General features: G+C 38.2%; 2 protein-coding genes and 1 pseudogene across 2 annotated transcripts in view; all 3 read right to left on the bottom strand.

Annotated features, from left to right (window-relative positions):
* LOC125137864 (transmembrane protease serine 11B-like) overlaps window positions 1–4,810 on the bottom strand; it is a 15,241-nt gene extending 10,431 nt beyond the window's left edge. The window contains 2 exon segments of the mRNA XM_047798977.1: window positions 1,321–1,439; window positions 4,682–4,810. Of these exon segments, the coding sequence (XP_047654933.1) occupies window positions 1,321–1,439; window positions 4,682–4,689 (127 nt within the window). The 5' untranslated portion in view covers window positions 4,690–4,810.
* A 19,568-nt stretch (window positions 4,811–24,378) lies between these two features.
* Window positions 24,379–43,717, bottom strand: LOC125137722 (UDP-glucuronosyltransferase 2B31-like; annotated as a pseudogene).
* Window positions 43,718–79,621: 35,904 nt separating this feature from the next.
* Window positions 79,622–121,401, bottom strand: LOC125138165 (transmembrane protease serine 11E-like). Its single transcript, XM_047799426.1, has 10 exons — window positions 121,331–121,401; window positions 104,179–104,303; window positions 99,697–99,818; window positions 96,844–96,911; window positions 92,745–92,908; window positions 88,609–88,647; window positions 86,243–86,420; window positions 84,845–85,104; window positions 84,096–84,238; window positions 79,622–80,047 (listed from the first exon to the last, which is right to left on the bottom strand). Exons 1-10 carry the CDS (start codon window positions 121,336–121,338, stop codon window positions 79,886–79,888), a joined length of 1,269 nt encoding a protein of 422 aa, XP_047655382.1. The 5' UTR covers window positions 121,339–121,401; the 3' UTR covers window positions 79,622–79,885.
* Window positions 121,402–142,002: the final 20,601 nt, after the last annotated feature.

The raw sequence follows: 142,002 nt of genomic DNA on the forward strand, positions 1-142,002 counted from the left end.
TTGGAAAACTCAGAGTACTATCTGTAAGGAAATGATGCGAAGAAAGTTATTTTTTAATGAGTGGAGACAAGAAGAAAATAGATGCAGATTATGGAGAGTTTATGGGTAGACATGGCAGGCAAGAGGGCATGAGCACCCACCATGCTTTTGGAGGACAGGTTTTGAAATTTGACATTAAAATTGCCAATAGTTGGGGAGAAACAAAGGAGAAGAGGCTAGAACTAAAGAGAACTGGAATTGTTGTTGAATCAAGCAAAATGTATCCATGCTGCATTGTTGTATAGGGTAATACATTTCAGAGGAAAAAAACAGAAAAACCATGATAAAGTAGAATAATACACGTAAAGTATTAAGATGTGGGTTTGTGCTCAGCTCTGTCATTTAAACGCCTGTGACATCAAGCAAGTCACTTGACTTTCCTGAGCCTCAGTTTCGTGCTTGTGATAATAGGAATAGGAAAACCTGCCCTCCCAGGCTCAAAGCACTATTATGAGGTTCAAATAGAATGATGGATGTCAAATTTGTTTAAAAACATTAAATGGTTACACAAACTTAAGGGTTTATTATTCTGAAAGGTAAAAATAAACTGGAAAACCAAGCTTTCTGAATATAGAGTTAATAAAAGTTATTAAAAACAATATCAATTTAGTATGAACATTCAGCCATTGAGCCACTCTTGACTATCCACTATTAGAAGAGGCATCAGTAGATTATCCATTGGTACTAATCAATTATATCTTAACAACCAATATCAGAAATAAGCCAAGAAGAGTAGGGATCTCCAAAGTTTGAGGTGTATTTACTAAAATATGTACAACTGAACTACAGACCTACTATATAAGCACTTTTATTGAAAATGAATATTGACGACAAAGTATTGAGCATTTCAGCTTTGCCCATACTTCCGTAGATGGTGATATAACATATGGAGGGTATCAATGAGGCATCTAATTAAAAAAAAATTATAAACTTTGCTGTCAAACAATTTAAAATTAATATGTTGAAAGAGTAAGTAGATGAGAAAGTTTCCATAAATAAATTTAATGTTGGCATTCCCATTGTGGCGCGGCAGAAATGAATCTAACTAAGAACCATGAGGTTGCAGGTTCGATTCCCGGCCTCACTCAGTGGATTAAGGATCCAGCGTTGCTGTGGCTCTGGCGAAGGCTCCGATTAGACCCCTAGCCTGGAAACCTCCATATGCTGTGGGAGGACAAAAGACAAAAAGAAAAAAAATTTAATGTTTGTGTTTTCTTGTCAAATTCTAAGGGTTAAAAGCGATCTAGTGGTAAAGTTGAAAACTGAAAAGTCAATACTAACCAACTGCCAGAAAATGAACCAGGAGACCAATAATCACTCCCAAGATCAGCATCACTCCAAGAAAAATAAGGATCGTCATCCATAGCGGCCAAGATCTTCTCTGGGAAGATATGCCATACCTGTGAAAGGAGGAAAATGACTCAAATCAGATGACAGATATTCTAAATCTATTTGTTTCTCCTCTAACTCATACAACACAGTTTATAACTTATCCATCAGGTTTTTATGTTAGCTTAAAACATAGAAGTCTCAAATGCCTGAAAGAGGATAGACCTTAATGCTCATTCATTTACAAATCATCTTTGAGTACTGTGTTAGCTGCTAGAAATACAACAGTATTCCAACAGGATTCTATGAGTAAAATAGCATCATTTGTATTCTAATGTTGATGAGGAGAAATTGATTTGTTTTTTGAAAATGTTTCTAAAGCAGGTCACAAAACATCATGTGTGATCTGATTGTATCTTTGTAAATGAGAGCCGTATCACATAATGGACATAAATAAACTTATAAACACAAATATGTAACACCAGGCATATGTTTAATTCACTGTGTAAGGAAACCTCATAATGTGAACTGCAGTTTTCCCATATTATAACATTATGAGTAGACATTTCTTTTTGTTTATTTTTTCTTTAAATCTATTTCCTAATGTTTCTACAATAAACATAAATTATTTGTACAGTATGATTTAACAGATAGGTAAGTTTCATCATCAAACCAGTCAATTAGAAGAAAAATAATCAGAAAATATTGTGACTTGGCATCATACATATAGAGCAGTCTAGGGTTACAGTTAGGTCATAGGACCATCATTAGTCCAATTTACATAAGTTTTAGACATTAGTTATTCTTTATATCTTGAAAGACATGATGTCATGAAACTGTCCATTTGGAGGAAGAGCTGTAACACACATACAAAAATCTGATACAAAGTTTCAAAATAGTTTCAGTTGTTTCTTCAATTTCCATGTGTTTTGCATTATCTTAAACAATCTTGAAATACAGAGAAGTTTGAAATCAGTGGATTTATTTGTCAAATTAGATATTTTCCTATGAGCAGGAGAAACTTCTCGTTCTAATCCCTCCAGGATTAATTGATTTTTAGAGAAGATCCTTTAAAAATAAATAATAAATACCTTATGCCACACCTGTGCAACTCCACCTAGTCTTATTTCCTCTCTGTCTCTTCTCTATTCTTAATCCTACCTCTTCCTTATGTCTCATTTGATGACTTGTTAATTAATGTTTCCCTGAATCAACATTTTTGTCAAAGATCTTCAGAGAAACCACCCATTCAGAGATATTCTATGTATGTTTTTATCCTGGAATTCAGTTGTTTAATCTCACCCTCAGAGAAGAAAGTCAATTCAGGCGTAGTATTTTTTTTTTATACTAGGTAAGTCACTCTTTAAAGGGAGTATATAATTAAGGTAATTAGTAACAACATTTATTGCCTTATTAATAACTGATAATATGTGACTTCTAGTGAATAGAAAAATTTACTGTGATAGTGAACTCTCAAATTTGTTTTGGATTAGCTTGTTATAATTTAGTCCAGTAGCTTCATCTTTCTGAGATGTGAATATTAGTTTCAGGGATTCAAACACTATGTGGCCTAAATTATGTATGTAGTACCTAAAGAGAACTGAAGTGGTTTCTATACAAATAATCACTATATTACAGTTTATAAAATGTCTTTCTTTGAAAACCCCTTTTAGATATTCTTAAAATTTTCAAAGAGTACGTATTATTGATTCTAGCACTGATGTGACTTCTTCCTTTTCATTGCGGATTTTTTATCATAAACAAGGAGTTTTTTATATCTAAAGATCACAAGTACTTATGATTTATTAACTTTACTCTAGTAAATGTGATACATGGACTCAAAATTGACTATCATTTCTTTTAAGAATAGTTGAAATTGTTAAAATCATGTTATAAATATCCAAAAAATCCATTCATGAAATAATTTACTCTCTCATCTATCAAAGAAAATTTTCACCTTTTTTTTTTTTTTAAAAGAAGAAGTTTGCATTCTAGGATGAACTTCATTTAACAAAGAAAATGGGTTACAATTAATTTTCAATGAATTTAACCAACTCCATATGCATACCTAAAGTACAGTTGACTCACTTTTGAATTGAATCTACCTCAAATAAGGGCTCATTGCTATTCTGACATAATCAACTCTTCTCCCTACTCAAGGTACAATAATATTTTAAAATATGATGGTAACTGCATTATTCACAATTTTAAAACATCCGTCTTACTATAGTTTATCTCCCATAGCCCATAGTAGGTATTGTTCCCTAGATTAGACTTCCCTATAACCACATTCTCATATTACATTAGCACTTAAACTGCAAAACATTACAAACTGTAGTTTTCATTGATTAGAATTTTATTTACAACCATTTGAATTGGATGAACCTGAATTCTTTCCTATAGCGAAGAGAAATAAAACAAGATTCCAATGCAAAAATACCCAAATTTTATAAAGATAAACTTTTTTTTTTTCTGTAGGACTTACTAAATCATTAAGGAGAGACTTGTGAATAAGGAACAAAGAAATTAATGATCAAATGAGTCAAATGACCTCTACCACCAATTTTTCCCCAAAATCCAGGAAAGTTTGAGCGTCGGTGGAAAGTAACTTAATTTGAAAATCTGTTAAGTTTTGAGGGCCCCCTGCCATTTGTCAGGTAATAATTTAGGATCTGTGTTGTAAAGTATGTTATTACAAAAGTTTATAATGGTATTCAGGTTTTTAAGTTATTTCTAAAAATATTTTCATATTAGAAGATGTGGTTTCAATTATACTACTAGAGAAAAATATGGTAGTGTTCTTATGGATAGTTATAAAAAAGATAGTAAGCAAAATTTCACTGAAATCTGATTTTCCTTTTCCAATTTTTGAAAGTTTCCCAGTGACTTTACAGGGCCTTTAAGCCTTGGAAACAATAGCATAAACCTAGAAATAAAACTTTAAATTATAAAAAGCAACTAATTAACCAAAAACTAGAAGATATTCAGCAGCAAGCTGTTAGCTTTTATAGACTTAATTTCCCAAGTAAAATTCCAGGGAGTTCCTATTGTGGTTCAGTGGGTTAAGGACTCAACATTGTCTCTATGAGGATGCAGGTTCGACCCCTGGCCTTGCTCAGTGGGTTAAGTATCCAACGTTGCCACAAGCTGCAGTGTCAGTCACAGATGCAGCTCGGATCTGGTGTCATTGTGGCTGTGGCGTACACCTGCAGATGCAGTTAAGCTTCGACCCCTAGGCTGGACACTTCCATATGCCCCAAGAGGGGCCATAAAAAGAAAAACCAACAAACAAACCAAATAAAATTCCATTTACCTGTACATAGTATTCTGATGGTTGTGGTGGTATCAGGGACAATGGTAGTGATGACGATGATGACAACGATGAGAGTAATAATAAAAATAAGGATCTCCTGGTGTAGCTTTTAAGCTGATCAGTGGTTCACAGCTTTATGTGCCACGTCCAGTGTTGGTTGGTTGGTTTTTATGGGCTTGGTGGAGGGTAGAGAACAAATAAGATGAAACTTGTCTGGCTAGTGTTAATTACTGTCATATTTCTATGGTTTCAAGATAGGAGTCATCCAGGGAATGACAAACCTCCTTGACTTGGTATTCAGAAAAAGAATAGCCCAATCTTGGATTGGTCACCTAAAAGGTACACCCAAGAAACAACTTTGTGGTAAATCAGGGTAATCCTAAATCTGCTTTTGACTAATTCCTTAATCCTGGCTTCCTCCTCAACTGAAACCAGCTGTAACTAGGTAGAAATTTCTGACAAAAGACTTTTCACAAGGAATCAATCTTATATACTAATGTTAGCATCATTTTTTTTTTTTTTTGTCTTTTTGCTATTGCTTTGGGCCGCTCCCACGGCATATGGAGGTTCCCAGGCTAGGGGTTGAATCGGAGCTGTAGCCACTGGCCTACACCACAGCCACAGCAACGCGGGATCCGAGCCGCGTCTGCGACCTACACCACAGCTCACGGCAACACCGGATCGTTAACCCACTGAGCATGGGCAGGGACCGAACCCACAACCTCATGGTTCCTAGTCGGATTCGCTAACCACTGCGCCACGACGGGAACTCCCAGCATCATTTTGATGTAAGTGGAATTCACTTGCACTGTGGTTTACATTTTCATTTCCCTAATAACTAGTGAGAATGATTTTATTTTACATACAATTGGGTAGGTCTGGGCTTCCTTTTCTGAGAATGCTGTTCATAAATTTAACTTTTTCCCCAATTTTTCTATTGTTTTTCTTTTGCTATGGATATATGTGAGTTCTCTCTCTATACTGGATATTGTGATTGTGCAGGTAAGAAGTGTAGAAATTGACATGCCATCCTAACAATAAGTCCAAAGCTAAACTGACTGAGAAATCAACAATTCTTATTGGATCCATAACAGAAAGGAGGACCCTGGACAAATCCTTGTCCCTAAGACTAGAGAGACTGATAATGAATACAGGGAAACTTGACTCACCTAAGCCAAGACTCAGGTGCAGCAACCATGATGAAAACCAACACTGGGGTCAGAAAACCTGAACTGTATTTGACAAATTGCTGGAGATTCAGTGCAGAAAACTCTGTGAGTTAAAAACTCCAGGGGGATTAAGACATAGAGAGAGCCCCACAGTATTATGAGATTTACGTCTAGCAGTTCATCCAGCTTCCCACAACAAATATCAAAGAAAATTTTCTTTGGCTTTTGTCAGGGGGAGGGAAAAAGAAATGATTTTGAAATATTCCAGAGCACCCTCTTTTTAACAAGAACTGCTCCTCAGAAATAACCAGTTAACCAGAGCCTAACCTACTGGAATATTGTCAGAGCCTGACTGACCTGGTGAAGGGATATACCCAACTTGAGATCATTCTAGCCATCCCTTCCCATGTAAGAGAAGAGGGAAAAACTGAGAAACACTTGTGAAGTTGACATTCCAGAGGCAATGGCTCACGAAATGACTGGATCTAGTCATAGGACTATAGAACACTTCCCCTTTCACATTTGAATCAATTAAACCAAAAAATTGTACTTTGAAAAGATTAGTAGAATCAATGAACTTATTATAGTCAGGCTAAATAAAAAACAAAGAAGAAAAAAAAATGTATACATGTAAGAGTAACTTGATCCCCATGCTGTACAGCAGGAAAAAAAAAAAAGAAAGAGAGGTTATAAATTACTAATATCAGATATGAAAGAGGTAATCATAAAAAATCCCATGGATATTAAAAGGATAACCAAAAATACTATGAACAATTCTGTTCCCGCAAATTTGGTTATCTAGATAGACCAAATCTTAGACAAAATCTGCCAAAATTTATGCAAAAAGAAATAGATGATGTGAATTATCTTTTATCTATTAAATAAATTGAATGAATAATTTAAAATATTCCAATAATTAAAAACTGGTGCATTCTATCAAATATGTAAGGAATAAATTATACAAATTCTCTACAATCTCCATTAGAGGATAGGAGCAAAGGAAATACTTCCTAACTCATTCTTTGAGCCTAGCATTACCCTAAAACCAAAACCAGTCATAAATATTACCAGAAAAGAAAATTACTGGCCAATATATTTCATGAACATAGATGTAGAAATATTCAGTAAAAATCAACAGATATATAACTTGGTCCCAACGCTGTACAGTGGAAAAAATAAATAAATAAATCAACAGATGAATGGATAAAGATGTACACACACAGTGGAATAGTATTCAGCCATAAAAAGGATGAAATTTTGCCATTTAAAACAACGTGGATGGATCTGGAGGATATTAAGCTTAGTGAATAAGTCAGAGACAGACAAATGCTGTATATCGCCACCTACACTTGGAATCTAACAAATAAAACTGGTGAATATGACAAAGCAGAAACAGACTCACAGATACAGGGAAGAAACTAGTGGTTACCAATGGGGAGAAGGAAGGGAGAAGGGCAAGATAGGGCTAAGAGATTAAGAGGTACAAACTACTATGTATAAAATTAATTAACCTGCTCCATCACCTTAACATACTAAAAAAGAAAAATCACATCATTATTTTATCATCATTTTATTATATTTACTGGGCAATAACCCATTTTCTTTACCTATTTAATAATCACCTACCCCAGGGTGCAATTTGGCATTTCATTATTTGATAGGATCTTTTATGTATAACTCATTTAAAAAATTCTTAATAGTCTAATTTCTCTAATTCATACTATGAACTATAAAATGTTAAGAATCTTTCCTACCTTGATTTCCTCAAAATATTTTTCTGTATCTTTACTAAAATTTAAAGTTTTTTTTTTTACATTCAGATTTGGTTTCTATTGTTCATGTCTGAGTATAAACAATTATTCTTTACATTAAGACAAGTAAAAGATTAAGAATATTTGTTGATACAAATAAATAGAGAAGTTGCCTATCAAATACCTAGGTTGAGATTAATTTAACCTAGAACAAGATTCTTCTCTATCATAAGCTGCACATTTTATATGTAGTTTTTCACTTGCCTTAAATATACAAAAGAATGGTTTTATTATTCAAGCTTTCATTAGGAATCTGGATTTACAATCTTTAATCCCTAGGTTTATATTAATACCAAAAGCTTATCTCTTTTGAGACAATCTCAAAGAGTTAAAAAAACAAAATTCACATATATATATATACACACATAGAGTGAGATAAGAAATACTAATTTCTAAAATACACTTGTTAGTTTTCACTATAAACACTATCAACTTTTTGTTTCTTTGTATTTTTCTTAAAAAAATCCATGCAAATACTGAACACCTTTTGTTTTTTAAAGAACTGGTCTAATTACCTTACTTTTACAAAAGGTTTAAGATTGAATTTTTAAAAAATTTTATCAAAATTAAATTAAAATTAAAATCTTGATAATTTCTAATATTTAAACACTTCTGGCCTCTTACTATAATCCTTCCTCTTCCTCACTAACGTAGAATACTTCTTTAGAGAAAAGTGTATTTTTTCTCCTGTCCTGACTTTATTAAATTTTTTAACTTACGTTTTTTTCTCACCTGCTTTTATATTTCTATATTTTATTTTTTTACACAATTTTAATGAGGACTTAATTTAACAATCAATATTTTTGACCTTCCTTTTTTCTTTTTTTTTTTAAATTTTTTCATTTTTCAATCTTATGGCTGTACTCATGGCATAGGGAAGTATCTGGGCCAGGAATTGAATCTGAGCTGCAGCTATGACTTAGACTTCAGTTTTGGCAATGCTGGATCCCTTAACCCACTGCGCCCGGTGAAGGATTGAACCTGTGGCTCCAGTGGCAGCAACAAGTGGCACCACAGTCAGATTCTTAACTCCGTGTGCCACAGCAGGATCTCCTAACCTTCCTTTTTTTCATTATGTTTTTTTAATCATTGCCCCAGGAACTAAAAATGTGCATCCTTATCATAGTTTACCTAGTTAATACTATACTGTCTGAGCCCATTCACTTTTCAGCTGCTGCTGATCCAATCTTTGTGTTCTCACTCCTAAAGCCAGTAGGAAACCCAGTGGCTTCCCGCTTAACTTTTTAGCTCCCCTAGGTTACCTGGGCTGACCAGCGCCCTCTGACAAGAAACCATAGGTATGTAAAACTGATCCAGTATAGTCCCTCCCCTTCGTGAAGTGACTCGTACAGTTTTTGGTCACTATCTACTGCCTTCACATGATTTTTATATTTTTTTCCAAAGTTTAACTTTATTAACTCTAGGACGGCTTGTTTTCAGATACTTCACCATTGCTGGAAGCAGAACTAGTTATTGTTGACTTTTAAAAACAGAATTTCTTAATTTTAGTTTATAATTTGTCAATATTTTCTTTTAAAATTAATATTTTAGGGAGTTCCCATTGTGATGCAGTGGAAATGAATCAGACTAGTATCCATGAGGATGTAGGTTTGATCCCTGGCCCTGCGCAGTGGGTGAAGGATCTGGCATTGCCAGTATAGGTGGCAGATATGACTTGGATCCAGTGTGGCTGTGGCTGTGGTGTGGGCCAGCAGTTGTAGCTCTTATTTGACCCCTAGCCTGGGAACTTCCATATGCCTCAGGTGTGGCCCTACAAAACAAAACAAACAAACAAAAAAATTAATATTTTGTATGTATATATGTAGTGTGTTTAAGAATTCTTTGCTTTCATAAAGATATACTTCCATTTTTTTTTTCTAAAAACTTTAGTGTGTTACCACTCCACCTGCACATTTAGTAAGAATGCAGATGAGTTTTCCCATAATTGACCTTGCACATCTTATTATACACCTGTCATCCTTTATTCACTGCCCTGCAATGCCACCTCTGTTATAAATCAAGTATAACTCAAATATGGGTCTCTTTCTGAACTTTTAAAATTTTTTATTAGTCTGTCATATCACTTGAATTATTTTAGTTATAGAATGTCTTGTGTCAACTTAAAGAAAAATACACAACATAAGAGTTGTGGGTTTAAGTCTTATTCAGGGTCTTACTGAGGACTATAGCCTTGAGACAGCCCCTCAGCTCTGAGGAAATTGCTTCAAGAGAGTTTGTATATGGTTTTTAGTTAGGAAATACCTGCCAGTCAAGCATGCATCTTGGTCAAAGATTACTGCTAGTCACAAAAGACAGATATCTTAAGTCAGTGATTTTAGTGCTTTTCTATGCAGGTTAAGATGCAAGAATCTGGGGTCATTAAAATTCATCCTGAGATGTACATCTAGCTATCCAATGGGTCTGCTTGTCCAAAGCACAAAGGGCCTCATCCTGTTATCTTCCTAATTTACTCTCAGAGTGCCTAGGTCAGCGACTGCAGTGGGTTATGACTTAATCCTTGTGGAATGGGGCAGTGAGAACACCCTGTTTCTCAGTTCACACTCGGTATCTGGTATGTAAGCCCATGCATGTTTTCTTTTTTCAAAATTGTCTTGGCTATTTTTAGTCCATTGCATTTCCTTATAAATTTTAATATCTGATCAATGTCCAAAAAGAATTTCCAGACTTTTGTTGATATAGCTTTGACTCTGTAGGTCAGTTGGGAAAGAACTGACTTCTTAAAGTACTGAAGCTTCCAATTTATGCACTTGGTACATTCCTCATTTTACTTAGATTTTCTTTAATTTCTCAGAATAGTGTTTTACAAGTATTTGAGTTGAAGTCTTGTACATGTTCTCCTAGATTCAATCTTATGTATTTGACTTATTCTTCCCTAGTAAATGGTATTATTCTTTAAATTTTATGTTGAATTTATTGCTGGCCTATATTGTGTATGAAATATGTGTGTTGAAAAAATGATTCATTTATTAATTTTATTTTTTCTATTTGGATATTCCTTTGAGTTTTTAACATACACCTCCATCTACAAATAAGAAAAATATTATTACTTCCTTTCCATTGCTTATGTTTTTATTTTTGTCTTGATTTATTGACGACTTTTGCCTTATGTCATAGAACTCTAATGTACTCTTGAATAGAATGGATGATAGCCGGCATCCTTGTCTTGTTCCTAACTTCAGGGAAAGGCTTTCAGTATTTCACCATTAAGTAGGATGTTTGCTATCATTTTATCAGCTTAAGGAAGTTTTGTTTTTAGTTTGCTAATTTTTACAGTAAATGGATTCTGAATTTGACCTTTTTTTTTGTATTTAGATAATCATATCATTTTCAACTTTTACTTGATCAATGTTTAAGTGTTAAATTAACCTTCTATTTCTAAGATAACCTCAACTTAATTGCAAACAAAATACAATAAAATTTCATATGTCACTGGTTTCATGTTTATTTTATTTAGGATTTTTACATCCACACTTCCAAAAGAGAATGACAGAATTTTACTGTTTTTTTTTTTTAATGTCATTGTTAAATTTTGTAATCAAGGTTATGTTGGCCTTAAACAACAAGTTAGAAAGTAACCATTTTGTTGCAAATAAATTTTTAAATTTATGTGAAGTGAAACAATTCCTAGGAAAAAAATTCATGTTGCTGAACTAACATAATCACCACTATAAGAATTTCTCTCTACCCTTCAAGCACACTACATTTTGGATTTTGCACAAACTTGAAATAAGCTTTCATTTTATCAGCTCATTGAGATTCAGAAATGTATTTGTTGAAACAGCTAGTAGAGTATGATCTATGTCAAATGTTATGTGACATTTACTGCCAATTTATCTTTTTAAAACAAGACAAAGATTTGAAGTTGATGTCTATAATGTATTTATATTATGTATCCATAACCTCACATGCATCTTTTTTTTTCTTTTGGTTTACTTCTAATGTCAAAAATAACAATTACTGATTGATGTGTTTCTCCACCTTTCCATGGATAAACAGTGCTGCTTGCTAAAACAGTAAAGCCTTTCTTCAACCTTGAACAAAGCCTAAAATCTCAGTACTTATGCTATTTTTTCTCTCCTTGGACCCATAACAGCAAAAGTCCTGTCAGTTGTAAAGGAAATGCACATGTGTCATGTTATATTTATGGTCTCATTGAATCATCATTCTTTACATGAGTACGTTATAGAGTGTGCATGTGTACCAGAACATTCCCATAGACTGCACGTCCCTGTTTCAACTCAATTATGAAGTCTCAGTGTCTTAACAAGCTTGGATAGGAATTAATCAAATGCTTCCTAGCTGACATTATCCTCCTCGGCACTTCCTCGTCCTGGGTTTATGTTTTCCCAAAAGGTTTCTCATGAAATTTGCATCCAAATACTTTTGTTTCAAAATTTTCAAAATCCTTCAAACCCACTTTAAGACTTTCTACTGAATCTTCTACAGTAACTCTGGCCCACATTAATTTTATTTCTGTCCTAAAATTTCATGTACCTCATAACAACCAATTACTATTTATTGTTCTATTTGTGTCATAGTTGTTTCCCTAAGAAAAGTATAAGATCCTGAAATGTAGAGTTTATGCCTTGTGTTAATTTTCCATACATTCTGGGTTCTCAACAGCCACTTACAGTTTCATTGTCTGGGCAAGAAGCAAGCACCTCTTCTTTTTTTTATTGTTTGTTTATTCCTACTTACTATTTGGCTCCTATTCATAATATTTTCTTCTGCATTTGCAATTATGTTTTGAGTTAGCTTGTCTGATGAGCTAACAGTGGCTTTTTTAAGGACACTGTTCCTTAATAGGCTCACTTCTAACAGCACCTAGTTCTCAAAATAGCAAAACCAGAAGCTAAGTTTTATCAGTAGTCCTCCATGAACCAACACTAAGGAATTATTTATGATTTATCAAGCTCATGACATATTTTGTCATGTAGTTAACTTAGAATGGAGACTACAGCATTCCCTATGTATAGAATGCATGAGTTCTACCAGGAGACTACCATGTTCTCAAAGAACCTAGGTTATCTAGTCAATAGGTATGTCATTCAACAAGAAATGTAAATGTCAGAATTCCTGTTGTGGTGCAGCAGAAACGTATCCAGCTAGTATCCAGGAGGATACAGGTTTGATCCCTGGCCTCACTCAGTGGGTCAGGAGTCTGGTGTTGCCATGAGCTGTGATGTAGGTTGCAGACGCCACCCAGATCCTATTGCTGTGGCTGTGGTGTAGGCCAGCAGCTATAGCTCCAATACAGCCCCTAGCCTTGGAACGTCTATATGCCACAGGTATGGCCCTAAAAAAAAGCAAAACAAAAAGTAAATGTGTCAAATCCAAATGATACTTAAGTCCCAGTTCACTTTCTATAAATCCTCTAGATTAAAACACCATTTCTTATACACTGGTAATTTTTACTGCTAAAAAATATAGTTCCCACTGTGACACAGTGGGTTAAGAATCTGATTGCAATGGCTCAGGTCACAGTGGAGGCAGGGGTTTGATCCCTAGCCCAACATAATGGGTCAAAGGGTCTGGTGTTGCCACAGCTGTTGGCATAGATCGCAGCTGTGGCTTGGATTCAGTCCCTGGCCCAGGAACTTCTATGTGCTGTGGGTGTGGTCATTAAAAACAAAAAATGGAAGCACTCATTACCTGAAGCCTATCTTGGTTCACTTAAAATAAATATTGTCAGATTAACTTCAAACTGCTTTTAGGTTAGGGGGTTGGGGTAATGTGGTGGAGAGAGTTACTCAGAAATATTGCTTTCATCTTCATCATCCTAATAATTATTATCATCACTAATAGTTGTTGGTAAATCCACCATGCTTTGAGTTGGGCTCCTGAAAAGCAGGTAACTAAAGTGTTAATAACTACATGCCCTAGGTCTGAATCAGATATCTTTATGAAAAAATAACAACAACAAAAAACCCCAATGATACCTGACCCCTACATGGCATTCTACTATAGGAGCATCATAGATCTTAATGTAAAGGGTAAAATAATAAAACTTTTAGAAGACAATTTAGGAAATAATCTTCGAAGACAGCAAAGTTTTCACACAATGCATCTATAAAAAAGTATTAAGCATCAAAGAAAATATTGACAAGTTGCGCTAATGTAGAACTCCTGTTTATTAAGACACATTAAGAAAGTGTATGACAAGCTGCAGAGTAGAAAAGATGTTTGCAATAAATATTTCTGAAAAAAGACATATCTAGGAATAGACAAAGCACAGCTCTAAATTAATAAGAAAAAGGCACAGTGTAAATCAACTATACTCTAATAAAAAATAAAATGAAGTGAAAAAAATAAGAAAAAGGGGAGGTCCCGTCGTGGCTCAGTGGTTAACGAATCCAACTAGGAACCACGAGGTTGCGGGTTCCATCCCTGGCCTCGCTCAGTGGGTTAAGGACCCGGCGTTGCCGTGAGCTGTAGTGTAGGTAACAGATGCGGCTCAGATCCCGCGTTGCTGTGGCTCTGGCATAGGCCGGCGTATACAGCTCTGACTAGACCCCTAGCCTGGGAACCTCCATATGCCGTGGGAGCAGCCCTAGAGATGGCAAAAAGACAAAATAATAATAATAATAAATAAATAAGAAAAAGGTAGACAATTGGGAAAAAACTTGAACATGCACTTTCGAAAATATACAGAAGTCCACAATCATTTGATGAAAAGACATTCAACCTTATTAGTCATCGTGGAAGTGGGAGTTAAAATCACTATCTATCGACCATTTTTGGCTTAAACTTAAAAAAAAAAGTAATAATACCAAAGTTGGTGAGAAAGAAGAACTACTAAAAATGTAAATAATACCAAAGGTTAGTGAGAGCGTGAATTGGTGCAGCCACCTGGGGAACTGCTTGGCAGTTTCTGTTAAAACAATGAGAGCATGCCTTATGACCCAGCAATTCTACTCCTGCTCCAAACCCACCAGAAACATCCTACATATGTTCATGAAAAGCATGAGCATGATTCCCAGCCACACTACCCATGATAGCCCCAAAGTACAAGCAACCCAATGTCCAGCAGCAGTAGGATGGCTACATACTTTGAGGCATTTTCACATAACAAAATGTTCCACAGCACTCTAAGTAAAAGAATTTCAGATACATCAGAAACACGGATGATTCTCATAAATGAAAGATTCACAAAATAATATATACCGTATGATTTGTTTTCTATAATATTCCAACACAGTTAGATGTACATCGTAGAGTTGGCAGCCCAGGATGCTGTTTTCTGGGAGACTGGCAGTGTGCTATTTCTTGACTAGGTGGTAACTATGCAGATGTTCATTTTATGACAATCTATTGATCTGTATATTTGTCTTCTGCATTCTTTTCTGTATTATACTTCACAACAAAATTTCTGAGAAATTAAAATGTAAGTATTAAAATAGGGAATTATTTCTGTACCAAAACAAAATAAAGAGCCTATCAATAAGATGCACCAAAAACATACCATATTGCAGAGCACCTTGCAAGATGCTATGAAGGTAGATAATAAAAGACACAGCAAAGAATGTATCTGCTTAGGTTACATGTGATAAGAGAAATTAAACATACCTAAAACATAGGTAAATTTGACATATCCAAGAGACACACATTTCAGTGCACTGCATATTCAAGTGGAATTTTCATAAAAAGAAAATAGGCACTCATTTATTTAGCTAAACATGTAAAATTTTAAATATACTGTTGGTGGCCAAACTACTCTCAAATCTCTAGAGCTATCAATATGTAAATATATATATGTGATTTTATTCATACAAACATTTAAAATTCATCCTTCATCCTTAGTAGCAAATACTTTCCAAATTACTGGGGAAAGAAGTCCTGAAATCATAGATATTACATATTTTCTTATGGTTGCAAAATATTTCCTGCTTTCTGAAAATACTCATTTTGTATTACTTCAAACAAGTTGGTTTTTAATTTTTTAAAGATTTTTATTTTTTCTATTATAGTTGATTTAAAGTATTCTGTCAATTTCTGCTGTACAGCAAGGTGACCCAGTCATATATATGTATTATGTATATGTGTGTGTGTGTGTGTGTGTGTGTGTGTGTGTGTGTGTTCTTTTTCTTACATTATCCTCCATCATGTTCCATCACAAAGAGTAGATATAGTTTATATAGTTTCCTATGGCATAGAGCAGGATCTCATTGCTTATCTACTCCAAATACTATAGCTTGCATCTATAGTAACCCCAAACTCCCATTCCATCCCACTCCTTCCCCCTCCCTCTTGGCAACCCAAACCTGTTCTTTAAGTCCATGGGTTTCTTTTCTGTAGATAGGTTCATTTGTGTCGTATATTAGATTCCAGATATAAGTGATATCGTATGGTATTTATCTTTCTCTTTCTGACTTACTTCAGTTAGTATCAGAGTCTCTAGTTCCATCCATGTTACTGCAAATGGCATTATTTCATTCTTTTTATGGCTGTGTAGTATTCCATTGTGTATATATACCACATCTTCTTAATCCATTCATCTGTTGATGGACATTTAAGTTTTTTCCATGTCTTGGCTATTGTGAATAGTGCTGCAGTGAACATAGGAGTACATGTGTCTTTTTCAGTGAAAGCTTTGCCCAGATATATGCCCAGGATGGGATTGCTGGGTCATATGGTAGTTCTGTATTTAGTTTTCCATAGTGGTTGTACCAATTTACATTCCCACCAACAGTGAAAGAGGATACCGTTTTCTCCACACCCTCTCCAGCATTTGTTATTTGTTGATTTGTTAAAGATGGCATTCTGACTGGTGTGAGGTGGTACCTCATTGTAGTTCTGATTTGCATTTCTCTAGTAATTAGTGATATTGAGCATAGTGATATTGGCCATCCATGTATCTTCTTTTGAGAAATGTCTGTTCAGGTCTTCTTCCCATTTTTCAGTTGGGTTGTTGGGTTTTTTTGCTGTTAAGTTGTATAAGTTGTTTGTATATTTAGAGATTAAGCCCTAGTTGGTTGCATCATTTGAAACTATTTTCTACCATTTCGTAGATTGTCTTTTTTTTTTTTTTAATGCATTCCTTTGCTGTGCAAAAGCTTGTCAGTTTGATTAGGTCCCATTGGTTTATTTTTGTTTTTATTTCTGTTGCCCTGGGAGACTGACCTAAGAAAACATTTGTATGGTTGATGTCAGGGAATGTTTTGCCTATGTTCTCTTCTAGTTTTATGGTGTCTTGTCAAGTTTTTAAGAGTTCAATCACAAATGCAATGAGTTTTTTTCTTTATCTTTTTTTTGTTTTGTTTGTTTGTTTGTTTAATGTAGATATCCCGATTGTCCTCTCAAAACTACTTTACCCGGACCAGTAAGTTTTCTTTACTGGCTGAAGATCTGATTTGCAGATTCATATCGCCACCTAGAGTCCTACCTACATATTTCTTTGTGGAAGAGAAGTCAATTTTTTTTTTTTTTTTTTTTTTTGGCTATTTCTTTGGGCCGCTCCCTCGGCATATGGAGATTCCCAGGCTAGGGGTTGAATCGGAGCTGTAGCCACCAGCCTATGCCAGAGGCACAGCAACGCAGGATCCGAGCCGCGTCTGAGACCTACACCACAGCTCACGGCAACGCCAGATCGTTAACCCACTGAGCAAGGGCAGGGACCGAACCCGCCACCTCATGGTTCCTAGTTGGATTCGTTAACCACTGCGCCACGATGGGAACTCCGAGAAGTCAACTTTTTTAATTGTTGTTCTTGCTGTGGTACATCTACATATATTTTAACTATTTTTAAAATTGAAGTATAGTTAATTTATAATGTCATATTAGTTACAAGTGTACAGCAAAGTGATTCAGTTATATATATTTTTTCAGGTTCTTTTCCATTATAGGTTATTACAAGACATTGAATATAGTTCCCCCAGTGTGCTGTCCCTTTTGGTAGCCATGTTTGTTTTCTATGTCTGCGAGTTTATTTCTGTTTTATAAATAAGTTCATTCATATCATTTTTTTATATTCCACATATAGTTTATATCATATGTTATTTGTGTTCCTGTAACTTACTTCACTTAATGTGACAACTTTTAAGTCCATCCATGTTGCTGCAGATGGCATTATTTCATTCCTCTTTTATGGCTGTGCAGTATTCGATTGTGTACACATACGACATCTCCCTTATTTATTCATCTCTTGATGGACATTTGGGTTGCTTCCATGTCTTGGCTATTGTAAATAGTGCTGCAGTGAACATTGGGCTGCAGGTATCTTTTTGAATTGGAATTTTGTCTGGGTATATGCCCTGGAGTGGGATTGCCGGATCATAGGCAGCTCTATTTTTAGTTTTTTTGTTTTGTTTTGTTTTTTGTCTTTTTGCCTTTTCTAGGGCCGCTTCCTGCAGCATATGGAGGTTCCCAGGCTAGGGGTCGAATTGGAGCTGCAGCCACTGGCCTACGCCAGAGCCACAGCAACGTGGGATCTGAGCTGCGTCTGTGACCCACACCACAGCTCACAGCAATGCCGGATCCCTAACCCACTGAGCAAGGCCAGGGATCGAACCTGCAACCTCATGGTTCCTAGTCAGACTCGTTAACCACTGAGCCACGACGGGAACTCCTATTTTTAGTTTTATATGGAGTCTTCATATTGTTCTCCATAGTAGTTATACCAGTTTACATTCCCACTAACAGTGTAAGAAAGCTCCTTTTCCTCCACACCCTCTCTGGCACTTAGAGACTTTTTGATGATGACTATTCTGACTGGTGTGAGATGAAACCTCACTGGATTTTTGGTTTGTATTTCTCTAATAACTAGCAATATTTGAGCATCTTCTCATGTGCCTGTTGGCCATCTGGATGTCTTCTTTGGAGAAACAGCTATTTACATCTTCTGCCCATTTCTTTTTTTTGATTGGGTTGTTTGTTTTATATTAAGCTGCATGAGATATATGTATATTTTGGAAATTATTTTCTTGTTGACAGAGGTTGTATCTTTGCTGCAGTTGCCAGAACTATGCTACATATGCTACATCTGTGACCTATGCTTTTTTTTTTTTTTTTTTTTTTTGCTTTTTATGGCTGCACTTGTGGCATATGGAAGTTCCCAGTCTAGGGATTGAATTGGAGCTACAGCTGCCAGCCTATACCACAGCCACAGCAACACCAGATCTGAGTCATGTTTGCGACCGACACTGCAGCTCATGGTAACACTGGATCCTTAACCCACTGAGGCCAGGGATTGAATCCGCAACCTAATGGATCCTAGTCAGTTCGTTAACCGCTGAGCCATGAAGGGAACTCCTGCACTGCATTTTGTGACAACACTGGATCCTTAACCCACTGAACAAAGCCAGGAATTGAACCCACGTCCTCACGGGCACTTGTCGGGTTCTTAACCTGCTGAGCCGCAACAGGAACTCTAAGACTTTCCTTTTTTATTCCTCTCTTCCATATTTTGTGGGTTTCTTGTTGTTGTTGTTGTTGTTGTTTGGACACTCCACAGCATTTGAACTTCCCAGGCCAGGGATCAGATCCGAGCTCTAATTGCAACCTCCACCTCAGCTACAGCAATGCCAGATCCCTAGCTCACTATGCCAGGCTGGGGATCAAACCTGTGTCCCAGCACTCTAGAGACACTGCCAATTCCCCTGCACCACAGTGGGGACTCCATATATTTTATGGTTTGGATATCATATTTTACATGTTCATGCTTATGTTTTTACTGTTTATTGAAGTTACAGTTGCTTTCGCAATTACTGGTTTTTTTTCATCTTTTAATCAATGTCTTACCTAAGTGATCTTAAGGGGAAAAAAGTGAACTTCAGTCCTTACTTTACATTTGCCATTTCTATTGTGATTATCTCTTTCGTATGGATTCTTACTTCTTTTCCATTTAGAAAAGACCCTTCAACATTATTTTGGGGGGGTAGGTTTATTAGTGCTAATTTCTTTTAGTTTTTCCTTATCTGAGAACTTCTTTATCTCTCCTTATTTTCTAAATGATAATCTTTCTTAGTAGCCTATCCTAGGTTGCAGGTTTTTCCCTTTATGACTTTGAATATATCATTCCATTCCCTTCTGTTCTGAAAAGTTTCTTCAGAATAATCTGACAGTAGCCTTATAGGGAATCTCTTGGATATGATTCTTTGTCTTTCTCTTGTTGCCCTTAGGGTTCTCTATTTGTTTTTAACTCTTGTCATTATTATATGTCTTGTTCTTGATCTGTCTGAGTTAATCTTCTTTCATTAATCTTCTTTCATATCCTCTATGCTTCCTGAACCTCAATATCTGTTTCCTTCTTTAGGATAGGGAAGTTTTGATCCATAATTCCTTCAAATACATTTTCAATCCCCTTTTCTCTCTCTTCACCTTCTGGGACCCCTAAAATATGATTGTCAGCATGTTTTATGTTTTACCAGAGATCTCATTTGTCATTTTATTTATTTTTGTCTTTCTTTTGACTGTTTTGGTTGGGTGATTACCATTATTCTGTTTTCCAGATCACATATGTATTTTTCTGTGTCATTTGGTGTTCTATTCATTGCTTCTAGAGTGCTTTTTATCTCAGATATTGAATTCTCTATTTTTGTTTGTGTCTTTTTACATTTTCTAGTTCCCTGCTAAAATAATCTGTGGTTAGAGGAATTATCTTTCCCAATTCAGTTAGCATTTTTATTACCAATATTTTGAATTCATTGTCTGGAAGACTTGTTATCTGTTTATTTTGGGGGGTTCTCTTGCTCTTTCAATTAGGAGTAGTTCTCTACCTTTTTGTTTTATTTAACTTTCTCTGTCTCTATAAATTTAGGTGGAACAGTTACCTACTTTGGTCCTGAAGGGGTGTTCTTATGTGAAAGTATCATTATGTAGATTTTGTGTGCCCAGTGCTTCTGGTGGGAGGGTTGAGTTTGATGTCAATGCCAGTCACATCTTCCCTCAGGGTGTACTCCCAACTCTCACCTTAGTGGGGGTTGTGGCTGGTGAAGGAAGAGCCAGAGCTTGTACAAGGTATTAGATAGGATTTCCTCTCTGCTCAGTGGCCACCTCCACCCTCTCAGGGGTGGTGTCTGCTCCCAAGGTGCTGGAGCAGAAGAATGAGTGTCTGGCTTAAGCTAGTTCTTTTAATTTACGTGTGTGTTTTTCCTTCTCCCTGCATTGGGGCCTTTGCCCCCAAAGGAGGGTAATGATGGAGCAAGTGGGACTCATATACTTACAGAGGTCCCGTGCACTGCCTTTGTAGGCATCTGCAGTGCAGATCAAAGAGGACACAGCCCACATTCACATCTTCTTCCCTGTTGTGGTCACTACAGATCTATTGCTAGGTTGTGGCATCGAGTGGGCAGGGCCAGAACATGTTCTCATCTGAGATTAGGATGGTAGACTGGTGGTCATGGGATTTTAAGCAGCCACACTGCCATTAGAAATCTGGGCTTCTTCTGGGGTGCACAGTGGTCACTGCTGCCCCCTCTGGAACACCAGAACACACTCGAGCCCTGGGCTACCTCTGTGTCCCTAAATCAAATCTTTGCCCTAGGCCCAGTGCCAAGCTATGGTGTGGAGTAGGTAGGCAGGACTGTTTCCTTGGCTCAGAGTGGGGAACACAGTGAGGCAGTAGCCACTAGGGCAGACTTCCCTCTACCTGTCTGGTGGCAAGCCAGCACCTGCGCACTCCTCATGGGAGTCTAGGCTTCTTCAGATATTCTCTCCACCTTAGTAGTTTTCCAAGCAGCCAAGGGAACTTGTCTCCTATGCACAGGACCCCCGGATTGTGACTCCTAGTCTGTGGCTCAACCCACTCACTCCCCAGGTCGAGGGTCCAGCTTGTGTGATCACTCTTTTCCTCAGCCCTGCCACAAGAGGCATTGGTCCTGACCCAGTGCCTTTCTTCCCCTCCTACTCAATTGTGTATATCTTACTTACAGCCTTAGTTCAATTGGAGTTCTTCTGCTAGTTTCCAGGTAATTTTCCATGAGAATTGTTTCATATATTGATGTATTTTTTTATGTTTGTGGAGGGAGGTGAGCTCCATGTTTACTCTGCCATTTGATCCTCCTTTGATCAGTAATCTTTGATGTTACCATTGCAAAAACATTATGACTCACTGAAGGTTCAGATAATTATTAGCACTTATTACTAACAAAGTGTTTTTAAATTGATATATATACTTTTTTTTTTAGACATGATATTAAACACTTATAGTCCACAGTATAGGGTAAACATGATTTTTATATGCACTGGGAAACAAATTTGTGTGACTCATTACGCCTTTCATGTTAAATGATTCTGCCTCTGATTTGGGTGTTTATGTATGAATCACCCCTTCCCTCCTCTCTGCCACTGTTTTCAAAAAAATATATTAATATGATTGAATCTTTAGTGCATTACTTTTTTTCTTTTATATTTTACTATTTACTATTTATTTTTTTACCTTATATTGGTGCGGTTGTATATTCAAAATTTAGTAAATTCCTTGTCTATTTCTTTTCTGGATATTATCATTATTATTAGTTGTTTCATTATAGATTGTCAAAAATAATTTTATTGTACAGAAGTGTACTATAAAAATATCCTCTCTCTGTCAAAATTGCTAAATATGCCTCATTTTCATCCAACTCTAAACATATCTTTTGTCAATCAGAAGAAATACTCTTAACTTGGTCTCTTTCTTCTCTGTGTTTGGCTTTAGAGGCTGTGTTCTGAGTCTAAAGTCTTCATTTACCAGTATTTAAAGGCATTCTTTGGAGATGTTTTTGCTATTTCAAAAGGTTTCTCATGCATAGACTTTAAAAATTGCTATGCACAGTATTTGGCTCTTTATTCCATCTGGCAGTTTATTTATCTAAGTGATGAGATGGAAGAATCAAGTAAATATATGCTTCTCACTATGATTCTCAGTTTTCCAGGTGTTGAAGGAGTTGGAAGGCTCTTACCTGACAAGTTAAAGAAATTGAAGCTTTTATTTCAGGAGGAAGGATATCTTGAAAGATTGTAATCCAGAGGGACTGGACTAAACTTGCAGAGCCCAACCTATCATTGCTACTCTCTGCATTTATTTTGTGTATAACTATCCAGTTACAAAGGGTTATTATAAAGGGAGAACAATAATTTGGGCATATTTAAGGCCTTGTGTGTGGAAACAATCTTTACTCTTTTTAACTACAGATTTTACTTTCTGCAAGGTTTCAGATAGCAAACAAGTTAGGACCATTCAGAATTTCTGAAGCACAGAAACTGACATGAAGGAATGTTTTGAGCTTCATGAAGGTTCTGAAATCTATACACCTATACAGAACAAAGGGTGTGGCTAAGCACTGTGCCAAGAGACTTGCCCAAACTTTAACTTGACTTCCACCTGAACCAGGTTTACCTTCGCTCTAAAGATGACCCTAGCCCTCATGCTGAATCTTTGCCCAAGAAAATGTGATCCTGCCAAACTACAAAATGTACACTGTCTAACTCACCTTGCCAAACCATTTCAGTAACTTTTCTGCCTACCCTTTTTCTAATTTTCCATTTCTCCATAGCCCGCCTTGTCCATTTTTTGTTCTCTGTTTTAATTGCCCTCACAGTCTCTTTTTGTTCCCTATCTGTTCTCACTTTAAAAACTTAGGTCACGGAGTTCCTGTCGTGGCGCAGTGGTTAACGAATCCGACTAGGAACCATGAGGTTGCGGGTTCGGTCCCTGGCCTTGCTCAGTGGGTTAACGATCCGGCGTTGTGTGAGCTGTGGTGTAGGTTGCAGACGCAGCTCGGATCCCGCGTTGCTGTGGCTCTGGCGTAGGCCGGTGGCTACAGCTCCTATTCGACCCCTAGCCTGGGAACCTCCATATGCCGCGGGAGTGGCCCAAGAAATAGCAACAACAACAACAACAAGACAAAAGACAAAAAAAAAAAAACTTAGGTCACTTTTGTCTTAATTGGAGTTGAACCTCAGTTGACACTGGAATCTCTCTATCCCCTCCTCAGCAGTTTGAATAAAATTTGTCTTGCAGCCTTTCATAAGCTTTTTGGCTCTGTTTTTCTTTGACAATGAGAAATATATTCATTTGATTGCATTTATTTATGCAGAATATGTTTCTGAAAAATCCATAGTAAAACAGGCTGCTCAGTCTTCTTTCTCTCTCTCTTTTTTTTTGGTTGTTTTCATTTTTGTTTTCTTGGTCTTCTTAGGGCCCGACCAGTAGTCTATGAAAGTGCCCAGGCTGGGGGTAGAATTGGAGCTCAGCTACCAGCCTATGCCACAGCCACAGCCACAGCCACAAGGGATCCCAGCCACATCTGCAACCTACCCCACAGCTCACGGCAATGTCGGATCCTTAACCCACTGAACGAGGCCAGGGATCAAACCTGAGTCCTCATGGATCCTAGTCAGGTTGTTACAACTGAATCACAGCAGGAACTCCCAGGCTGATCAATCTTACTTAAATCAACAAACTGAGGTTCTGGTTGGTCTTATTTTTTTTTTCAGAGTTATGAAATTATACATAAGTCAGAATTGAAGATAGAACTGATAATTTAAAGATTTATAATATTGGAATTGTAAATTGAATATAAATAATTTTTTTCTTTGGTTTGATGAATAGAAGTGACCATTTCAAGAGAAATACTGAAGTATTTATCAAAAAATACATAAGATTATTTCCATCCTTAGGAATTAATGGATTAACTAACCCTATATGTTTAACCAAGAGTAAATCTTTGGAAATCAAGAAAGCATGGGTCTTTTTAAATGCGAAGGAAATTTTGTGACATATTGCTTCACAGTGGTTGAATTACATGGAATAATCATACCTTTCATGCCTACTACCCCTGGGTCTCAAACTCTACTCTTTTTTCTTCTTTCCTGTCTTAACAAACTTCTGACAGCAAAATAAGAAACATTTTGTTACAAGGAAAATAGAAGATGCCACACAGGCCAGCAGGAACCCAATCACATCCAGAGAGTGGTACTGGTACCAGGTGAGGTCGTGGGCTGCTGGCCGCAGGTGCTTGGCTCCTTTGTGACGCATGACAAACTCGATCCAGAAGACCGCCCGGTCCAGGGGCTTCACAGGCTGATCATGTTGAATGGTTGATAACCACATCACATTTTCTTTGTAGCTAAAGGACCAAGAAATAATCAATGTATAGAATGAACTAGAAAAGATAAATGTGATATTTTCATGCAGATGGTAAAAAGTGCCACATAGAGTGGAAGAAAAATAGATTATTCTCCTCAGAGATGATTATAGAGATCTTAGCTTATGGGCTAAAATTTGTTGAATGCATAGGATTTCAATCTATGAAAAAAAAGAGAGAAGATGGGAGAGGATGAGTATTTGTAGTCTGAATAATGGAATGATATGAAAAAAAAAGAATGGAATGATTTACATCCCAAAGTCAAAAAAAAAAAAAAGAAAGAAAGAAAGAAAAAGAAGAAAGAAAGAAAAGATAAAGAAACACATGATTTGACAGCTCAAAACTGAATCATCCAGTAAGGAGTTTTTAATAGACAAATTTTAAAATACTCTCATAATCCAGAGATAGGAAATAAATCTATGATGAAGTTCAGCAACATGTTGGTATTGATCAGGATTTAGTGTTGACCTTATATTAGTGAAGTAGCAGTTAAGTGTATGGAAATGGATTGCCTTGGTTTGAATCCTGACTCTGACACTTACTTTGTTGCCTGCTTCTTTATTTTCTGTTCCTCAAGTTTTGCATTGTTAAATGGACTGGAGAGGAAGAGTACCTTATCTGATTCTTTTCAGGAATAACATATTGATTCTTAGAGGTATTCCTAGCATACAGTAGACTCCCGGTTAATGTTTGCAAGTATTATTGTTTTTCTTGTTAGTTATTTCAGTGATCAACATTTCACATTCAGGCATTGCAGCTACATGTGTTTCTATTGTTAGAAATGATGATGGGTTAACAGAGAAGAAGGAGGAACAAAGAGATGTGGCTCACAAACTCTAAGTCACAAAATTGCTATAGCATGGTACTGTAGTAATAAAAATGGAGGTAACTTCTCCCTCTTGTGTAAAAACTCAGGCAGAGCACTGAGTTTCTGAGAGAAGGGCAGTAATCCAGAAATATTTTGTAGTACAATAGGGAAAGACTGTAATAAAGAAGTTCATTTAGTATGTGCAAAGGACATTGTATTTATAACATGTACACTGTATAGCATATTATAAACATTCAGTATATATCAGGTAATAAATGATCTTCACTTTTTGGCACCAGATTTACAATGTTAAAAATTTTTAAATATGCCTTCTTTTTTTTTTTTTTTTTTTTTTTAGGGCCGCTCCTGCGGCATATGGAGGTTCCCAGGCTAGGGGTCTAATTGGAGCTGTGGCCACTGGCCTATGCCAGAGCCACAGCAACGCAGGATCCGAGCTGCGTCTGCAACCTTCACCACAGCTCACGGCAACGCTGGGTCCTCAACCCACTGAGCGAGGCCAGGGATCCAACTCACAACCTCATGGTTCCTAGTCGGATTCGTTAACCACTGCGCCACAACGGGAACTCCAAAAATCTAAAAATATGTAAAGATACTAGAGATATGTCCTACACAAAACCACAAAATGAAAGATATATGTCTTTAAAAAAGAAGAAAATATGCTTCTTGTGGTACACATTTGTGACAATAGTTGAGCTAAAATCAAAATAACTCTACTTTTAAAACACAGACGTCCACTGTGCTAATATTACCAATATTACTCAAAATGTTTTCTTTCTAGAGTCATTATGAATCAAAAGAAGGAAACATATACTTCATAGTTAGGACATTAATAGTAATAGTATTACTGAAATTAATGTATATCCTGAAATGATATGGAAACCAAGTATTTCTGAGTTTATAAGATTTGGTTTTCAGCAAGGATTGAAATTCTGGTTTTCAATAGGGATATGCCAGTAATTCTCCTCCAAGTCAATAACTTTTAGATTTTACCTTTGTCAAAATAAGACAAAAACAAGGAGTTCCTGTTGTGTCTCAGCAGGTTAAGGACATGATGTTGTATCTGTGAGGATATAGGTTCAAATCCCTGGCCTTGCTCAGTGGGTTAAGGATCTGGTGTGTTGCTGTGAGCTGTGGTGTGGGTTGCAGATTCTGCTCAGATCTGGTGTTGCTGTGGCATAGACCTCAGCTGCAGCTCCGATTTTGACCCCTAGCCTGGGAACTTCCATGTGCCACAGGTGAGGCCATAAAAAGAAAACAGACAAACAAAAGAGACAAAAACAAGCACAATGAAAAGAATAAGGATTGTACTTACTTTTATAAGTAGTATCTATATAGTTGTAACTGGGTAATTAGAAAATTCTAGTTCTTTACATTTATCAGTGATGGGATCAAAATATTAAATGTATTGTGAATTTGAGAGTGATTGTGTAATGCAGGCTTACTGAACATATACCATCTTAGAAGAGGTTAAAACTTTGGAGTTCACATGCTGAAAGTCATAAATGTGCAGATGAGTACTCATAACATTTGTGGTTCCTACTTTAACTTTGTTTCCAATGTTCTCAATGATCTCTTAATCCTGTTATCATTTCAGTGATTCTTCACACTAATGATTAGCTCTTTAAAAATTTCGTCACTATACTTAAACCTCTGACAATCCTTTCCCTTACAATCACTAAAACAAACAAACAAAAAAACCCACTTAATGTGACACTCAAAATGGGTTACTAATGACTATTCCTAAAGCATTGAGCAAATCTTACACCTCATGTTTATGACCAGGACTCAATGCTGTCTTCCTGGCTTCAATACAAAAACTTCTTGACAAAGAGTGTCTACTGAAAAAAAAAAAAAAAATATATATATATATATATATATATACTCACAAAGGATTATTAATGACTTGCTTCACTGCATTGACCAAATCTGTTCTTGACATTGTTTTCAAGTCCAATCTGACAGCTGCTCCCTTGGCTGTCATGTGAGCGATGTTATCAGGCTGATCAGCAAACAGAGGAATGCCCACCATAGGGACCCCGTGGTAGATAGCTTCATAAATGCCATTGGTGCCACCATGAGTTATGAAAGCTTTGGTTTTTGGATGACCTAGGATTGAGTGAATTTAATAAAATTATTATTATTCTTAGAAATAAAATGAAAAATGAGCATTATAAGGCACTGAAAGAAGCACTGTATTTTGATAACAGGTTATTATGTACACGGAAATTCCATCTAAGTTGCTTTCAGAACTCAGAGCAAGAAACCCCCTAAATCTGCTGGAGAGGTCAGTGAAGACTTCATGAAAGAATGAATTCACAAATGAATTCAAGATTGACAGGTGAAGAATTTGAAGGAATATTCTGGGGGAAAAGAAAAAAATAAATCTGTGCAAAAAACAGGGGAGGGCATGTCAGAAATATATTTTCTTTTTTTTTTTTTCTAGGGTCGCACCTGCGGCATATGGAGGTTCCCAGGCTAGGGGTCCAATCGGTCCAATCGGAGCTGTAGCCGCCAGCCTGTGCCACAGCCACAGCAACTTGGGATCTGAGCCACATCTGCGACCTAAACCACAGCTCAAGGCAACACCAGATCCTTAACCCACTGAGCAAGGCCAGGGATTGAACCCTCAACCTCATGGTTCCTAGTCGGATTCACTAACCACTGAGCAACTACGGGAACTCCAGAAATATATTTTCTTAAAAAAATTGTGAAGTCATTTAACCTGGTGGGAAGGATATCAAGGCAATGGACGGGGTAATGGTAGTGGCACTGGAACCAGAGGAAGAAAAAGCTACATTTTATCACGTAATGTGTTATTGCTTCATGAAAATGATTGTGGCTCAGCGGTTTAAGAATCCAACTAGTATCCATGAGGATGTGGGTTCAGTCTCTGACCTCAGTCAGTGGCTTAAGGATCCATTGTTGCCATGAGCTGTGGTGTAGGTCGCATATGTGGCTTGCAAGCTGAGTTGCTGAGGCTGTGGTATAGGCTGGTAGCTGTGGCTCTGATTCAACCGCTAGCCTAGGAACTTCCATATGCTGCAGGTATGGCCCTAAAAAGCCAAAAAAGAAAAAAAGAAAGAAAGAAAAAGAAAATGATTGTGGATTTTTTTTTCCCCATTGAAAATGGAGCATCCTGGTAATAAAAGAGGACCTGCTATTTTTCTCTAGCATTTAAAATATCCCTAGAGAGGGCAAATGATAGGTATAAGGAGAGAATTCAGAGAAGAGAAACAATCCAGCAAGTTCTTGAAAAGTTCACTGTGAATAGTAATTATAGTCAAAATAAAGATTCTGGCCATAAGGGATGTGACTCTGTTTAATAAAATGCCAGCCACAGCAGTCAGACATAGAAAAGAAATAAAAGGTACACAAATTGGAAGAGGTAAAATTGTCACTTTATGCTTATGATGACATGATACTATATATAGAAAACCATAAGGACTAAGGACACCACACAAAAACTATTCAAATGGATCAACAAATTCCACAAAACAGCAGGATACAAGATAGTTTCATTTCTGTATATTAATATTGAAATATTAGAAAAAGAATCTAAAAAATACCTTTTACAATCACACCCAGAAAAATTGAGTACCTAGGAATAAACCTGACCGAGGAAGTGAAAGATTTATAAGAGGAGAACTATAAAACATTAATCAAAGAAATTAAAGATGACTCAAAGAAATGGAAAGATATCCCATGTTCCTGGATTGGAAGAATTAATATTGTTAAATGGCCATACTACCCAAAGCAATCTACAGATTCAATGCCATCCCTATCAAATTAACCATGACATTTTTCACAGAACTACAACAAACAATCCAAAAATTTTTATCAGAGTTCCCATCATGGAGCAGCAGAAATGAATCCAACTAGGAACCATGAGGTTGCAGCATTGATCCCTGGCCTCAATCAGTGGGTTAAGGATCCCATGTTGCCATGAGCTGTGGTGTAGGTCACAGAAATGGCTTGAATCTGGCGTTACTATGGCTGTGGAGTAGGCTGGCAGCTGTAGCTCTGATTCGACCCCTAGTCTGGGAACCTTCACATGCCTCAGGTGCGGCCTAAAAAGTAAAAAAAAAAAAAAAGAAAAGAAAAAAATTATATAGAACCATTAAAGACCCCAGAATTGCCAAAGCAATCTTGAGGGAAAAAAAACAAGCAGGAGACATAACTTTCCCAGATTTCAGATGATACTACATAGCTACAGTCAAGACAGTGTGGTACTGGTGCAAAAACAGACATACAGACCAATGGAACAGAATAGAGAACCCAGAAATAAACCCAGTCACCTACAGTCATGTAATCTTTGACAAAGGAGGCAAAAATATAAAATGGGAAAATGATAGTCTCTTTAGCAAGTGGTACTGGCAAAACTGGACCGTTGCATGTAAATCAATGAAACTAGAACACACCCTCACACCATGCACAAAAATAAACTTAAAATGGCTTAAAGACTTAAACATAAGACAGGACATAACAAAACTCCTAGAAGAGAACATAGGCAAAACATTCTCTGACATCAACTTTACAAATATTTTCTCAGGTCAGTCTCACAAAGCAATAGAAATAAAAACAAAAATAAACAAATGGGACCTAATTAAACTCAAAAGCTTTTGCACAGCAAGGGAAACCATAAAAAATGAAAAGACAACCTATGTAATGGGAGAAAATTTTTTCAAGTGATCCAACTGACAAGGGCTTAATCTCTAAGATATATAAACAACACATAAAACTCAATAACAAAAAAAAAACAAACAACCCAATCAAAAAATGGGCAGAAGGCCTAAATAGACATTCCTCCAAAGAAGACATACAGATAGCCAGAAGGCACATGAAAAGCTATTCAACATCACTATTAGAGAAATGGAAATCAAAACTACAATAAGGTACCACCTCACACTGATCAGAATGGCTATCATTGATAAGTCTACAAGTAACAAATGCTGGAGAGGGTGTGGAGAAAAGGGAACCCTATTGCACTGTCGGTGGGAATATAAATTGGTACAACACTGTGGAAAAAATATGGAGGCAGAAAACTAAATATAGAACTATCATATGATCTAGCAATCACACTCCTAAGCATATATCTGGACAAAACTACAATTCAAAAAGATACATGCACTCATATGTTCATAGCAGCACTATTCACAATAGCCAAGACATGGAAACAACCTAAATGTCCATCAAGAGATGAAAAGATTAAGAAGATGTGGTACATACACACAATGGAATACTACTCAGTCATAAAAAGAGTGAAATAATGCCATTTGCATTAATATGGATGGAACAAGAGATTCTCATACTAAGTGAAGTAAGTCTGAAAGGGATAGACAGATACCACATGCTATCACTTTTATGTGAAATCTAAAATGTGGCAAAAATGAACCTATACACAGAATAGAAAGAAACTCAGACATTGAGAACAAACTTGTGGTTACCAAAAGGGAGGGGGCAAGGAGTGGGACAGACTGGGAGTTTGCTGTTAGTAGATGCGAACTAGTATATTTAGACTGGATAAGTAATGTATAGCACAGGAAAAGAAACTATATCCAGTGTTTTGGGATAGAACATGATGGAAGACAATATGATAGAAAGAATGAATATATGTATATGACTAGGTCACTTTGCTGTACAGAAGAAATTGACACATTATACATCAACTATACTTTAATTAAAACATTTTTTAAATAAAATAAAATGCCAGTTTTATATTTTATTGTTTTCCCTGGGACTGGAAATAAATATAAAGTTAAGGTTTATTTCTGAGCGTTTCAATAATAAATGATGTTTGTTTTCTATTGAAGTATTATCACTCCCCTCCGCTGCTACTCGTGTTTTCAGTGTTTATTCTTCGAAGTCTTACCAAGAAGGTCGTTCTGGGGGATCCAGTCATACAGCCGAGTATTGGGTCCTAAGGTATCTGGTTTCTTGCCATTGTATCTCCACAGAACCTGTTAGGGTAAAGAAAATACCTTGTGCCATGAGTTGAACTTGTTATAGCATTATGAAGTGATAGTGTGTGTTAGAATTCTAATAAGATTAAAAGACATCTAGTTAAATGCCTTCAGTAGAACAGATAGGAAGTTGAGGACATAAGCCCTTAAGTTATGATATCTACTAACACACTAACCTAAACAGGAAGTCCCACCTTTGATGTACTTATTTTTATGTTCAACCAGGTATGGACTGCAAGCATGACATTTCACACAGGTACACAAATGAGATTTTCAAAAACAAATTCAAAATTTTAAGAAATTTTTAGAGGGGGGTCTTGATTCTAATGCAAAACAAAAACAAAAACAGTGGCAAATTACTAATAACCTATGCCTTTATTTTACATTATTTTTTATAAGCTAGCTTCTTTTCACATTTAATATTCACATGTTTATTTCTTTTTGACTATTATAGAAGGGTGTTAACTTATATCCACTTGCTAATATAACTTGTTTTATTATAGTTTAACCTCTTTTGATTTATAAAAAGGAAAACGCATGCAATCAGCCACTTATGAAAAATAAATATTTCTACTTTCTAGGTTATTAACAAGTTAATTTTTCATAGGAAGTCAGTTTAAGTTCTTTTTAAAGTTTTTTTTTTAATGTACAATTAATTTGCAAGGCTGTGATAATTTCTGCTGTACAACAAAGTAAGCCAGTCATACATAAACACCTATCTGTTCTCTCTGATTCTTTTCCCTCATAGATTATCACGGAATACTGGGTAGAGTTCTCTGTGCTATATAGCAGGTCCCCATTGGCCAGTCATTCCATAGACCTCAGTGTGCATAATGCCAATTCCAAACCCCTCGTCCATCCCTCCCACTCCCCTACCCTTTGGTAACCATAATTTTTTCAAAGTCTGTGAGTTTGTATTTCTGTTTTGGAAATAAGTTCATTTGTATCCACATTGGCAGGACCCAGTCAACCAGGCCAGGCTGATGTTTCTCTTTCTCTAAATCACTGGGTATCTGGAGGCAGCTCGGTGAGCCCTGGCCATCCTTTCTCTGAATAGCACCCCAAAAATCACCCTGAATGGTTCAGTTCCAAAATTAGGATAAGTAAAAAGTATCATAATTACCTGGTAAGTGGAGGTCTTGTTGTGGCTCAGTGGCGACAAATCCAACTAGTACCCATGAGGACGAGGGTTTGATCCCTGGCCTCGCTCAGTGGGTTAAAGATCCAGCATTGCCGTGAACTGTGGTGTAGGTCACAGACATTGCTCAGATCCTGTGTTGCTGTGACTGTGGTGTAAGCCAGCAGTTAACAGCTAGCCTTGATTCGACCCCTAGCCTGGAACTTGCATATGCTGCAGGTGCAGCACTAAAAAGCTAAAAAAAAAAAAAAAAAAAAAAAAGAACTGCAAGTACAAACTACATGTCATAGTCCAGACTTTTATCAATATTTCTTAACATCATTGTGCTATTACACCTACTGTTAAAATTTAGCTCCTGAGAACATCTCTATGTGTACCATGTCCTTCGGAGTCCTTTAAGAAATAGAAACAAATGACAAGGCAGAATTTGGTGATCTTTTCCTGCCCACAATAATATTAAAATACTACATATCTGAAATATATTTCAATACATTGTTAATACAAAATTATTATCAACCAGAGATACTCTCTGTACTAATTTAGCACCAGCCATGTAAATTTTCATTTTTAAACATATCTAAGTTGGCTCTATCATATGTGTTTACCTTTCTCGCAGAAAATGTCTGCAGTTATAACCTTCATAGAGTTGAAAACACTTTAGAAGTTCCCACATTAGTACAGTGATTTAAGAATCCAACCGCAGCAGCTCAGGTCACTGCAGAGGCACAGGTTCAATCCCTGGCCAGGCACAGTGGGTTAAAGGATCTGGCATTGCCACAGCTGTGGTGTAGGTCATAGGAACTTCCAGATGCCACAGGTGCAGCCATAAAAAATTTTTAAATAAATAAATAAAATATTTATAAAAAAGAAAATGCATTAAATATTTGTCCACTATTAAATTACCTAAACTACCTTTTGCGGAATCTGGGCAAGGGCTGATGCAATTATATTGGCTCTTTCTTCTGTTAGGTTCCTGATTATTGACCCCAAAGAAAACACCACAATACCATTTTCTCCAGAACTCTGGACAAATTCTTCCATTTCCTGTGAAAAGATAATTTATTTCATCAAAAAAAGAGCAACATCGTAGCAAACATTATTGAAAGGATTGCTGCAAACAACTAACGAGAGAAAGCATATTTACTCTGGAATTATTAGAGTAGTGGCCATGTTTCTTTAATTGTGGTAAAATACAAATACCATAAAATTTACCATCTGAATCATTCCTATGAGTGTAGTTTAGTAGTATAACATATATTCACATTGTGCAACAAATTCCTCTTTCCCCAGCCTCTGACAACCATCAGTCTACTCTATCTTTCTACAGATTGACTAGTCTAGATATCTCATTTACATTGAATTGTGCGGTGTTTGTTTTTTTGTGACTGGCTGCTTCTACTTAGCATAAATTTCATCCACATTGTGATATGTGTCAGAATTTCCTTTTAAAAGCTGAGTAACATTCTACTTTTGTGTATAGCGCATTTAGTTTATTGCTCTATCTATTGACAGACATTTGGATTGCTTCAACCACGTGGCTCTTGAGAATAGTGCTTTTATGAAACTGGTGAGCAAATATCTCATTGGTATCCTAATTTCAATTCCTTTGGATGTATATACAAGAAGATTTACTGGACCTTAGGGTATTTCTGTTTTTATCTTTTTTGAGGAAACTCCATATGGTTTTAAATATGGCTGTTTTTTAGCAGACCTTATCCTTCAGGTCTCTGGGAAAGAGATGTGTGGTATAAGGTTAATTTTATCTATAATGTGTATTTGGCAAATGTGTGTGTGTTTATGTGTCTGTTACTTGTATTTGTGCAAATGTGCGCGTGTGTGTGTAAGCAAGAAATGAAATTGAGCCAGTACTCAGCAGTGAGGAGAAGATACTGTTAAATAATATTGTACTCAGATTCTTCATCAATCAAATTTTTAATTAATAACCTAGATTCTTGGAAGGAGACATCATAGCAGGATCTTAACTCATCTTTAATTATTTACTGTTATAGTTCTAGTATATCATTTGTTTATTATAAGTAGACTTTCTGGAGGATTATTTTAGTTTAGTCATTATAATTATATTTCCATGGTGTTCCCTTCATGGCTCAGTGGTTAATGAACCCAACTAGGATCCATGAGAATTTGGGTTCAATCCCTGGCCTCACTCAGTGGGTTAAAGATCTGTTGTTGCCATGAACTGTGGTATAGGTTGCAAATATGGCTTGGATCCTGTGTTGCTGTGGCTATGGTGTAGACTGGCAGCTATAGCTCCAATTTGACCCCTAGCCTGGGAACTTTCATATGCCCTACAAAAGCAAAAGGAAAATAAAAAAAGAATTACATTTCTATGAGTTCTAAAAAAAAAAGTTATGATTCTAATGACTTTATGCCTACCATTCACTCAGCTCTATAATTTTTATACATCTTACTTTAAACTTCGTGGGAAATTTCCCTCTAAATTACTAATTGCTGACACTGGGGAGTGTGGTATGGTAGTTTGGAATTTCTTCAAAACAGTTCCAAGAGTCCTATTTATAATACAGAGATAAACCTGTGTAATTACATATATGAGTGACCATATTGCTGGGTTTTTACATATGACATCTTTTGCCCTGAAATCATATTTTATAATTTATGTCCTAGTAGAATCTGCTTTGTGCAACTGGCTGTGAAGCACCCTCATCATCACCTCACTGAACCCCTGAGGGAGCACCTCCCCCAGTGGGAGAGATACCACGGGGCTTTCTGCAGCAGAGATCTGGCCAGCATTTTGAGTAGTTCACTTCAAAGTAGATAAAATTCCTGCTGAAATTATTTTGCCTGAGATGGTTTTAGAATTATTCTATATTGTACTCCCAGATCCTTGCCAAATTAAAAGCAAAAAGTTGTTTCTTTCTGTACTAGAATAATTTCACCTTGCTCTATATACTCTACTATAAAAAAATGTAGAGGAGCAAAATTTTCCTGGATATCTGATCAGAACTATGTCTGTGTCTTTTTAAAATTTCTTTCTCTTATTTTAAATTCACTAGTCTTTTCCCTCTGGAAAATAATGATCCAACACTTTCCTCATAAAATGTATACTTTCTGATGCTAAGCATTGTCATAAAGCTTCTTTTCAAAGTCATTTTTAACAGAAAAAAGAAAAGAGGGAAAATTTTCTCATTTTAGCCTTATTTACCACTGTATTACTCTATGGTTTTATAAAATTGCCTTTTTTTAGATTCCACACATAATTATATCATACAGTACTTGTCTTTCTCTGTCTTTTCAAAAAGATAAACAAAACTGATGATCTTTAGTGATACTAAGGAAAAAACACTCAAAAAATAACATTAAAAATGAAAGTAGAGACATTGCAACAGATACTGTAGAAATACACATGATCATAAAAGACTACAATAAAGAATTATATGCCAACAAATTACATGACCAAGAAGAATGGATACATTCCTAAAAACATGCAACCTGCTAATACTGATTAAGGAAGGAATAGAAAATCTGAAAGTCATAATGAATAAAGAGAATAAACCCATGGGACCTCATCAAACTGAAAAGCTTTTGCACAGCAAAGGAAACCCAAAAGAAAACAAAAAGACAACTTACAGAATGGGAGAAAATAGTTTCAAATGATGCAACCAACAAGGGATTAATCTCTAGAATATATAAACAACTGATACAACCCAACAGCAAAAAAGCCAATCAATCAATGGAAAAATGGGCAAAAGACCTGAATAGACATTTCTCCAAAGAAGATATACAGATGGCCAACAAACACATGAAAAAATGCTCAACATTGCTGGTTATAAGAGAAATGCAAATCAAAACTACCATGAGATATCACCTCACACCAGTCAGAATGGCCATCATTAATAAATCCACAAATAACAAGTGCTGGAGGGGCTGTGGAGAAAAGGGAACCCTCCTGCACTGTTGGCAGGAATGTAAACCGGTACAGCCACTATGGAGAACAGTTTGGAGATACCTTAGAAATCTATACATAGAACTTCCATATGACCCCGCAATCCCACTCTTGGGCATCTATCCGGACAAAACTCTACTTAAAAGAGACACATGCACCCGCATGTTCATTGCAGCACTATTCACAATAGCCAGGACATGGAAACAACCCAAATGTCCATCGACAGAGGATTGGATTCGGAAGAGGTGGTATATATACACAATGGAATACTACTCAGCCATAAAAAAGAATGACATCATGCCATTTGCAGCAACATGGATGGAACTAGAGAATCTCATACTGAGTGAAATGAGCCAGAAAGACAAAGACAGATACCATATGATATCACTCATAACTGGAATCTAATATCCAGCACAAATGAACATCTCCTCAGAAAAGAAAATCATGGACTTGGAGAAGAGACTTGTGGCTGCCTGATGGGAGGGGGAGGGTGAGGGAGTGGGAGGGATCGGGAGCTTGGGCTTCTCAGACACAACTTAGAATAGATTTACAAGGAGATCCTGCTGAATAGCATTGAGAACTTTGTCTAGATACTCATGTTGCAACAGAAGAAAGGGTGGGGGAAAAATGTAATTGTAATGTATACATGTAAGGATAACCTGACCCCCTTGCTGTACAGTGGGAAAATAAAAAAAATAAAAATAAAAAAAGAGAGACTGAATCAGTATTCAACACAGAAATCCCCAGGACCAAATGTCTTTACTGATGAGTTCTCTGAGACATTTAAAAAATAGTTCATGTCAGTCCTTCAAATCTCTTCCAAAAAAAATTGAGAAAGATAGAGGGAACACTTCCAAACTCATTCTGCAAGGCCACTATTACCCTGATACCAAATAAATGAGGGCATTACTAGAAAAGAAAACAGTAGGCCAATATCCAGGATGAATATAGATGCAAAAAATTCTCATCCAAATATCATCCATCAAAATTCAAAAGCACATTCAAAGGTTTATATGCCTTAACCAAGTTAGATTTATTCCTGGCATGCAAGGATGGATCAACATAACAAATCAATAAATGTAATACATGACATTAAAAGAATGAAAAGATAAAATAAGTTGATCACTTGACCATCTCAATAGAGGTAGAAAAAAGATTTCACAAGATACAAAATCCTTTCATGATAAAACCTCAACATATAGGGTATAGAAGGAACATACCTCAACATAATAATGCCCATATATGACCAGCCCAAAGCTAACATTATACTCAACAGTGAAAATTTGAAAGCTTTTTCTCTAAGAGCAGGAACAAGACAAGGATGCCCACTCTCTCACTCCTTCAGCATAGTACTAGGTTCCTAGCTAGAGCAGGTAGGCAAGTCAAAGAAGTAAAAGGCATCCAAATCAGAAAGAAGAAGCAAAACTTTCATTTTTTGCAGATGATATGATTTTTTGTATAGAAAATCCCAGATTCAACCAAAAACATGAATTGACAAATTTAGTAAAGCTTCAGGATATAAAAATCAACATACAGAAATCAGTTGTATTTCTGCATAGTGATGAAACATCTGAAAAAAAAATCCCATTCACAATGGCATCAAAAACAATAAAATAACTAGAAATAAATCTTAACCAAAGAAGTAAAAGAGCTGTACAGTGATAACTACAAATCTCTGTTGAAGGAAAGAGAAGAAATACAAATAAATGGAAGGGCATCCTGGGTCCATGGATCAGAAGAATTAATATTGTTAAAATGGCCACACTTCCCAAAGTCAAGGACATCACACCTCCAAATTTCAAACTATACTACAAAGCTATAGTATTTAAAAGAATATGGGGAATTCCCATCATGGCTCAGTGGAAACGAATCTGACCAGTATCCACAAGGATGCAGGTTCCAACCCTGGCCTCGCTCAGTGGGTTAAGGATCTGGTATTGCCGTGAGCTGTTGTGTAAGTTACAGATGTGGCTCTCATCTGGCATTGCTGTGGCTGTGGCGTAGGCTGTCAGCTATAGCTCTGATTTGATCCCTAGCCTGAGAACCTCCATATCCCACAGGTGCAGCCCTAAAAATACAATAAATAATAAATAAATAAAATGAAAATAAAACAATTTGGTACTGGCCTAAAAAGAAATGTGTAGACCAATGGAACAGAATACAGGGTCCAGAATTATCCCTGCACATATGTTCAAATAATATTCAACATGGGAGGCAAGAACACCCAATGAGAAAAGATTAGTCTCTTCTTTCTCTTCTGAGAAAACTGGATAAACATTAAGAAATGAAATGAGATCCCTATCTTATACTACTCACAAAACGAACTTGAAATAGATCAAAGTCTTAAGCAAAAGGCAGATACATTCCCAAAAGAAAATACAGGTTAGAAGCTCCTTGACATTGGTCTTGAAAATGATTTTTTTTTTTTTGGATATGACACCACAAACCAAGAAAAAAAAAATTATAAATGGGATTACATCAAATTTAAAAGCTTCTGTGCAGCAAAAGGAAGTCAACAATGTAAAAAAACTCAACCTACAGAATGGGAGAAAAAAATTGCAAACCACATATTGAATGAGGGGTTATTATTCAAAATATATACAAAACTCATACAACTCAATAAGAAAAATTAATTCAACTTAAATATGGGCAGTCAAACAAAATAGACATTTCCCAAAGCAAGCATCTAAATGGCTAACAGGTATATGAATAGATGTTTAACTTCTCTAATCATCAGGGAAATGCAAAACAAGAGATAGCACTTCACTCCTGTTGGGATGCCCAGGAATGAGAAAAGGGAACACTTGTTCACTGTCAGTGGGAATGTAAATTGGTTCAGCTCCTGTGGAAAACAAAAGGAAGGTGCCAAAAAACTAAAAATAGAGCTATGTGATCCAGAATGTCCACTTCTGGGTATATACACAAAGGAAATAAAAGCAGAATAGGAAAGAGATAAGTGCTTCCATGCTTATTGCAGCATTATTCACAGAAGCCAAGGCAAACAACGTAAGTTCCCAGCAATGGATGAATGCATAAAGAAAATGTGAGACACACACACACACCAAAATTACTTATCTGTGAGAAAGAAAGAAATTGTGCATTTTTGACAGCATGGATGGACCTTGAGGATATTCATACACTTCAAATCTTGTTTGTGAAATTTAGTAACAACAGCTACTATTACTAATTATTAGGGTTATTCTAGGATTCATCTTCACTTTATCCTTCTTTCTCTTCTCCTAAATTCTGCTCCCATTAACACTGTCATTTTCCTGAAATGTAAATGGTGAGGTCTTCCAAAAAATAGTTTTTAGTTTCACTAATTCTAGCTTTGGATACTGCGAAAGTTGCCATAGATAACCCAAACATTTGCAATCAAAAGAGATACTATGTTTTTACCCTTAAAAGATATCAGTTTCATTTTGTCCCCCATGAAGAGCAGAAAAAAGGTTCTCTTAAGAGATCAAAAATAGTTCACTAAAGATTGCTTAGTTCTGGAGTTCCTGTTGTGGTGCAGCTGAAACAAATCCGACTAGGAACCATGAGGTTGCAGGTTTGATCCCTGGCCTCACTCAGCGGAATGAATCCGGTGTTGCAGTAAGCTGTGGTGTTGGTCACAGACGCGGCTCAGATCCTGCGGTGCTGTGGCTGTGGTGTAGGCTGGCAGCTGTAGCTCCAATTTGACCCCTCGCCTGGGAACCTCCATATGCCATGCCGTGGGTGCTGCCCTAAAAAAGCAAAAATGAAATAAATAAAATAATTTTTTAAAAAAAGATTGCTTACTTCCTATTTGTGTTAAATCAATTTTAAACAGATGATATCAATTTAAAACAGATTAGACTCTTGCTTTCCTTTATAAGTTATATTATCCTATAAACTGAAAAGAATTCTTAACATTTGAAAGTATGAGCAGATCCAAGTTGTATAAATGATTTGGTCTTTATCACACGGGCAGAGTTTTTGGTTCATATATGCTGAGTGTACGTTTTCTGTGTGTGTTCATTCTGTCAGGCAGCGTGCTACTGAGACCTATGTTCCCTACTGGAGCTTTATTGAGGTTTTCTACAGGTTTAGTATAGGCAGCAAACCCTTCTGTGATAGACTAAGTCATCGTCTCTTTTCTGCTGTGAGATATAAAGTCCTGTGATTTCAAATGAAGAATAGTTTAAATGCAGGTGGGAAAGCTAGTAAAAGCTGGATCTGGCTGCCAGAATTGCTACGGCAGAAGTTTATATTGTTGAGAAATGGACTTCTTTTTAGCTAGAACACTGGTGAACAGCCTCAACCCCTACAAAAATTTTTTTAGACTTTCATCTTGTTCATCTTAATGTAAAACAAAATATACTTAACATTAGAAAATCTTAAGTGTGTTGATTTCTATTTTGACTTAAATTTTATTAAATTCATTGAAATACCTAAAATTATTTTAATTAAAAACAAAAAAAACCCTTAAACTCTACTTTTAAACAACTCCAGGGGTATCTATGTTCTGGGACTATGCTAGAGAAAATAATCTTGATATATTCAAAAACCAGTATCTTTTAAATTAGGAAGTAGGTGTAGGTGGCTGGCACACCTGGAGTTATTGATAGTATGTAATACTAACAAAATAATGACAATAGGTCATATTTTTTTGTGGTCACAGAGAATGTGCCAGAGACATTTTGGTTGTTTAATAGGTACTAACAGACTTTTGCCCACAACAAAAATATGAGGTTGGTACTGTTGTTATAAGAGTTAGTGTGTGGTCATGTCTCTACGAACCTTGTGGTCTACTTTCCATCATTGTTGCCTGTGTCCTGCAACAACCTGCTAAATGGTGTCCTTTTCCAGTCTTGCTCCTTTACAGTCCAAATCACTGATTACATCCTTTGGTTTGTTTTTAAAAGAAAATGTGATCAGATCTCTCCATTTCTTAATCGTTTTAGTTTTCTCTCTAATGCCCCTAGTAGATGCTTCCAGAGGAACTTGTAATTCTGCCTCCAGCTAACCTCTCCAGCATCATCTGCCTCTTAACTCAGACTAAATTTGCACTTTTTGGGAACTGTCATTTTACCACTTTATCTGCTTTTCTTTAGTGTCTTTCTCCATCCCTGCCCTATCCTTTCTTCTTATTCCTGTACCTCCGTCAGATCTCACATTAATTAATGCCTCAGAGATACTTTCTATGATTCCTGCTGGATGCTTCCCTAACATTGTGATCTTTCCTTATTATAACACTTTCACACTATTTTTATGACTTGCTTGTATTATGTCTTTCCACATGGAGTGTCATGTGGCAGAAACTGTGTCTATATCATTTTACTATTCACTCTGTAATATGCTTATCATCTTATAATTATTCTTTTAATGAATATCTGATCCTTTATTATGTGTTGAATAATGAAGGTTGTAATTTTACTGACATATTCTCAAAGTATCCTGGCTATTTGACTTTATTCTGAGCTGATAATGAAATTCAGATACCTGTGTTGGTATAGAAATAAATATATGAGTTTCCAATTGGCAAGTCACTTTATCCAGCTTCTCACATCTGACTCACTGTAATCAAACATTTTAAATAAAGAAGGCAGAGTTATTCCTACAGAAAATGCAAAGTAAATAAAAGCAAAACAAACAGGAACTGGTTACCTTAGGCAGGGGTTTGGCAGGTGTGCAGTGGAGGCCTCCAACAAAATCAAAATTTGGTAGCAGTGGGCGAGGAAATTCCAAATCCCAATAGGTTCGTATGAGCCAAATGTCAGCTTTCCCCATTGCCTCAAATAATGTAGTGGGCCTTCCTAAAAGGAAAAGAAAAAAAAAGTGAGACTATTACCACATAAATATAATAGTAGTTTTTGGAAAAGAGCTTGGATTTATGTAGCCCAGAGATGTTTGAATGTGTCTGCTTTTTTCACAAAGAAAATGTGTGTGTGTGTGTGTGTGTGTGTGTGTGTGTGTGTGTGTGTACTATAATGTAATATAAGCACAATATGGAAACTGAGCTACACAAGTAGAAACAGTTTCTAAATGCTACCTAGATACTTGTGTTTCAGATATGTGTGTATCTCCTCAATATACGTCTTCATTTATCAAGATATTTTGAGGTTTCCAGTGACTTTTTTTTTAAGTTAAAAGAAGTTTAGTAAGATATGGATATGTATGTATAAGTGCCTCAATTTGTGGTTTATGACTTCCTGGAGTGTCCTGTGCTAGTAACTGGTCACAGTGTATAGTGTATTCCTGACCCTGTAATGTAAATGTTTCTGAGATTTATGGATCATTGTGTATTTTCCTCATTTTGTTTTATTTCACTTATAAAAACCAAAGTCCTGTGACTCAGATATTTATACGAACTCACCTTCCAAGGCATTAGGAAAGTTAGGACTTTATGCTACCACCGAAAAGCATGACTTACCCAGTACTTCGCTATAAAACTGACTCCACTCCTCATTAATTGCTTGGAACCAAAAGTCAAAATAAAGTGCATGTATCATATTTTTACCCTCTCCATGAATGTCATGTGATCACTAAGTTCTGACATGATAATAGGTACGTAGGACAGTGGGAATGGAAGTTTTCCACCGTGCTTTTCCATTGCATAGCCAGGATAGAAACGGAGGCTGTGCACTAGAGGTATGTTCAGTATTTCAGCCAGCAGCTCACCACCAGGTCCAACGGCATCTGCCAGAATGACATCAAACCTTGATTCTTGTAGTTTTGTCATAAGTTTCTTGTTTGAAACAAGATCTTTACAGAACTTCAATGAAATTTCAAAATATTTCCTTATTATTCTTATCATTGCTGGAAAATATCTCCAAAATGAATTTTTTTCCAAATACGTCCATTCTCCGAAAAAATGCATGAAAAAATTCTCATATTCCTCTTTAGTTACAGATGCAGGGTAAATCTCAAATTTAATAGCCGATGGTTTGCTGGGATCTATAAAAATGGAAGCTGAAGATATCAGAACAGTCACCTCATGACCCCTGGTGACAAGTTCCTCCAGAATTGCCTTCATATTAATCCAGTGACTATATTCCACAGGCCATGCCAGCACATTTCCGCACCTCCCAGAGCTAAAGTAGCAAGTCAGCTGTAGCAGCAGCAGAAGTGAGAGCCGTTTCATCAACATCTTGTTCATGTGTAGTACTTTTTAGAAATTACTCTACCCTTTTGTTAAGGCCCATGCTTATATCCAAGGAGAAATCAATCAGGAAGTTAAAATTTAATTCGTTCACCTAGAATAAATACATTTTATGAATAGTCACCAGCTGTACAAATCAAATAAAAAGGCAAAGTTTGGAGTTCCCGTCGTGGCGCAGTGGTTAACGAATCTGACTAGGAACCATGAGGTTGAGGGTTCGATCCCTGCCCTTGCTCAGTGGGTTAACGATCCGGCGTTGCCGTGAGCTGTGGTGTAGGCTGCAGACGTGGCTCGGATCCCGTGTTGCTGTGGCTCTGGCGTAGGCCGGTGGCTACAGCTCCGATTCGACCCCTGGCCTGGGAACCTCCATATGCCGCGGGAGCGGCCCAAGAAATAGCAACAACGACAAATAAAATAAAATATAAATAAAAAATAAAAATAAAAAGGCAAAGTTTAAAACACTTCCTGCTTGGAGTTCCTGTCGTGGCTCAGCAGAAACAAATCTGACTAGCATCCATGAGGACAGTACTGATCCCTGGCCTTGCTCAGTGGGTTAAGGATCCAGCATTGCCGTGAGCTGTCATGTAAGTCACAGATGCGGCTCACATCTGGTGTTGCTGTGGCTGTGGCATAGGCCAGCAGCTGTAGCACTGATTCGACCCCTAGCCTGGGAATATCCATTACCACAGGTGCGGCCCTAAAAAGACAAAAAAAAAACAAAACAAACAAAAAAAACCCTTCCTGCTTATACAATGTGTTTAATATTGTTTTATCAGTGCTTACCTAAAAGTGGATGACTTTGCATATTCAAATAAGCTATATTATGTAACAGAAAATACTAGTGTAAAAACAGTGGCAAATGGGAGGCTCTCCTATTTACAGTCTCCTTGCCACAGAATAGAAATGAGATGGCATCCACAAGATGGATGGTTAGGAGGTCCCAACACTTGTATACCCCACAAAAACAAGAAAAGCAGTATGAATAGCTACCATGCAATAAAAATTATACTGGCAATGCTCTGGACTAGCAGTTAAGAAGCAGTAGAACCCCTGCAGAGAGGAAAAACTGAGGACAGCCGTGTACAAAAGCATGGGAAAGATTTTACCTCCATCATCCTATCCTTCAGTACAGAGCAACTTGGCAGCAGCAGGGATCACCTTGGAGCAATTTCACTCCATGAGGAAAAAGAGAGCAGGACAACTCAAGAAAGGCTCACCACCATAGACATTTGCAGCCTTTGCTACTGAGGACTTCCATAGTCTTCACCAATGCTGATTCCAGTTAACAGAGCTGCTCAGCATTCCTGCTTCTGTCTTTCCTGAAGCTGAAGCTGTCATGTGGAGAGGACTGGCCTTTGGGGCCTAGTACTCCTCTGCTTTACTTCCCCTGATTGGGATGCCTCTGTGCCTTGTTATATGTAGGAGGAGCTGCTGTCTGTGACTTGCCCCCAGGTCCTAAGTGCTTTGCTGTGTCATCACTGGGACCACGCTGCTACTCCTTTGGACCTTACCTTGTATTCCTAGCTGTAGCTTTGACCAGCTGTTACCAAAATTGGACAGCTGCTGTGCCATAGCTCATCCCCTGGTCTTAATTCACAGCTTTTACCTGTCATGATTGGAGCCACAGTGCTGCTACTCTGTGTGTCACCCTGAGTCCTAAGTCAGGGCTTTGACCTACTATTACCAAGGCCACACTGCTCTGCTCTGAACCCCACCCTTTGGGTCCTAACATGGGCTTTAAGAGGCCATCACTGACACCATGCTGCTGCTGCTCTTTGACTTCCCCTGGGACCGGAGTTAGAACTTTGTACCACCATTACTCCAGTTTATGTTGCTATAGCACTCTGTTCCCCAAGCCTAAGCCACAGTTGCACCCTGTCATCTCAGGGCCTCTATCACTGCTGCATCATTGCTTGCCCCCATCCCCCAAGTCATCGAGGCAAACCACAGACACAGATTTCAGTTCCATCTGAAATCTGCACATGGTGTACCTTAGCTTCAGGCACCACTGCTCCAGCAGGTGCACCTGCACCTCAGGGCAAAGGCATTATAGAATTTCCACATTAACCTGATCCCAAGATTTTTGCTCCATTGCCAATCTGAGTGGCATTGTTCTGGACTTAGTGCCAAGAGGGATCTCCTCAGTTACAGCTATATGTCATGGACCTAAAAGGAGAACCCCAGCAGCATGTTTCAAACAGATGTCACTCACAAGGACCTTAGTAGCCCTAGCTGCCATTGAAACCATTAGGACCTCTGAACCTTGGTCACAGAAGACCCCTGCAGTCTTTCCAAACATTGAACTATGCTGATGGTGATGCAAAGACAGCTACCATGCACTCTAGGAACAAAGATAATACATCCCACTAATCCAGCACCCTCAAAACCAATGTCCAGTGAAAGCCCTTCCTCAAAAACCTGAGCCCATAAAGGGTAGAAAAGGTGACAACTCCTTCTATTCCACAGACCTCAGGAAATCCATCAAAAAGATGAAAAAAACAAGGAAACATGACATCACCATTGGGATACCATAAGTTTTTAGTAACGGACCCCAAAGAAATGGAGACCTACAAGGTACCAGAAAATAATTCAAAATAATTATTTTAAGGAAGCTCAGTGAGGTGAGAGGACAAAGCAAATTCAATGAAATCAGGAAAAAACAGTGCATAAATAAAACAAGAAGTTGAAAATGAGAAAGAATCATAAAAACAACTACACTGAAATTCTGGATCTGAAGAATGCAATGAATGAGGTAAAAAATGCAATAATTTCAACAGGCTCAATCAAGCAAAAGATAGAATTTGCAAACTTGAAGAGAGATTTCTTGATATTATCCAGTCAGAGGAATAAATACAAATAAGAATGAAAAAAAATGAGGAAAGCCTCTGTGAAGTATGGGGCACAATCAAGAAAACAAAATTCATATTATGAGAATCCCAGAAGGAGAAAAGAGAGATTAATGGACAAAAACTTATTTGAGTGTTAATGGCTGAAAAATTCCTATATCTGTGGAAAGATGTGGCCATCTAAGAACATGAAGTTCAAATATCCCCAGAGATATTCAACCCAGAGATATTTTCACTTAGAAAAATTATAACCAAGCTCTCAGAAATCAAAGTCAGAGAGAGAATTTGGAAAGCATCAAGAAAAAAAAGACCTTGCATTCCCTTCATGGCTTAGTGGTTAACAAACCCAAGTAGGATCCATGAAGTTGTGGGTTTGATCCCTGGCCTCACTCAGTGGGTTAAAGATCTAGTGTTGCTATGAGCTGTGTTGTAGGTCGCAGAGAGCTGTGGTGTAGGTTGCAGATGCAGCTCGGATCCATCATTGCTATGGCTGTGACATAGGCCAGCAGCTGTAGCTCTGATTCGACCCCTAGCCTGGAACTTGCATATGTTGCAGGTGCATCCACCCCCCAAAAAAGGAAAAATCAAAAAAGAGAGAGAGAAAAAAAGACCCATCACATGAAAGAAAACCTAGATAGATCATCAGCATATTTCTCCATAGAATCTTATAGGCCAGAAGAAAGTGGATGATAAATTCAAAGTGCTAAAAGAAAAAACTGTCAACCAAGACTAACTTACTCAGGAAGTTGTCTTTCAGAAATGAAGAATAAAGACTTTCCCAGAAAAACAAGAGCTGAGGGAATTTATCACTACTAGCATTGCCTTAGAGGAAATGTTAAATGAAGTTCTTTCAAGCTGAAACAAATGGATGCTAATTAGTTTCATGAAAACATACAAGAACATAAAATTCACTGGTAAATACAAGCACACTCAAAATACACTGAAATGATGGTGTATAAACCACTTTGAACACTACCGTACAGATTCAAAAGTCAAAAAGGGGGGTTTCTGTCATGGCTCAGTGGAAATGAATCTGACTAGTATCCATAAGGACGATGATTCCATCCCTGGTCTTGCTCAGTGGGTTCAGGATCTGGCTTTGCCATGAGCTGTGGTGTACACAGCAGATGCGGCTCGGATCCTGCATTGCTGTGGCTGTGGTGTAGGCCAGCAGCTACAGCTCCAATACAAAACCAAGCCTTGGACTTCCATATGCTGCACGTGTGGCCCTATTCAGACATCAACTACACAAAATATATAGAATTTTTTATGCACTAGGTGTTTTCAGTTTAAAAAATAAACTTCTGTAAAATGTATTGTTAAGGCCTCATGGTAGTAATAAAATGGAAACTTATAATAAATACGCAAGGAATAAAGAGAAAAGAATAAAGCATGTTACTCCCTCCTCCCAAAAAATGAGTTCACAAAGGCAACAAGAGAGGAAGAGAAGAACAAAGAAATTATAAGAATCAGAAATCAATTTAAAAAATGGTAGTACCTATCAAGCCTTACTTTAAACTTAATGAGATTAAGTTCTCCAATCAAAAAAAATTGAGTGAAGTAAATTGGAAACAGCCGAACAAAAAAAACTCTGTATTCTACTATATTCTAGAACACAGAAGTTTTAAGGATACTCATACACTGAAAATGAAGGAAAGAAAAAAGATACTCCATGCTAAGGGAAACCAAAAAAACCCACCAAAGGCCAAACAAAATAGACTTTAAGTCAAGAGCTCTAACATGAGACAAGCAAGGTCCTTATGTTATAATATAGGGATTCATTGTATGAAAAGGTATAACAATTTTAAATATACCTACCCAGTATAAGAACACCTGGATGTATTGAACAATTAATCACAGATCTGAAAGGAAAAATAGAGAGCAATACAACAATAATAGAGGACTTTGATACCCTTATTTCAACAACAGAAAACTTGGAGTTCCCGTTGTGGCTCAGTGGCTAACGAATCTGACTAGGAACCACGAAGTTGTGGGTTCAATCCCTGGCCTTGCTCAGTGGGTTAAGGATCCGGCATTGCCTTGAGCTGTGGTGTAGGTTGCAGAGGCAGCTCGGATCTGGCGTTGCTGTGGCTCTGGAGTAGGCCTGTGGCTACAGCTTTGATTCAACCCCTAGCCTGGAAACCTCCATATGCCATGGGAACGGCCCAAGAAATGGCAAAAAGACAAAAAAAAAGAAAAGAAAAGAAAACTTATCCAGGGAGAAAATCAATAAGAATATAATGCATTGAACTACACATTAGCACAAGTGGGCCAAAGTAGACATATACAAACCATTTCATCCAACAAATACAGGTTACACATTCTTCTCAAGCATACATGGGATATTTTCCAGGATAGACCATGTGGTAAGTTCCCAAAACAAGTCTTTGCAAATTTGAAAGATTAAAATCATACCACTATCTTTCTGAATACAGTGGTATGTAGACATCAATAACAGGGGAAAAGCTAGAAAATTTAACAATGAAAACAAATGAAACAACACTCTCTTGAACAACCAATGAGTTATAGAAAAACGAAAACGGAAATCAAAAATATCTTGGAGTTCCTGGAGTTCCCGTCATGGCGCAATGGTTGATGAATCTGACTAGGAACTATGAGGTTTGATCCCTGGCCTTGCTCAGTGGGTTAAGGATCCGGTGTTGCCATGAGCTGTGGTGTAGGTCACAGACGTGGCTTGGATCCCATGTTGCTGTGGCTATGGCGTAGGCCAACAGCTATACCTCCAATTAGACCCCTAGCTTGGGAACCTCCGTATGCTATGGGGGCAGTCCTAGAAAAGGCAAAAAGACAGAAAAAAAAAACAAAAAACCTTGGAGTTCCTGTCATGGTGCTGTGGAAATGAATCCAACTAGGAACAACGAGGTTGCAGGTTCGATCTCTGGCTTCACTCAGTGTGTTAAGGATCTGTCATTTCTGTGAGCTGTGGTATAGGTCGAAGATGTGACTCACATCTGATGTTGCTGTAGCTGTGGTGTAGGCTGGCAGCTGTAGCTCCAGTTAGACCCCTAGCCTGGGAACCTCCATATGCCGTGGGTGTAGCTGTAAAAAGAAAAAAAGAAAAAGAAAAAATAAAGAAAAATCTTGAGACAAATAAAAATGAAAACTAATAGTGCCAAAACCTGTAATATGAATCAAACATTAGTAAGAGAGAAGTTTACAGTAATAAATGCCTAGAGTAAGAAAAAATCTCAAGCAAATCACCCCTTTTAAGTGTGAAGAATTAGATAAAAGAGAATAAGATAGTATGGGGAGAAAATAAAGATTTATGTAAAATACATGAACTAGAGACCAGATAAACCTTTAAAATCAAGGAAATTAAGATGGTGAAAAGGTAAATAAAATTGACAGAGTTGTCAGTAGAAGAAAAAAAGAAGACAATAAAATTATATAAAAAAAGAGACATCACCTCCAAGACCACTAAAATACAAAGGGTCATAGATGCCTCCTGTGAAAAATTATGTACCAAAAAAATTTAGATTACTTAAAAGAAATAGATACATTCTTAGAAACTTGCAACCAACCAAGACTGAATCATGAATTAATGGAAAATCTAAACAGCCCAGTAACTAACAATAAAATCGAATTACTAAGAAAAATCTCCCAACAAATAAAAGCCTAAGATCAGATAACTTCTGAAATTCTATGACACATTTAAAGACTTATTATTACCAAGCCTTCTCAAACTGTTTCAAAAAATAGAAGAGGAAGGATAACGCCAAACTAATGTCTTGAGTATACCAAAAATCAGAGAAGGACACTACAAGAAAATAAAATTATAGGCCAACATCTCTGATGGAAATAGATGCAAAATTCTTCAAAAAAATACTTGCAAACAAAATTCAGAGGTGTAATACTGGTATCTTACACCATGAACAAGTGGGAATCATCCCTGGGATTATGAGGCTGGTTCAACAAATCAATGGCATACACACACTAATAGAGTGAAGGATAAAATCATGAATTACTTTAATAAATGGAGAAAAACAACTGCTAAAATGTAACATCCTTTCATGATAAAAGCTCTCAATAAAGTAGATATATATGGAATGTATCTCTGCATAATATGCATGATAATAAAGGAGATATATTGCAAGCCCACAGCTAACATCATACTCAAAGTTGAAAATTTGAATTATTTTTCTCTAAGATCCAGAAGAAGTAAAGGATTCCCTCTCTTGCCACTTCTGTTCAAGATAATATTGCAGTACTAGCTAGAGCAGTTAGACAAGAAAAAGAAAAGGCACCCAAATTAGAAAGGAGGAAGTAAAATTTTCTCTGCAGATGACATGGTAATATATATAGAAAACCCTAAAAATTCCATCAAAAAAGTTACACCTAATAAATGAATTCAGCGAAGTTGCTGGATACAAAATCAGCATAAGAAATTTAGTTGCATTTCTATACACTAACAGTGAACTATCTGAGAGAGAAATTAAGAATACAATCCCATTTAAAATTGCACCAAAATAATAAAATACTTAGGAATATATTTAACCAAGAAGGTGCAAGATTGTTATGCAGAAAATTATAAGACATTGATGAAGGAAATTATTAAGGGCACAGATAAATGAGAAAATACTTCACAGTCATGTATTGGAAGAAATAATACTCTTAAAATGTTCATACTCACCAGAGTAACCTACAGATTCAATGCAACCTTATCAAAATGCCATTGGAATTTTTTACAAAGACAAAAGCAATACTAGAGAGACGGGATTAAGATGGCAGAATAGAAGGACTGGAGCTCAACTTCTCTCCTAAAAACAGAAAAATTCACAACTAAAGACTGAGCACTCTTCGCCCAAATGGACCAGAAACCTTAAAAAAGATACCCTACTCCAGAAGAAAAAGAGGAGGCCACATCAAGAGGAAGGAGGGGCGATTTCACCATATAAACAACCCCATACCTCCAGGGTGGGAAGCTCCACAGACTGGAAACTAACTGGTTCACAGAGACTCACCTACAGGAGCGAGAGTTCTGAGCCACACATCAAACTCTCACGTGTGGGGATATGGCACAGGGAGAAAGAGCCCCAGAGCATCTGGCATTGAAGGCCAGTGGGGCTTCTGTGCAGGAGCTCCATGGGACTCGGGGAAACAGAGACCCCATTCTTAAAAGGTGCACACAGACTTTCACGTGCACTGAGTCCCAGGGCAAAGAAAAGTCTCCAAGGGAATCTGGGTCAAACCTGACTGCAGTTCTTGGAGGACATCCTGGGAAAACAGGGGTGAATGTGGCTTGTTGTGAGGGAAGGACATCAAAAGCAAAGCTCTCGGGAATATTCAGCATCAGTGCCTTTCTCTGGAGGTGGCCATTTAGGGAAAATCTGACCCCACCAGTCAGTCAGCTGCTGAGAATCCCCAGGGCAAACAACAACCCAGGTGGAATCACAGCCCCACCCCTCAGTAAACAGGCTACCTAAAGACCCCTCAGGCACAGAGCTGCCTCTAATCCCATCCAGAGACTAAGCCCCACCCACCAGAGGGATTAGAATTGGCTCCACCCATCAGGGGGCAGGCATCAGCCCCTCCCATCAGGAAGCCTACAGCAAGCCTCCACACTGACTTCATCCACAAGGGGGGCAGACACCAGGGGTAAGAGAGGGTACAACTCTATTATCTGTAAGAAGATCACCACACCAAAAACCTATAAAAATGAAAAGACAGAGGATGATAACTCAGATGAGGGAGAAAGGAAAAACCCCAGAAAATCAGCTAAGTGAGGAGGAGATTCTCAGCCTCCAGGAAAATGATTTTAGACTGTTGATGCTGAAGATGATGCAAGACATTGGAAATAAACAGGAGGCAAAAATGGATAACTTACAGGAAACACTGACCAAAGAGATACAAGATATGAAACTTAAACAAGAAGAGATGCAAAATACAATAACTGAAATAAAAAATTCATTAGAAGCAGCTAACAGCAGAACACAGGAGGCAGAAGAACAAAGAAGCCAGGTGGAGGACAGATTAGTAGAAATTACGGATGCAGAACAGAAAAGAGAAAAAAGATTGAAAACAAATGAAGAGAGTCTCAGGGAACTCTGGGACAACATTAAACGCACCAACATCCATATCATAGGGGTGCCAGAAGGAGAAGAGAGAGAGAAGGAGACAGAAAAAATATTCCAAGAGATAATAGCCTAAAACTTCCCTAACATGGGAAAGGAACCACTCACTCAAATCCAGGAAGCACAACAAGTACCATATAAAATAAACCCAAGGAGGAGACCCCGAGACACATACTAATCAAACTGACCAAAATTAAAGACAAAGAGAAAATCTCGAGAGCAGGTAGGAAAAAGAAACAAATACATACAAGGGAACCCCAATAAGGTTATCAGCAGATTTTTCAACAGAAACTCTGCAGGCTAAAAGGGAGTGGCATGATATACTTAATGTGATGAAAGGAAAAAACCTCCAACCAAGATTACTCTACCCAGCAGGGCTCTCATTCAGATTTGAAGGAGAAATCAAAATCTTCACAGATAAGCAAAAGCTGAGAGAATTCAGAAACACTAAACCAGCCTTACAACAAATATTAAAGGAACTTCTCTAGGCAGAAAAGAACAAGAGAAGAAGGAAAAAAAAAGAGAAGCAATAACAAATCCAAAGTAATTAATAAAATGGCAATAAGAACATACATATAAATAATTACCTTAAATGTGAATGGACTAAATGCCCCAACCAAAAGATACAGACTTGCTGAATGGATACAAAAACAAGACCCATAATATGCTGTCTTCAAGAGACCCACTTCACTTCTAGGGACACATACAAATTGAAAGTGAGAGGATGGAAGAAAATATTTCATGCAAACGGAGATCAAAAGAAAGCTGGAATAGCAATACTCATATCAGACAAAATAGACTTTAAAATGAAGAATATCTTAAGGTACAAGGAAGGACATTACATAATGATCACAGGATCAATCCAGAAGAAGATATAACAATTTTAAATATCTATGCACCCAACACAGGTTCACCACAATATATAAGGCAACTGCTAACAACCTTAAAAGAAATCCACAATAACACAATCATAGTGGTGTACTTTAACACCCCACTTACAGCAATTAACAGATCAATCAGACAGAAAATCAATAAGGAAACACAGGCCCTGAATGAAGCATTAGAACAGATGGACTTAATAGATATTTATAGGACATTCCATCCAAAAGCAACAGAATACACATTCTTCTCAAGTGCACATGGAACATTCTCGAAGATTGATCATATCCTGGGCTACAAATCCAACCTTGGTAACTTTAAGAAAATTGAAATCGTATCAAGCATCTTTTCCGACCACAATGCTATATGACTGGAAATCAACAACAAGAAAAAAAACTGCAAAAAACAAACACGTGGGGACTAAACAACATGCTACTAAACAACCAATGTATCACTGAAGAAATCAAAGAGGAAGTTAAAAAATACCTGGCAGCAAATGACAACAAAGATACGACACTCCAAAACCTATGGGATGCAGCAAAGGCCATTCTAAGAGGAAAGTTTAGAGCAATACAAGCCCACCTCAGGAAACAAGAAAAAGCTCAAATAAACAAGCTAACTTTATATCTAAAGCAGCTTGAGAGAGAAGAACAGACAAGACCTAAAGTTAGTAGAAGGAAAGAAATCATGAGGATCAGAGCAGAAATCAATGAAATAGAAAACAAAGAAAACCATAGAAAAGATCAATGAAACGAAAAGCTGGTTCTTTGAAAAGATCAACAAAAGTGATAAACCCCTAGCCAGACTTATCAAGAAAAAAAGAAAGAGGACTCAAATCAATATAATTGGACATGAAAAAGGAGAATTAACAATGGACATCACAAAAATACAAAGGATCCTAAGAGACTACTATATGCAACTATATGCCAATAAAATGGAAAACCTAGAAGAAGTGGAGAAATTCTTAGAAAAATACAGTCTTCCAAGACTAAACCAAGATGAAATAGAAAAGATGAATGGACCCATCACAAGAACTGAAATTGAAACTGTGATTAAAAAACTTCCAACAAACAAAGGTCCAGGACCAGATGGCTTCACAGGCGAATTCTATCAAACATTGAGAGAAGAGCTAACACCTCTCCTTCTGAAACTATTTCAAAAAATTGCAGAGGAAGGGATACTCCCAAACTCATTCTATGAGGCCATCATCACCCTGGTACCAAAACCACACAACGACGCCACAAAAAAAGAAAACTACAGGCCAATTTCACTGATGAACATCGATGCAAAAATCCTCAACAAAATACTAGCAAACCGCATCCAACAATACATTGAAAGGATTGTACATCATGATCAAGTGGGATTTATCCCAGGGATGCAAGGGTTCTTCAATATCCACAAATCCATCAGTGTTTTGCACCACATTAACAAACTGAAGAATAAACACCATATGATCCTCTCAATAGACGTGGAAAAAGCCTTTGACAAAATCCAACACCCATTTCTGATAAAAACCCTTCAGAAAGTGGGCATAACGGGAACCTACCTCAATATGATAAAGGCCATATACGACAAACCCACAGTGAACATCATTCTCAATGGTGAAAAGCTGAAAGAATTCCTGCTGAGATCAGGAACAAGACAAGGATGTCCACTCTCGCCACTACTCTTCAACATAGTTCTGGAAGTCCTAGCCACAGCAATCAGAGAAGTAAAAGAAATAAAAGGAATCCAAATTGGAAAGGAAGAAGCAAAACTATCCCTGACATGATACTATACCTAGAGAATCCTCAAGGCTCTACCAGAAAACTGTTAGAGCTCATCCACGAATTTGGCAAAGTCGTAGGATACAAAATCAATACATAGAAATTGACGGCATTTCTATATACTAAAAGAGCAGAAAAGGAAATGAGGGAAGCAATCCCATTTACCATTGCAGCCAAAAGAATAAAATACCTAGGAGTAAACCTACCTAAAGAAACAAAAGACCTGTACTCTGAAAACTACAAGCCACTGATGAAAGAAATCGAAGATGATGCAAATAGATGGAAAGATATACCATGCTCGTGGATTGGAAGAGTTAATATTATCAAAATGACTATACGACCTAAGGCAATCTACAGAGTCAATGCAATCCCTATCAAATTACCAAGGACATTTTTCACAGAACTCGAACAAAATATTTTAAAGTTTGTTTGGAAGCACAAAAGACCCAGAATAGCCAAAGACATCCTGAAAAAGAAAAATGGAGCTGGAGGAATCAGGCTCCCAGACTTCAGAGTATACTACAAAGCAACAGTCATCAAAACTGCATGGTACTGGCACAAAGACAGAAATAGAGATCAGTGGAACAGGATAGAAAGCCCAGAATTAGGAATTCCCGTGTGGTGCAGTGGTGAACGAATCTGACTAGGAACCATGAGGTTGCGGGTTCGGTCCCCTGCCCTTGCTCAGTGGGTTAATGATCCAGGGTTGCTGTGAGCTGTGGTGTAGGTTGCAGATGCAGCTCGGATCCCGAGTTGCTGTGGCTCTGGTGTAGGCCGGCAGCTACAGCTCTGATTCGACCCCTAGCCTGGGAACCTCCATATGCCGCGGAAGTGGCCCAAGAAATAGCAAAAAAAAAGACAAAAAGAAAAAAGACCAGAATTAAACCCACGCACCTATAGCCAACTAACCTATGACAAAGGAGGCAAGAATATACAATGGAGAAAGGACAGCTTGTTCAATAAGTGGTGCTGGGAAAACTGGACAGCCACATGGAAAAGAACGAAATTAAAACACTCCCTAACACCATACACAAAAATAAACTCCAAATGGATTAAAGACCTAGATATAAGACCAGACACTATCAAACTCCTAGAGGAAATCATAGGCCATACACTCTCTGACATAAACGACAGCAACATCTTCTCAGATCCACCTATCAGAGTATTGACAATAAAAAGAAAAAATAAACAAATGGGACCTAATCGAACTTCAAAGTTTCTGCACAGCAAAGGAAACCCTAAACAACACAAAAAGACAACCCACAGAATGGGAGAAAATCTTTGCAAATGAATCGACTGACAAGGGATTAATCTCCAAAATTTATAAACACCTTCTGCAGCTCCATACCAAAAAAACAAACAAGCCTATCGAGAAATGGGCAGAAGATCTAAACAGTCAGTTCTCCAAAGAAGACATACAGATGGCCAAGAAACACATGAAAAGATATTCAACATCACTCATTATTAGAGAGATGCAAATCAAAACCACTCTGAGGTACCACCTTACACCAGCCAGAATGGCCATCATCCAAAAGTCTACAAACAATAAGTGCTGGAGAGGGTGTGGAGAAAAAGGAACACTAGTACACTGTTGGTGGGATTGTAAATTGGTGCAACCCCTGTGGAAAGCAGTATGGAGATTCCTCAGAACACTAAACGTAGAACTACCATTTGATCCAGCAATCCCACTCCTGGGTATCTATCCAGAGAAAACCAAGACTCGCAAAGACACATGTGGGTGGATTTCTGATTACTAAAGCAATCTCTTTTTTCTTACTGTTGGTTTATACTTATTTTCTGTCTCCTTTTAGTATCCTTTATTTTTTTGGGGGGGTCTTTTTTTTTGTCTTTTCTAGCGCCACACCCATGGCATGTGGAGGTTCCCAGGCTATCGGAGCTGTAGCCACCGGCCTATACAAGAGCCACAGCAATACAGAATCAGAGGCATGTCTGCAACCTACACACAGCTCATGGCAACACGGGATCCTTAACCCACTGAGAGAGGCCAGCAATCAAACCTGCAACCTCATGGTTCCTGGTTGGATTTTTTTAACCGATGAGCCACAACAGGAACTCCTAGTATATTTCGTAATCCATGTCCCTCTAGTGATTTCAGCCATTTCCTCTTATTATCACATTTGTTGGCATACAATTGCTGTTAGTATTTTCTTACAATCCTTTTTATTTGTCTAAGATTGGTAATAATGTCTACAATCTCATTTCTGACTTTAGAAACATGATTCTTCTCTTTTTGGTGTGTTCATCTAGCTAGCTTAATTTTATTATATTTTTTAAAAAACAAATATCTCTCAAAGAACCAAATTTTGGTTTTGTTCCTTTGCTTTATTTCTTTTACTCCCTATTTTTGGTATCTCAGCTCTATTCTTTATTATTTCCTCCTTTCTTCTAGCTTTGAATTTAGTTTGTTCTTCCTTTTCTAGTCTCTAGTTTTTAAAATTTATTTTCCAGTTTACTTAGACATATTGGCATATAACAATGTATTAGTTTAAGGTATGCTAGAATCCCAGTAGGACCTCAAAAAACAAGATGTACTGTATAATCATTTGAGATGTGTATAGATTCAAAGTGATTACAAGTTTAGCTTACATTCATTGTGCCATATAGTTACTATTTGTGTTTTATTTTATTTTTTTCATTTCCCAGATACTTACTGATGTTGTGCACCTTTTAATGACAATGTTAGACATGCATATGACTTAATTTAAAAAATACCTCTTCAGTTCTCTACCCAGTATTTGAATTGGGTTATTTGCTATTTTGCTATTGAATTAAATGAGTTCATATATTTGGCTTTAACCCCTAATAGGACATACAGTTAGCAAACACTTTCTCACATTCTCTGGACTGCCTTTTCTTTCTGTTGATGGTATCCTTGGCTATGCAGAAGTTTTTATTTTGTTTAGTCACACTTTTTTATTATTGCTTTTGTTCCCTTTCTTGTCATGCCTCATCAAAAAAATCATTGTTAAAGGCAATGTCAAGAAGCTCCCCCACTATGTTTTCTTCTCTATGATTTATGGTTTAAGCTCTAATATTCAATTCTTTAACCCATTAGAGTCCATTTTTGTTTGTTGTATGATAGGGGTCCAGTTTCCTTCCTTTGCATATAGCTTTCCAGTTTTCCTAACACCATTTATTGAAGACACTGTCTTTTCCTCATTGTATTTTCTTGTCTTCTTTATTGTAAATTAATTAATTGTACATGTGTGGATTTGTTTCTCACTCTCTATTCTGTTTCACTGATCTATATGTCTTTTTTATGCCCTTCCTGTGATGTTTTAATTACTTTGTAGTTTTGTATGGTTTGAAATCATGAAGTATGTGAAGTACGATGCCTCCAACTTTATACTTCTTTCTCAAGATTGTCTTCACTATGTGAGGTCTTATGTAATGCTATACCAATTTTAGGGTTAGTTGTTCCATTTTTGTGTAAAATTCCATTGGAATTGTGATAAGATTGTATTGGGTCTATAGATAGCTTTGGTTAATAGAGACATTTTAACAGAATTTTTCCAGTCCATGAGGATGAAACATTTTTCTATTTATTTGTGTTCAGTTTCTTACATAAGTGTCTTATAGTTTTCAGTGTACAATTCTTTCACTTCCTTAGTTAATGTATTCTTAAGTATTTTATCTTTTTGGATGCAGTTATAAATAGAATTGCTTTCTTTTTTTCTTTCATTTTGTTTTTTGGTTTTTTTTGTTTGTTTGGTTGGTTAGTTTTTTTTTTTTTTAGAGCTATGCCCATGACATATGGAAGTTCCTAGGCTAGGGATCAAATAAGAGCTACAGCCGCAGGCCCATGCCACAGCCACAGCAATACCAGATCCAAGCTGTGTCCGTAATCTGCACCACAGCTCACAGCAATGCCCAGTCCTCAACCCACTAAGCAGGGCCAGGGATCAAACCCGCATTCTCATGGATACTAGTTGGATTCGTTATTGCTGAGTTACAAAGGGAACTCCTGGAATTGCTTTCTTAATTTCTCTTTCTGATCATCAATATTAGTGCATAGATATGCAACTGAATTTTAAGTATTGACGTACACTACAAACTTACTGTTTTCCTTAATACCTCTATTTTTATTGAAGTCTTTATAGTTTCCTATATATAATATCACATTACCTGCAAATAGAGATTTATTTCTTCCTGTCCAATTGGATTATTTAATTTCTTTTTCTTGCCAAATGCACTGGGAAGGATTTCCAGTACTATAGTGAATAAAAGTGGCAAGAGTGAGCATGCTTGTCTTGTTTCTGATCTTAGAGCAAAAGCTCTCAACTTTTCACCATTGGTTATGAAGTTAGCTGCTGGCTTGTCATCTAGTGCCTTTATTATATTATGGTACATTACCCCATAACCACTCTTGAGAGTTTCTGTCATAAAAGATGTTGATTTTTATCAAGTACTTTCTTCATGTACTGAAGTAATCATATAATTTTTATTCTTTTTGTTGTCATTGTTCATTACGATGAGCAGTGGCTGGATGTGGGATCTCAGCTCCCTAGATCAGGGCTTGAACTTGAGCCACATCAGTGAAAGTGTTTAGTTCTAATCGTTAGACTACAAGGGAACTCCCCTAGTTTTTAATCCTTAATTTTGTTAATGTTGTATGTCCCATTCATGCATCCATGAAATAAATCCCATGCACTTTATCATGGTATATGATTATTTTAATATATTGTTTAATTCAGCTTGCTAATATTTTATTGAAAATTTTGGGAGAGAAGGCTCAAGATGACAGGAGTAAGACATGGCACTCACCTTCTCCCATAAACACACACAAAAAAATCTACATGTAGAACAATTTGAACAGAACATCTACTGAATGCTGGCAGAAGAACTTAAACCTCCAAAAATGGAACAAAACTCTCCATTTAACTGGGTAGAACAAAAGGGGGAAAAAAGAGAGAAAGAAAAGGAATCGGAAATGGACTAGCACTTCTGAGAGGGAGCTGTTAACTAGGAAAGGAGCCCACACCCCGAGAAGCCACCTAACCAAGGGGGAGAACAGCCAAGACAGAGGGACCTCAGAGTCGCAGAGAAAAGCACAGCAGCTGGAATGAGGAGGGCCAAGCAGAGTGAGAGCTGCGCAGACCATCCATACCACCGCCCTGGACACCAAGCCTGAGATGCTCAGGCAGGGTCTGGGCGCTGACACTGAAGCTCAAGAGGTCAGTTCTGGAGAAAGGACTAGAGTTGAGGAGACAGCCTGAGGGACTAGGGAGCAGTGCTCTGTGGCTCACAGAACTGAGTGCCACAGCTGAGGGAACCTGGGAGGAGGTCTGGGCCCACAGGAAAAGCAAGGCTCCATTGTTGGGGAGGGTGAGAAGAGGAGGGTAGACTGCCATAGGAATATCTTTACCTGTGCATGTTCAGACTCTCAGAGGGTGGGACACCTCTGGCACAGGCTACAGGTGACAAGGTGCCACTTGCATGGGCTACAGGTGACAGGGTGCCTTTTGTGTGGGCTAAGGGCAGCAGGGGGCTAAGCGTGATGCAGCACCTCCTGCATGATCTGCAGGTGGTGGGGACAAACCATAACAGTCATCCCAGACACCAGAGGTGGACATGGCCTGCCAACCGATATGGGGCTGTGAACAGGCACCACCTGCGGCCCCAGGCACCTAAGAGGTTGGCCCAGAAGTGGGCACTGCAACTGAGCACCACCCACTGTTGCTCTCACTCCCCTGGGAATGCACCTGCTCTGCTGCTGCCACTGCCAAACAATCCAGGCACTACCTACACCTGCCTGGTCTCTGTCACTTCCCAGAGCCCTGCAGCTAGGATCCGCTTGTGCCACCTTCCTATGGTCCTCGATGTTCTCAAGGGCCCAGCAACCAGGCACTAGCTACTAACCTTTCCAATTTCCCTCATCTCCCTGGGAGCATAAACAGCAACCTAGAAATAAAAAGTAAGCTCTCACAAAATACCCAGTGGCACTCATACATATAAATAGCCCTCTGAGACTACAGTGGTTGTTTTCCCTAAACTTATTGAGTAAGAAAAATATAAGCAAAATGAAGTTCAGGAACCATTCTCAGTTAAAAGAACATGACAATTCCCCTGAAGGAGCAAATAATGAAACAGACCTCTGCATTTTAACAGACATCAAGTTCAAAAACGAGATAGTGAAAATATTAAAGGAACTAAGAGCAAATATGAAGGAATTAAGAGCAGGAAAGAATAGTAAAGCACTTTACTTTAGAAAGGAGCTAGAGAATATAAGGAGTAGCCAAGATGAATTAGAAAATTCATTTGCAGAGGTGCAAGCTGAATTAAAGGCAATGAAGAGTATAATTAATAATGCAGAGGTATGAATTATTGACTTTGGAGATAGAATAATGGAAATGACCCAATCAGGACAGCAGACAGAAAACCAAATGAAAAAAATGAAAGCAATATAAAAGATCTATGGAATAGTATAAAACAGGCCAATCTATGTGTAATAGGGACTCCAGGAGGAGAAGAAAAAGAAAAGGGGAAAAAAATATATTTGAAGAAATTGTGTCTGAAAACTTTCCAAATCTAAAGGAAACATATATCAAGATACAGGAAGCACAGACAGCCCCAAACAAGTCGAACCCAAACAGGCCCACACCAAGACATATTATAATAAAAATGTCAGAAGTTAAAGATAAAGAGAGGATTCTAAAGGAAGCAAGAGAAAAACAAAAACAATTTTAAGGGAACCCCCATAAGGCTATCAGCTGATTTCTCTACAGAAACATTACAGGCCAGAAGAAAGTGATAAAAAAATATTTGAAGTTCTAAAAGGGAAAATTTTTCAGCCTAGAATACTCTACCCAGCAAGAATATCATTTAAAATAGGATAAATAAAGGATTGCTCCAACAAACAAAAACTAAAAGAGTACGCAATACAAAACCCATTCTGAAAGAAATGCTGAAAGGGCTCCTCTAAATAAAAAAGAAGTAAGAAGAAATAGGATGGAGGAAATCACAATTGGAAAGCAATCACTTAAATAAGCTATTATACAGATCTAAAAGGGGGGGAAAAAAACTATTGTAAAAGCAACGATAAACACCAGGAACAGCAAAAGTACAAACGTGAAGATGTTACAAAAGGACTTCAAAATCATAGAATGTGGGGAAGGAAAGCAAGAAACTCTAGATTTTTTTTTTAGAATGTATTTGAGCCTATATGCCTATCAGGCTAAAGCAAGCAGATATAGGAAGGGGTTAACATACTTGAAAAACAGGAGAACCACAAATCAAAACCAAACATTACATCCACAAAATCTGAAAAGAGGACGCAAGCATAAAAGAAAAGGAAACCATCCAACCGAAAAAAGAAAGGAACAAAGGGGAAACAGAATCAACTGGAAAACAAGGTATAAAATGGCAATAAATACATATTTATCAATAAATACCTTAAATGTTGGAGTTCTCATTGTGGCTTAGCAGAAACAAATCTGAGTAGTAACCATGAGGTTGTGGGTTCAATCCCTGACCTCACTCAGTGGGTTAAGGATCCAGTGTTGCCATGAACTGTGGTGGAGGTCGCAGAGGTGGCTTGGATCCTGTGTTGCTGTGGCTGTGGTGTAGGCCAGCAGCTGTAGCTCTGATTTAGCCACCCTAGCCTGGGAACCTCCATGTGCAGTGAATGCGGCCCTAAATAGACAAAAAAAAAACCCAAAAAAAACAAAATAAATAATTACCGTAAATATCAATGGACTGAATGCTCCAATTAGAAGACATAGAATGGCAGATTGGATAAAAAATCAGTAGCTTACAATAAGCTGTCTACCAGAGACTTGCCTTAGGGCAAAAGCCATATATAAATTGAAAGTTGAGGGGATGGAAAAAGATATTTCATGTGAATGGAAAAGACAGGAAAGCAGGAGTTGCAATACTCAAATCATACAAAATAGACTTTAAAGCAAAGGCCATAAAGAAAGACAAAGAAGGACACTATTAAAATAAAAGGATCCATTCAAGAAGATGATATTACAATCATCAATATGTATGTCCCTAATAAAGGAGTACCCAAATACATACAACAAATACTAACAGATATAAAAAGATAAATTAATGGGAATACAGTAATAGTAGGAGACTTTAACAACCCACTCACAAAAATACAATACCTTTTAAAATTGCACCCCAAAAAATAAATACCTAGGAATAAACCTAAGGAGGTGAAAGACTCATATGCTGAGAACTGAAAGACATTAATCAAGGAAATTAAAGAGGATTCAAAGTAATGGAAAGATATTCCATGCTCCTGGATTGGAGGAATTAACATTCTAAAAATAGCCATACTACCCAAAGCAATCTATAGATTCAATGCAATCCCAATCAAATTACCCATGATATTCTTCACAGAACTACAACAAACAATCCAAAATTTATATGGAACCGCAAAAGACCCAATTGCCAAAGCAATTCTGAGGAAAAAACAAAAACCAAGCATAAGTCTCCCAGACATCAGGCAATACTACAAAGCCACAGTCATCAAGACAGTGTGGTACTTGTACGAAAACAGACATACAGACCAATGGAACAGAATAGAGAACCCAGAAAAAAACCCAGACACCTGCCATCAATCTTTGACAAAGGAGGCAAGAATATAAAATGGGAAAAATACAGTCTCTTCAGTAAGGGGTACTAGGAAAACTGGACAGCTGCATGCAAATCGGTGAAAATAGAACACATCCTCACACCATGCATGAAAATAAACTCAAATGGTTTAAAGATTTAAACATGACAAGACACCATAAAACTCCTAGTAGAAAACATAGGCAAAACATTCTCTGACATGAACCATACAAATATTTTCTTGGGTCAATCTCCCAAGGCAACAGGAATAAAAGCAGAGATAAACAGATGGGACCTAGTCACACTTACAAGCTTCTGCACAGAAAAGGAAACTAAAAAACTAAAAGACAATCTACAGAATGGGAGAAAATAGTTTCAAATGATCCAGCTGACAAGGGCTATGATCTCTAGAATATACAAACACCTTCTACGACTCAACAGCAAAAAAAAAAAGAAAGAAAGAAAAACCAATTAAAAAATGGGCCGAAGACTTGAATAGACATTTCTCAAAAGAAGATATACAGATGGCCAACAGGCACATGAAAAAATGTTCGACATCATTAATTATTAGAGAAATGCAAATCAAAACTACAATGAGGTACCACCTCACACCAGTCAGAGTGGCCATCTCTAACAAGTCAACAAAAAATGCTGGAGAGGATGTGGGGAAAGGGGTACCCTCCTGCACTGTTGGTGGGAATGTAAACTGGTACAACCACTATAGAAAACAGTATTTACTCAGAAAAGTAAATATATGACTACCATATGACCCAGAAATCCTAGGGCATATATCCAGACAAAACTTTCATTGAAAAAGATACATGCACACATATGTTCATTGCAGCACTCTTCACAATAGTCAAGCCATGGAAACAACCTAAATGTCCATCAGCAGATGAATGGATTAAGAAGATGTGGTATATATACATGGTAGAATACTACTCAGCCATAAAAAAGAACAAAGTAATGCCATTTACAGCAACATGGATGGAACTAGAGACTCTTGTACTGACTGAAGTAAGTCAGAAAGAGGAAGACGGATACCATATGATATCACTTATATCTGGAATCTAATATATGGCACAAATGAACCTATCTACAGAGAAGAAAAAAACTCATGGATTTGGAGAGAGACTTGTGGTTGCCAAGGGGGAGGAAGTGGGATAGACTGGGAGTTTGGGGTTAGTAGATGTGAACTATTGCATTTGGAGTGGATAAGCAATGAGATCCTGCTATATAGCACAGGAAACTACATCTAGTCACTTGTGATGGAACACGATGAAGGACAATGTGAGAAAAGAAAAAGAATATGTGTGTGTGTGTGTGTGTATCTATGTGACTGTGTAACTTTTACTATATGGTAGAAATTGACAGAATGTCATAAATCAAGTATAATAGAAAAAATAAAAACCTTAAAAAAAAAGAATTACCTGGCAAGTACAAACTGCATGTCATAGTCCAGACTTTTATCAATATTGCTTAACATTTGTGCTTTTACACCTACTGTTAAAATTTAACTCCTGAAAACATCTCTATGTCTACTGTGTCCTTCAGAACGCATCAAAAAAAAAAAAAAAAGGAGCAAATGACATGACAGAATTTGGTGATTTCTTTTACTACCCACAATCCCATTAGAATACCAAAATTCAAACTGCTTATCTTAAATACATTTCTTTTTGATGAGAATGTTAATCCAAGTTTATTGTCAATCAAAGACAGTACTCTTTGATTATTATACTACCGTAGCTCCTCCCAAGTGTAGTTTTGTATAATGTAAATGGGGGACACAGAAAGGCTTTTGTGCCCAGTAGATCAAAAGAGGTCTGCTCAGTTACACTTAGTGCTTAAGATCAGTGCCTTTATAACAAAACAGTTATGTTTGTGTTGTGAATATTTATTGGGAGCAGTGGGGACAAGATGATGGTTAATCTCTTCAACACTAATTCTAGGATAGGAAATGGTCCTTGGACAGGAGGGGAACCACAGATTTTAGTCTTGCGCACTAAAGTGGTCAGGCAAGAAACAGAATGTGGATGAACTGTCATCCTGCGGGAAAAAGGAAACTCATCATTAAACTTTCAGGTTTTCCTGGCCTCTTTCAATATCATCAATCTCTTGGGCACTGCTTTACATGTTCTCAGTCTTACCTCAATTCCAGATAAAAGTGCTGGAAAGGGTTCTGCACAGACTTCAGCCTCCCTCAGTCATATTATTGCCGAAAACTCAGCCTGTCTGCTGGTGCCAAGTAGAAATGTGGAGACAGTGTTTGGGGAAACTTAGAAAAGAATAGCTTTATTGTTTTCTAGGCAAAGGGCACCACAGCAGGCTAATGCTCTAAAGACTGTGCCCTCCTTTGGGAGAGAGAATAAGAAGGGATTCTATGGTTTTGGACTAGAAATAGATCCAAGGTAAAGATTGGGGTAGATACAAGGCTTCCATTCTTCTTCAAAGTTGGTGTCTAGTGGCCTCAGGACTGTTCTGGTGGTCCTCTTTATTTGTTGGGGGTTAGTTCTGCAGAAGAACTCAAAGATATTGTTATGTATGTTTCTTGAGGAAGAACCAGGACCTGCCCCAAGGCTGCACTGTTGTTCTTCACTGCTCCTCCCTGGTCTCTGCATCCCCTCCCTTCCTTGATTGCCCTTTGAAACTCAGGGAAGGTCCTGGAGGCTGAAGCTTATTCCTTACAAGAAATGGGGAACACAGGCTTGTGCCCAGGAGCCCCACAGGACCCTGCTCAGTTTCACCTAGGGTGTCAGATCAGCCCTTATATTTGCACCATCTGGAAATACAAAAAGGTAACTCGCTATAGGGCAACTCTCAGTTGATGGGAGAAAATATTCTTCCTTTAATTTCTCAGGTGGTAATTCTGAAAAGAGTTATTCTATAGGGCTCTTCATAAAACCCTGAGGGATTTACATTACCCCGGAGGTGCCAGTGTTACCAAACCCAAGTTCACATGCCTGATGCACAGTAAGGCCACACAAATCAAAATGTCTGAGTTGGAGTAAAGAACTGTTTATTGCCGTGCCAAGCAAGGAGAACAGGTGGCTAGCTCATGCTCAAAAACCCTGAATTCCTTTATGCTTTTTTGGGGAAAAGTTTTTATAGGCAGAATATGAAGTGAAGGCTTCAGAGTGGGTGAATTTCTTCTGACTGGTTGAAGAACGGTGCTCCAGGAATCTTGGGCTCAGTCAGCCTCAAGTTACCATCCTCCACCCAGGTGGGGGCTGGGTTCCCACAGAACTCAGATACTGTTATGTCCCTTCCTGGGGGAGGAATAGGAGCCCTGTCCCATTGCTGCACTATTGTTTGAGTGCTCCTCATTGGTCTCTGCATTCCCTCCCTTCCTTGATCAGCAACTGTTTGAATCTGCCCTTTGGAAGGGAATCTAGGCAGCTGAATAAAGCCTATTTCCTCCAAATAAGAAACAGGAGATGCAGCAAGGACTTGTACCTGGGAGGGCCCCACAGGGTCTTACTCTGTTTCAAAAGGACTTCTTCCAAGTTTATTCTCCTGGTAGACAGCCTCTAACATGCCCCCAGTGGTCTCCACCTCCTGAAATTCTCATCTTGGATCACTCCTGCCTGAATGTGGACTAGACTCAGTGACTCACTTCTCCCAAACCAAATATGCAGCTGAGGTGATGGGACATTGCTTCCAAGACTGGGTTAGTTCACTTCCAAGGACACAAAAGACTATGGCTTCTGTTTTGGGCACGGACCTAGGTTGGGTAGTATTCCACAAACATTTATGTCTAACTGGAGCTTTAGCATGTGACCTTATATGGAAAAATGATCTTTGTAGATGTAATTAGTGAAGATGAGGTTATACCGGATTAGGTGGGTACCACTCCAATGACTAAGCAGAAGGAAGTTGGGACATAGACACAAACACATGGGAGAACCTTGCATGATGAGTGATGACAGAGGCAGAGAGTCAAAAGAGAAAGCCACAAACCAAGGAATGCCCAGGGTTGCCAACAATCTGCAGAAGCAAGGGAGAGGTAAGGAAGGGAAGGTAAGGAAGGGAGAGGTAAGGAAGGGAGAGGTAAGGAAGGATTCCTCCTCAGAGCCTTTCAGGCAGCACAGCCCTAAAGACAGTTTGATTTCAGACTTCTAGCCTCCAGAACTATGAGATCATAAATACCTGTCATTTCAAGCCACTGTGTTTGAGGGACTTTGTTATGGCCGTCCTAGGAAACTAATACACACTTTCTCTCATTCTGTTGCCTGCTTTCTCTGAAGAAACCAACTGCCAAGTTGCTATTTGCCCCAGATAAAGGCTAATGATGACTCTCGCCAATAGCCAGCAAGGTCCCAACCATCACATAAGTGAGAAAATACTCACAAGTGAGATGTCAAACTTTTAATTGACTACAGCCCTGGCCAATGCAATGATTGAAGCATCACAAGAGATCCAGAACCAAAGACAGTCAGCGAAGCTTCACTCAGATTCCTGAGCCACAAAACCTACCAGACAGTCCATGTTTGTTGTTTGAAGTTGCTAGGTTTTGAGGTAATTTGTTTTCAAGCAAGAGGTAACAGATGTAAAGCCATGAAAGACAGCAGGAACTCTTAGTGACCCTAGGTCAAAAAAGAGAGCAACGTGTCTCTCCAGTCTTAGTGGAGAGACTCTTGTTAGGACTCCCTCGGACATCAAAGCCATTCTCACTCCTGGGGTAGCTGTGGGGACGCACGTGACTGTGTGTTCTAACACTTGGGGAAAAAAACAACTGCAACGCTGGACCAAAGCCAAAATATTTTTGTATTATGTCTGCTGACCGAGTAACTCCTTTCTGGTCCCAAGAATGTTAAGAAAACCCATCAGTTAGAATATCACTTGATTAATGATAAGCGATAATGCCACTTATCCTAGACAAGCATTCTGAGCCTCAATTGACTTCTTTCAGATTCCTTTTTGCAATAGCTCAAGATTTGAAGGCACTGTTTTATTCATTTGATAAATAATAATCAAATAATTGCTTCGTTAGACACACTGAAATGCAATAGCAAATAAGAGAGGAAAATTCTCTGTCTCGGAGTTCCCGTCGTGGCGCAGTGGTTAACCAATCCGACTAGGAACCATGAGGTTGCGGGTTCGGTCCCTGCCCTTGCTCAGTGGGTTAACAATCCGGCGTTGCCGTGAGCTGTGGTGTAGGTTGCAGATGCGGCTCGGATCCCGAGTTGCTGTGGCTCTGGCGTAGACCGGTGGCTACAGCTCCGATTCGACCCCTAGCCTGGGAACCTCCATATGCTTCGGGAGCGGCCCAAGAAATAGCAACAACAACAAAAAGACAAAAGACAAAAAAAAAAAGAAAAAGAAAATTCTCTGTCTCATAGTTTGCATTTTAGTGTAGAAGATAGACAATAAACATATATGTGTGTGTGGTATAGAGTCGGGCAGAAATGACAGCTATAAAGAACAGTAAAAACAATGACTAACAGAGACTACTGTTGCCAAAACTCAGCCTTTGTCCTCTGGTGCTGAGTATAAAAGCAGAGACAGTTTTGGGTAAAGGAGAAAAAGACAATTTTATTGCTTTTGCAAAGGGGGTCACAGCAGGCTAATGCTCTAAAGACTGTGCCCCCTTGGGAGAGCTTAGGAGGTGGTTTTATAGTTTGGGGAGTGGAAAATAGGGCTATACATAAGGATCAGGGTAGGGGCAAGCTAGCATTGTCTTTCAAATCAGGTGTTAGTGGCTCCAGGACTGGTTCTGGTGGTCCTCCTTCTTCCTGGAATAAAGAATGCTTCATCTTCCACTAGTTTGGGGGTTTTAGTTCTGCAGAAAGGCTCAAAGATAATGTTATGTATGTTCCTTGAAGAGGATCCAGGACCTGCCCCAAGGCTGCGCTATTATCTCCTGACTGCTCCTCCCTGATCTCTGCATCCCCTCCTTTCCCTGATTAGCATCTGCCCTTTGGAACTCAGGGAAGGTCATGGAGGCTGAAATTTATTTCCTAAAAACAAGAAATGGAGGACAAAGAAAGACTTGTGTGTCCAGGAGCCCCACAGGGCACAGCTTGTTTATACTATGAGATAAAAAAACAGAAACAAAGAAAAGCAAAAAAACAATTGTTGTGGAAACCGCAAAAACCGTGGCAACCGAAGGAGACAACAGCACTCGGAGATATGGAAAAGCAAGGTTTATTCAGCACCGAGAGGAGTCACCTCCAGAGTCTGAGCACCAGGTCTTTGTTCTCAGTAACTTTTACACACTACAAGGTCTTGATTTTCCCATGTAAGCATCCCGGACCTCCCCCATCCCCAAGCAGACAGTGTTCCTCCCTAAGAAACTGAGCAAGCAAGGTTACAGAAGCAGAACTGATAAGCAATGCTGGGTACTTGATTAGCAGGGCTGCTGGCTTGGACAGAGAGCACACAGTTGTTACATTATTACAAGAAGGGTGGCATAGTGATGAGCACAGCTGGAAAGGCTTGCAGCTGCCTTCTTAGCCAAGGGGGGGTTGTTCTTTAGTTAAAACTCCATTTCTCGGAGTTCCCGTCGTGGCGCAGTGGTTAACGAATCCGACTAGGAACCACGAGGTTGCGGGTTCGGTCCCTGCCCTTGCTCAGTGGGTTAACAATCCGGCGTTGCCGTGAGCTGTGGTGTAGGTCGCAGACGCGGCTCGGATCCAGAGTTGCTGTGGCTCTGGTGTAGACTGGCAGCTACAGCTCCGACTCCCTAGCCTGGGAACCTCCACATGCCACGGGAGCGGTCCAAGAAATAGCAAAAAAAAAAAAACCAAAAAAAAACCTCCATTTCGCAATGAGTAACAGAGGCTACTCTGAGAGAGATACTCTGTGAGAACCACATCTGAGATGAGACTGGAGTGAAATGATAAGGGGGACAAATCACATGGGTTTCCAGGAAAATAATTCATTAGGTAGAAAAGACAACGGAAGCAGAAATGCAGAAGCAGAATTCATGAGATGGTTGATAAACAGCAAAGGAGCCAAAGTAATTGGTGAGTTAGAGAAAGAGTAGAAAGATAAAAATGTATAGAGGTAATGGCCAAAGAAAACATTTCATTGAACTTTATAGGGTGTAATGAGAACTCCGAATTTTATTCTAAGTGTGGTGGAAAGCCATTGTAAGGTTTTAAAATGGAAGATGATGTGGTCAAACTTACAGTTCAAAAGACTCCCAGTGGCTACAAGAAATTAGTTTCTGGGGAAGCAGAAACTGGCTGTCAAGGCTAAGTGGGACCAGGAAAAGGGAGCTAAGAGGCTGTTATTCTGTTTAGGTGAGAAAACTGGTTATTGGGACTGCAGATATAGTAAGAAATTGTTGAAGTCTGGTGTATTTTGATGGTTGAGCTAGCAGGATCTGCTGATAGAGTGGTTGTGTTAGAAGGTTTGGGTCTAAGCAGTCAGGGTTTATGGTAATGCCACTGATAGAGGCTGGGAGTAGAAACCAAGGCCTTGTTTTTAGAGTTGCTCCATTAAATAGAGCTCTTAGATATCTATGAGGAGATGTGAAACAGGTCACTGTTTGTATGAGGCTAGAGTTCATTGAAAAGGTTGTAGCTGAAAGTACCTTTTGGAGGCCAATTCTTTGTCACTAAATGCCCAAACAAGTTGATTATTCCACTTGGTGTCTAAGCAGAGTAAGCTGCAGACTAAGTAGGTGACTTAACAACCGATGAACAGGAAGCTGAATTGAAGGTAGCAGGAGCTTATGAGGAATGAAAAGATTTTAGGAAGCTATTATGCTGTTGTAAAGGCTTTCATGTTTCTTTTCCCAGAATGAACTCTATTCCACAGTGACAAGAATATTTGAAAATGAGTGCTCAACTACTGAAGCTAATGTTGCTGGAATTATGGAGTTTCAGATAATGGGAGAAGTGGAAAACGGCGTTCTTCTCAAAAGGAAGCTGAAGATTAGTTTACAAAAAATTGATAAGTGCGCTTCCCTGTAGACAAAATCATAGAGAAGTCTAATATGTTAGAAAAACTTGAGCTGTGGGATGTGAGTGAAAGGGAGGAGTCAAGAGGATTGCAAGGTTTGGGACCTGAACAACTGGAAGAATGGTCTTGCCTGAGATGGGAGGCAGTGGGGATAAGGCATTTGGAGAAAGGACATGTTGTGTCTCAGATGGATATTTGACATCTGAATGGATATAAGCAGGAGGCAATTGGACGTATGCTGTTGGATTTGGGGAGAGAGGTCTGGGCTGAAGATAAAAATCTGGAAAAATCATCAAGTGGATGGTATTCAAAACCTTGCGACTGAGATACGGCTAACAGGGTTTTTGTTTTGGCGTTACTCAACATTAAGAGGTCAAGAACAAGGGTAGTCTGTGAACTCACCTGCTTTTTTTTTTGGGGGGGGGGGTTGGTTTGTTTTTGGCCATGCCCGTGCAGTGTGAAAGTTCCTGGGCCAGGGATGGAACCTTGCCACAGCAGCAATCTGAGCCGCTGCAGTGACAACATCGGATCTTTAACCTGCTGTACCAGCAAGAGAACTCCTAGCCTGCAAGTTTAGAATCTGAGAGTAGGAGATTCAGGAGTATATGGTGCCCTGGAAGACAAAGAAGGTTTATGATGGGGAAGGGGAGAAGAACTGTGCCAGATGCTGTTGATAAGACATAGAAGATGAGAATCCGCCATGAGCTTTAGCAACAGAGAGACTACAGGTGTCCTTGCAAAGAGTAGTTTTGGTGAAATCATGAGGCCAAAGTTTGATCATGTATTTGAGGAGTAATGGAAGGAGAGGTATAGAAAATAGTAAATATAGTCCAATATATGGATAAATTTAAATATAGACCAGAGCCTTGGAGGAGCTACTGGTGGAGAAAATGAGGTCAAGATAATTTTTTTGATATTTGCTTTTTTTTTTGAAGATCCAGGAAATAACAAAAAGAAGAGAGAGAGAGAGAAGCATTGCTAGAGCAAATGCTTTAAGTAGATGAGAGGAGACAGGACCTAGTGCGAATGTCGTAGGGGAGCAAAACTTGCCACCTCAAAATGTGTCTCTTTGGTAGGAGGATTTATTTTGGGTTTTTTGTTTGTTTGTTTGTTTTGTCTTTGTCTTTTTTAGGGCTGCACTCACAGCATATGAAGGTTCCCAGGCTAGGGGTCTAATTGGAGCTGTAGCCAGCAACCCATACCACAGCCACAGCAATGCCAGATCCAAGGTGCATCTGCAAACTACACCACAGTTCACAGCAACGCCAGATCCTTAACCCACTGACCGAGGCCGGGGATCAAACCCTCAACCTTATGGTTCCTAGTTGGATTCCTTTCTGCTACACCAAGACGGGAACTCCAGGAGGGTTTATTTTGGCTGATTGTTTTTAAGAAACAAGATTCAGGAAGTCTTTCTTTTTGTCCACTTCTTTGCTGCCTAAAAAAAATTAAATAAAGGACTCGTTCCCAGAATAGAGCTGTCACCAAAGACTGTGGACCAGGTGTGCTGGGGGAACTGGGGGCAGGGCCTAGAGATGAGTCTGCTCTGTGTCCCATTTGTCTCTGTATGGGCTACAAACATCTTTTTAGCAAACATTTGCTTTTCCATATCGTGTGTATTGCCTTCTATACTTTGAAGTTCCAGATCATGACCCCTAATGTCCTCTTTTGTCTTTAGCTAATTAAGGTGAGGGCTTCTGCCATTTTGGGCAACCAAATCAGTTGTCTCCTATGCTTACATGTTATTAAACTTTTACTTGATTTTCTCCTGTTCAGCTGTGTCATGTCAATTTAATTTCTAGACCATCCAGAAGAATGTCCCATGAGGGAAAGGAAAAGTTCTTCCTCCCTGACGTGTTGGAGGGATCAGCTTCCATCTGAGCACCTGGGGCAACAGACAAGCAGGCTGAGTGTGCAACACAGTTGCTGGTGAGTGAGTAGAGGTGGTAGAGGGTTTCTTCACGATGCTTCAGTTTTCAGGGAAGAAGGTAAGAAGCAATGTCATCAGTGGAGAATGGGGATGGATAAGGAGGTGATAGGAGAAGTAAAGAGAGGAAGAGATGTGAAATAGATGGCCAGGAGAATGAAAGAGCGAATAGAGAAATATACTATGATGTGGGGGAAACTGAGAGCACGCTGGAAGTTTGTGATCGTGAATTTGAAGTTAGACCAGTTAGTCTGGTTGTGGATTTTTCTCCAAACATGTTCGGCTGCATAGTATAGGAAAAGAATAGGTGGAGATTTGGATTTTATCAGGGTTTTGATAAAAGCAAATGTCACAGTGATGAAGCAAGAGAGAAGCAGAGGAGTCAAGGGTATGCAAGATTATTGACTGTGGTTTTTATTTAACCTGGATACAGCTATGCCAAAGTGATTCATGAATCAGTGTCAACTAAGAGAGTTTTGTTTTTTTTTGCTTCATCCATGGTATGTGGAATTTTCCAGGCCAGGGGTTAAGCCTGTCCCACAGCTGTAACCAGAGCCACAGCAGTGACAATGCTAGATTCTTTACCCACTGAACCACCAGGTAACTCCACGGGAGATCTTATAGTTGCGTTTAACTGGCCTCTGTCTTCAACACCACCTTGAGAGTTGTGTAATAAAAACTGTGTTAGGACAAATTATAGCATTTTGGTTATGAAAATTAAGAACAACAAATATCTATTGAGTATATCTCTATATTGGAATCCACTTCACAACTACAGTGTAGAAGCTGATTCAGAAGTGTCCTAAAACCATTAAATATATTATGTATCATGAAATATATTCAAGCATGAGGATAGGATCATCATCTAAACCATGTCTTTAGCCTGTGTTTATGTAGCATGTAGGAAAATGGAAAACAAGGTTTTATATACACAAACATGGAATGGAGGTACTGTGGTAAAGTCCAGAATTATAGAAATTAAGGCATAAACATTCATGAAGGTAATATTGTTCATTCTTTTCTTCTCAAAGTAATGCCTTCTTTTTCATTTCACATACATTACTATGTTTGCTTATTTTTATCTTCCCTCTTTATTCAATAGATCTTTATTGAGAATGTGCCATAAATAACATACTTTCTTATGAACTGTGTAAATTGTAAAAATGAATCAGTCATGGTCCCTAACCCACAGAGCTTACGGTCTAGTGTTGAAATCAGATTTATTCACACATCTTAAAAACACAGAGAGAAAGTAGAGGTACGAAGAGGTTAAAAAAATAGGAAGAAGGCATCGGAAAATAACATGGCAGTTTCTTCAGAGACAAAACCTGAGCTATGACCATTAAGCCCAGAGCAATGAGCAGTTATGGTCACTCAAAAACTTACACACCCACATACACACCCATATAGTAGCTGTATTAACAGTAGCCAAAAACCGTAAATGACTTAAGTGCCCCTCAGTGGATGAATGGTGAAACAAACTGGTGCATCCATACTGTAGATTATTAGCAGCAATAAAAAATAAGAATGAACTACTGTGTATGTGATACGCACAACATGGATTGATCTCAAGGGAATCATCCTGAAGGAAGAAGCCAGCCTCCAACGTTTACATGCTGTATGATTGCATTTGTATACATTCTTGACTAACAAATTACATAGGTGGAGAACAGATTAATGGTTGCTGGGGTTTAGAGCCTGGAGACAGGGGGGTAGGGAAGGAGCCAGGTATGGGTAGCATGAGGATCAGACTACTTTGCATCTTGACTGTGATAGTGGCACACAGATCCACACATGCAATAAAATTACATGGAAATACACACACACAATTGCATGTTTTAAAAACATAAAATCTTGGAGTTCCTGCTGTGGCACAGCGTACACGAATCTGATTAGGGACGATGAGGTTGCAGGTTTGACCACTGGCCTCACTCAGCGGGTTAAGGATCCGGTGTTGCTGTGAGCTGTGGTGTAGGTTGCTGATATGGCTCGGATTCTGCGTTGGGGTGGCTGTGGTTGTAGGCCAGCAGCTGTAGCTCCTCTTGGACCCCTAGCCTGGGAATTTCCATATGCTGCAGGTGCGGCCTTAAAAAAGCAAAAAAATAAAATAAAATAAAATTTCAAAAGGTTAATAGATTGCCTCCATGTCAAGTTTCTCACTGTGATGATGTACTGTAGCTAAGCAAAATGTCATCATTGCCAGAAACTGAAGAAGATACACAGGATCTCTCGATGTATTATATTTTGCATCTCTATGTGAGTATAATTATCTGAAAATTTTGTTCAAAAAGTTGTTTTTAAGTGGTAAGGAATCTCAGAAAAAAGACATCATTTCTGCTTGAGGGAGTCAAGGAGAGCTTTGTGGAGGTGGCATCATTTGAACTAGACTATAGAGCTTGATATAATCCAGTTACTATATGGTTTAACAATTGAAATGAAAAATTAGAATAACAGAGAATGACTTGACAATATGTTTTGGAATGATGCCAGTAAAACTTCTTTTGTAGAATCAGAATTAAACAACAAATCAGTCCATTCTATTGATCTAATCATCACTTCATTTCAGAAATATTTATGATGGCCAGCAAACACATGAAAAAATGCTCAACATTGTCAATTATAAGAGAAATGCAAATCAAAACTACCATGAGATACCACTTCACACCAGTCAGAATGGCCCATCATTAATAAATCCACAAATAACAAGTGCTGGAGGGGCTGTGGAGAAAAGGGAACCCTCCTGCACTGTTGGTGGGAATGTAAACTGGTACAGCCACTATGGAGAACAGTTTGGAGATACCTTAGAAATCTATACATAGAACTTCCATATGACCCCGCAATCCCACTCTTGGGCATCTATCCGGACAAAACTCTACTTAAAAGAGACACGTGCACCCGCATGTTCATTGCAGCACTATTTGCAATAGTCAGGACATGGAAACAACCCAAATGTCCATCAACAGATGATTGAATTAAGAAGATGTGATGTATATATACACAATGGAATACTACTCAGCCATAAAAAAGAATGACATAATGCCATTTGCAGCAACATGGATGGAGCTAGAGAATCTCATCCTGAGTGAAATGAGCCAGAAAGACAAAGACAAATACCATATGATATCACTTAAAACTGGAATCTAATATCCAGCACAAATGAACATCTACTCAGAAAAGAAAATCATAGACTTGGAGAAGAGACTTGTGGCTGCCTGATGGGAGGGGGAGGGTGAGGGAGTGGAGGGATCGGAGCTTGGGCTTCTCAGACACAACTTAGAATAGATTTACAAGGAGATCCTGCTGAATAGCATTGAGAACTTTGTCTAGATACTCATGTTGCAACAGAAGAAAGGGTGGGGGAAAAATGTAATTGTAATGTATACATGTAAGGATAACTTGATCCCCTTGCTGTACAGTGGGAAAATAAAAAAAGAAAAAAAAAGAAATATTTATGAAATCTATTATTAGCAATTGTATAAAACAAGACTGTAGTTACAGCAACAGTTACAATAGCACTATTTCTTTAGCACCTACTATGTTCTAAGAGCTTTGCTAAGTACTTTCAACTATTGTCTCGTTTTAACCTCTGCAACAGTCATTGGAGGTAAATGTTATTATTCCTGTTTTATAAGTGTGTATATCGAGGCTTAGAGTATTTAAACTAACTAGCTTAAATCCACAGTGTAAATCTGGGATTACCTCTTAAAATCAGTGTATAAATAATAACAAAGCTATATTTATGCATAATACAAAAATAAAAGAGTAGTTCAACAAGATTTAGTAAAAGACCATTAATACAGAGCACTTTATTAGATATTATGGAAAGAGTGATAAAAGATATAGCTAAAGAACTGCCTGCCCTCTTGCACAATTAATAAAATATTATTTCAGTCATGACTTTGTAACTTTTCCCACTGAAATAATAAAAACAGATATGTCCAAGAATTCAGAAACCCTTCATATGTTATCTTTCAAAGGAAGTTGTCATTTTGAAAATATGACACACTATGTTAACTCTTTCCCTGTGCACATAAGGTTTGAACTATCACTCGTATTTTCATTGTGGCCTAACCTCTATTTCTCAAATATTTTGTAAAAGAAAATATCAAAAACATTTTTCTGAGAAATATGCCATTGTGAAATTAAATTTCTAAAATGTCTTCTTAATTTAAATCTCTTCAAGTTTGCAGAAGAAATTCCTCCTATCACATGTTAAAAATTTTAATTTGAAAACTCACCTCCAGAAATCTGGAAAATGCTAACCATGATGTCAGTTTTCATGGATTCATTTTTAAGTGGCTTCACAAACATGAATTGTATTCTTTTGGTTTTACAAGGCTCTAGTACAGAGTGTCTACTACAGTTTCATTGTTACTTGAAGGGCAGGCTCCCTGTATCTACCTATAGCCTGTGGGTTCCACCTAGAGGCCAAACTGCAAAACACACTCAAACAAGGGGAATCAATTTTTAATAGGACAAAGAGAGAATAATAAAGTTTGAAATGTAATTAAAATTCATCATTTTCCTCATTTTTTTCAAAGAATCCATTCAATGGAATATGCTTATGCAAAATATTTAACATTTCACTTCATGTCAGATTTCATATCATGTTTTAACCAAATGCCATGTTTTATCATATGCCAATGTTATTTAGGTTGATAAAAGTAAATTTTTTCTGCTAATGTTTATTTCAAAGCAGTTATGGTAAAATACGGAACATGTAAGATAGCTACATACAATGAGGAAGAGTAATGGAAAGATTCAGTGAAATCTCACCACTACATGCCCATAAGCCATGGCACCAACTTGTCACTTTCACAGTGGCCTAGATCATGTGAATGTTGTATATCTAACAGCTCAGCAGTAATTTATCAAAACTGAAATTATGAAGGTGATTGATGTTAGGCTTTTCTCTTCAATTTGTAGCCAGGCAGTAAACGATTTTGCTCCCATTGCTAGATGTAGCAGGGAGGCAGCTTTCAGGATAAATTCCCTATGGGATCTTCCCATCTGAGCCCAAAGGAGTCTAAGAGGCCTGTGGTCCAAGCATGGACTGGACTGGAAATGCGGGGTGGGAGGTGGGGAGATAGGAGGAATCTGCAGTCATCTCAGAATAGAGGTCTGACCTCTAGCTTCATTTGCACAACTGTAACTACATACTAACATCTGGACCTCATTCCCCTTCAAGGCTTTGCCGTTTGGAAAATCTTTAAATACAAATACAGGCACTGGTGATAATCTCCTTTTATTCAGTAGTCTGTCCTGATTCTGTTTTTACGTCCTCCCATTCAACCTTGCAAAAATCTTATATGAGGTATTCTAATTGTTCTTAAGTGAGTTTTCATTATACCCTCAGATTTTAAAAGAATTTGCAATAAATTGATTGGTGATGTTTTCCCAACCTTCCCCTTCCCCATGGATTATCATATTATAATGTCAAATAAATGGATGATTTATTTATTTGTATTACTACATGTTGACATTCTCAGTAGTGCAATGTTAAATAATATTTGCTTTAATTAGTGCAAGTACATTATATTGAGTTTGTATAATTATTGTAGGTCACAAGAAAACAGAATCTTCTGCATATTTATCTCTGTAGTTGTTTTCTGGAAATGAAAATAAAGCTACATCTTGATTTCTCTGTATTTCCTTAACTCGGTTCCCATACTTTCTCCATCACGAAGTATTTGGTATTCTGCTTTCTGTCTTCTTGACCTGTCATAGTGATTGCAAACTTTTTCCTCATTCCATTAAGAAAAAAAACACCTCGTACTTTTCTGTACATAAAAACATTGTTCTTTCCTTTTCATATTTCCTTTTACTCTTTGTCCTGCACCTTGAAAATGGAAATTTACTGAGATGAGAGGATCTGGGGAAATGAAGGAAGGGATCACTTCAAATTGTATATATGCATGAGAAATTTATGTCAACAAGCCAAAGTTTGATGACAGAGAACTTCCAGAAAACAAGTTGGAACAGAATCCATCTGGCAGAAGCAGGATGCTGTATGGGGCAGAGTTAGGAAGGAAATACACATCCAGCAGACAGTTTAGTTCAATCGGTCAGGCCCAGGTGATCTGCATGGCTTCTTCTGCAATTCACTATATCTAAGAATGGCCTATACACAAAAAAAAGTGTGTTCCTTTCTACTAGGTTTTTCTTTCTTAGACACCAGTTTTGGAAGCGATCCAGTCTCGGAAGGCAGTCACTCTAGTATAAACACCGGGCTTATTGGGTAGCCCACATTCATCTCCCCAGCTCACTACTCCAGCAAGGTACCAGATATCTCTAGCATCTGGACTAACCAGTGGTCCTCCGGAGTCACCCTAAAGGAAAAGGGAGACATTAGTCATTGATAATTCAGTTCATTACAGAGAAATGTGCTATTTTTCTAACTTGAGTTCTGTGAAAGGGGTGGTTTTCAAAAATCCTCAATGTGCTCACATGCAGAAGTGATGCCTTTTATCTATGCCAGTAATTCACATAAAGGAGGAGCTCCCCTACCTGGAAAACTGGTTCAGTACATTGAGATTAAAGCCTCCATCCTTGGCAGAACAGCTCTTACCTGATATATCTGATGACGGCCTATACTCTTCATCAGTGTGGCACAGCTCCCAAAGAAGGGTGAAGGGTCTCGTACTGATAAAGAGCATGGACATTGGAGTCTCACGTCTGGCCCTTCCAAGCTGGCTTTGACCTTTAATGTATTTGTTTGTAATGCTCCTAATAATATCTACCTCCACTGACAATTTTGAAGATTATGTTAAGACAGTGTATGTAATGTGCTTAGCATAGAGCCTGGCACAAAACAGAGCTCAGTAAATATGTATATAAAACCACAAGTTCCAATTGTTTTGAATGCCAGAGGGCTTTTCTTAATACAGGTCATAAAGGCAAGGTGCTGACTCATCTTCCTGAAAAACCTGTGGCCTCTAAAGTGACCATTAAGTGTTCAGCCTCTATGAAGCTCTTAATTAATATATTTTCTTATTAACTCATGTAATTATGACAACAAAATGTGGAGTTAGGTTTCATTTTCTTTATTTTAGCAATAAAGAAACCATAACTAACAGAAATTAAGCAATTTACCTGATATCTCATGCTAGTCAGTATCTGGGATGATCTAACTCAGAAGTCTCTGCTTTTTTTTCTCCCTTACATTATACTAACTTCCTTGTGAATATTCTTTTGTCCACATAAAATATATATATATGTGTGCGTGTATATATATATATGTGTGTGCATATATATATGTGTGTGCATATATATACACACACACACACACATATATATTTGCTTTTTAAGGCCGCACCCGTGGCATATGGAGGTTCCCAGGCTATGGGTCCAATTGGAGCTATAGCTACTGGCCTACACCACAGAAACAGCAACGCAGGATCCAAGCCACGTCTGCGACCTACATCACAGCTCACAGCAATGCAGGATCCTTAACCCATTGAGTGAGGCCAGGGATCGAACCCTCAACCTCATGGTTCCTAGTTGGATTTGTTTCTGCTGCGCCACGATGGGAACTCCTGTCCACATAAAAATATTACCTAATTCTAATAATAACTCAATTAGAAATAATATGTTTGTAATTTTTAAATCAGTTAACCTATAGGTATTTACTTACACTCTCATATGTGATAAACGATGTAAAAAGGGTGTAAACATATGAGCCCTTCCCTCAAGGGGTATACAGTCTGTTTATAGAAATAGTACGTACTATGTGAAGCTATGTGAAAACAAATTGTTCCGATCGTTGAAACCCAGGCCTATGTGAAGCCAGAACAGATAAGGAGAAAGAAATAGAAGATGCCAGAGACAACAAAGCTTAAATCTGTTGACGAGACAGGAGTGAATGAGTCCAAGAATAATTTTTTTTTTTTTAAGATAGCGAGTCTAAGAGCGTGAGAAGCTGAACACTCAGCAGGTATCAAGTAGAGAAAGATGGAGTGTGTTGTGCTAACACTATTAGCTCACAGGCGATTGGTGAAGAGGGGAGTTCTGTCAGTAAAAGACAGAGGTTGTGATGGCTTATATGTGTTTTGTCTTAGGCAGAGGAGCCAGAATAATGGGAGTAGAATTATAACCTTCGAAGAAAAGGAAAAGCTCTCAGCATAGCTATTGCACAGGTAGAAGCCTTTGAGGCTCTATTTTAAGAAAATTAAAAAAAAAAAAAAAAGCGCACCTGTGCCCAGGTACCCCTCTCCCTGCCCCCGAGAGGCGCACTCCAGGCTTGCTTAATTCCTGGGTTCTGGCAGATTACACTTCCTCCTCTGCTCAGGTTACACTCCCATGGGCACTGTTTCAGCTTTAACAAGCTGGTATTTCTGCTCTATTGTTTCTGTCCACTTTTAACTCCCCTAAGTCAGCCACCAGCCATCCTGGGCACTCTGCCTGCCTGCATTGTTTAAGTTTCTTTTCAAGGTGCAATTATTATTTTGTTGTTGTTGTTGTTAATTCTCTGGTTACAAAGTTGCATAACTTTTGAGGGGTCTGTTAGTATGCATTTAACCCTAATTTCCCCATAAATCCTGTTATTTTTAGTGAGTGGTTCACTGAGAAACAGAACAGGAAGTTTATTCAAGAGAATACATATATGGGAGTTCTCTGATGGCCTAGCAGGTTGAGACTTCTGTGTTCTCACCACTGTGGCTCTGGTTGCTGCTATGGCGTAGGTTCAATCCCTGGCCCAGGAATTCCCACATATTGACCGTGTGGCAAAAAAAGAAACAAATGAACATCAAAAAAACACAACAACAACAAAAGAAAACAAACAAAAAACCAAAACCTGAAATAAACGTTGCAACTCTCATTAAAAAGAAAAAAAAGAATGTACATATCATAACAGAAACTCTTAAAACTAGAAGCCAAACCAGAAAGTATAAAACTATATGAAGTAATGAAGTAATGAAGATATAAAGTAATCTTCATAATGAAGTGTCTTTATAGTGAAGTATCTTCATAACATGGAGTAATGACACTGTTGTTAGTGTCCCAGAAAGAGATGGAAAATAAAGTGCGATGGAAAAGGTTTCAAAGAAATGATGGCTGAAAATTCCCCAAATTTGTCAAAAGACATAAACTTGCAGATTAAAAAACTGAGCAAACCCTAAACAGGATAACCCAGAAAAATTTATGCCAAGATACATAATCAAACTTCTGAAAACTAAAGACAAGGACAAACTCTTGAACATAGCAAGAAAGAAATGACACCTCATCTGTAAGGTGACGACAACTCTAATGACAGCAAATTCCTCATCAGAAATCACAGAGGCCATGATTTAAGTGTTGAAAAAAGAAATGAATTGTCAATCTTAAATTCTGTGCCTGGCAAAATTATGCTTTAGAAATGAATAAGAAATAAAGAATTTTGCAAACAAAATCTAAGGGACTTTGTCACTAGCAGATCTGCACAAAAGAATGACTAAAGGAAGTTTCTGAAACAGAAAAGAAATGATAAAAAAGAATCTTAGAAAACCAGAAGGCAAGTTCTCTTGTGGCACAGTGGGTTAAGGCTCTGGTGTTGCCACTGCAGCAGCTGGGGTCGCTGCTGTGACTCAGGTTCGATCCTTGGCCGGGGCACTTCCTCCTGCCATGGGAGCGGCCCGAGAAGAAAAGAAAAGAAAACCAGAAGGGAAGGAAGAACAAAACCATGAGTAAATCGGTGTCCCTTCTCCCCCTGGGTTTTTTAAGTTACATTTAGCACTTGAAGCAAAAACATTGTCTGATGTGATTCTCAATATACAGAGGGAAAATCGTTAACATTTGTATTTAGTAATATGAGGAAGGGTTAAGACACTTAAGGAAGGTAAGTTTTCTATTCTCAACTCCACTCAAGCTAGTAAAATCTCAACACCAGTAGACTTTGATAGGTTATACATATTTTACTTAGAGGAACCACACATTTTTTCGACAAAGAGCGAGTCTGGTCGAAAACACTAATGGATAAATCAAAATGGAATTCTTTATTTAAAAGGCTATTCTACGACTCTGTTTATATAACACTCTCAACATTACAATGTTATAGAGATGGCAAATAGATTAGTGATTGCCAGGCGTTGGTGATGGTAAAGTGATGAGGGAGGGAGATGGATGTTTTTATAAAGGGAGATCTCTGTGGTGATGGAAGAGTTCTCGACAGCGGTCATGATTACACAAATCTACACATGGGCTGAAAAGCTAGAAGCACCCCCGCCCCAAGGTCAGTTTCCTAGCTTGTATATTGTACTATAGTTATGTAAGATATAACCACTGGGGAAAACTGGGTGAAAGGTATATGAGACTCCTATGCCTTATCTTTGCAACTTTCTTTGAAGCTGTAATTATTTAACAATAAAAGGTGAACAAAAATTGATACAGCAAACCACTTACCTGGCATGCATCTCTATTTCCTTGCAAGGAGCCGGCACATAACATCCTAGGAGTTATGGCATTATTGTAAGCTTGGGGTTCATTACAGGTTTTAGAGTCTATGAGGTCCACTTGCACTTGCTGAAGGTGATTTTGACTGTTACCTAGAGGGGAAAAATAGATGTCATATTTACAGATATGCAAACATTCTATAAACCCAAAGAAAGTACTTTATAGTTAATTTGGATAAGGTAGTGACATAAAACCTTAGGAAATATATTTTTTTTCAGATACAGTAATATTTTGGGGAAAAGAAATCCAGTCTAACCAATTTAAATGAAGCTAGGTGATTGGGAGAGAGCCTTAGGTGGTTTAAGCAATTTCTATGTCACTGTTAAGCCTAGAAGATAATTTCACAGAGGAGAAGGGTGGCTTTGTGATTTTCTGATCTTCACAGCTGGGTGTATATATTAGTGATCTCCAGTCTCTCATGTGGTTAATACCCTCTAAACGTTTCTGACATATTTATTCTTTCAGACACCTTACCAAGCACCATGACTGTAGTGGAAGTGATGCACTTGGCAGTAAGCTAAGGCATGAAAGAATTTATGTGTCTTTTCAGCAACTTGATTCACAAGCAGGGCCTGACTTGGCCCAGGTCCATATGAGCAACACATCAACATATTTTGGCATGATGGCATTCCATTCTTTAAGTGCTTTAGAATACCAGATTAGATTACTGTGACTTGACTTTCTCCTCAGATGCTCACCGTCATTTTGCAGTGCTCCGAATCCTGTCACAAACATCTCATCGCCAGGGTGGAACTCATGAGATGCCTCAGGGAGACAAATTCTGTGTACCACATTCGTGTAGGGAACAGGGGTAGAAAGCTCTGCGACTGAAATGTCATAGTCATGTGATGGGTATTTGTATTTTTCATGGACAATTATCCTCTGGAGGCCTCGTTTCATTTTTGGAGGGTTTATTGTTACTCCAAAGGAAGCAGTCCATCTGGCTGGGTCCTTATATCTGAGAAGAAAGTATGAAGAACAAATTTAATTTTACCATGTTACCAATATAACAATTTATATAGAATAACTTAGTGTACAAGCGTCAATGTGAGTTTGATTTTTAAGATTATACTTTCAGAGTTCCCGTTGTGGCTCAATGGGTTAAGGACCCAATGTTGTCTCTGTGAGGATTCAGCTTCGATCCCTGATGTTGCCATGAGCCATAGTGTATGTCGCAGATGCAGCCTGGATATGTGCTGTTGCTGTGGCTGTGGCATAGGCCAGCAGCTGCACTTCCAATTCGACCCAAGGCCTGGGAACTTCCATATGCTGCAGGTGCAGACATAAAAAGAAAAAAAAAAAAGATTATAGTTTCTATGCATAGAAACAAACTCTTTTCAGTCCAAGGCTCAAGGGTCGGATCAGATGGAAAAGCCACCACGGCATGTTTCTTAGGAGATGCGTGCCCACTCTGTGTGCTGAGTCACCCACTCCAGGTCCTAGGGCCTTTTGACATTTGGGAGCATCTGTGATTCCAAGGGATATATAGAAAGCATATCCTGTACACAATGAGAAAACTAAACGTATTCTTTGTTCATCATGTTGCCTATCCTCAAATTTCTCTGAAAATCAAAAATACTACACTATAATTTAACAAAGCATTATTTATCCTGTATACGGTAGGCATTTTGTACTGGGTTGGAAGATTGAATTGAAGTTCCTTGAAATATAACCAGTTAATCTATTCAGTTGTATAATTTGTTACTACCAAATTTCTTCATATTTAATTTTTCTTACTGCATGGAATTTACCCATTAGGATTAAACATACAATCCAGTTAGCCTCCATCTCTGATAGACATGCAGCAGACACCTCTTTAACATTCAGCTAGGTCCAAAGATGACTCTATAATTCCTGCTTCTTTTGACAAGTTATTGTGTAGTTATCAACAGATAATTTATCTACGTGTACTTTAATACCATATCCATTTCCAGACTCTAAAACCCCTTACTAAGGTTTATGAGTTTCTCACTCTCTTTGTGATATCTATATTATCTTTAATTTGTATTAAACTCATCTCTTAGGAGATGTTTCCTTCCCGCCAAGCCCCAATGCACTTTGCTTACCACTTGTCATTCTTAAAGCTCAGGACTTACATTCTAAAGCAGTGGGCAGCACTCACAAGCCATGTGTCATTAATTAAAGTTGCTCCACAGCGATGACTCCCATCCCATTGCAGGCTGGCTTGCCATGGCCATTCACCCTCTTGTACCTCTGTCCCACCAACTATCCTGAGACTCTGACTTGTAGTTTTATTCCTTCGTGTCCCACAGCCTGCAAAAGAGAGATGATGCATCATTTAGCAGTTATTCTTAAGTATCAAATTGTGTTACTGTGCCTCAAATTTCTTATGCTTTGTGCTTCAACAGTATCAAACATTTTCTCTGTTTCTTACCTTTCCTTAAATTGTAGTGTTTCATTTATTTAACTCCCATTCATTTTGTAAGATTTAAATCAGTCACACCTCCCCTAGGATGCCTTTCCTAATAATTTCTTTGCCTCCAGACTGGATTAGTTATGACTTTCTTGATGCTTACATCGTCATCATCATCATCATCATCATATAATAACAATAATAACTTTATATGTGTATGATATACATATGTATATATGTCTCTATAATAGGTTAATATATATTAGCACATATATTATTATATGTATGTGTATATATTACTCCATTATATATAGATATATACACACACATACATATGTATTAGTATTAGAATATAATTTGTAACAGAGTTTCTCAACCTTGGCACTATTAACATTTTGAGATGGATAATTTTTTGTTGTGGGGGGGCTGTCCTGTGCATCATAGAATATTTTTTATATATTTTTTTATTTTTATTTTTTTAATTTTTTGTCTTTTGCCTTTTTTAGGGCCACTCCCGCGGCATATGGAGTTCCCAGGCTAGGGGTCTAATCAGAGCTGTAGCCACCGGCCTACACCAGGGCCACAGCAACACAGGTTCCGAGCCATGTCTGTGACCTACACCACAGCTCACGGCAACGCCAGATCATTAACCCACTGAATAAGGCCAGGGATCGACTGCAACCTCATGGTTCCTAATCGGATTCGTTAACCACTGCGCCATGACGGGAACTCCAACATCATAGGATATTTAAAAGGATTCCTGGACTATACATACTCGATACCAATAGCATCCCACCCCTACCCCAACAATCATGATAACCAAAATGCCACAATGGGACATAATCACTTGGGGATCAAAATTGCCCTTGTTTGAGAACTATTGTTTTATACTTATGTGTACATGCATTAGTCTCATTTAAGTATAAATTTCTTTAGGCATATAGTAAATCTTACCAATTTTATATCTCTGTTGACTAACACAGCACTAGCACATAACAAGTGCCCAATAAATATTGGTGGCAAAAAATATGCCATTTAGGTAATGGGATTCTCCTCTGGTTTTATGTTTGAGTTAAGGTTGTGAATTAAATAACATTCTGAACTGGTGAGTAGCACATTTCCTTCCATCTTTTTTTTTCTTAAGGTTTTATTGAAATGTAATTGACATACAGCACTGTATAAATTTAAGGTGTACAACATAATGATTTGATTTACATACATCGTGAAGTTATACTGCAATTAGTTAACATCCATCATCTTATCTAGATGCAAGATTAAAGAAGTAGAATTTTTTCTTGTGATGAGAACTCTTAGGATTTACTGTCGTAACAATTTTCTCATGTACCATACATTCAGCTGCATTAATCGTATTTATGTTGTTCATTATATTCCGAGTATGCTTATTTAATTTCTAACTGGAAGTTTGTACCTTTTCACTGTATTCTTCCAGTTCCTCCTCTTCTCAGCCCCCACTTCCTTCTATCTTTTAAGATAAATGTATTGTGTACTAATTCTGTTAGCTGTTAAATGTATTCTCTAAATCATGGTGGAATACTCTGCTCTATGGGAAGGGAAACACTAGGCTTTGAGTCAAAAGTTTCAAAATATGGGTGAAGATATTATCTGGGGTTTCAGTAATTTCTTCAATCTGTCCCCCAACCCCCTAATTGTCTGAATTGTTTATAATATGGGATTAATGACATCAAGATTTTATCTAGTGTAGAGTAACATTAAATTTCTACCTCTCGCTGAAAAATACCAACATATAGATGACATATAATCTTTAGAAAATTTTCATGAGAGTATATTATATATATCTGCAATCAGGAAGTATTTTTGTTTTGACTTTTCTTAAACAACTGCACAACACTTCCACTACACATCTACCATAGGCCCCCATCTCTACTCCAAAGCCTGCCCAATTTTTATCCTTCTGCAATAAAATGTGCCTCAGAGATAAAACACTATGAGTCGTACACAAATGAGACTTTATTCTGACCCTAGAATACCCACAAAGTAAGCTTAAATAATCTAGAGTTAACTTTTTACATTCAGGTAGTGCAATTTTAATAAATGTATTAAACTTACAGTTGTTGAGAAAGTTGTCTGTTTCTGTTTTGTTGATTTCTGAAACACACAGAAATGGTGAATAGACTAGGGTCTGAACCTAAGAATTTCGTAATGCCTCTTAGTACTAAAGATTGCTTAATTCCACTATAACATAGTATCTCTAGTTTATAAAAAAAAAGTAACACAGTTTATCATAGACATAATATGTTCATTGCCTTGGAGAAAGGAGAGATTTGAACAGTGTTTCTTAAATTTTAGTGTGGCTAAAAGTCACCTAGAGAGCATCTTTATACTGTAAATTTCTGTTCCTTTCTCAGTAATTTTGACTTAGTAGCTTTGTACTGAAACCCAGGAATCTGAGTTTTATAGCTGGAAATAAGACACAAGTAGGCCACAGCCTTTTAGGGAGAAATACTATTCTAACTCAGGGTATTGATTCCCCAAATGCAATGATATTTTGAATGATCATTATTTCAGATTTTTTTTTAACTCAACTCATAGGCATTGTTCTATTTGTATAACGTATCCAAGTGGCAGGTCCAAGAGTCAGTACTTACTCCCATTTAAAAACATGTTAGCCTTTTCTAAATCTTCTTTCTGCTGAAGTTTTAGTGAGAAAATCTGCCCTCAAATTGCCCTAGTTGGTGGCTTCTTAGCTTGTTGACTTCTCAACAGTCAGGCCCTAATCCTATCCAAACACAAAACCAACCAACAGATACATAAAACTCTAAATACTCAGATTTCCTGACTTAGTAGATTTCCAGTAACCAAACTTACTTTCTTTGAACATGGTAAGATAGGAATTATAAATGCAAAAAAAAAAAATGTTAATTTTTCTTTTAGTTTTTAATAGTACTGATTTACCAAAAAAAAAAAAAAAAAGTCTGTATTCTAGGAAGGCTTCTTTCTGACTTTATTTTGGCTATATTTGGGGAAAATGACAAAAATAAGGAAGAAGTGAACATATATTCTCAGTAAATACTTAAAAATATCACCACTAATCTCCCTGTTTCAATAACCTGTTTTTATCTCACGCTTTATCTAGAGAAAAGTCTGGCTTTGCATTTTGATATTGTTAAAAGAGAAATGAGACCAAAAATGGAGTCACTTCTTCTAAGTCCCACCAAGGCCTAGCCTAATTGCATTTTCAGCCTATCTTAGGAATGTGAGCTTTATCAATCTGGTCAGCACTAGTGAAATAATCTGCCTGATAGACCCCACCTACCCCCAAATGAAGGTGCCCTTGCCTGACACAATCTACTCTACCAAGAAAGCTTCCTTGACCTGCCTCCTTCTGGCTATAAAAGTCTTCTATTTTGTACAGATCCTCAGAGCTTCTGTCTATTTGCTATGGTGGAATGCTGCTCTATTTGTGAAACATTAAATAAAGCCAGTTAGATCTTTACATTCACTTAGTTGAATTTTGTTTTTATACAATACTACTGACAGGGCTGACTTCATGGATGTGTGGCTTGTGTATCTGCACTGTGTCCAGCCCTCGGTGTGACCTTGCACTTGGTTTAATGCTGTCTTAAAATCTGTAATTATTGTGTCTTATAACTTGTACTCAGAAGTGAAGTCTGATAGAATGATAAAGTATGTTATGAGTAGAGGTGTGGCCATGGTTCTTGCTACCCCCATTAATATACATCATTCACGATATCCATACATAATAGGTGTGGCCATGGGTTCTTGCTACCCCCATTAATATACATCATTCATGATATCCTATGAACTAAGAATTCCAGTGGACTCACAATGCTCAGCAGACTCAAAGTGAGCATAAGATAAGTGTGCGGTGCCTGCCATCTACCATTACATAAACAGAGGGCACTGACAGTCCCACAAGGCCACGTTTTCTGGTTTTTTGATTTTTTTGCTTTTGAGGGCCACACCCCCAGCATATGGAGGTTCCCAGGCTAGGAGTCTAATCAGATCTACAGCTGCCAGCCTACACCACAGCCACGGCAATGCCAGATCTGAGCCAAGTCTGTGACCTACACCATAGTTGATGGCAACTCCAGATCCTTAACAAACTGAGCGAGGCCAGGGATCAATGCTGCAACCTTATGGTTCCTAGTAGGATTCATTTCCACTGTGCCATGACGGGAACTCCCATGTTTTCTCTTTTAACAAGAACTTGCTCAGAATGCAAAAGGAGGCAGTGGTGTTTTAAGACACACAAAGGACCAAGGGTCCCTATCACATCCTTTCTTGCTCTCATTACTTCTTTATGTTAGCCAACAGCTTCAGCTGAAAATAATGACAGAGAAGGATCTTTTGGTCCTTTCTCAAGTAAGCTGAATGTAGAGAGCATTGGTAAAATATCTCTGCATCCAAAAGGGAAATAAAACAGTTGAGCTAGATGTGTATAGTGTTTCTGTTGATTTGGTAACCAGAATACATGCATGATGAGCTATGAAATACAGTTGTACAATTTTCATGATTCTAATAAAGCTTCGATGCCTTTATATTTTCATTTGAAGTTGACACTTCGCAATAGAAAGGTGAACAGCAAAACTCATGCTTGTAATTTAAAATTTTACGTTTTTCACTTAAACAATCATTAATTAAAAATAAAAGTACCATGGCAGGTCAAGAGAGACCATGAAGGAGAGGAAAGTCTTATAATTTAGTCTTTAACAGAGCTTTTGTGTTGCTTTACAAAGACTCCAACATTCACTTTGCACTAGGCCTAACAAATGATGTAGCGGGCCCTGACTAGTGAGTCTCCTTTTCTAAGCAAGTAGAGGGGTGAACCATCAAGCAAGGCCTCTAGTTACCTCTGTCAGCTTTTATCTTAGACTTGTTTCCACTCTTTCTACCTGCTCCTTTTACTGTGCTTTCTAATGCTGTCACTCCAATATTGCATTTCTAGCCACCTGTGCCTAGTGAGTTCTTGAAATGGCTAGTCTAAATTGGAGAAGTTTCCATCGTGGCTCAGTGGTTAATGAATCCGACTAGGAACCATGAGGTTGCAGGTTCGATCCCTGGCCTTGCTCAGTAGGTGTTTCTGTGAGCTGTGGTGTAGGTCAACAGACGTGGCTCAAATCCTGTGTTGCTGTGGCTCTGGTGTAGGCCGGTAGCTACAGCTCCGATTAGACCCCTAGCCTGGGAACCACCATATGCCACAGGAGTGGCCTTAGAAAAGGCAAAAAGACAAAATAAATAAATAAATAAATAAATTGGAATGTACTGTAAGTATAAAATATACAATTTCAAAGCCTTAGTACCAAAAAAACCCCTCATGAATAATATTTACATGGACTACTTGCCAATATAAATTACCTCGTAAATGCAATATAAATTATATTATTATTTCAACAAGTAGTCAGTTACATGGACTACTTGTTGCAGTAGTACTACTTTGGATATATTGTGTTAAATATATAAACTATTTAAATACATTTCACATGTTTACTTACTTTTTAATATGTATAATAGAAAGTTTAAGATCATACATGTAGCTTGCAGATTATTTCTGTGGCTTGCATAGTACTTCTGTAGCCTAGCATTGTTCTATAGCACATGACTTCAGTCTTAACTAGACTTTTATTTCCACTGAGGATCTCCTTTGTTTCTTACTGTGTAGTAATGAGGACCTATCACCACTTATTTTCCCCCTTGCCTTGATGAACAAAAACAAAACCACTCACACTTTTAAAATTAGTTATAAAATATACCCAAAGTTAGTTATGCCAAAAAATAAATTATAAACTTTTCATTGGTTAATGGGCTAAGGGAAGCAGCTCACAGGTATATTAATGACATTTGAAAGCAAATATGTGGATAGCATAAACCTTTGCACACATCATACTCTCAGAACCAAAAATGTAATCAACAACAACAAAAGAGGAAGAAATACACAAGTAAGCATTCTTCACTGGATTCTATAGCTAAAGTGTAAAGCCCAGTTTAAGAAAAAGCACTCAGGCTCAGGAGTTAATGACAGACTTGCATGGGTGGAATAACTTCAGGGTAGTATTAAAGCTTTTAAACTTCAAATTTAGTCCCAAAGAAATGTTTTGTTGGTGGGAAGACCCCATAGTAAAAGACATCCAAGAAAATTGTTTGCAAACCAGTGCCTAAGACCAATCTTAACATGGAGCTATTCTACTAAGAGAACTGAGCTAAGTAAGAGAAAATAAATTTACCTTTAATTTCAACTGACTCAGGATGTAATTTAGGGGGTCCTACAGCATCTTGAAGCTTTTCATGTAGAACACGTTGAATAATTTTATGTATGGTTTCAGGATCCTCAGTAGAGCGAAATCTAAAAATCAGCAGCATATGAGCCAACACTCCATGGTCCTCTTGACTATGGACCAAAAAGAAAAAAACATATATATATGGTTTTAAAAGATACGTTTCATAATAAGGTTTATGTTAATATCACAATTTTTTCTTTATCATTCATTTGAAAACAAACAAAACACATCCATAAATGCAATTTTTAAACTTCTAATTTGTTTTCTTCTATATTCCTATTGTGTATAATGTATAGAACTCCCAACTCAGCCCCGCTGATAGTTAGCTGGTATGCTTATGGTCTCCATTACCACCAAAGGATCTAGTTAAGTACACGGGTTATTAATACAAGCAGACACTTCTCTTAGGAGTTCCCATTGTGGATCAGTGTAACGAAACCTACTAGTATTGATGAGGATGCTGGTTTGATCCCAGGCCTCACTCAGTGGGTTAGGGATCCGTGAGCTGTGGTGTAGGTCACAGATGTGGCTCAGATCCTGAGTTTCTGTGGCTGTGGTGTAGGCCGGTAGCTGCAGCTGCGATTAGATCCCTAGCCTGGGACCTTCCATATGCTGTGGTGCCTAAAAAGACAAAAATAAATAAATAAATAAATAAAAATAAAAAGACACTTCTCTTGTCAACCATTCAAAATTATCAAGTATAATGTGTGGTGAATATGAAATCAACTCTGGCTTTTGCTTTCAGGCTTAATTCCCAGTGGTTTAAATCTAATGATTTCTCCAAAGCAATGCTCAGACTCTCCCAAACAACTCCTAATCCTGAGGATATTGGAAAGCTTGACCAATTGTCTTGACTTCACGAAATTGTATTCCCAAGATAGAGCATGAATTAGCCTTAGTGTTATTAGAATGAATTACTACTTTGGAGTCATCTTTGACTATTCTTCCTCATTCTCTGTCAGCTACCCTCTTCTTTTACCTACAATCAGCTCCCTTTTAGTCTAGGTGCAGTCAGCTGCTTCTGGGGTGGTTGAGTCCAAAGTGCAGTGGCCGCTTAAGAGCCATCTCCCAGATGGCTACAATTTTGTAGGTCTCAGGACTCAAACCCCATTGGTTCTCAAAGTTAGACGTTTTGGGGGCTCATCTCTCAGGTGCAGTTTGGTGCTTGATATGGGGTTCAAATCCTCCGCTTATCAGAAACAATCTTCTGGTTTTCACTTTTTTTCTGGTGTGCTGTGGGTGGGGTTTATGGCAAGATTGTGTTCTCGACTCTCAAACCCTCTTCAGTATGGTTTTCTTCTCGTTTGCTCAATGTGTAGTAGTCACTCGGCCAGCTTTTTTTTTTTTTTTTTTTGTCTTTTTAGGGCTGTACCTGTGGCATATGGAAGTTCCTATCTTCAAACACGTTCTTGTGTATCCTCCAAGGAGATATGTCCATGTATGTTTGTTGTAACCTTGTTTTTAAATCAGAAAAATATGTAACAGTCCAAATGCCATCAAAAGGGCATTGGCTAAGTCAACCTTACATATGCTTAGAGTGAAGTTAAAGAATGAAATACATCTCTATGCGGTCATTGGAAAAGTTTTAAAAATAAATTGTTAACAAAATGTGTTATTTCTGGGTGGGAACTATTGTAGAGGGGACTTCTGCTTTCTCTTTTGGGTAGAACTGTGTTATTTGAATTTCATATAATTTTTTTTTTTTTGTCTTTTTAGGGCTGCACCTGTGGTATACGGAGGTTCCCAGGCTAGGGATCAAATCGGAGCTGTGGCTGCTGGCCTACACCACAGCCACAGCAAGGCCAGATCCGAGCCACATCTGTGACCTACACCACAGCTCACGGCAATGCTGAATCCTTGACCCACTGAGCGAGGCCAGGGGTTGAACCTGTGTCCTCATGGATGCTAGTCAGATTTGTTTCTGCTGAACCACGATGGGAACTCCTGAATTTCATATAATTTTATATTGCTTTTGTAATCTGAAAAAAACAAATAGGGCTTTAAAGAGATTACTGTTATGTATCCCATCCCCTTTCACTGCCTCAGCCATTCTGTATATCCATTACTTATTCTTTTTTTTTTTTTTTTTGTCTTTCTGCCATTTCTTGGGCCGCCCCGGCGGCACACGGAGGTTCCCAGGCTAGGGGTTGAATCGGAGCTGTAGCCACCAGCCACAGCCACAGCCACAACAACACGTGATCCGAGCTGCGTCTGCAACCCACACCACAGCTCACGGCAATGCCGGATCCTTAACCCACTGAGCAAGGCCAGGGGTTCAAACCCCCAACCTCGTGGTTCCTAGTCTGATTCGTTAACCTTTGAGGCGCTACGGGAACTCCCCATTACTTATTCTTTCCTCCTTCTCTTAAACTATTCCTTTACTGGCTGGCTAATGGAGACAAAACCAAACAAAACTCTGCCTCCATCCTAGCTGTACAATTTATCTCACACCTTCACATCACAGAAAACCTTCTTAAATGGGTAAATTGCATTCGGCCTCACATTTGCTTCATTGCAGTCTGCTTCCTCCACTTTCATTCACCAGCCATTTCTCTGCTTGAACACTGATGACTTCCTTATCGACATTTCCAGTGGATTCTTTCTAGTCACGTCACTTGGTCTCTCAAGGAATCTTGTCAATGCTGACTACTCCCTCCTTGAAACTTTCTGTCTTTAGCTTCAGTGGTGCCTCTCTTGATTCTTCTTTTTTTTTTCTCTGCTGTTTCTCCACCTATTTCCTAGGTTGCTATTTTTCTTCTCTTTCCTTAAATACTTTCTTCATTATTTTTCTTTTCATGCTATATCCTTTTTCTGAAAAATTCTGTTTACACCCAAACTTTCCAATGCTTTGAGTTGATGATGCACAAACTTAGGTCTGCAGCCTGGTGTTCCCATTTCCTCCCCTATATCAGACTCATATTTCAGGCTCATATGGTCCCCTAGTATCTCAACTCAAGGTCTCTAAGACTGACTTTTTCTTTCCAGTAAACTTGCACTTCTTCATGTTATAGTAACAGAAGAAAGAATAATGTGGAGCAAGATTTCTGGGATGAAGAGGCAAACAAATTAGAAAGTGATCTGGAAGATGGAAATGGTAGAACTTGGTTATTCACAAAGGGAAAGGGAGGGGCATGTGGTGACTTCCAGGTTTCTCATCAGTGTGATGGGGTTTTCCCTGAGTTTGAGAATTTTCTGTGGAACCTCCACATGGAGGTATCTGTGGGTGGGCATATAGTTCTAGAAATCAGGACAATAGTTTAGACTGGACACAGAAACTTGGATTTCAATAGCGTGTGAATCCATGTGAGTGGATGAAGTCTTCTTGAGAAACTGAAAATTTAAGAACTGAAGAAGCAGATACAGATCCAAGAAAAAGTAATATTCCAAACACCACAGAGTGGAGAATTTTCAGGACAGAGTTAGAAAAATAACATCCCTGTGATGTCAACTAAGTAACAGAGAGAGGAGTAACTTGGAGTTTTTGTCACTGAAATAAAATTGGAAATAGCTATTATTTTGTTTTTGAAAAATACAACTAATTTATATTAGTATATCATTTAAGACTCTCATATAGTATTTTGCTTAAAATATTATGCCCTGGATTCTCCTTATTGATGGTCTATAATCAGATCTAAGATTGTACATATTTGTAACAGAAATGAGTAGAATGGAAGTAAGGGAAGAAAATTGGCAAGGAGAACCAAGAGGAGAAAAAACTCATCTATGCACTATTTTAATAGGGCACTGATTTGCTAGGAGGTGTGTCTCAGGTCTCTATTTGTACTAGTTGGAGTTTCCAAAAAAATCTGTAACATAGCTACCAATAACATTTCTGTCCCTTGGAATCATCTTGCAAATGCTTTCTTTTGGATTTAAAGAATGAATGAGGCACATTGTAACCCATGACTTAGAATAGGTACAAAATTAATGTCTAATGAATTGAATTATATTATATCATTAATACTTCAAATAGTATTTATTATTACCAGGTTAACAGCTTTTGCTTTAAATTATACTCAGAAATCAGAATGTTAGATCTACGTACCTGAACCTGATGATGTGAGACTTGACAAATTCTGCCCTCAATGAAGATTTATGAAATGCATTTTTCACCTGTTCCAAAAATATTCAAAATAGGTCAGTAGGAATAATTTTCTGAAATTCTGCAAGTTGATTCAAAACATTTTTTAAAAATTTTAAAGTAAAACATATTGACTGACATCTCACAGTCAATGAGAAACTTGAGGAATCCATTTTTACATTCAACTCAGTGACTTTAACTGAACTCGGCCTTGGGATTATAGGAGCAGGGGAACCAGAGGAGGGGGGTCAGAAGTGACAGCCGCTGTGCTACGCCCAAAAGGAGACAAAAGAGAATGTTTTTTTAGGAGAGTAAGAGTCAGCATTCACACCCTGACACATAGACTTTTACCATAGGTAGACAAAGGAGATGAAATAACTCTGGCAAGCAGGAGGTCATAGAAATAAATGCAATCTATGGCCACACCATTCTGAACATGCCCAATCTCATCTAATCTTGGAGTTAAGCAGGGTTGGGCTTGGTGAGTACTTGGAAGGAAGAAATGATTGCATAGCAGTGTCACGTGGTTCTCAAACCTGGTGAAAAAGTTACTAAATATCCTGTATTATCTGCACACAATTCAGCATTCAAGATGCTCTTAGGAAGGCCCAGGTGAACTGGGATACATAGCCTAATGCTTGGTATAAGGAAGAATGTATTTTGTGGAGACATTTCTTACCACTACAAATTTGAATTCTAGCCAACTTAATGTTTTTTGGTTTTTTGGTTATTTTATTTGCTTTTTAGGGCCACAACCGTGGCATATGGAAGTGTGCAGGCTGGCGGTTGAAGCGAAGCTACAGCTGCCAGCCTACACCACAGCCACAGCAACGCAGGATCTGAGCTGCATCTAGGACCTACACCACAGCTCATGGCAACTATGGATCCTTAACCCACTGAGCGAGGCCAGGGCTCAAACCTGCATCCTCATGGATCCTAGTCGGGTTCGTTAACTGCTGAGCCATGAAGGGAACTCCCGAGGCAACTTAAATTTTTTAATTAAAAGTCAAACTAAGCAGGTCTAGTGTTCCTTGTTTTCACTGTATGGATATCTAGCAAGCACAGTTACCACAGGCTGGTGACTGATTGACAGAAACAATGAGCCTTCTTATTCTTTCTTACATGTTGTTCACTTCTGAGTCTTTGTGCCCAAGAACAGTAACTTCTGTTACGAGAGAAATCAGCACAGTTCAAATGAGTCCTCTAATGACAGCATTCACATGGAAATGTTTATTTAAAGGTTATTCTTTTATCACATAGCTTCTATTTGATAAAAACTGTTAATTTTGAAGAGTATTAGAGTCCTATTTATATTCCTTTATATTTAAACTGGTTTGGTTCTCATAAAATGTATTTTAATGAACAGCACATAAAACAAGGAAAATAGTCACATCTTTTCTTGATCTCTTTAGTTCCATTTCCTTTCCTTTAATATACATTATATTTTAAGGATATATATGTATATATAGATAGATGGATAGATAGATCCTTAAGAAAAACTTAATTGATATTTCCCTGATTTGGTGTTTACAAGTACAACCAGGATTTGATCTCCTCCTCAGCAGAGTACCCAAATCCTCAGGTTTCTAGTCTACTGGAAGTTTCCAGATGGGCACCGCCACTTCTGTTCTCACTTGGGATATTGGAACTGGAAGACAGTTTGGAAATTGTCTACTCAAAAGCTTTAATTTTTACATGAGGGAATCTTCCCAGAATGATAAGAGATGTGCCAAGTGACACATCCCTGGCCAGCAGTTGGTACTAGAACTGAGTGCCCCAACTCCCAATTTAAGGTGCTCTTCCTCACGCCATTCCACTGATTACCTCACAGACTATCAGGAAAATCCAAATTACTCTCTAAATAACCTGACAGTGAGGAGAAGCTATCACCTAGGCTCTTGCTCTTTTGTCCTCTATCGCTAATTTTTCCACTTTTTAAAATATTTGATTCATGCCTCAGGGTGAATGTTGATGCCCTAAGGATAAAGATGAGTATCCAAGAATTTCCTATAGACTTATGTACCAAAAACAGGCCCAAGGTTAGATATCTTTTTTATTCTCTTCTTAAATTATTTTTTTAATTTAAAACTAGAGTATAATTCATTTATAGTGTTGTGTCAATTTCTGCTGTAGAGCACAGTGACCTAGTCATACACATAAATTCATTTTTTTTCTCATACTATCTTCCATCATGTTCTATCCCAAGAGATTGGATATAGTTTCCTGTGCTGTAAAGTAGGGCCTCATTGCTTAGTCATTCTAAATACAATAGTTTGCATCTACCAACTCCAAGCTCCCAGTCCATCCCACTTCCTCCCCCTCCCCTTGGCAACCACAAGTATGTTCTTTATGTCTGTGAGTCTGTTTCTGTTTTGTAGATAGGTTCAATTGCACCATATTTTTTTAAAAATATTAAAATACTACTCAAGTATGTGTCTGAATAATTTCAATCCTGTGGCCTTTTGCTTAAGATCTCTTCTTTAGGAAACCATGAATACAACAACTGTATTTTGAGTTGCCCTTACATTCCCAGAATTTTGGACTCCACTGATCAAGAGTGTAGCACTAGCTAGGTAAGGGTGAGTAGGAAGGACTAAAGAAATGGCTGAAGTTCCCTAGGTCTGGCCAGCCCTGTAAAGCATACTCCTCCAAAGCATGTGTGTATTGTTAGTTTTGTCTTATATCTCTTAGGTAGAGACTCTCTTTATTTTGCAGCGATATACAGGATCATTTGCATGGGTGACTGAGAAGCTAGAATACTAAAAATTATGGTAAAAAGCGATAGGAAATCCTCCAGAAATGGGAAAGAAAACTTACCATTGATTCAATTTTCTGGCTCATTTCTGTAAAATTCTTAGAAGCCTCTGTTTCATACTCTCCATATAGTTTGTGACTCGTAAATGACAATGTGCTATAGTAATTGTAGGTCTTCCTTTGATCTACAAGGAAAGAGGCAAAAACTCATCATGCTTTTTATCAGATGTGCGTAAAACCTCATCATTTCCCCATCTGCTAGTTGCTAGACAGACTGAGACAGGAACGAATGCCCTACCCAGGTCATCATCTCCATCATCCAGCCCTGAGCTTCAGGTTATCTCAGAATAAAAAACAACATTCATCATCATAAGATTTGGAGTGTAAAAACCACAACAGATGCTTGGTGTTCCTGTAAGCTAATTAGTCATGTTCTCTCCATTCCTGAGTAACCCACAAAAGGCAGCAAGTCACGCCATCTGAACTTACCAACAGGAATGAATTCAGAAGCTTCCCAGGAGTAAATGCATTTTTATATTTCAAAAGGAGATTTATCCCAGTCCCATAAATTACACATCAATTCTGACCACAAGGACTCCATGGTATGAAAAGTTATGTGGGCTAAAGAAGGAGATGAGGATAGGGATTCAAATGCTAGGAGTTCAGTATGAAGAAGTTTAAGGAGCTAGAGCTGCCACCTGGCATAACCCTCCAGGGACGCTAATCAGTTTCACTTGGTTCCCTTGTCATGCCATTTATTTTCTTCCACCAGCCGTGGGAACTGGCTCATCTGTCTTGAGCCATTGTCTCCATTTCTGCATCTAGTTCAGGCAGCCCATGTTGTTGGTCTGCTGAAGAATTAATGCCACACAGCTTTTCCTCTACCCTTCTGTACATGAAGCAAGCAGAGAGCTCAGAAGATTCATGCAGTGACTATTAATGCCAACTACCTCTTCTGCAAGAGACTCAGTGCCAAGCTTTAGGAATATAGCTGTGTGTGGTTAAAATAGGAATTGGAGTGTACCTCACCCAGTCTCAGGTTCTCCTCTTCTCTCTTGCTTCTCCTTCATTCCCTCACTTAAACCCCAGAGAGAAAGGAATCTAACATTGGACACCTCTGTCCCAAGCATATTCACATATCTCATTCCATTTAGAATAACCCTAATAAGATGGCAGTATTGTCCACATTATCAGATAAGAACTATAATCTCAGCAATGTAAATAAATTTCCAACCCATGGCCAGAAAAGATGAAACTGGGTTTCAAACTAAGGTCTAACTCCCAAATCACAAATTTTCATTACATATCACTTCCTGAGGTGAAAAAAAAAACAACCAAAAAAACCCACTCACTGAAGCTATAGGAGAAATCTCTCATTATGTGTGAGTTATGCAAAAAACAAAACCAAACAAACAAGCCAAAAAACCTACCAGTAAATTCCAAAAGAACATTCTGGCCATCCAGAGGATTTGTTGGGACAGAAAAGAAAACCTCTGGTCAGACTCTGACAAGGCCTGGGGGCAGGGTAGGGTGGTGGTGGGGTTGGTGACACATAGAGGAGATGGTGGCATTGTAAGGTCCGTGTCTCCTGAGCATTAACCACCTAAGGGAGGGACTCGGGGGATTTGCCTTCCTTCCTCCCTTTCACTGAATGGCCTTGCCCTGAATGGCTAATGTGACCTCGAGAGCAAGCAGGTCACAATATACACAATTTCAAGTAAGGTTTTTAGTTTACTGAAATATTGACCAGTAGTCTACATATGTCTAAATTTGGGCCCAAGATTCTGCATCTCTACAAGCTCCTAGTGATGCTTCTGTTGCTGGTACCTAACCACATGTTGAATAGCAGGTTTCTAAAGAGTAGAACATACTCTTCCTCATCCCTAGTCTTGCTTTTATTTTAAAATTATTAGATTGAATTATTTGAAATTTCCATTTATATAGCTTAAAAAGGTCAAAGGTCAAATGTGTTTGTGACACATAGAGGAGATGGTGGCATTGAAAGGTCATGTGCTTCAGCCAAACAATTTATCAATATTAATGATAAATAGCATATTAATTTGCCTCATAGACTCAAACAGGTTGCTAGGTGGCCAAACATATCTCCAGTTGCCAGAATTATATGGCATGTATAGTTGTTGAAAAATATTATTGAGAATGTTATCAGAAAAGTAAGAGAAATCAGGGTGAATGTGAGTTTGGTGGTAAGTTTCTAACACCTTTGTGATTCCATAACCTGCAATGAAGTTGTTCATAATAGATCCACCTGCTGTCATTCAAATCACAGAGGCCAGAGCAATGCAGTCCCAAAGGCCACTGGATACAGACTGCTCACACAATCCTGTGCTGTCCTGGGCTTTATGCCAAAATGATGTTTTTCCGAGTCTGATCACCTCCACCTTTATCTGCTGGTTTCTACAACAGACTCATTTGGCTCAGTTTGGTTATCTAGGTGTGCCGCCTCCTGAATGCTCATGGGCTACATCTGCTTTGTTCTTAAGTTACATCTCTAAACAGAGCACAGGTCACAAATATGACAGTAACACATATCATAACATATCCCTGTTTATTCAGATGTGCTGTGTGGGCAGCGGAAGTTTGTGTGTCCCATATTACTCAGCTAATCGTACCAACCACAGGATACACAGATGCGGGTTACTGGAGAAGTCTCCCCAGGTTTTTGTTTGTAAGCCTTTATAATACCTTCGGTAAGAATTGTAAGCCTTTATAACATCTGGCTTGGGAAGAAGCAAAGGAGAAACAGTAAGGAAAATTTTCTGTCACTGAGTAATGAGACCCCCTAGCTTTGCCAGGAATGCTTTGTTAAGTCAGATAAACCAAAGTATGCCCCAAGAAAATATCATAGGTATGACTCATTTATTTTTATCATTTAGTATTCAATAAACATTAATTAAGTATTTAATATGTGCCAGGATCCTGCTAAGTTCTGGAAATAACAAAAGTGAATAAAACATAGTCCTGGGCATCCATGGAGAGGAATAATGATGCTTACAACATAATGGGACTTACTATGTTCAGAACAGAACTGTGGAACTGTAAATTTATTTTAGCTATTCTTTTTTTATTTTGGCCATGTCCCTGGCATGTGGAAGTCCCCAGGCCAGGGATTGAACCTATGCCACCAAAGTGACACATGCCACAGCAGTGACAATGTCAGATCCTTTACCTGCTGAGCTACCAGGGAACTCCAGCTAGTCTTTTCATATGAAAAACATGCTCCAGAGAAATTATCAAAATGCAGATACTCCAAATTCAAAGACCTGCATGTGAGTAAATCCTATCCAAAAAAAAAAAAAAAAATCTTCAAAATTGTTAAACTGCCCAGAAATAATCCACCTTGTTTAGGAAGTTAAAATGGGACTTGTGGGAGTTTCCATCTTGGGGCAGTGGAAATGAAACCTATTAGGAACCATGAGGTTGTGGGTTCCATCCCTGGCCTCGCTCAGTGGGTTAAGGATCTGGTGTTGCCGTGAGCTGTGGTGTAGGTTGCAGATGCGGCTCAGATCCCGTGTTGCTGTGGCTGTGGTGTAGACCATCAGCTACAGCTCCGATTAGACCCCTAGCCTGGGAATCTCTATATGCCACGAGTGTGGTCCTAAAAAGACAAAATACAAAAAAAAAAAAAAAGGACTTGTGCGTGCCAGCAGAAGATAACCAGTTTATAGATCATCTCTCTTTACAGGAAAGCAGCTTCTGCACATTCCCAATTGAATTAGAATTAGAATCAAGTGATTGGCTTCTTTGGTTATAGGGTCTTGAACATCAAAGTGTTATCTAGTCACCAAGGGAGATATTAAACCAGTAGGTCAAAGTGGAGCCAACTTCTTAAAACCTGAGGTAGAGTAGGAAGGAAATTTCGGAGGGCTGTTTTGCCCTGGAAGAGCAGCTCTCAAGTAACTTGGGGACCTTTTTAATAACATAGCAGTGCTCATGGTTTATCCAGCAGGTCAGTACCTGATTACTGCAGAGCAAACCTCTTTATAATTAACCTTCTCAGCATATCCCATCTTCTTTAATCACCTGCAGTATATCCCAAGGTGATTTTAAGATTAAAAAAAAAAATAGGTACCTATTCCACAATATATCACTATAATATTTTCCAACTTCCTAGTTCAGAATGGAGCTTACTTCTCTGTGATCTCTGATTGTTCAATTTATTGAGCTGTAAGGATTTCAATGAGTTGGAGTTATTTTAAATCAAGGTGATTGCCATTATGACCTCAAACGACTCAAAACTTTGGACTCTAGCTTCCCTATGGCCTTCCCTTAATTATAGCTTATTCATGAATACAAAACACAGCATCCTATTCCCAGCAGAAAGCACTGATCCACCCAGGATAAAAGAAAGAATCCTTGTGGGCTATGAGAATTAAGAGGGGGACAAAGCAGGTAAAGAGTTCTTTGTACCAGCGATGCAAATGAATTATAGTAATAAGTGAATTAAGCCCGAGACAAATCAAAAGAGGAATGTCCATCAGGGAATATTGGAGGTAGAGTCCACGGGCCGGGACCAGCCATACTTACTGTATCTCACATAGTGAACAATGAGGCCAATGAACACTGCCAGGACAATCAGGGATATGAAGGTGATGAGGCCAATAACCCAGGGCTCCACACAAGCTCTCTTCTTGGCCCGCACCACAGCTGGCCTGAGAAAGAGAGCAAACAGGCCCATTACCTACAGTGCACACTGCATCCACACCTCAGGTCAAGCCCATGTTCCTGGGAAATGAATTCAGGACACTCGTCAGATGGAAGGATACTGTTCTGGTTTAGGACACACTCTAATCTCAGGCTGCTGGAGCAGTTCCTGCCTCTAGTTCTCTGACCTTAGGCAGGCAGTTCGACTCCTCTGTGCCTCAGTTTCCTCATTCATAAAATGAAAGTGATAATGATAGTATCAATCTCATAGGGTTGTTGTAAGGATTAAATGAATTACTGTGGGTAAGGTGCCTACAACAATGCCTCACATAGAGAAGGTGCTCTCTCTGTATGAGTTAGCTATGATTTACTGGAGCCAGCCCTGTGCAAGATACACACTGATGCCCTGTGGGAGAAATGAAAATGTTTAAAGCCTGTTCCCACTGTACTATATATATATATATATATATTTTTTTTTTTTTTGGCTTTTTAGGGCCGCACCCATGGTATGTGGAAGTTCCCAGGCTAGGAATTGAATCAGACCTGTGGCTGCCGGCCTACATCTGAGATCTACACCACAGGTCATGACAACGCCAGATCCCCACCCACTAAGCAAAGCCAGGGATGAAACCCACATCCTCATGGATACTAGTTGGATTCATTTCCGCTGCACCATGACAGGAACTTCCCCACTGTGGAATCTTATATGGCCTGTGATATATGTTACAGCTGGAACCATTACAGGATCTAGGCAGAGATACTAAGTATCTTCTCCTCCCACTTTCCTGATTATTTCCAAACAAACTTAGAGGATACCCATAAAAAATAACCACATGTCTCTTCTAAAAAACCTGAGTGAGCTGATATTTACCTCTAAACCTCAGCAGTGCTGCAGGAAATCCCTTCTGCATGAAACTTCCTGAAACTTTCCCATTTGTTCTGCCTTCAGAAATGCATATTACTGAAAAAAATGTTGATCGACTTGATTTTTGTTTGATTAATAATGTTGCGATTCCCTTGTGTTATAATAGTTACTAAGCAAACTCAATAGCTAGGGAAAATGAAATGATAAGTCAGAGTTGGCCAAATTGTTTAAACATGATGCTGTTAGTTTAAATTTCCTGAGATATTTATCATGCTGATAGAATCAAGGGCATGCATTCTTATTTCCAGAGAGGTGTAGTGCTTGAGCCCTGAGGGAAAAGGCAGGGTGACCCTGAAGGAACAGCTGGGGTTGATTTAGAACACAGAGAATTCCAAGCCCGGCTTTCCCCATACCAGCCTGGACAAAGTATTTAGACTCTGAACTCAGTTCCTCCATCTGTCAACAAGGGACAGGCTACCCATTCTGTCTGAAGCATGTGGTTGGTTGACTGTGGGACCCAGAATGAGATCATGAATATGAAAACTTTGTACAAATTGGGAGACATTTCTCAGTCACGTTTCCTCACAGAAATCAAGGTTGACCCTGTTTCCTGGTGATACAGGACCCGGACGTGATATCACCTTTCTGGTGTCCGCACACTGTCATCACATTCTGGCTCTGCCTCTGTGTTCTGCTTGGTGGGAACACTGTCACAGAAGTCAGTAGTATCACTGCTACATGACTTTGTCCCTGCTGCGGTCGCTGGGATTAGTGAAAGGCTCCAGGGATTCGACTTGGTCTCCTCCCTCAGTTCGGTGGTTTTCCCATGGGACCGTAGCCAAGGAAACTTCATCTTCCTCTCCCCAACCTCTTTCATCTCCAGTTCTCCCTAGAGTGGGATTCCAAACACCTGTTCCTAGAATGGCACTATAAAAAGACTTCTCCACTTCTCTTCTGCACATTTTTTATGTGCAAACGTGCCTAAGGAGCATATATACTGATTCCTCTTCTTCATCCCTGAATGCTTGCTGTTCACTTGTTGCAGAAGAAAGGAGATGCATATAGCAGACGTAAGCAAAACTTTGGAGGGAATATGGGGAGGGAAGGGCTTCTCAACTATACCAGATGAAGAATATGAATTTGTAATCGTAGGAAACATGATATAATTGTTTAAAGTACATGACCACACTATGTAGAATTGGGAAATGTAAGACAGAAGTTCTATTTATTCTATAGTAACTTTTAATAGAGACAAAACTAAAATAATGCAGCCTTTAAATTGATGAGGTAGAACTACCTGTATTAAGACCAAAAAGGTCAGTGATATATTTTAATGAAAAATGTTGCAGAATATGCATTCCATATTCCCATTTTTATAAATAATAAAACGATGTGTATGCACAGCAAAGTATATAAAAAGGCATACAAAATTTTTAACAGTAAGAAGTGAAATAGAAGTAAGAGAGAAACTTTAATTATGCTATGTACTTTTTTGTGTTATGGTGGATTTTTTTAATAAGAAACATCATGTCTTTTGAGTTAAATGTGAGAGAGAGACACGAGGATGATTGTACATGTCTTTTCATGGTGTTCCTATCACTATCAAGTTCAAGGTACTGCTGTCTTCTTTTCCTGTCTCCCACCTTTCACAACTATTTTAAAGATGTTCTAACTTCAGTGGCTTTGAAGGAGATAAGCCAGATGGCATGCAAAAAGGGAAAAGAGAACCTATCGAAAACACTTCTTCAAATAAACACTTAAGAGAGTATATTTCTGATTCTTGCCACCAACTTCTTTATTGTATAGTGCGGTACCAACAAATTCAATCCTCTCTCTTATTTTCTCCATATGAAAAACAAGGATAAGAATTCCAGACCCTTCTTAATTTGATGATCTCTGAAGAGAGAGAAATGATGAAGTATTTTATGACATTGAGCTCCCAGGTAGAAAGTCGTTATACAAATAATAAGGACTATTATCTATTATTATTATTTTAATTACTACTAATAATGGTAATGACCACATTACTGAGGTGTCTGTTATTTGAAACATTCTTTCTTCCCTTCCCAGTCTGTAGAGTGCTGCTTTTCAGATATATTCATCCTGTTTCTTAATTACTTTTTTGTCTTCTCTCTTGGCAAGTGAATCAACACTGAATTGCTCCAAATTAGATGTAGTAGGAGTGTGCTCAAAAAAAAAAAAAATTAGTAAAGTGGAGGAATAAATCTGTTTTACATATCAACAGGCACTTATATAACTAAACTCCTCCTGTATATAAATCCTTGTCCAATCATTATTGTGGTCTTTTGAAACTTACCTGAATCTCTTCAAGTAAAACTGCCTTTAGACAGACTGGATGAATTATAATAACTTCAGAAATTTCTTTCTTTCTATGATTTTTCTTTTTAATTTAGGGACATGTGTGATTAGATGGTGAATATAGCTGGTAAATATAGCAGTTAAAATGGGGTATATGTTTATAAACCCCAAATTTCCAGAGGACAAATCCGAAGTTGCATTATCATTATCACCTCTTAATATGTCATTTTCTAGAATAGCATACAAAACAAAAGCAGCAGCAACAACAAAAAGATGAGGGATAACAAGGCACAAACACAAATAAACCTCATGGCAACACGGCAGACCCATAAAGGCAAGGCTCACAGTGCTTCCAAGGAAAGTTTAACAGAAGAAACACCTGGCGTTCCCGTCGTAGCTCAGCGGAAGTGAATCTGACTAGGATCCATGAGGACACAAGTTCGATGCCTGGCCTTGCTCAGTGGGTTAAGGATCTGGCATTGCTGTGGCTGTGGCATAGCCCTGTGGCTACAGCTCCGATTCAACCTCTAGTCTGGGAACCTCCATATGCCGAGGATGCACCCCTAAAAAGACAAAAACAAACAAACAAAAAACCAGAAAAAACACCTACCTAACACCACCACCACATACCCATTGATAGCGGATGTTAAACTCCTTGCCCCCTCTCTGTCATGGTAAGCAGCACTGATATTCTTAGTTTGACTGTTCTTCAGCTCAGTGCAGCTGAGCTGTTCTGAAGGAACATGTGCACAATATCTGTAAAGCTGGTGATCCCAGTGCAGGGTTATCAACTACTTTAGCCAGAGGCCAGCAAACGTTTTTGCGAAGGTCCAGAGGGTAACTATTTTAGATTTTCTGAACCACACACTCCTTATTGCAAGTAGTCAACTCTACCATTTTAGTACAAAAGCAGCCATAGACAGTATATACAAATGAACATGGCGGTGTTCTAATGGAACTTTATCTGTACACTGAAATTTGCATTTTGTATCATTTTCACTTGTCACGAAATATTTTTATTCATTTGATTTATTTCAACCATTTAAAAAGTAAAAAGGAGTTCCCGTCGTGGCGCAGTGTTTAATGAATCCGACTAGGAACCATGAGGTTGCGGGTTCGATCCCTGCCCTCGCTCAGTGGGTTTAACGATCCGGCGTTGCCGTGAGTTGTGGTGTAGGTTGCAGACGCAGCTCGGATCCCGCATTGCTGTGGCTCTGGCAGGCCAGCGGCTACAGCTCTGATTAGACCCCTAGCCTGGGAACCTCCATATGCCGCAGGAGTGGCCCAAAAAATAGCAAAAAGACAAAAAAAAAAAAGTAAAAACATCCCTCTTAGCTCCAGCATTCTGCAAAAACATGTGTTGGGCTGGTCTTGGGCCCTTAGGCTATAGTTTACTGATGACTGATATCAGCAATAGCCTACAAGTCAGTGCTAATTGTGTTGGGAAGTGTAATCATCCTTTCATTTTTTAGTCTCAACTGCATGGGAAACCTAATGTAGTGTGTCTACAATCCTGTCACCACTGATCTTGTTCTGACAAGTCTCACTAAACCGCGTCCTGTAGTTCAATAACAGGTTTCTCTTCTGACAGCACCCCTACCTGCCACCACAACCCCCCCCCCCTCTGATTTATTCGCCATTACACTAAGCTGCCTTTTTTGGGGGGGAGATTTTTATTTTTTTCTATTACAATTGATTTACAATGTTCTGTCAATTTCTGCTGTACAGCAAAGTGACCCAGTCATATATACATATATATGTGTGTATGTATTCTTTTTCTCACATTATCCTCCATCACGCTCCATCACAAGGGACTAGATGTAGTTCCCTGTGCTGTACAGCAGGACCTCATTTCTTATCCTCTCCAAATGCAATAGTTTGAATCTGCTAACCCCAAGCTCCTAGTCCATCCCACTCCTTCTCCCTACCCCTTGGCAGCCACAAGTCTCTTCTCTAATTCCATGAGTTTGTTTCTTTTCTATAGATAGGTTCATTTGTGTCTTATACTGGATTCCAGATATAAGTGATATCATATTGTATTTGCTTTTCTTATCTATAATAAGTGATGGAGCCAATGCCTGAGACTACTTGAAACCCAGGTCGGCCTAAGTTAGCCTGGCATTCCCCCTCTTGCCCACCAGCTTTCAAGCTCTTTGCTTTTGCTCCTTCTGCTTCCTGTATGAAGTAACTTTGAGTCTGTTCTTTGCTTGCATCATAAAAGCCTGTGTGTACTTAAAAGAAGTTCAAAAAAGTGCCCTCCACTTCAGGAAGTTCTCTTCACCCCTGAGCATCACATCAGAACATACATTTTGAGCCGTCTTGGGATACATCTTATCTATATTCTCTGACCATGTGCTCCAGGTATAGTCACAAGGGGAATCGAATTGAAGTTGAATAAACGAAACCAAACTGACCATTTGTCAGCACAGTGTGGCTTTCAACCTCGCTCAAAGGACCTCTGGTCTGCATTAGTCTTAGAAAAGAACTTGGAATGTTCCACACAAGAAGAGATAGGTTGGACATTGTGAAGGATAATTAACATTTAACTAAAGCCTTATTTCCATAAAACACTTTATATAATAATCAAACTTTGTGGTTAAGACGTCTGTTTCACTTGTTTAAAATATATGATTTTCTAGCTCTGATTTTATCTATCTACTGTAAAGTGTTGTCATAGTACAGAAAGTGATAAATGAAAATACAGGGACATTAATTTCAGGAAATACATATTATTTGAGGTCACTGAAAATCTGTGTATAATTACAAGATCCAAACAAAAGCATAAAGATACCACAATGAAGTAACAGGATAGCACATTCGGACATTTCTAATTCCCTCAGTTATTGCTTCAGTTTTAAAATATTAATTAATAAGTGTTTAGTCAGTTTTTATTGCTGGGCACTAGCTTATTTCTTTAGCTCATAGATTGTACCTGCTTGTCTTATCCATACAAATACCTCAGAGGTTTTTCCTTTATGGTAGACTCCTACTGGCAGGCTTGGTAAGGTTTTCAATCTTTTGTATACTTTCTAGAATAAGACTATAAAAATATCCAGGATGGAACTAAAATTTTGAATATCTGTGTGTGGATCATGTTTTCTTGCTGTTTTTAAAGAAATACTAATTACTTCTTATAAAATTACGAATAACCTATTTCTATCCTTTCTGCTGTCACACAAACACATCTATAAAATGTCTAATAGCACCAGCCAGGCTCTGGGACTGAATTGTAGGTACATTCCCTACAATAATAACTATGAACAGTTCTCATAAAGAAGTTAAAATTAGACAACTGTTCCCATTTTCTTTTTTTCTTTTTTTTTTGTCTTTTGTCTTTTGTTGTTGTTGTTATTGTTGTTGTTGCTATTTCTTGGGCCGCTCCCGAGGCATATGGAGGTTCCCAGGCTAGGGGTTGAATCAGAGCTGTAGCCACCGGCCTACGCCAGAGCCACAGCAACGCGGGATCCGAGCCGCATCTGCAACCTACACCACAGCTCACGGCAACGCCGGATCGTTAACCCACTGAGCAAGGGCAGGGACCGAACCCACAACCTCATGGTTCCTAGTCGGATTCGTTAACCACTGCGCCACGACGGGAACTCCCCCATTTTCTTTTAATAGCACCAAGACAAAGGTGGGAAATTCATTGCTTTTATTATAAACGTTTTTATTTCTATTCCACTTTGTTCTAGACTGGTTTAAGGTGGCTTGTAAGCACATATGTATTTATATAATTATTAATTTAAATGTACAGTATTAAATTATATTTTTATATATGTATTAAATTAAATTTGGAGCTATAAGAATAAAGCAAAACATAAGTGGAAACATAAAATGGTAATAGTATTAAAAACTACATATTGTAATTCCCATCTGGATATTTCCTTAAGTCAGGCCACAAAATTTGTAGCTTTCTAGCAGCAAACCAAACCTAAACAAAACAAAGCAAACAAGCAAACCCTACTCAGCTACATTCTTTATGGCACCCGTAATATAAAAACTGAATAGTTGTTCTGCAGCAATGTAATTCCTTCAGCTTCTAATAAAAAGAATATGTAAACTCTCCACAATATTCTTAGCAAGAATTAGGGATTTTTTTGTCTATGTGCGTTTTTTAGGGCCGCACCTGCAACATATGGAGGTTCCCAGGCTAGGAGATGAATCAGAGATATAGCCACTGGCCTACACCACAGCCAGAGCAACTCGGGATCCAAGCCGTGTCTGTGACCTACACCACAGCTCTCGGCAATGCCAGATCCTTAACTCACTGAGCGAGGCCAGGAATAGAACCTGCGTCCTCATGGATGCTAGTCAGATTCGTTTCCTCTGAGCCATGATGGGAACTCTAAGAATTAGTTTTGTAATACTCACAGTACGTGCCTCAATCCTGGCAAATGGCATCAATTACTATTCAGTAAAAGCAGTCTTAGGTGGGGGAGCAGTGTGAAATTATAGCAAGCTCTGAGATAATTTTTTTAAAATATATGACAACACTTCCTTAATTATTGAAATGGCTACATGTGGCATTTTCACATTATAAAGTACCTAAAGTTTATTGAAATCATAGACATAAAATATGGTATTAATTACTTAGTAGAGGTAGTAAGTTTTTAATAAAAGTAATATTGCTTAGTGCAGTAGTAAGGTTTTAATAAATATTGGGAATGACAGAAAACCTTATTAACTTAGGCTCAAGAATTCCTATATTTAACTGACCATAAAACTCAGGTGAGGTTTCCATCATGGCTCAGCAATTGACGAACCCAACTAGTATCCATGAGGACGCGGGTTCGATCCCTGGCCTCTCGAACTGAGTTAAGAATCTGGCATTGCCGTGAGCTGTGGGTTACAGATGCAGCTCGGATCGGGCATAGGCCGGTGTGGCTATAGCTCCTATTGGATCCCTAGCCTGGGAACCTCCATGTGCAGTGGGTGAAGCCCTAATAAAACAAAAAACAAAAAACAAAAAAACAAAAAACAGGTGATAATATCCTTCTGCCCACCTACTTTAAAAGGAAGTTGTTATTACATATATGATATCATCAAACTTTGTTGGACATGTGTATTATATAAATATTAACGACAACTCAACAGAAAGGAATGTCTCTGATCTCCATCATGTTATCATCAGGGTCTTTATTCCATTCCCAGCCAGACATGATGTGTTATAGGAGGCTATAAGCTGAGATTTAGGTTGGCACTTTTTCTGACCTCTAGAAATTTACAATCACAGATAGATGGGGTATAAAAAAAATAAAAAAAACCTAAAGATATTATTAAGTAATGAGGTATGGGTTCATAGACTTGTAAACTGAGCTATTTTAGCTCTTTTACACTCCTTACTTGAAGAGCATAACTGTTTACACTCACATAGTTGCTTTATTTTCTTCAAACTCTTTCCAGCTTGATAAAAAGCCAAAATGATTGGAGTTAGAAATTTTAAAAGCCACAGTTTCCCACAGAAATGCTGACAAGAGATACCACTGCAGCTCATCATAGTGAATTGTATGCACTTTAATGTGTGGAAAAATAAAGAAAGAAAGAATTAACGGAGTGTGTTAGTATGCCTGGCAGGTGTATCAGAAGAAAAAATGGTTGAGAAACCTGAGCTAGAGATATTCTTGAAGCTGCTCATCAACGGCACTGACTTTGGGTAACTTTTTAAATGTTAGATGTCTTTCTACCAAATCTTGCTCTTGACTTTGTCTAGATGCCTCTTATGAGAATTGGCATGATATAGTGGAAGCAACTCTGAAGTGGAAGACCAGTGACCTGATTTTAAGTCTTAGGGCTTGTTTTTAAGGACTAAGTCCTTTCATCTAAGTCTTGAGTTTCTCAGATGAGAAATCTGAGAGCATATTCAACATCACACAAGTTCCAGAATCCCCTACCCACAACTTACATGATATTGAAGGGGCTGTCATTTTCTTCACTTGTTAAAAACAATGGGAATTTTAGTTGATCTAGATACTTTTTAATTTCCAACACAGTAAGTGTTCCATGCCTCAGGTAACCTAAAAATACTTAACATTATCGTAATTAAACTTCAACATTTTTTAAACAATCAAAATTAACATAATTTCTCAAATGCATCATTTTTCTGATAGCTGCATACTAGATCATTTGTAATGGTCAAATTGAGGGTCTGCCAGGCATTTGAAATAATCCAGATTTCATATGAGGAAGTCATAAAGTTTCTCGATTGCTTGCATCCTAAACCAGTCTTAAAATCCCTAGACTTGTAAAATTGCATTTTACGTAAACCATCGAGGGGACGTAAAATTGGAATGTGCAGTTGCAATGTGGGCTAAAACTGTGTGGTGTCATCCTGGTTGCTGTTTCTCAGGAAAGCGTTGTAAGCCATACACAAAGAATCCCTCAGAAAATCTAGAAAGTTCTGTATATAGTAAACTCTATCTGAATTAATTTAGCAGTGAGGGACAATTTGAAAATTCATGGAACCTGTTAATGTTTACATTATTCTTCCGAAAGTGAGATTTCTTATTAATGAATTTCCTGCCCCAGTTGTGTACCTAGGATATAATGGAGGTATTAAGTCTTAACTTTTGAGTGAACACAACTTTTTTGGTCATTATATATCCAACTTATTTATAATTTACTATATTGGCAGTAAAATATGCTCAGATTCAATAAGAATGAGGTAGAATTTGCTGTGCAAATTAGTAGCATAAAATTATAAGAAAAGTATTATTTTACCCAAAAGAACTAAATATTTTCAATCACCAATGTCCCTGGCTTTAATTTGTAGCCTTATGCTGACAGTGACCAAATCTATACCTGCAGCCCAGATCACTTGTATAAACTTCAACCCATGTATCCACCTGCCTGCTATTAGACATGACTGGATATACCTCTCATCACTTAAACTTGGTAGAGGCTTGTAGGTGCCTATCTCAAATATTTCCCTTAATAAGAGAATCTTTGATGTGCCTAATATGCCCCCTGGAAAACAGAATAATGTCCCTTGTCCATATGAATAAGTACAGACCAGTGGAGTCTCTATACCAGTGGGTAGAATCCTGAGATGCATCCCACAGCTAGATTACATATGTGCCAGCTGAGGCTCAGGCAGCTATACCAATCCATGATTTGGAGGACATATGTTCTTGTTGATGGGTCAGCACAATAGAAGTTAAGGACCTGATGTGTGTCTATGAGGATGCGGGTTTGATTCCTGGCTTTGCTCAGTGGGCTAAAGATCCAGCATTGCTGTGAGCTGCCGTGTAGGTCACAGACATGGCACGGATCCTGTGTTGCTGTGGCTGTGGGGTAGGCAGGCAGCTGCAGCTCGATTTGCCCCCTAGCCTGGGAATTTCCATATGACACAGGTACGGCCTTAAAAAAAGACAAAAGAAGAAAGAAAAAAAGTAAGTGCAGGACAGGAGTTAGAAATGCATGTTCAAACTCCACTTCTACCAATCACTTACCCAGAGATTTAGAAATCTGTCTTCCTCATCTTTGGTTTTCCTATCTATAAAATCCTAGTGATATTAAAGTTATCAGCTTCACAGGGTTATTGATAGGTACCAAATAAGAAAATGTATGTTGGAATTATGTGTAAATATACACATATATTATATATACAATATATGTGTGTATATATAATATATATCCTACTATATGTCCTCCCTATGAATTTTACTAAATGTGACTTGACAAGCTTTTAATGTGCAACAACCGGTTTTTAAAAGTCTGTATATTACTATACAAATTCAAATAGTAATACTCATAACAGTAACAATAGTATTTCCTGGGTTAGGCAGACGCCTGTGTTAGTTTAACTCTTGTACTTGACAACATTGAACTTGGTACACAGGTGAATCAGGAGGACAGATTTGATCTTTAATATTGACTGACACCCATTCCTGTGACCACATGCAAGTTACCTAATCTTTGACTATGGCATCCTTTTATCGATACACAGAGATGCTTCTTGTCTACTAGCCTTAGAGGTCTATTTAGAAGACTATCCGTTGAACAATAACGTTGTTCCTTGTAAATTTAACTTTATCTTTTAACACAGTAAGAGTTAAATCAGCATAGCAGCAGCACCACCTAGGTAGATAAATGTGGCGTTGTGGGGATGGTATAGCATTGTGATAAGAGAATAGCTTTGGAGTCAGATAGACCTAGGTTAATTCCCAGTTCTGCCATTAATCACCTCTGCTACCTGTCTGATCCTCAGTTTCCTCATCTATTAAATGGGTTTAGTGATATAATCATAACCATAGTTCGTTATAAAGATTAAACGCACATAATATTTTAGAACAGTAGTTGCCACACAGTACATGTGAAACAAATGATAGCAATTATTATTTTGTTCTGCACTGACTCATAGCTCAACTTTCAACAGAGTGCTAAATCCTTCTGTATCTGCTATTGCAACTTCAAGAAAGAGGTATCGGGAGTTCCCTGGTGGTCTTGTAGTTAGGACTTGGTGCTTTCGCTGCTGAAGCCTGGGTTCAGTCCCTGGTCAGGGACCACATCAAGCTGCTGCGTGCTGCAGCCAAGAAAGAGAGAGAGAGAGATCATCTGACATCTTCAGATGAAAGGTTGCAAGATAGAATTTAGTAGTGACTGTGTGATACATTGGATTCCCCTAAGCTTAGTCCTATCACCTCAGTATTACTATTCTAAAAATCTCAGAAATTGCTCAGTCATGCAGGCCATGTAGATAGCTGGGAGAATGTTGAACTTGCAGGTTCTGGCATGACCTGGTGTCTGTCTTTGCAGCCCATTTTTCTTTCTCAACCTCTTAAAAACTTGGCTACTCTCTAACCCACTCATTTCGAACCTATCAAATTATGCTTGAAACCATGAAACTATCCTTCACAATTCTCATCCACTGTCTTAGATGAGAATACGTTCAAAGGAATGTTCTGTGAGGTGTACTTAGAGGAGTTCCTCTAAATTCTAACCCTGACAAAGCCATGATCGATGGAGCACCCATTTCACAACCGTCCGTCTTAGAAGACCCGCCCCACGATTGCCTAGTCATCTTATCCTCAAGCATGAGAGCATCAGGCGCGCTAACAAATCTCAGTGCTGACAAAAAAGCACATGCTGCTACTTTTTGTTTTCTGAATATTTCTGTTTATTTCCTTATTGTTTTGAAGCAGTGGTATGTTTTTGGAAGAAAGCAGGCAACAACGAAATAATAAAGATGCTCTAAATAGTTTCAGTTACTTGAGACTGATGAATTCTTTTCATGAAATGCTGCACTAAGATAGACTTGTTTTTCACACAATAGCAAATGTTGCAATCTTTTTTAGAAAACAATGATGATGTAAGTGAAGTGCTCTACTCTCAGTTACTGATCATCTTTGAGATAGTGAGGCAAAGTTAGGTCATGTCCTTATCTCTTAAATACAGAGACAGTTGTAAGAATGAAATAAGCAGTCTACGCGTTCTTCAAAACATTTATAAAACCCTATCGATGAAAGTAAAATTATACAACTACCCCTTCTCCTTCAGCATATGTGTGCAGTCTTTATTATTAGTCTGTATTGATCTGTTTCTTTGCCTATACATTATGTATATTTTTTCTTTCTTTTTCTTTTTTTTTTTTTTGTTGTTGTTGTTGTTGAAGGCCACACTCACGGGCATATGGAAGTTCCCAGGCTAGGGGTCGAATCAGACCTGAAGCCATCAGCCTACGCTACAGCCACAGCAGTGCCAGATCTGAGTCACATCTGTGACCTACACCACAGCTCATGGCAATGCGGGATCCTTCACCCACTGAGCAAGGCCAGGGATCGAACCTACGTCCTCATGGATGCTAGTCAGATTCATTAACCCCTGAGCCACGACGGGAACTCCTGCCTATACATTATATAGACATGTATGCCTACATATAATACACGTTTTCTCCATGTGTGTATGTGCATGTTTTCCATTTCTCTGTTAGAGGGCAAACTTTTCAAAGACTTTTTTTTTCAGCCATGCCTGTGGCATACAGAAGTTTTCAGGCCAGGGATCAAACCCAAGTCACAGCTGTAACCAGAGCCACAGTGATGACAATGCTGGATCCTTAACCTACTGAGCCACTAGGGAACTCATCCAAAGATTATTTCAGTTGCCCATATATGATAAACAGTGTGTTATAGTAGCAAGAGTGCAGACGTTAGAGCCAAAAGGCCCAATGTCAGGTTCTGGATCCAACACTTAAAATCCTGGACAGTCTGAGTTGGAGTTATTTCATCTTTTAAAGAAGTGATCGCAAGAATGGCTTCTCAAAGTATTGTCAAAGTTAAATCAGATAGTATTTTATAAAATGTGCAATGCATGATAGGTACTCAACAAATAGTTTTATTCCATGCAAAATTTAGCACAAAATAAGAACTCACTAAAAGTCGTTACGTGGACCAGGACTGATCTGAGCGGAAGGGGAAGTGAGGTGAAGCATTAAGGACTTGGAAGATCATCAGAGAGCCACTCTGGACTAAACCTTGGCAGAGGGACCCTATAGTCTTAGGTAGTTTGTTACTATCTTTTGACTAATTCAGGGCAAAAAGGAAGATGTTGCTAGATTAATTTTACATTGCGATTTTCCCTGTAAACCGATTTTGAATCCAAATAAGACCACCCTTCCTGTCTGACACAAGCTACCCAAGTCATGCCTGTATCCTCCCTTCAGTTCCCCAGACCTTCTGGAATTATCCTCTCTTCCTTAATCATCACTATGTTGCATAAATGACTACTCTCCTTTCCTTGGAGGGAAAGGTAACCACAGAGAGAACACCTCCCATTAAAATATAATTATATCAATTTAAAGACAACAAGGGACAAACTGACCTCTTTCATTTCTGCTGTAATTTCTTTCTATCTTACAAGCTCCTTCATTTTTAATGGCTTTACACTGTATCAGTTCTTCTCACACTTTACATAAATAAGAACTATCTTGTTAACTTTTAAAAATAAAATCCCCATGCCCCAACCAGAGAGTCATGAGAATTTCTTGGATGAGAACTGGATTTTTTTTCTTTTGTCTTTTTAGGGCCACACCCATGGCATATGGAGGTTCCTGGGCTAGGGGTCGAATTGGAATTCCAGCTGCCTGCCTACACAACAGCCACAACAACACCAGATCTGAGCCATGTCTGCAATCTAAGCCCAGCTCACAGCAACACCGGATCCTTTAACCCATTGAGCAAGGCCAGGGATCAAACGCGTGTCCTCATGGACACTAGTCGGGCTCGCCATTGCTGAACCACAATGGGAACTTCTTCCATTTTTAATAAGTACCCAGTGATTCATGGGCAAAAGTCCATGGTCACACATTGAGAGATAATGCTTACTCTACTGAGGAAAAGCTGAATTCTGTTTCATTTGAATGTTATTCATTTTACCTTCATCTATCTCAGATACTCTAAGATACTACTGTCTATCTTAGATACTACTGCCTATAAATTCAATCTGCTTAACATTAATTCTTGTCAGTGGTTGCTGATGAATGAAGTTGGCAGACATCTTCATCAACAGTAATATATTTAATAAACATTTTCTTCTCTTCCCAAATCTCTTCCCTACAAATTTATTCCTGATAAAGTTTTCTTTAATATTCTGCTGTGTGCTTTAATAAAATTATTGTGTTGATCTCTTCATGCTCAAATAATAATATAAAGTAAGAGTTTGGGAAAAATGATACCATCTGCAGAATAATGGTTACCTGGTCCAAATTTCTTACCTTTAAATTCTAAACTGGTGGTTTTCATTTAGAACAGGTGAAGCAGGAGTTCCCGTCGTGGCACAGTGGTTAACGAATCCGACTAGGAACCATGAGGTTGCGGGTTCGGTTCCTGCCCTTGCTCAGTGGGTTAATGATCCGGCGTTGCCGTGAGCTGTGGTGTAGGTTGCAGACGCGGCTCGGATCCCGCGTTGCTGTGGCTCTGGCGTAGGCTGGTGGCTACAGCTCCGATTCGACCCCTAGCCTGGGAACCTCCATATGCCGTGGGAGCAGCCCAAGAAATAGCAAAAAAAAAAAAAAAAAAAAAAAAGACAAAAATAGAACAGGTGAAGCAGAAGAGGGGTAATCAGAAATTTGGCTAAAGAGGGAAGAGCATGCTGTTTGATAAAACGTTCCACCTGTTTCTGATATACCTTCCCAGTTATGAACCAATGGCCTCAAAAATAGATAGCCTATTTTTCAATACACCTCTTTCAGTATTCCTCTTTCTTTAAAGAATGTTTGTTGGTACACTTATTCCAGCAAATATGAATAAAAATTTAAGTCCTTTCCACTTTAACCAGTTATCTTAACAAATCCTCAAAATATGTGCCCTGTTTTTATACAGTTTTTAGATCAGGAAGGAATTTTTGGCTTGTTTGTTTTTCCTTGAGAGGTATCTTCCATCTACTCTGAAGCAGGACTGAAAAATAGGTATATCTTTTGCTTCAAATTAAAGACTATACTCAGAAAAATTCATTTCGATATTCCCACCTTATAGCTCCCCTCTACAAATTCCAGACTCACTAAGATATAGCATAGACAGCCTGAAATCAATTTAGAATCTTGAGTTTGATAGTAAAAATATGTTTAAATAAAAGCACCCTTATCTATAGTGATATTCTTGAAGATAATGCAGGTAAAAACAGTTGGAAACAAAGCTGTCATGGATTATAGAGAAGCACTTGCAAAAAACAGGAAGCCTTGAAAAGTCTGATTAAATTTGTGATGTCTATAGCACTTAGTTGCTTTATTAACAAATATAGAGAGTATTAAACTTCTCATAACGAGCATGTAGAACTTTCTATCAATGACAGAGTCTGAATGTTTTTCACTATTAAGATTCCGTTGGAAGTTTTATACTTTTAAAATTGTTTTCTTCTCAAAGTAGAAATTAATAAAAAAAATAGTATGCCAATATATCAGAGAAAATAAATTTTTAATATAAAAATAAAATTATTTTTAGAGCCCAAATTGGTACACTGAAAACTTGTTAGTGTTTAGTTTCTAACTTTGAAGGAAAACAACCTCAGAATAGTGATGACTTATCCGTTAGAGAAGTTGATTGTGGCCAAGGACATCATTGGATTTATTTTAAAAATCTAACTTTAATAATGTAATCATTTATTTTCTTAGGTTTCTATTTAATTCTTTTAAAAAATATAATTTTAAAATTTTATACTATTTACTTATAGAAAGAAGCATAAATTTGATCTTTATGGTTTCAGATTTGTTTGTTTTAGGGGCCGCACCTGTGGCATATGGAAGTTCCCAGGCTAGGGGTCGAATCAGAGTTATGGCTGCATGGGTACAGCAGCTCTAGCAACACCAGATCCGAGCTACATCTGTGACCTATACCACAGCTCTCTGCAACACCAGATCATTAACCCACTGAGCTGGCCAGGAATCTAACTTACATCCTCATGGATACTAGTCAGGTTTGTTTCCACTAAGCCACAACAGGAACTCCTATGGTTTCAGATTTATTTTTTCTCATGTATAACTTTGAGTATTTATCAATATATTCTATGTAATATGATATGATTGATATAATATAACATAACATGGGACAAATAAAACTCAAGCTAGAAACACATTCTACTTAAACTAAAAGACAGTTCTCAAACATCATGTACTTTTATCTTTTGTTGAATTCTTCTGAAAGTATTTAGAAAAAAATATTTGGAGAAGGGACATAAATGGACAGAGAACAAGAATGTACAAAGAAGAGAAATCTATTTCTTGACATAATTTTGTGTTAAATATCAAAAGCATTTCTCTATATTAAACACATCATAAATTGAAGATCTACACATTCCTTGGTGTGGTTCATGCCCTTTTAAACAAGTCAAGGCCAAAGGTAAGGAAAAGACAAGGGAACTCACCGATACATTGCTGACCAGCAAGGAAGATGCTGAGGAGACAGAGGTCTGCAATCAAGTGTGTGTTTCCTGGCTCTATCACCAATTTTGTGGGCTGGGTTGAGGTGAAGAAAGAAGTCACTGATGATCTAACTAGAACCAGTCCGACAGGTCTTTGCTAGTGTGATGGAGACTGTGACTAGTAAAACAACGTCAAATTTTATAGGGAGCGAGAGAATATAAGTAATATAAGCACTTTCTAGCAGTGGGAACTTAAAAGGTACTACCTTAAGATTATAATTTAGGAGTTCCCATCATGGCTCAGTGGTTAGCGAATCCAACTAGGAACCATGAGGTTACAGGTTCGATCTCTGGCCTTGCTCAGTGGGTTAAGGATCCGGCATTACCATGAGATATGATGTAGGTTACAGATGTGGCTTGGATCCCATGTTGCTGTGGCTCTGGCTTAGGCCGGCAGCTACAGCTCTGATTGGACCCCTAGCCTGGGAACCTCCATATGCCACGAGTATGGCCCTACAAAGCCAAAAAAAAAAAAAAAAAAGAAAGAAAGAAAGAAAAAGAAAATAAAATAGAATAAGCAAATAGGCCAAATAAAACTGTTGAAAAAAAAGATTATAATTTAAAAGTGTTAATGTAAACCAGAGTGGTTAGATAAAAGTCAGATGCTTAGATCTAGAAAGAAAATTTAAAATCATCTTGCTCAGCCTCCTTGTTTCTAGTGAAGAAAACTGAGGAATAATTAAGTTTAATTGGTCAAAATCACAGTCAATGCCCTTATATAGGACTAACATCTTTAAAAAAAAAAAAAAAAACTGTTCTGACATGCTTTCCACTTTACCATGCATGTAATGAAAGTTTTCCTTTGTTATATCAGCTAGCTGTTGAAAATACAGTAGAGGTTAGAAAAGCATTAATGTCTTAAAATTATGTGCCACTGTTCTTCTAGAAAAGTCAAGTTGTTTGCAAATACTCACGCCCAGTTAAGACAGTATGTATCTTTCCTTGCGGTGGAGGCTGGCATATCAACCAGCACTGAGTCATCACTATCTTATTTCTGAAAAGTTAACAATCTATTTTCTTAAATGTGTGTTGACACATATATATGCAAATATCCATATACTTGTGTCAGGTATAACCTTGAAATTGCCTCCTTTAATCCCCATAAAGTAGATTGGGTGTTTCTCCTCTCTGCTCTTGTGGTATCATAACATTACTGTATTGTTCTAGAATTTTTTATTTGTATCTCAGCTCCACTAGACTGTGAATTGTTAACAGTAACTTTATTCCTAACACATGTGGGCTCTCAAAAATATGCGTGGAAAGGAGAGCAGGAGGAAGGAGGAAGAGGGTATGCGTGACCGGTCCTAAAGATCACCATAAAGCAGACAGGTAAATACTGTTGAATACGACTGCATGTCTGTTTAGCCAGTGGCTCATCTGAACAGATGTGGAAGTTGGGATCCACAGTGAAGTGTGAGATTAGGCTGCCAAGAACTGCAGTCACTCTCTGACAGTAACTCAAGAAATCTCCATGTTGGGGGCACACTGTACTTGGGGCTACAGAGCATCACATCTGTCCTTTTCATTCTAGCCAAGAGATCATGTGACACTGAAGAGGTGCATGTGTATTTACTTGAAGTTATTCAACATATCATTTTAAGGTATCTCTACTCACTTGAAAGTACAATTTAGCCAGAAATAAAGAGGAAACAATAATGAAGTAACTTCCAGATTATGAGATTAAACTGATCTTGTTATATAGCCTCTACAAGGTGAGGCTATATAACAAGTATTAACAATGAAATGTTAATACTGGCTTAACATACTATATTCTATTTCATATTCATATTTTATAAAATATTGATTATAGTCTTACTTTCAAAGGAAGATAGATTCTTCCTCAGAGTGACTTTGGGCCAAGACTTATCAGACTCATTTTAACAGAACCTCATGACTTTTTTTCTCTATCAAAATCCAGACTCTAAACTCAAATCCTTTATATAGTCCTGTGGTCCTGTATACTTAGAGTTATGTATATCTAAAGATGTAGATGCAAAAAATGAGAAGGCTTTCACAGAATTTTTAAAAAACCTTATGAATATGAAGTAGAATTTATAGAAAACCAGAATACTGGAGATTAAGGATATATAAATGGAGGATGAGTGAACGTCAGCCAAAGGATAATCATAATGACTTCCTTCCTACATAAATGGCCTTCATTCAGGCTATTCAAAGTGCATTAGCAGTGTGTGTATCAAATTTCATGATATTACTTACCTTTTGATAGAAACTTGAAGAATAACAAGAAAAAAAGAATGAAATAATAGACTAAATTATCCACTGAATGGAGCATTTCATGTATGCAAGATATTTCTCTGATAATTAAGGAATATTCTATTTCTTAGACTTGTAGGATACAAAAGCAAATTCAGTCAGTTTTAAATGAATCTCTAAGAGGGGAAGAAAAGTATCCTAGAGCAAAAGTTTGTCTTTCATTCAAAAGTTTGTCTTTCATTTTCTTCATGCTGTTTTCCTGAAATCATAAAATTTTATTCTGCAATCCTTCGCCCTAAACTATGGTGTGAAGAGCACGTGCTCAGTATCTTCTCTGTGTCTGAGCTGTGACAGACTTCCCTGTGTACTTCTGTGGGATGCGGAAGCAGAGTCAGGAGGAATAGATTTGTGGATTTGAGTCTCTTGGAAACCCACAGTAGAAATGTCACATTGCATAACTAGTAAAATAGCAACTTGACCACAGGCATTTTTTACCAGCCAATAAACTCTTCCGTGGTCCTTTCTATACTTAGCAACATCATAGCAATGAGGCAGCTGATGGCCGTAAGCATGAGTAAGCTACAGAGGTACAGTGCCAGTGCGGATATTCATGAAGGAATTTTATCTAGATATGCCCTGGCTTGAACCAAGTTCTTTTATGCCTGATAATACATCAATGCTTATGCATAGTAATCCAATTAATTTACGGAAGCCCTTAAAGTTATACCTAGGTTACATCTCTGTAATGCTAAAGCAGTCCTTTTATTGGTCAGTTTATTGGATGGTACATTACACACAGACTAGTGAATGAACTAGTTATCAGAGTAAACACAGCTATTGCCATTTGTGGATCAGTTTCCTCTTATCATGTATTGTGGTGAAGGTACCCATGTAAGTTTGTTTAAGCTGAGAAAACAAAGAGCATCAATATAATTAATTAACTTTTGGCCTCTATCTCAACAAGAAGAGATCATGTAGAACTGCCTCTGGGGAACAAGCTTACACCACTCGGTCACTCCCCTTATCTTTGTCTAATTTTCTTGGCCAAAATGTGATTTGTTTATCAGCAGCCTGTCTGTGTCTGTCTCTGACAGCCTTCCTTTTCATCTCCTAAACCCTTTCTGTTGAGATGTTTCTCAGGTCCATCTCATCCACTGTTTTGCGATAGATGAGACTATATCAGCCTGGCAAGCACCGGCTTTTGACCTAGTGCTGCACGCAAAGCATTGGCGGAGTTCCTGCCCAGCTGTAGCTACAGGCAGGGGAAAGAGGGAGACGACTGTAGGTAATTCCCTGCATTTTTAGCTGGTTGGATCACTCCCACCCTGAATAACACCTGCGCTTCTCTGCAGAGTGTACGGGACTTGAAGCAAAGCAGTTACACACAAATGGCTATAGATAGAATTGTTTGCCAAAGAAATTTCTGGCCCTTCCCTTTCCCTTAACTACATCAAGGAAGAATCTTTTCTCTAGCTTGGTTTCTGCATGAATTGTTTTGTTTGTTTTGTTTTGTTTTGTTGACGAAGGGAACTGGGACAAGAAACCTGTCATGTAGTTAGGTAGACAAGAACTCTTATTAATCTAGTTTGGTTTGAGAGTTGCTTGTCATTATGATTTTTTTTTATTATGATTTTTTTAAAGTCAAGTTTACAGAGTTCCCTTTGTGGCGCAGCAGAAATGAATCCAACTAGGAACCATGAGGTTGTGGGTTCGACCCCTGGCCTTGCCCAGTGCATTAAGGATCCGGCGTTGCCATGAGCTGTGGTGTAGGTCGCATAGGCGGCTTGAATCCTGCATTGCTTGTGGCGTGATGTAGGCCGGCAGCTACAGTTCTGATTGGACCCCTAGCCTTGGAACCTCCATATGCCGCAGGTGTGGCCCTAAAAATACACACACACACACACACAAAGTCAAGTTTACTTTCACAAACCTCTTTTTTTTCTGAAATTACTTTTTTGGATACTATTTAAAATGAGAGATCGTAACCCTGCCAAGTACATAGGGAATAAAACACTTTAGTGTACACAAAAAAAGGAAGTATTTTAATCAAATAAAAATTGTTAGAAAATTAAACATTCATTTGTAAGATGTTCTGCATCTGATAAAACTACCTTCATGACCCTAGGGATAGTTTTTCTTGGTTTTGACAAGAGGTTCTGCTAAATTTTACAATACATAGTGATACCAAAAATGTGGTTTATGATCAATAGACAATAGCAATGCTCTAAAAATATTTTAATTGTTTAATTTATTGGGGCATACCATACAGACTAATTAATGTTGGGGTTTGGAGGGTTTTTGTTGTTGTTGTTTTGCCATGCCCATGGCATGTGAAAGTTCCTGGGCCAGGGATTGAACCCCCACCACAGTAGCCCCCAAGCCTCTGCAGTGCCATCGCTGGATCCTTAACCCACTTACACCACAAGAGAGCTCCTAGTTAATGTTATTCAACTAGTGAGCAAATGAAGATAACATTTTTTGGACCCATTTTAATTTTAAAACAGTTTTTTGCAATGAGTCTTTGAAAAACATTTTTAAGATTAATCAGTTTTGTGTTGGGGGATCAACTTCAGTCTTCTGAACAGATTCTTCCTGAAATGTAAACTGAGTTAATTTATCTATATTCTCTTTTCAAGATTCTCCCCAAGTTGTATGATATATTGATAAAATAGGAATCAAATTCAAGAAAAACTGCAAATGCAAGTATGTGCCATATATTTAACACACTTGCTTTGATAGAGCTGCAAATTTTGCTTTGAACTTCCTGGAAGTAAGGATAACACAGAAACTTAGAAAGTTATACATTTCTCATTATTGAAAAGAAAAAAAAAAACTTTTTGGTCTAGCTTGATCCAAAGGAGATTTCAAAGAATACCTCAAAACACCTCAACTAGGGACTCCATGTGCCTTAGATGAACATTCTTAAACATCGCTTCTCTTAGAAGGCCTTTATAAGAGAATAGGACACAGTCTGAATTTATATGCTTGACAAAGGCCTAGAGAGTTAGTAATATTCGTTACTGACTGAAAGAAAATTAATTTACTTGGTTACACTAAAGAGGCAATTGTCGGGAATTCTCTGATGGCCTTGTGGGTTAAGGCTCCTGTGTTCTTAGCGCTGTGGCTCTGATTGCTGCTGTGTGGCATAGGTTTGATCCCTGGCCTAGGAACTTCCACATACTGCCTTTGTGGCAGAAAAAGAAACACACACACACAAAGAGAGAGAACCTGAGATAAACATTGCAACTCTCATTAAAAAAAAAAAAAAGAAGAAAGAAAAAAGAGGCAGTTGTCAGTATCAGTACTTCATCAAAACTGAAGAGCTGGGGGAAACTTTACATTTAAATAACATAAAATTCCCTGAGATCATCATTTGAGATTAGGGCAGGTTGATTCTTTAGCAGATCCTGTGTGGTTTGTACTATTATGTTTCACTGCTTAATGACTTGTGTAATAGATCTCTACAAAGGAATAAATGCAAAATAGTTTACTCTTTATTCCAATCAAAGCTTCCAACCATGATGTGCCACATCTCCTTTTCACATTCCTTAATGAAACCTTGGCACATGCCATCTTCTATTCATTTCAGTCTAATTTAAAACTTTTGTCTAGGAGTTCCTGCTGTGGCTCAGTGGGTTAATGATCCAGCTTGTTTCTGGAGGTGTGGGATTGGTCCCCAGCCCGGCACAGTGGGTTAAGGATCTGGTGTTGCCACAGCTGCAGCATAGGTCGCAGCTCTGGCTCAGATTCGACCCCTGGCCTGGGAACTTCCATATGTCATGCGTGTGGCCAGAAAAAATAATAAAATAAAACTTCTATCTAGTGTGAAACTTCAAGTTTGAATCCAACAGAATTATGAGCACCTTCTTTTCCCCTCGATACAAGCTTAAACTGTTATGCTGGCTGCTTTTGGAGTAGAGAAGTTGGAAAGAGGTCTGGCTCCTCCCTTCTCACTGCTTAGTTCCTCTGGTTCCAAGATTAGACAGGAGAGATAAGGGTACTGGGAATCTCACATAATCAGCTGTGTGTTCGTGTGGGAAAGTACCCCAGGTCTCTGGTTCAATCCTGTTTTATCCACTGCTAAGAGACTCTGCTGTTGAGAGCTGTCTGCTGGTGATATGCTTGGTTTTCTCAATCACTGAAGCACCCCTCGGGGAAAAGCAACCATGTCCACTCTGGGCTCTGACTCCGGGTTCTACCCCTCACGACCTCACCAGCTGGACTTTGCCTTCACTGGGTACCACCCTTCCCCCGCCCCCTTCCTTTCCTCCAAGCTGCTTCACCTAGAGCCTTGTCACCACGGAGGTCATCTCAACAAGGGAGCTCAGAACATCAGCACGGGATAGCAGGTTATTGATCTCCTCTCAGGAGCCAACTCCAGGCTGCGGTCCCTCACTTCCCTTGTCGTGTGAACTACTCCAGCGGGCTCCGCTTCTTCAGAAATCTAAAGACTAGAAGTGAGCAGCTGGCTTTGTTTCACAGGGGTTCCTGAACTTCCGTGGGCAAATGATCACCTTCCCCAGGGAGGCTGTCAACCACACTGTCTGCCATCACCGCTCCAGACGGGACCTCTCCCCCTTCTCTCTCTCTCTCTCTCTCTCTCTCTCTCCCTCTCACACACACACACATGCATTCCTTATGTATGACTATCCCAATGGGCTGCCATCTTTTGGCTACAGGAGGAGAAAAGAATAATCTCTCTTTTTCCCTTGAGAAGAGATGTAGCCTTTCCTCTGTGCACTGCGCTCTCCAGGAGCTTGCTGACTTTGACTAATCTTCTCCCCAGTTTTCTCTTCCTGCATACTGGTAGCTGATTGCTGTTAGGACAGCAAGTCATTTCACCTGGCAGCGTACCTACCTTGGTGGAGGCACTGTCTGACCTCAAGTTTTGACAGGCATCTCTTTGGAGGTTTTCATTGGAAGGGCATTACTTAGCTCTTCTTTTCAATTTTGAGCAACAGAATAGTCCTACTCAATATGCTAAAATCTTGTTTATAAATATATCTAGTAGGACCCCTCATTTCCATAAGATTTTATGCTTCTTAGGGTATTTTTTACCATGAAGTGCCATCATTTCTGTTCATTCACAGAATGTATCTACTGTGAATCAAAATTATTTGGCTACTCCCACCTCATCTCCAAATACTAGAATGTCTCTTCACTTCACCATGGATGCCTTCTGTTTGGTCTTGAAACTATGAATTCAGTGCTGCCTCATAGCCCTTATACTTAACTGTTCCCACTTTCTAGAATTTTCTTCTTATTGATTTTCCCAGCACTTATTCTCTCACTCTACTTATAGCTATGCTCAAATATCATCTCCTCAAAAGCATCCTGACCATTCTATCTAAAACAGTCCCACTAATATCCTCTTCATCCCATTAGTCTTCTTTCCTGTCTTCAAAATATTTATGAACTGTTAAAATTATTTATATGTGTGTTTCTGTTTTATTGTCAGTTTCCTCCATTAGAAAGAAAGCCCTTAGGACTAAAAGTCTTTCTCTTGTTCTCTGGCTCTATCCCAAGGACCTAGATAGCACCTGAAATATAGAAACTCAAAAATACTTCTTGAATGAATGTATTATTTATGGAGCATTTTTTGGTACCCCATAACTTTGTTTGACAGTAGGAAACTATTGGTATAATTAGGTAATAGGCCACCACCCTCAAGTGAAGATAGTAACATGTAATTCTTATGGAGTGTTTACCTGTACCATATAAGTACTCTTCTAAGTACTCCACATATTTATTGATTTCATCTTCACAGCAATGCCATAAAGTAGGCATTATTACCCTCTCCAGTCTGCAGACCAGGGTACTGAGACACAAAGATTTATGTAATTTTTTTAAGTTGTTATTTTATTGTGGTAAGAACACAACATGAGTTAACTCTTTTTTTTTGTCATTGTATTTTTTTATTTAAAAAAAAAACCCTCAAATGCAGGACTTTATTTTTTTCCCTGTGAAGTTTTTTTTTTTTATTGCTCAGTGAATTTTTATTACATTTATAGTTGTACAACAATCACCACAATCAAATTTTATAGCATTTCCATTCCAAACCCTCAGTGCATCCCCCTACCCCCCAACATGTCTCATTTGGAAACCATAGTCTTTTCAAAGTCTGTGGAGTCAGTATCTGCTTTGCAAAGAAGTTCATTGTGTCCTTTTTTAGATTACACATATAAGTGTCTCACCATCTTACTGACTTCACTTAGCATGATAATTTGTAGGTCCATCCATGTTGCTGCAAATACTGTTATTTCTTTCCTTTTTATGGCTGAGTAATATTCCACTGTGTATATGTACCACATCTTCTTTATCCACCCCTCTGTTGATGGACATTTAGGTTGTTTCCATGTCTTGGCTATTGTATAAAGTGCTGCAATGACTATTGGAGTACATGTATCTTTTCAAGTCATGGTTTTCTCTGGATAGATGCCCAGGAGTGGGATTGCTGGATCAAATGGTAATTCTATGTTTAGTTTTCTGAGGCATCTCCATACTGTTTTCTGCAGTGGTTGCACCAATTTACATCCCCACCAACAGTGTAATAGGGTTCCCTTTTATCCACACCCTCTCTAGCATTTATTGTTTGTAGACTTTTTTGATGTTCAGCCTTATTTTTGATAAGTAATTAAAGTCAAGAGCAAGAAGACCATCATTTTTTAATCTATAAGGCTAATCCAAAGGAGAATAGACATTAATTGTCTAAATTGCCTGGAAGGAGGCATTCACTATACAATATCCAGTCAAAGGTAGAAAGTCTTAGTTGGCTTCTTGTTTAAATGTAGCTACTAGAGTTCCTGCTGTGGTGCAACAGGATCAGTGGTGTCTTGTGAGTTCTGAGATGTGGTTTGATCCCTGGCCTGGCACAGTGGGTTAAAGATCCCACATTGCTGCAGCTTCAGCTTAGGTTGCAACAGCGGCTCAGATCTGATCCCTGGTCCAGAACTCCATAAGCCACAGGGTGGCCAAAAATGAAAATAAATAAATAAATAAATTTACCTATAGTTTTATGTAACACTTCATTCTTAAAAACAAATAAATAAATAAAGAGAGATGGGGTAGATATTTAGCAATATTAATAATTTGATGGATGATAATATAAAAGATAATATCTAATACCAGAAGTATCCAAATTAAATGAGGTTGAGTGGTGCTAAATCAATTGAATTTAACCTGCAGCAGCTATTTAAATAAATCCTAGCAAGTTGTGTTTGACATATATGACCCTGTTGGGAAGTTGCAAAATGATTTTGATTACAATGAAGGGAAAGGCTAACTGATATTGAAGTCTCTTTTAGGGAAATAACTTTGTTTTATTCAACCTGATGTTTCTCAAAGCATCTAGCACAGTGCCTACAACAGAATCACACAAAAGCATGTGCAGAATTACCAGGGATGTTGTTGTAAAATAGGATATTTAAATATTATAAACGTCATATTTAAACAGCATAAACAATATTACATTTGTTTAATACTGGCCGTATGTGAACAACCCTTTTGGTTTTCCTCTAAGATCCCAAACAAGGCTTTTCGGGCCTCTGAAAGCCACAACCTCATGTTACCATCCCCAGTGCTAATTTATTACAGAAATATGTTTTTCTACCATTAGTGACTGGGCCTTATAAAGTTATAACAAAATGCACAAGAGACAGTGATATCCTCTCTATGTGTGGAATATCTGGAAGTATGAGGCACAAATTACTAAAAATAGAACATCTTAACAGGCTCTCAGACAGCTGTGCCAAGCCCAGGTGTAAAAATTTCTTCATGTTCTAAAAAGACTTAAAGAGGAATACCCACTATTGAGAGACACTTTATAGCATTTTTGTGTCTGATATATGCCTGAAATGGCAAAGAAAAGAGGACTAATGGAAAAGAGAAAGCCCAGGAGTTCCCATCGTGGCTTAGCAGTAACAAATCCATGTCAGTAGTATCCATGAGAATGCGGGTTTGATCCCTGGCCTCACTCAGTGGGTTAAAGGATCCCGCATTGCTGTGAGCTATGGTGTAGGTTGCAGATGCAGCTCAGATCCTGTGTTGCTGTGGCTGTGGTGTAGCCCGGAAGCTGTGGTTCTGATTCCACCCCTAGTTTGGGAAACTCCTTATGCCACAGGGACAACCCTATAAAGGAAAAAAAGAAAAAGAAAAAAATAAAGACCATCTTTTGCTTAAGTAACTTGAGGTGCAGGACGACACGTCTGCAGACGAGCATAGAAAGAGGAAGCACAGGCCTGTCCTCATTTCTTTTCTCATTCAACTCCATTACTCAGCCCTGATTAACTCTGTGGACAAGGCCCATCCCTCTATCTCCACCTTCGAGGAGTTCCCCCTTGCTTGGGTGTGTTTGTCCCTGAATTACTCAATGGGAAATGAGTTTCCCATCACCTTCACCTAATCAAGATGATTTCAGAACAAATGCCATTGTCACCACCATTACCCTGTGGTTTTATTGAGAAAACAAGAAAGGAAAAATAAACCTAAAATTTCTGAATACTGAGAAAGTAGGGTCTTTTAGTGATAAAATGATCATAAATTAGTTGGCTATGACAATTAAGGTTTAATCAGTTGAATCCCAATATTTCCTTAGAATATCTGTTATTGTTAGGTACTATACAGAGTTCTGAGGTTAGAACGTGGAATGACTGATTGCTTTGTGGAAGCAGGAAGGCAGAGCAGGAGAGGCAGGTGCGGAAGCTTCACGTGTGGTAGGAAACAAAGGGCTGAGGGAAAAGTGACGGAGCCACTAATTCTGCTTGGAGTTTTCACAGAAGGCCAAGGACTCACTGATAATTAAGATATCCCCAGGAAAACAGAGAAAGGTCATTCCAGGAAAAAGCAACATGAGCAGAAGTACTGAGATTTGAATAAAATTCACGACACACTGTAAGATGTTCACAAAAAATTTCAGCCTGAAAGGAATACAATTTTTTTCTAATTTACACCCCTAAGTAATCAAAGTCTTTGTTCTAGTCCCTTCTTGCTAGATCAAGGTAATAAATGACGCTGGAAACAATTTCCATGCTGAATGCCATTTTTGATAATACTTTGACTTCTAAGAAACCGTTCTATGTGGTTGAACCAGAGTAAGTTTTCACTCAAATACAGAAAGTTGCCACCCCTTCCTTGTCTCCTCTCTCATTATACTGCATCACATTCTCGGAAGATGTTCCTGAGTCACTACAGTGACCCACCCTGCTTTGAGCCTCACAGGATAGTGCTTCATGTAACAGGCACTACATAGCCCATTGTGTAGCTGTCTTTATATTCCTTGGGTTCCTGATGAGTAGGCTCCTTAAAGACAGGGATTTTGTTCTTTCTCTTAACCAGAGTGTTCCCAAGGCCTGGCTAAGTGCTAGACACATAGCTAGAGCACAGTAAGGACTTATTAAATGAACACGTGTCTTTATGCTTGTGTTTTTGTGGGTCCAAGATCTTCTTGTAGGGTATTGGGCCAGATCTGGCCAAGATGAGTCAATAGAGCTGACAGCTAAGGAGAAGTCCCTGGAAGAGGGCACACTAGCTGAGGAGGTCTGCAGTGGAGCAAAGCAAAAGCACTGGATTCAAGCCAAAGTCCTTAAAAAGAATTGAGTTTCAAAGTCAAAGATACAAAATCAATGGGAAGAATCAGGGTCTTTGGAGAAAAGCCTAGGCTGTGCCTCTCAAACTGGGGACCTTGTGTTCACAGGAGTGTTTGTCAGGGTGCCTCTGAAGACAGGAAGTCCTAAGACCAACATGAACTATCTCCCTCCAGTGCCAAACTTAGTCAATGGTGAGTAATTTAAAATTCTGTTTCTATTAAACGTAGACCAAAATGCAGATTTTCGTAGATTTTTTTAAAATGAGATTTCGAAATAACTCTCTGCTTTCAAGTGAGATGCTTTATTTTGTCTACCCAGGTTCCTAGTCACATGCTTTTCCTCTTGATGTTGAGGATACTGCAGCACAGATTTTTGAGAAGCATAGGTAGGGTAAGGAACCAGCAAAAACCAAACTTTCAAATAAATACACTGGGCATAATTTGAGAGGGATTTGGGACACCTGATAAGAAAAATATTGGGCTGTCCTTAGCTTAATAGTACTAATTTGCATGAAGATGAATTCTGTAGCTTAGATAAAGTGGTAAGTAGGTGACTAGATCTTAACTTCTTTCAAGCCAAAATCAATTTTTTTTCTTGTTAGAAAACAATACATAAAACAAGATCTGTCTTAAGTTGGTAATTACTGAAGCTAGGTGATAGATACCTTAGGGCTCATTATACTATTTCCTTTATTTTTGGATTGGTTTGAAATTTTCCATACTAAACTGTTAAAGGAGTCAATAACAATGTATAATTTGTTATAGAAGAATATTACATACATGGAAGTAAAGGAAAAATAATGCAGAAGAAATGTAATTCCATTGCCCTTATATCTCTATTTTGTAGTATTACTTTTCTAAACTCTTCATAGATAATTATAAATACATAGCTAGATAGATAATTTTTAAAAATCTATAAGAAATATAATTCCATTGCCCAATACTATCATATTGTGGGATTAATTTTCTATCCTATTCAAAGATAGAGATTAACTAGAGAGATAGTTTTTAAATTGTGTTTGACTGCCCAAATGCATTTCACCTCTGTTTCCTTTGAATAGCAACACTCTGGTTTGGGAAATTGACCTTAGCTCAATGAGTGAGCCTGACTGGTCTAAAGAGAATCACATTCTCTTTGCCAACTCTGAGTTTAGAAATCTGACTAGGACGCAGTTCTAGCCAATGATAAATAAGGAGATGGTTGCTAGAGCCTTCTATGAAGGGTCCTCTTCGATCTTGACAGCAAATGGTAGTTCAGCCCTTCTTTCCATTTCCATCTGAATGTGAATGAGGAATCAAAGAGTTATACCCTATGTAACTGGCATCCATCTTACAATGATTTGGGGAACTAGCTGGAGGATAAAGCAGATACTTTGAGTGACAGAGCAAAGAGAAACAAACTGGTTTCTTGATAATGTTGTTAGGTCACTGAATCACCAACCCTAAAACTGCCCTGCCTCTGGACTAGATCAATTGGACTAATCCTTCTAATAGTTATAATAATAAATGTATTGTTTTTAACTCATTCTGAGTTGGATGTTCTGTTACTTGCTGCCAAAACTATCCTCGCTGACACATGCAGTTTAGTCTCTTTGTCTTCTTAAGGATATATCATGAATATCTGCCCGTGTCCATAAATTCAGTTCTACAGCATCATTTTGAATGCCTAATATGGTACTCTATTGTGACCTTGTAACTTTCCAGCATCTCCAAAGTGTAACCGCAATCTTCTTGCACTATCGAATGCACAAAGTTCTTAATCAGTGAGTCCACTGAGGACACAGTCTTGATATTAGTATCCTCTCTGAAACAGAACTACCCTCCATTGAAGAAACACTACAATAAGATAGCAACTATATGTTCAAAACCATTTTATCTTAATTCAAGATTTGAACCATAGTAACAATCCTTCTTGTGAATCCGTGGAAAAATTTTACATAGTATTTCTTCTTTTCCACTCTTACTCAGGGAAGAGGTTACTATAACCAGTTTCTAGAATAATTTTGCCACCTCATATATGATGCTATGCAAAGCTCCTCCTCACCGAGCTGTAGGCAAAGGCAGGGCTCAGGGACAATAGATTTGTTATGACTCTTTTCCTGGCATATTCATGCATCATTCAGAAGGGTCAGAAAATAGTGACGTCCAAAGAAACTCTGCCTAGGGTAGGGAAAAACAGGTTTTGAGAAGGTTCCATTTAGGAGTTTTTAAGCTGGGTATGTCATGTAAACCAATGATCCTTTGACTGGATGTAATCTTTTCCAAAAGGGTATTGTATTACCAGAATAGGATTAGGATTATCTAAAGACACTAGGCAGTAATTTCTCCTTTAACCTTAAAGTTCCTATCCATTATTAAGGACTCCTAATATGGGTGGAGAAAATGTGAAAAGGGGCAGTAGTTCATACGTGAATAGCCGCTTCAGTAAATAGTCATGTCAATTACCACATCATGATTAAAAGAACATGATTAAACCATAAGTATTGCAAATGTTGGAGTTCTACAAAATATGAATGCATCTGTGCCCCTTCCCTAGTTATTTGCCTTAAAGTGAGTGTTGTCAAAATCTCAGCGACTCATATCATTTTGAATTTCATGCACAGACGGGTAAATTCATGTCCTATTATACTCTGTTGTTCTAATAAAATAATCTTACTGAATTGGCAAGTGTCCTAATCCAGATTATTGTTATGAATATAAAGTTAAAGTTTATTGGCATAAAGTAGAACCACAGTGGATATTCACGATAATCTACTCTTCCATTGCCTAATACATATCCAAAAACATACTTATAGCTCAAAAAACATGTCTTAACCAAGCATAATTCATGCGCCACCAAAAACACCTACCTCCTGCCCAATGGGAAATTATATAAAGTTGTGTCTTTTAGACCTTCCCTCAGACAGTGTTCTGAGCTCACTGTTCTTCAAGTCCAAGCTTCCTGTACAATCTCCTTCAATACAGTTGAGTCAGACTCTAATGTGAAGTTTCAAAATACAATCATGGGTTAAAGAATGAGTCTCACTCTTCTATTAATCAGGAGCCCAAGTAGAAATAGATGTCACAACTACATAGGTTATTTTCAAGGAGGAATTGTTTATAAAGGGACTATTTATGAAAGTGTGGGTGGGGGAATTTCAAGGTATACTGTGGGAGCCCAGGATTTTGTAGCAACTGAGCTGTAGCCCCTGGGCCAGGAGTTACCAAAGGAGGGAAACGGTCACATAGAGTGATTTGACTTGAGATGAACAGTGGCCTTCAATTGAGGAATACAGAAGGCAATCTTGCAGGGAGGGAGACAGGAGATAAGTACCCTGACCTCATTCTCTTCCTTCCTCTGATCTACTGCTATGCTTCCCCCTTGGCTGAAATTAACCGGAAGTCAAAAGGCATAAGGCTTTATTCACGTTGTCTCTTCATGTCTGTCTCCCAGAATAGAGAGAATAGGGTAGAACAGGGATGGACAGTGGATTCGGAGGGGCAAATAAATACACACAAAAGGCAAAGTACCTGTAATAAAATATCTCATTTAAAAAGAAGAAAGGGGGAAATGTAATCTTTTGTTAGGAGCATGTATGATAAAATGTCATCAACTTGCTTTCTTGGAAGTAGAGGAAGTGTTCTTGATGAACCATCCTGCACCTTGGAGCTCCCTAGTTTACCAGTGTTTCTCCAATGCTTGACCTAATCGTTATTACATATGAGACATTTGGTACTATTACTCTTGAGTAAATGAGTCAAACCCCTCATTGGTCTTTCTGCACTGGGTCTTGTTCTCATGCACTACCTTATCCTACTTCTTGCTAGGATCCTACTTCTTCTAAAATGCCAATCTCACTATGTCACTCTCTTGCTAAAATTCCTTTAATTACTATTTACCATTTTCAGAATAAATTTTGAATTTATTAGCATAATATTCAATGCCCTTCCCTGCTTACATCTTTGACTACATCTTTGGTCATGGCATACCCAAGCTATCTTCTCTTTATATATATATACATATATATATATATTTTTTTTTTTGTCTTTTTGCCATTTTCTTGGGCTGCTCCCACAGCATATGGAGGTTCCCAGGGTAGGAATCTAATCAGAGCTGTAGCCACCGGCCTACGCCAGAGCCAAAACAACGCGGGATCCGAGTCACGTCTGCGACCTACACCTCAGCTCACGGCAACGCCGGATCCTTAACCCACTGAGCAAAGCCAGGGATCGAACCCGCAACCTTATGGTTCTTAATCGGATTCGTTAACCACTGAGCCACGATTCTCTTTAATCAACCTATCTTTATACTTGCTTTACTTTTGATTAAGATCTTTTCTCCTCTTAGTTTGACTGAACTACTCATCCTTCAGCACTTAATTCCTCTTTTACCTTCTCTAGGTAGCTGTTCTCTTTCAGTCTAGACTAGATGTCCTTAATCTGTATTTTTCTTAGCCGACAGCACCTATTATATTGTATTAGCAATTTAACGTTTTATTGATTTTATTATTAAAAGTGGTATCCATCGTGAAAATTTCAGGAAAATATAGAAAAGAGGTTAATTTTATATGGTACTTTTTGTGCTTCCTGGATTTGAGTGAGTGGTTCCCTTTCCATGCTAGGGAAGTTTTTGTCTACTGTCTCTTCGAATATTTTTTCTGTCCCTTTATCTCTCTCTTTTCTTTCTGGCACCCCTATAATAGGGATGTTTGTGCGTTTAACATTGTCCCAGAGTTCTCCGAGACTCTCTTCATTTCTTTTAAATCTTTTTTCTTTTTTCTATTCCACATTAGTGATTTCCACTAGTCTGTCCTCCACCTCACTAATGCATTCTTCTGCCTCCTGTATTCTGCTATTGGTTGCTTCCAATGAATTTTTTATTTCGGTTATTGTATTTTGCATCTCTACTTGCTTAAGTTTTAAATCTTGTATTTCTTTGCTCATTGTTTCCTGTAAATTATCAATCTTTGCCTCCAATTTATTTCCAATGTCTTGCATCATCTTCAGCAGCATCAGTCTAAAGTCCTGGAGGCTGAGAATCTCCAGATCACTTAGCTGTTTTTCTGGGGTTTTTTCCTTCTCCCTTATCTGAATTATAGTTCTCTACCTTTTCATTTTTATAGGTTTTTGGTGTGGTGTCCTTTTTACAGACAGCAGAGTTGTAGCCTCTCTTACTTCTGGTGTCTGCCCCCTTTGTGGCTGAAGTTGGTACGGGGGCTTGCTTTAGGCTTCCTGATGGGAGGGACTGGTGCCTGCCCACTGGTGGGGGGGCTGATACCTATCCCTCTGGTGGGTGGGGCTTTCTCTGGATGAGATTAGCAGCAGCTGTTTGCCTGGGGGCTCCTTAGGCAGCCTATAAAAGAGGTTTAAAGCAAATAAAGTTAACCAATCTGCTACTATCTCAAGATACTCACTTCATGCCCACAGTAGAACACATTTTGCTATGTATCCTCCTCCCTATGTGTGTTTTGTCCCTTCTCATTCTCCACAATGCAGGCAGTGGTCTTTTTCAACAATAGATATTCAAGCCTTTCCTCTCCTTAGTAGTCTTTTTAAATTTCCCATTGGCTTCAGGGAAAGATTTTATATCCTTAATGTTTCGATTACTAGCCTAAGAAAAGGTTCTCTGCTCTCAAAATATTCAAAGCACAAGAAATAGAAATTCCTAAGAATTTTTTCTGGGAACTCCCTATGTGTGTTCTCCATTCCTCCATATTGCTTGTCAGTTCTTAATATCACACCTATAAAAACTCATTCTTCTTACCAGTAGTAGACATTTTGTCTAAGATATGATATACTTAGGATTTCAGACAGTTATTAAATTATAAAAGTTTCCATTTTCATTACTTCGAGAGTTTAAAAGATAAGAGCTGTAACAAGATACGTGTATGTAGACCAATAGCTATGAGAGTAGATACAATACAAATACTAGTTTTTTTAAAAACAAAAGCCTCTTCTAGTCAAGCACAAATTCAGTTAATAAAAACTCAGAATACAAGCACATACAGAGTCTTTTTCTGATTTGCTTTTGATGCGTAAGAACAGAAGGGAACTCAGATATAAAATTGAATAAGTGCAATGCACAAATGCACAAATGCAGGGGCAAATCAAGAGAGAGAGCACAGCTAGACTCTCCATGCCAAATGCCTACAGTTAAAAATAAGTGTTTTAATAGGAGATTCATTTTATTAATAACTTTAAAATGGTATTTTTGAAAACAAGAAAAACTTTGCCTCTTGAGACTATTTATTATTATTATTATTTTAATAGTTAGTTCCCCAATATAATTTTTTTTCTACTGTACAGCATGGTGACCCAGTTACACATACATGTACACATTCTATTTTCGCACATTATCATGCTCCATCATAAGGGACTAGACATAGTTCCCAGTGCTACACAGCAGGATCTCATTGCTAATCCATTCCAAAGGCAATAGTTTGTATCTATTAACCCCAAGCTCCCCACTCTGAGCTCCAAACACTCTGCTCCCTCCCCTCCCCCTTGGCAACCACAAATCTATTCTGCAAGTCCATGATTTTCTTTTCTGTGGAAAGGTTCATTTGTGCCTTATATTAGATTCCAGATATGTGATATCATATGGTGTTTGTCTTTCTCTTTCTGACTTACTTCACACAGGATGAGAGTCTCTAGTTCCATCCATGTTACTGCAAATGGCATTATTTCATTCTTTTTTATGGCTGAATAGTATTCCATTGTGTATATACACCACATCTTCCTAATCCAATTGTCTGTCAATGGACATATAGACCAATAGAACAGAATAGAGAACCCAGAAATAAACTGAGACTGTTATTTTGACATGAAGGAAATGACTCCTTCCCTTAAACCCTAATATTTAGGGATTAGGAAAAATTAAAAGAAAGAGTAGGATCAAGCTGTAAGTAAATAACTTAAAGTTAAAATGAATGCTTCATCCATCTTTGTTCCATATTCATGACTAATAAGGTTTAAAGTCAACTGTTTTAATGCTTTCAAGCAAATCCTCCAGGTTTGCCTCCATTGCTTCTCCATCATTCTTTAGTGAAGGGCTATATCTTCAAACTATAGTAAATCTATCTGTAATAAGTGTATATGCTAATGTTAAGTGCATGATGTGTATACGTGTGTTTGAGGGTAACAGAACTGGGGAATGAGGAATGAGGTAAGTTTATAAGGAATAAATATGGTGTATGAAGGAACAACCTAATTGGTTTTTTTTAAAGTTTGTTTTTTCAAATAATTTCGAGTAATTATTTGGCCATATTATTAAGTACAAAACACAGGTATTAATTTTTTTTAAAAAGAGTGGAGGGCAGAGTTCCAGCTTTGAAACAGTAAATATTTTATGCAATCTCTTTTATACCAAATTCATGGAAATTAAGGAAAATATATTTTAAAAACAAGTCAAAAAATAGCCATAGTAAAACAAACTAACAAAGAATAACTACAGAAATAGTAATTGACCTTGGGAAAATACAAAAAGACAAGAGAAAGGTCACAGTCCAGGATTCTCTTGGGAAACTTCGAACCTGGGAGTTGAGACCAGCGACACAAATGCTCCATGCCTCAAGATGATGAAATCTAGGAAAAGGAGCTAGACCCAGATGCAAGTGGGAGGTGATTAGATGGAGTACCACAAAGAGAGGAGCCAGGCAAGTCCACCCTAGCATACCTCTCAGGGAAGATGACCATGAACATGTATTGCAAAGAAATAGAGCAATGTGCCAGAAGGCTGGTGATACTCCCGACGCAGAAGGCCATCAGGTGTTTCTGACTGTGAGTAACCACCAGGCATAACATCCTTCAGCAAATTTAGAGAGAATGTGGTAGAAGAAATATTTCAGGAAGTTATCACCTAGAATTGTCCAGAATTTGGTAAAGACAAGAAACCTCAAATGGACCAGTGAATGTCATACAGAATTCAAATCACAAAGACTAGAGGGTGAAATCTTAGATATCAAGTTAAAGAGGAAAATGCTGATGCTACGAGAGAGAAAAGATAGATACCTTACAAGATAATAAAAACAGACTTCATCAGCTTACTACTTGCAGTGAAACATAAAACACTGAGAGGAAAAAAAAGAAAAAAAACCTTTGAACCTGAAATTCCCCACCCAGTCTATCAAGTAAACAAAGCCATTTTCAGAGAAAACAGTTAACTGAAAATGAGATGGTCTCATTTTCTAGTTCTGTATGAGTTTAACATTACACATTCAAATAAGTTTTAGCTATATTTCAGATATCGCTGCTCCTACCCTTAGGCCTCCTGTGTAGGAATGTATTCATTTGTTTCTCTGCAACTAAATCCATTCTTTGGAAGCTACACTCAGTTTCTTCCTTTCGTTGAGGCCCTTATTTTCTACCCATTCCCCTCTGCCTCGCCACTACCTTTCAAAGAGTGGTCTAGGTTTTAAATTTACTTGAAGGCATGTCTCTGGCCTGCATCTCACATCCCTAAAGCCCATGCTTCCACAACCTCATGTGTCTGCCGGCAGTCTGGCTCATTCAAACATCACTTAAACCCTGGTTAGGGCAGATTGAAACTCTTAGTAACACACTAGGCTATAGGTTCTTTTAGAGTTTTAGGCTATCATATGTCTGTCATAAATCAGAAGAAATAAAAGTTATATCCTAGTTTCTTTAAATTTAAATCTTAGCCTTGCAATTTACTAGTTGTGTGACCCAGGGCAAGTTTTACTACACATGCCTAAACTTGCTTTTATAAAATGAGAATAGCTTTTATATCCCAAGGTTATTGTGCAGAACAAATGACATGATATATTTAAGGGGCCAAAGAAGTTCCTGTGTGGCCAGCAGGTTAAGGATCCGGCATTAT

This window comes from Phacochoerus africanus, chromosome 10 (assembly GCF_016906955.1).
Source record: "Phacochoerus africanus isolate WHEZ1 chromosome 10, ROS_Pafr_v1, whole genome shotgun sequence".
In the NCBI taxonomy this organism is placed as follows: Eukaryota; Metazoa; Chordata; class Mammalia; order Artiodactyla; family Suidae; genus Phacochoerus; species Phacochoerus africanus.

Excerpts from the sequence above, each read along its gene's own strand:
- LOC125138165 (XM_047799426.1), bottom strand. Across the intron at positions 88,648-92,744 it reads TGAGTCAGTTGAAATTAAAG|AAATCAACAAAACAGAAACA; the intron begins GTAAATTTATTT and ends TGTGTGTTTCAG. Across the intron at positions 85,105-86,242 it reads GCTGCCCACTGCTTTAGAAT|ATATAAGGACCCAGCCAGAT; the intron begins GTAAGTCCTGAG and ends CTTTCTTCTCAG.